The sequence below is a fragment of the Scyliorhinus torazame genome, chromosome 3 (genome assembly GCF_047496885.1).
Source record: "Scyliorhinus torazame isolate Kashiwa2021f chromosome 3, sScyTor2.1, whole genome shotgun sequence".
Taxonomy (NCBI): domain Eukaryota; kingdom Metazoa; phylum Chordata; class Chondrichthyes; order Carcharhiniformes; family Scyliorhinidae; genus Scyliorhinus; species Scyliorhinus torazame.
The window spans coordinates 71,910,341-72,054,519 of record NC_092709.1 but is presented as its reverse complement, the minus strand read 5'-3'; the positions used below and the strand labels follow the sequence as shown (position 1 = coordinate 72,054,519).

The 144,179-nt window shown below is 48.9% G+C and overlaps 1 long non-coding RNA gene across 1 annotated transcript; it reads right to left on the bottom strand.

The window, feature by feature from the left end:
* Positions 1–43,484: 43,484 nt before the first annotated feature.
* LOC140409505 (uncharacterized) lies at positions 43,485–121,686 on the bottom strand. Its single transcript, XR_011940361.1, has 3 exons — positions 121,597–121,686; positions 79,168–79,247; positions 43,485–43,733 (listed from the first exon to the last, which is right to left on the bottom strand). It is a non-coding gene; the product is annotated as an uncharacterized lncRNA (long non-coding RNA).
* Between the last annotated feature and the right edge of the window lie 22,493 nt (positions 121,687–144,179).

Sequence of the window (144,179 nt, the reverse complement as noted above, 5' to 3'; positions counted from 1 at the left end):
GGGCTGGGCAGGCTGGGGAGTAGACTCAGAGAGCCAATGCAGTCTCGATGGGACGAATGGCCTCCTTCTGCACTAGAGGGATTGTATTACTTGTTGCATTTACAGCCTGCAACTGAGCATCTGACTGAACTGGAACTATTTCTACCACTTCAGCAGTTTAATGCCACACCTGCTCAGACAGGCACTGCAATGACAATCTTCTCATGGGAAAAGCACAGGAACAGCATATTATCTAATTATAAATCCATTCTTTATAGTTCCTGATATCTTGAACAAGGACAACCAAGGACAGGTTCTCAGGCACACCTTTGCGTGAAATGTGAAACAGCTAAACAGAACTAAAAATGTCAATACTAGAAAGTAGGGCAGTGTTCAGTATCATTAACCAGATAATCTGACGACCTGTGCTCTCTTCCTTGTAAATCTTTCCTTTCACCTTAATGACCTCCTGATTTGCACTGACGCACATCTTGATAAGATCCAATGTTATTCCAAATATTTGCCCTTGTCTGTCCTGAATATTCCCACCAATCATTTTAACTGGAGATTAGAATGGATGCTTTGTTCCTACCTGATGCCATTTAACTATTTCTTTGCACAGTTCAATTTAGACTGATCATTTTGCTATTTGGCTCTTCTGAAGATGCATTCATATATTATACTGCATTTACCAATGTGCAGATCATTCTCAACTAAAGTACTGGGTGAACTAAACTCCTGAGATGATTTTAATGCATAATTATGAGGTTTAAAAACCAAGTACAGAATCTTCAAGATAGACTGATAGGATCAGCAGAAGAGGGGTGGTTGGCGATTTCTGTGGAGCATAACTGTTGGGCAAAATGTAACAATGTAAATTTGTGGTGAAGAAGGTTATGTGATCTGCTTTGAATTTTTTCTGACAACAAGTCTAGATGGCTTCTTTACTGTGGGGAGAGGGAGGCCCGGGGCGAGCCTTGCTGGGAACAAAATGTAATGGCTGGAATTTTTGAGCCCGCATTAGCCGTCAGCGAGAACAGCGACACGGGCGGAAAATATGGCGAGAATCGGGAAATGTGATTCTCGCTGGGGAGATTGCGTTTTCCGATTTTCCAGGCCCCTCTCTGGTGGCGTAATGAGAAATCCACCATGGAAGGTTGGAAACTTTATTTAAATGCATTAGCATATCAGTTGCGAGATCTCCTGTCGGGACATCCCTTAGCGGCCCTTCATGGCTGTCAGACTCTAGGTTTAGTGGACTCTGACAGCTGGTAGGCAGGAGCTGCTCTGCTTGCTGGGCTTGTGGCGATATCACCGCTGACGGATTGCCTTCCACAATGGCAGCTGGAAAGTGGGTGGGAAGAGGTAAATCCATAGGGTCAGCACCGGGGGTGACTGAGGCGTTCCTGGATGGGGTCCCATTAGATGCTGGGTTGCATGGGCAGAGTGAGGGACACTGACCAGTGATTTTCAGCCTCATAAGGCCATGCGATCCTCACACACGGGGGAGTGTAGTGAGAATGAACCCCAACACTCAGGCAGCACTATGAAGCCGAAGGGCAAGAGCTATATGGAAGTTCAAGGCCACTTGTTATGGAGGCCAGGATGTCAGGGATTAGTTTCTGGGTGGCTGGTTGTTCAGCTTGGAAAGCTTGTTTAATCTGCAGTCCAATGAGTGTTGGGGGAGTGAGGTTGCCCTCTAAGGATGAATTTGAGATGTTAATTGTTGTTGTCCCCTGCATCAGGTGTGCCTCGCCTCCCACAAGAGAATGTCAGTTTCCGAATCAGGGCCGGGATTCTCCCCTACCCGGCGGGGCGGGGGGTCCCGGCGGGATGGAGTGGCGGGAACCACTCCGGCGTCCGGCCGCCCCTTTAGGGGCCAAGCCCTCACCGTGAGGGGCTAGGCCCGCGCATGCCGGAGTGGTTTCCACTCCACCGGCTGGCGTGGAAGGCCTTTGGCACCACGCCAGCCGGGGCCGAAAGGACTTCGCCGGCCGGCGGAAATCCACGCATGCGCGGGAGCATCAGCGGCTGCTGACGTCATCCCCGCGCATCCGCGGGGGGGGAGGGCTTTTCCGCGTCAGCCATGGTGAAGGCGATGGCCGAGGTGGAGGGAAAAGAGTGCCCCCATGGCTCAGGCCCGCCCGCGGATCGGTGGGCCCTGATTGCGGGCCAGGCCACCGTGGGGGCAACCCCCGGGGCCAGATCGCCCCATGCCACCACCAGGACATCGGAACCCTGCCCACCCCGCCAGTCCTGCCAGGAAGGTAGGTGGTTTGATTCACGCCGGCGGGACTGGCATGACAGCAGTGGGACTTTGGCCCATTGCGGGCTGGAGAATCGTGGTGGGGGGGGGGGCCTACCAGTGCGGCACGATTCAAGCCCCTGCCAAATATCCAGTGCCGGAAAATTCGGCGGCCGGCGGGGGCGGGATTCACACCAGCCCCCGGCGATTCTCTGACCCGGCGGGGGGGTCGGAGATTCCCGCCCCAGGTCCCTGACCCTCCCTTGACAAGTTAATTGTGCCAATTTCATCATCATTGCAATGCATGAGTGTGCTCAATGCAAGGCGTCATGATGAAATAGCTCATTAATCATCCTGTTCAATGGATGACGGGGTGGGCAGTGTCTTCTGTCCCGTGAGTATTGAACGCAGGTTCATTGAATGCATGGTTCTCACTCCTCACCAATGGGGAGTCATTCAAATCACTGAGGTTCTCAAGGTTCAAAGTGCTTCATTCAGGTGGAGTTGACTGGGATAACTGTGGGGAAGAGGTCATTGTGTGACAGGGGAGGGAGTTAGGCTCAGTGGAAGGGGAGACAGGGCCCATTGATCTTCCAGGAGTAGGGTCACAGACATCACCGGCCACGGGTATTCTAGCGTTCAACTTCCTACGTCCAGATGTCAGAGGTCCACTGTCAGAGGAGACTGCATCTGTCCCAGGGGATAGTGGACCACCTCTGCCAGATTGTGAAAAAGGTGGCAGCACATGGAATGACAGGTCACCCATTGCCTTTGGCCCTTATAGTTACTGCCATCTGAATGTCTATACCAGTGTTTTGTTTCAGCGCTGCGCGAGTGACATGTGCAGCATATCCCAGTCAGCAGCACACAAGTGCATAAGGGAGGTCTGAGCAGGCATGCCCCAGGCGCAGGTCATCAACTGCACCCACATGGCTCTGTGCTCCCTATGGTGGCAAGGGATGCCATTTTTGAGCTGCAGTGGATACTACTCCCTCAATGTCCAGCTCGTCTGTGACCACGCGTTGTGCATGGTACAGGTGTATGCCCAAATGCCCAATTCCCGGGGAGGGTCCATGACAGTTACATCTTGGGGCGCTGACATTTCGCAGCTGATTTTCATGCAGAGCAATGGCTGGAAGGATGGCTGCTCAGTGACAAAGGGTATTCACTGAGGAGGTGGCTGATTTTATCAATGCGGAGGCCACAAACACCCACTGAGACATTGTGCTGCCATTCTCACACTGCACAAGGATGAAGTGCCGATTTTGCATGGAGGTTTGCGGAGCATGACACCGTGACAATGTGGAGACACTTTATTGGTGATCAAAGTGAATTAAAATGCTCGTTAATTCCTACAATGGCGACTTTTCTCTTATAATGCCTAGGTTCACCCGTGCCATCTCTGACCCTTTCATTTCTAAGTCTTCCTGACCCTCCCGCTATGTTTCAGTGTATCCCCAGGATCCTGAGCTGAGGATGAGGTGACCTGCTGACCTCCGCGCCCTGTTGCATGAGGCGAGTTTGGCAGATGTCCTGTGAAGAGCTGGGACCTTGAGGATCCCGGTATTCATTCAGACAGCACAGATGTTGCAGTGCTGCCTTCAACATGGAGGGGGGGGAGCGAGTAGAGGTGGCATCATGTAAGGGCGCTAGTTTGGGGCATTGGTAACGGCGCCTCTGCCGGTATTCCACCAGCCCCGTGGTGGTGGCGGCCCTGAGAGTCTGGGGGGGCAATGGAGGAGACATGTGGGAGCAGCAGGAGCATCGGTCTCATCTCCGATCTGCAATAATTACCGGTTTGCCCCGGGGAGGTTAAATGGAGGGTTCCAGAGATGGCAGAGAGCAGGGATCGAGAGGTTGGGTGATCTATGTTTAGAGGGGAGCTTTCACAGCCTGAGGGAGTTGGAGGAGAAATTTGAATTGACGGGAGGGAACGAGTTTAGGTACCTGCAGGCGCGGGACTTCCTCCGCAGGCAGGTCTCAACCTTCCCGCTCCTATTGCCAAGGGGGATACAGGACAGGGTAGTTTCAAGAATGTGGGTGGGAGAGGGGAGGGTTTCGGACATTTACAAGGAACTCATGGGGTCAGAGGAAACGCAGACTGAGGAGCTGAAACACAAATGGGAAGAAGAGTTAGGAGGAGAGATAGAGGATGGTCTCTGGGCGGACGCGTTGAGCAGAGTCAACGCATCCACAACGTGTGCCAGTCTCAGCCTGATTCAATTCAAGGTCGTTCACCAGGCACACATGACAGTGGCCCGGATGAGCAGGTTCTTTGGGGTAGAAGACTGGTGCACAAGGTGTGCGGGAGGACCAGCGAACCATGTCCCTATGTTCTGGGAATGCCCGAAGCTTAAGGGATTCTGGCAGGGGTTTGCGGATGTCATGTCCAAGGTGTTGAAAACAAGGGTGGCACTGAGTCCAGAGGTGGCGGTTTTCGGAGTGTCGGAAGACCCAGGAATCCAGGAGGAGAACAAGGCAGACATTCTGACCTTTGCCTCCCTGGTAGCCCGGAGACGGATATTATTAGCATGAAGGGACTCAAAGCCCCCGAAGTCAGTGACCTGGCTGACTGACATGTGGGGGGGGGTTGGGATTTAGTTTAGAGTAGGGTGTTGGATAAGGTGGGACCTGTGAGGGAGGAAGATGGCTTTTGCAATATGTTTATATTTGTATGTACATTGTTTCTTTTGTTGTTGTTATAAACCATAAATACCTCAATAAAATATTTATTTAAAAAAAGAAAACTGTTGGGCTTGCTGGAGGGTGGTTGCCAGGTATGTGGACTTTGGCTGCCTCCCCCAGGATCGGGGAGGCCTGGCTCAGACCACCAGTGTTGCAGTCTAAGTTTTAAACCCACCCTTTTGGTGCTACTTACAGGCCACTGGCTGCTCACACCGCTGAGTGCTGCCTGAATCCTTTGAATACTTAGAAGGCCGCTGGTCATCTGGGAGCCCACCCAGGCCACTCTTCTGGTCACCCTCATACTCCAGCTGTATCATCCAGGGCCAAGCTCCATCAGGAGTCCATCAGGTTTCTCCACTCCTCAGAAGTGGTGCCCCATTGCAGAGGAAGTAGGGGATCAGCAGAGCTCACCCCAACCAGAGGGCACCTGCACTGCGGCCTACGTTACCCTCCCTGGTTCTCTGTCCCTATCAGGTCAGAGGACTCAACAGTGACCTCCCACCCCGCTGGATCACCAGCTGTCTCCTCTCGGTGAGACTGACAGCGCTGACTGCCTCTGCTGCTACCTCCCAGGCAGTGTTCAGGAAGGCAGGCTTGAGTCTGCAGCCCACGCTGAGGAAGAGGGCGTCCCTCCGCTTCTCACTGGCATGGAGCTTATGGTCCACCTCGGATTCCCAACATCAGGTGGCTGGTCTTCTCTGAGGTCATCTTGGTGGCTGCAGTGAGTGTGTGGTAAGTGGAGCGCTTAAAAACACCTCCAGCTGCCAGGTTCTTTGGCGCTAACTCCAGTCCCAGCAGTTAGAATGCCCGCTGTGCTGGTAATTGCTCAGACTTCACGCCAGCAGAGTGCTGGCCCTTTAGTATGTCTTGAATTGCTCCACAAATAGAACCTCACGCAATTCAGTCTCAGCATCAACACTCCCAAACAGAATTTTGCCCAGCTCAAGAATACATTTCTTGAGCTGGGCAAAATTCTGTTTGGGAGTGTTGATGCTGAGACTGAATTGCGCGAGGTTCTATTTCCAAGGTATTTAGAAGATACTTCCGGCATGGCTAATGATTGAAAGAATCACTGGAATGAGTCTTCCTGCTGGTACTCAGTTCGGGACTTCCCCCAAAACTAAGAGAGGTTCATTTGATAGTATCCTGACATTTATGACACAGTGAAACCTATGAACACATTGGAATGGTGGACTCCTGATGGAGCTTGGCCCTGAACACGTTGGAAGCTGGGAGTGATGTCCGACTGATTCTTATGAAAGCTGTTATCCTGCAGAGTATGAGACGTAAACTGTGTAGCATGGGGTGTTCAGTCATGTTAATAGTTAAAGTATGTTCTGCAGTTTAGCCTATTAGTTGGCTAACAACTAATTTTTAGTTGTGTTTAGTGTTTCGTTGGTGTTGTATTAGCTCTTTTTGTTGGTTTGTTTCCGGTAAAAGTCTTAAAACTTGAAACCTTGCGTAATTTCTTTAGGTTAGTCATTGAGAATGAAAATGTCTTGTTTATTAATCAGTCTCCAAGGGGATAAGTCTGGAAACCGACTCAAAATGACATCAGTGTACCTACTATCCATTAATACCAATTCCCCCAGCTTCTGCTATTTTGAATATGTGAGTGTTTGGACTGAATTATCAGGATGGCGAACACAGCCTGTCAGCTCTGACAGGGCTGCTGCCATCTCACGCACAGTTGAGCATTGATTGCAAAAGGTGGAACTTTCATTTGCCCTTGGATGGAAGCCCCACCTTGCAGAACTATTAGCCAATCAGATTGTCTGACACGTCCAGCAACTCCAAGCACAGTTCTGAAGTGGCCGGAAAAGGTATTGCAGCGCAGTGCCTGAGCCTGCGTCCTGGGGCCAGGGTGGGAGGGTAAGTGATGCCCTGGGGGTTTGGCAGTGGGGTGATCCCAGTGTCAGGGGCTGGGCTGGTGGCGGAGTGGGGGAGGGGGGGGCGATGTGGGGTAGGAAGGGCTGGAGCTCCCCGGTCCCCGAAGGGAGGATGCCCCATACCTGAAGGGGCCTTCAGATTGAGGCATCCCATCCCAACCATGAAGCCTGAGATCCAAGGTGAAGACCTTTTCTGTTCTCCTCACCTGCTTCAGAAGCCATTGGAGGTGGGGCCGGAGGGGGGGGGGGGGAGGAAACTGCAACATTCTGGCCCTTGTCTATTTCAGATTGCAGGCCTCTTTATTCCCTAAATTAGAGTTTGATGACACAGTTAAGATCCGGAGTGCACTTTTGTGAACACGTGAGCAGAAGTCTGGGGCCACAAAACACTTCTGAGGCAGGATTCCCCATCGTTTGATGCCAAAATTGGGAAACGCAATGGGGCAGAGAATCGGTTTTGATGCGTAAATCGCAGCGGGCGCAGATTTCACACCAAGTCACAATTCTCCCTTGCCTCGATAGCGACAGCAATGCATTCATAGAAATGGTTATTTCACCGAATTCACAGTGCAGAAAGAGGCCATTCGGCCCATTGGGTCTGCACCGGCCGTTGGAAAGAGCACCCTACCCAAGCCCACACCCCCCCCCTCCCCGTAACCCCACCCAACCTTTTTTAACACTAAGGGCAATTTAGCATGGCCAGTCCACCTAACCTGCACATTTTTGCATTGTGGGAGGAAACCGGAGCACCCGGAGGAAACCCACGCAGACACGGGGAGAATGTGCAGACTTCGCACAGACAGTGACCCAGGCAGGGAATCGAACCTGGGACCCTGGCGCTGTGAAGCAACCGTGCTAACCGCTATACTACTGTGCTTCCAGAATGCATGTACAGTAAACACTGTTTACACGTCATTAGCGGGCCCGACCGGTGTTCTCCAGGGTCTCCGCGATTCTCCGCCTCCGATGGGTCGCGTTCCCATGGCGCGGTTCACTTGTGCTTTTAAAAATCGTAAAACCGGCATGATGGCTGATGAGGAAGAGAGATGGGGTACAGAAAGTTTCTAACATCACCATAGTCTGCTCACAGTTGTGTCGCTGACCGGAGGGCTTCTGCCAGGGCCAGGATGAGTAGCGGGGTTGGCCAGGAAATGCGCTGTGAGGTCAGTGTAGATGGGCACTGGGCACCATTGCCGTGGCCTGAATGGCAGCCATGCAGCTATGCAAGCCACTGACTGCTCACTGTGAACCTAGGGCTACAGGTCATATGGGTCCCCCCTGAGGGCACCCTCCTGGGTGCATTCTGGCCCCAGCCGACCCATCAGCAGGATGGGCGTGCTCCAGCGTAACCGATGCCATCTTGTTGGCTGAAATGAGTGTGTGTGGGGATTGTGATATGCCGCTGCAGCTTGCCAGCCCCCCGAGTGTCAATCACGGTCCTTGCGAATCCCGCGCCGTTTCTCATTGGAACCAATTGCGTTTCACGTGGCACCGGTGCTAGCTTCTCCACAGTCGCTGAATCGGTCCAGGTTCGACATCAGTTGTGCTGTCATGTGGAAGTCCACAAATTCTGCCCCGGCATCAACACTTAGTCTCATGAACGGAGAATCCCACCCCCTAGCGTTGGGCAGGATTTTCCAGCCGCGTCCGCCCGATGACCGGAGAATCCCGCCCGAGGTCAATGGACCTCTCCATTCTACGCGGCTCGCCCGTGGTGCTCTTGCGGCTGGTGGGAGAATCCAGACCTTTATTTTTGAAGATCTTCATCTTTCTTGACAGCTGTCAATCTACTTTCACCTGGCAAGACAGTTGCGGTGGTTTTCCCGAGTTAGATCTGGGTTAAAACGTAATCAGACGATGAAATATGCTGATTGATGAAATCAAATCAGATTTCCAGAAATTCATCAGGTCCTTGTCCCCCTAGCCACCTTCAGAACCCTCAAAATCACAGGTATGAGAAAGGGAATATATCCAACTGAGTAACTGATATGCTTGGTTCTTAACTACCCATTTCGGCACATATGTTTAACATTTACCCTCACCTAACCTGACATCGAGCAGCATAAACAGTGGCATTTAAATACTTTGTTCCTGGATCACAAAAATGCCCCCAAGTTGTAGAATTTCAACTTGCATGGTTGTGCAACAGGGTAATATTGCGTGAGCTGCTATTTATATTCCCTGCCTGATACTCAGTTCCATTGGAGTTAGGAACATAGGAACATAGGAAATAAGAGCAGAAGTCGTCAATTCAGCCCTTCGAGCCTGCTCCACCATTCAATCAGCTCCTGGCTGATCTCTTCCTGGCCTCAAATCCACCTCCCACTTGTTCCCCATGTCCCCTTAACCCATTTTTAAAAACCAGAAATATATCTATCTCCTTCTTGAAACCATTTAATGATTCCGATTCAACCGCACAAATTCACCATCCTTTGCGAGAAGTAGTTCGTCCTCATCTCAGTTCTAAATCTACCACCTTTCAACCTATACCTGTGACCTTGTCAATAGAATTGAAGGTGCAACAGACAACTGATACTTAGTTACTTAGCTTGTTACTGCTCAAGATAACTTTCTTCCCTACCTCCCCCTGCCAAAGGAGTCAGTTGGGCCTTCGATTAGCTCCGTCCTCTTCTTCTTCCCTGGTGTGAGTGGCCATCAGCTTACAAATTAAAATCTACCTATCTGTATTATCCCGGATAGTAAATCAGTGACTATTCCAGTGACACAATATATTAATTATGAGAACATTATTTACTTCTGTTAATTCAACATAAAATAAAGCTATCTTTTCTTTCAATAATCACCATGTTGGGATAGAATGGTTGGTATGCCTGATGCAGATAAAAGCAATTTGTTTCATGGTGAGCAAAAGGCTAGCAGAAAAGTTGACTGAGTGGGTAAACACATGGAAGATGCAGTATAACATGGATAAATGTGAACTTATCCACTTTGGTTGGAGAAACAGAATCGTAGAGTGTTATTTGCATGGTGATAGATTAGGGGAATATATAGGGGATTAGATTGGATTGGATTGGATTTGTTTATTGTCACATGTACCGAGGTACAGTGAAAAGTATTTTTCTGCGAGCAGCTCAACAGATCATTAAGTACATGAGAAGAAAAGGGAATAAAAGAAAATACATAATAGGGCAACACAACATACACAGTGTAACTACATAAGCACTGGCATCGGATGAAGCATACAGGGTGTAGTGTTAATGAAGTCAGTCCATAAGAGGGTCATTTAGGAGTCTGGTGACAGTGGGGAAGAAGCTGTTTTTGAGTCTGTTCGTGCGTGTTCTCAGACTTCTGTATCTCCTGCCCGATGGAAGAAGTTGGACAAGTGAGTAAGCCGGGTGGGTGGGATCTTTGATTATACTGCCCGCTTTCCCCAGGCAGCGGGAGGTGTAGATGGAGTCACTGGATGGGAGGCAGGTTTGTGTGATGGACTGGGCGGTGTTCACGACTCTCTGAAGTTTCTTGCGGTCCTGGGCTGAGCAGTTGCCATACCAGGCTGTGATGCAGCCCAATAGGATGCTTTCTATGGTGCATCTGTACAAGTTGGTAAGAGTCAATGTGGACATGCCGAATTTCAACATATAAATTGTTGACAGGACTGAACAGACAGCACCGGGGAGAAGCACAGGATGGTCATCGATTGCAGCCAGAGCATCAACAGGTATACGCAGCTCGATGCGTACCCTTTCCCCCGCATATCTGATTTGGTCAATCAGATTGCACAATACAAAGTCTTTTCCACGGTGGACCTCAAATCCGCCTACCACCAACTCCCCATTCGCCCGGATGACATCAAGTACACTGCATTCAAAGCAGATGGGCAGTTCTACAACTTCCTAAGGGTTCCCTTCGGTGTCACGAATGGGGTCTCGGTCTTCCAACGGGAGATGGACCGAATGGTTGACCGGTACGGTTTGCGGGCCACATTTCCGTACATCGACAACGTCACCATCTGCGGCTATGACCAGCAGGACCACGACACCAACTTCCGCAAATTCCTCCATACCGCCAGTCTCCTTAACCTGACCTATAACAAGGAGAAATGCGTATTCAGCACCGATCGATTAGCCATCCTTAGCTACGTAGTGTACGATGGAGTCATAGGCCCTGATCCCGAACGCATGCGCCCCCTCATGGAGTTTCCAGGCTTGGGCTGACAGGAGGCAAGTAACATTCACGCCACACCAGTACCAGTCAATGACTATCTCTTTAGATTCACTGGCATTACCATCACTGAATCTCCCATTATCAGCATCTTTGGGGTTACTATTAACCAGAAATGAATTGGACCAACCATATAGATACTGTGGCTACAAGAACAAGTCAGGCTAGGTATTCTGTGGTGAGGAACTCGCTGTCTGAATTTCCAAAGCCTGTCCACCATCTACAAGGCACAAGTCAGGAGTGTGATGGAATACTCTCCACTTGCCTGGATGAGTGCAACTCCAACAACACTCGAATAAGCTCGACACCATCCAGGACAAAGCAACCTCCTTGATTGGCATGCCATCCACAAACATTCACTCTCTTCACTAAAGATGTACAGTGAGAGCAGTGTGTATCATCTACAAGGTGAATTCACTAAGGCTCATTAGGCAGCACCTTCCAAGCCCACAATTGCTATCATTTAGAAGGACAAGGGCAGCAGACATATGGGAACACAGCCACCTGGAAGTTTTCATCCAAGCCACTCCCCATCCTGATTTAGAAATATATCACCCTTCCTTCACTGTCGCTGGGTAAAACTCCTGGAACCCCCTCACTAACAGCACTGTGAGTATACCTACACTACATGAACTGCAGAGGTTCAAGAAGGAAGCTCACCACCACCTTCTCAAGGGCTGTTAAGGATGGGCAAAATGTGGGCCAGCAATGCCCACATCTCATGAATGATCAAAAAAAAAGAAAAATTGGTTAAGGAGAGCATTGCAGTGCTGGAGAAAGAAGCTGTCACAAAGAGGTCAAGAATCTATTTGGTTAGAGTTAAAGAATAAAAACGGTGCAGTGCTCCATGTATATTGTGGGTCATCATCAAGTGGGAAAGATATAGAGGAATGAATTGGCAAAGAAATTGCAGACAGGTGCAAAACCTATAGGATAGTTATAATGGGGACCCTAAATTATCCAAATGTAGACAGATCGTAGTCGCGTAAAGGGCAGAGAGGGGAAAGAATTTTTAGTGTGTTCAGGAGAGTTTTCTACAACAGTATGTTTCCAGTCCCACTGCTGGATCTAGTTCTTGGGAATGAGGTGGACCAAGTGGATCAAATGTCAGTAACATAATATATTAGGGACAGCGATCACTGGATTATAAGATATAGTTGTAGTGATCTTTACATGGGAATGTACAGAAGGGGCTGATAGGTAATGGAAAGACCACTAGGGGGCAGCACTTGCGTGTATAAAAGCGGGACACAAGCAGCCCTCTGGTCTCTTTGGCTGATTTGACTGTGAGGAGAACAGAGGCAGAAATTTAGCTCAGGGCTGCTTGTGTGGCCAGGCCTAGTTGTAGAGCATAGAAAAGTTGTAACCTTTCTACTAGTACAGTTCTTAAAGTAAGAGCTCACGCAGTTATTTAAGTTGTGTTGCTCAATAAACCTTTTGTAAAACTTCTGGACTACTTCAAGCCTTCTTCCAAAGCCTCCACTGTAACTGAGTTGAGTAGCACAGATTACCTGCTTCACAGGTAACAAAACAATAGGCTGGCCAGGAACAATTAAGAATAAAAATAAAAGTTAGGCTCACTTAAATATGTCTGCCCCGGATTCTCTCAAGGCCTGGGCACTAAAGCCCATGCCTGGGAGACCTCATCATGGCGTTGTTTAGTACTGGTCCACACGAACATGGACCAGGTGTAACCTGGGGGGGGAATCTCCCAGACCATCGGAGACCCCGGGTGGCTGGGCTCTGAGCAGGGTGGTCCCCTGGTACTCCTACTGCCACCCAGGCACCTTGGCACAGCCACCTGGCAAGGGCACTGCCAGGATGCCAGGTTGGCAGTGCCAAGGTGCCTGAGTGTCAGGTTGCCCATGCCAGGGATCGGGTCTATTGCTGACGTGCCCTTTTGAGGTGGGGTGAGCGGAGTGCTCAAGGATCCCTCACAAGTAGGTTGGGGGGGGGGGGGGGGGAGGAAGGGGTCCGGGGGCCGTGGTGGGGGGACTGTTGACAGATCAGGGCGACATTTTAAAATTAATTTTTAAATGAAGGTAGGTGCAGCCTCACTGAGGCCTAGAAACCCCCAGAGTTGTCGGATTTGATAGCGGGGGCTGACAGCGCTGCAGGCGCTGAGAAACCCCCAGAGTTGTCGCATTTGATAGCGGGGGCTGACAGCGCTGCAGGCGCTGAGAAACCCCCGGCTATTCATGCCCAAAACGGGACTCTGTTTTTTTCACATTAAATCGTTACCTTTTGGGGACTCAAGGGTTGGTAACCAGGTGACCTAGATTTAAGATAATTGGCCAAAAAGATAAGGGAGTTTTTTTTTTGACACAATGCATTATAATCTGAAATGCCTTGCCTGATAGGTCGGCGAAAGCAGATCCGTATCTAACTTTCAATCTGACATGCAGTGATAACAGAAAGAAGTGTAGCACGCAGGGCAAAATAAGGGGGAAGAAAAGGTAATTGGCCATCCTTCTGTATTGTACAATGTTATGGAATCCATAATTTACCAACAATAACATCCAATGTACCCTTAAAGAATTTATCACAGTTATGGTGCTAAGGCTTAAACAAGGCAGGTTATTTTTCAATTTGCGTGAGCACGGAACAGGTGAGCATGAGTTTGCAATTCCTTTTACAAACACGCATGACTTTTCTTTCCATTGAGGTCAAAATTGCCCCAGGGTATTTTCTCCAGGATTTGCGCCTCAGCAAAAACAAATAAGAAATGATTCCAAGCTGTTCTAGCTCTCTGAGTATTACTTTGCAGGGAGTGCATTGTGAAACGCTTTTACACACATAAGCAGGGTTTTTACTATATTTCTGGCCAACTGATTGGCAGCAGCTGTGAGAAGTTTACAAGCCTAAGTATCCATAAAATTAGTCAAATAATAAATGCATTTTTGGACTTAAGGGCTGTGATTTCATGAGTTATTTTAGAAATATTAGTTCCAACCAAGGAATTCTTATCTTGAAGAACTGCAATGAAGGTTAAGAATTCAGATAGATTATGTGGTACTATATATTATTGATTCAAAATAGTTCTGATGGAACTGCTAACAAATATATATTTATTAAAATCTACATCATATTTGTAGACATCATTTGCAAAGGCAAAGTGTATTGCCCTGGAACTAGCTAGTCATAAGTGAACTATAACTTGCGGGGTGCCACAGGGGTCAGTCCTCACATCTCAACTGTTCACAATTTATATAACTGATCTGCAAACAGGGACAGTGTTATATGCAAAATTTGAGGAGGATGCTAAAATAGATGGGAAAGCAGGCAGGGAAGTGGGGTAAAGATTTAACAGATGGATATTGATAGGCTAGGAGATCGGGCCAAAATTTGGCAGATGGAGTTTAATGTGGAAAAGTGTGAAGTCATCCATTTTGGCTGAAAAAATAGAAAGGCAAATTATTATCTAAATGGAAAGCAGATTCACGACGCACCTGTCAGAGAGATCTGGGTGTCTTTGTTCATGAATCGCAGAAAGTCGGTATGCAGGTAGAGCATGTGATTAAAAAGGCAAATGGAATGTTACCGTTTATTGCAAAAGGACTGGAGTATAAAAGTAGAGAAGTGTTGTTGTTTAGGGTGTTGGTGAGACCACATCTGGAGCATTGTGTCCAGTTTTGGTCTCCTTATTTGAGGAAGGATGTGGTGGCATTGGAGGCAGTTCAGAGGTAAACGCAGACCAAATGTTACCCCTTGTGGGGAAATCTAGAACGAGAGGTCACGGATACAGGTTGAGAGGCAGTAAATTTAGAACTAAGATGAGGAGGAACTACTTCTCCCAGAGGGTGGCGAATTTGTGGAACTCACTGCCCCATAGTGTGGCAGAATCTGAGTCATTAAGTGGTTTCAAGAAGGAGATAGATCTTTTTTTTTTAATGGATTGAAAGGATGTGGGCAACAGGTGGCGAGGTGGATGTTAGATCAGGAAGAGATCAGCAATGACCCAATTGAATGGTGGAGCAGGATCAAAGGGCTGAATTGCCTACTTCGGTTCCTAACTCCGATGTTCCCATGCCCTGAATTACCCTATAATCCTGCGTTTTTCTAAAGGAAGATAGTTATAATCATGAATTGGAGCAGTGCAGATTTTTAGTGATCTTGCCTGCTGCCAGCTTGCATAAGAAAATTGAGGCAGAATCAAAACATGTGGGCAGTGGGTGAGGTATCTCACCATATTCAAGTGTTTGAGTAAACTTTCCCTTATGTGAAAGGTGGTCATTTCTGATGAAAAGTCAGCCTTTTCCTGAGTCCAAAGGGCAAGTGTGGACTGTGAATTTAAGACTGAAATTGTGTGCTTATTGGTATGTTTTATGAATCCACAGAGAAAAATGTAACCTAATAACTAACCTTCAGTAAGGAAGAGATGTAGAATGTGCGATATGAAATTATGTACTTTTGCCATAGTGCAGTGAATGTACAGGCCTATTACCTTCAGTCAGCCCAATACAACTCCAATACCAAAGCAAGGTAACAGACCTGAGATATTAAATCTGGTCGCAATTTTCCCAATCTGTGACTAAGCGCTCCCACCAGAGGGAAAAACCACAGTGATACCCGCTGGCACTAGGAGTGACCATGACTAGGAGTGGGCAGCATGGTAGCACTGTGGTTAGCACAATTGCTTCACAGCTCCAGGGTCCCAGGTTCGATTCCTGGCTTGGGTGACTGTGCGGAGTCTGCATGTCCTCCCCGTGTGTGTGTGGGTTTCCTCCGGGTGCTACGGTTTCCTCCCACAGTCCAAAGATGTGCAGGTTAGGTGAATTGGCCATGATAAATTGCCCTTAGTGTCCAAAATTGCCCTTAGTGTTGGGTGAGGTTACTGGGTTATGGGGATAGGGTGGAGGTGTGGACCTTGGGTAGGGTGCTCATTCCAAGAGCCGGTGCAGACTCGATGGGCCGAATGGCCTTCTTCTGCACTGTAAATTCTATATCTATGATCTATGACGTGCCATGCGATGGCACTTTGAAATTTCTTTTGCCTCTAATGAGTTTTCAATGGCCACTGGGGTCCGTGCTGAAACTGAGAGGGGTGGGTCCTAATCTTGCTGGTAGGTCCCGCACCTCAGAAATCAGGGCATATGTTTAAGCAGTGCCCCAATCTCAAAATGCTGCTGCTGCCCCCCCAACCCTGGATCATTGCCAGAATTAGGTGCTTTCCACCACCTCCCTTCACGATTGAATGATTTTGAAGTGGTCATCTCGAATTTAAAGCATTTAACTCTGTTTGAAGTAGTCCAGGAGCTGTTAATCAAAGCTTGATGATTATAAACATTGCGGCTAGAGCACTTCAGAATTACTCAACCGTGAAGGAAGATGAATGGAACAATAATGACAACTGAGGTGTGTGGAAGCTGGTAATCACAGCCTAGTAAAATCAATATCAAAAATAAACAAATGAATAGCTTGCAGATCAAAGATCTGAGGGGGTTCAAACACAGCTGACTGGTTTTCTCTTTCCAAGAATTGATGGTGGTGCTTCCTCTGCCTGAGTCAACAGGTGTATTGCACAGGTGAGTGTTAAAGCATGATTCTTTTTCACTGCCACTGTCTGGCCTGCTCTCTAGCTTCCAGACAGGGGTCTATCTTTTGCGCAAACGTCCTGGCAGGGGTCTCTCTTCTGGGGTGCTCACCTTTTTGGGGGAGTCTGTGAGGGGGAGCTCCTTATTTAGGGGTCTCTGGGTTGTCTATTTGTTTACAGGGTCTCTGGGTGGTCTCTTCATTTAGGGATTCTCTGGGGTTTTTATTTTATTTAGGAGTCTTTGTGGAGGGTCGCTTTATTTAGGGGGTTTCTGTGAGGGGTTTCTTTATTTAGGGCTCTGGAGTGGGGTGTCTTTATTTAGGAGGTCTCTGGGGATGTCTCTGTATTCAGGGGGTCTCTAGGGGTGTCTCTTTCTGAGGGGGCTTATGTGGGGGGTCTCTTTATTTAGGGGCCTCTGTGCATGAGGAGGGCGGGTCAGGTCACCCCTTACTGAGAGAGAGGAGGGACCCAGAAAATCCAGGGGTGGTGGACTGACATGCGCTGCGGTGGGCACGGGGGCACGGCATTGCGATTTGGGCAGGGACGGTGGCCAACCATGGGACCTCGCAATCGGGTCACCTGCTCAAAATGGCAGCCCGATAGCAGGATTCCCTTGGGTGCAATTCAGCTCCAGCGGGATATCGTCTGCCAGATGGAGAATCTCACCCGTGGGTATTTAAAAATAATCACAACAAGAATCTATGTTGAGTTGAAATTTCAATAGTGAAGTTTGAAGTTGCAGCACATGTGAAATAATGTGTCAAATGAACGGGACAGCCCAGATAATATGCTGGCATAATGGTTACTTTTTTTCCAAAAAAATATGTTTTAATCATAAATGTTTAAAATTACATTACATGTTTGTTTAAAATCGCTATTTCAGAAAAGTGCAAAGCAAATTAGTTCATTTCAATACTGTAAATTTCAATACATTTACAGTTAATATTTACAAGATTATTTATCTATTAAACATATAACCCAAGAGATTTTTCCAGCCCCTTGGTGTAAATGGCTTGAAGGCTTTATATAATTGCCTTTCCCTATTCTGTCTTGGCAGTAGCTTCCCCAAGCTTTCCTGCGTCCCTTAACACATAGTCTTGGAATTTGGAATATGCCAGTCTGTTATATTCCTGGACATGCAATTCAGAGGCCCCGGTTTATGGAGATAAGTGGAGCAGTCACTTTACATGCAGGAAGATGTCCTAAACAGGAATAAAATGAATGACTAATTAATTAATTAATTAACCATTGGTGTTCACTCTCTTTTTTCCAAATCGGATTTAATTTGAATTGTCGAATTTCTGTTATTTGCAAATATGTACCTTTTGAAAGAAAGCTTTGGTGGGGGAGAGAATGTTAAAAATTGAGTATGTTGATCTGTTGAAGATCTCTTAATAAAGTTGTCCAAAAATTATTTTTGCAGTCCAAAATCTGTCAGGAAAGGCTCACAGAATTGAAATGGATTTGAAGTAGGAAAACAAAATTGACAAAAGACACTTTACAAGTCTTTGGGTGCGATCTGACGGTAAAGTTTCTAAGTGTGCTAGCGAGCTGGAATAGCCAGGTGTTTCCTGACGGTCGACCCGGTATCTAACGTTAATTAGGGCACTTAATGATGCCCCACGGGCTTCATGCCAGAAAAGACTGTCCTGCCAGCTGATTCGGTGGGATCGCACTTGGCAGCTCCCCACTAACAAGGGGGAACAGCTTTTAAACTGATCCCGCAGAGCAAACCCCAGACATCACGTAGACCAGCTCCACTATTCGGAGATGCTGAGCCGGTCAGACTGATGGACGTGGTGCTGTTCAGACGGAAAACCCTATTTCCTTGAGGGGCTCGGAGTTTGGCCACAGAGCAGCCAATGTCGCCTGGGGGGAAGTGGCAGCAAGCCGTCAGCTCAGTGAGTGTCACCAGGAGGACCGCCATCCAGTGCCACAAGAAGCTAAATGACCTCCACCAGTCTACAGGTGAGTTGGCATTGACCCCCCTGACATCAGTTCTGCCTGCCATCCCCGAACACCCCCACACCCCCAATGATCCTACGTTAGGCCCTACACCCCCAAAGACCCTGCAAGTACAATATTGCACCCATGTGACAGCGCACCCTGGCAGCCACCAGCTATCCTCACCCATGCCCAGCAGTGGAGCTCACACTTGTCCCCTGCATGTTTCCACCCCCCCCCCCCCACCCCGCAAAGCATGCAGTTGGCCCACAACAGATGGGAGAAGGCCCAGATGGACGACGGGGTGCCAGGCATCAGAGTCCTCAACCCCTACGAGGAACGGGTTCTGGAGTTTATGGGAGTGGCCGTGGTCAGATCGATCACCAATGTGGAGATTGGCCTGTGCCACAAAGGTGGGTGCTCACGGCCGCCACCCAGATGACCTGTCACACATTTTCATAGAATTTATAGTGCAGAACGAGGCCATTCAACCCATCGAGTCTGCACCAGCTCTTGGAAAGAGCACCCTACTCAAGCCCATGCTCCACCGTAACTCCACCTCACCTTTTTGTACACTAAGGGCAATTTATCATGGCCAAACCACCTAACCCGCACATCTTTGGACTGTGGGAGGAAACCGGAGCACCCGGAGGAAACCCACGCACACACGGGGAGGATGTGCAGACTCCGCACAGACAGTGACCCAAGCCGGGAATCGAACCTGGGACCCTGGTGCTGTGAAGCAACCGTGCGAACCACTGTGCTACCCTGCGGCCCACGATATATACATGAACGTGAGTTGTTCATGCCAGAATGATGGTCCTTCTCTCCCACTGACCACATGTTCATTCTCCCGCAGGGCTTCCAATCAATGATGGCGTCCCATCTGGGCTGCTCCCCCCTACTCCTCTGTCCAAGGGAACACCTCAGAGGAGAACTCTGAGGATGCCAATGTTGAGGCTTCACAGCTGTCATCCCCACCCTCCACCAGCACAGAGACACACATCTCGGTGGGCGACATTAGTGGACAAGCTTCAAGGCAAAATCTGGTCAGCACCATACAGTTGCTGATGCACATCAGGTGGCGGAAGGAATGTCTAGGAGGACAGCAGTCAGAGGTCTGCTGGATCCCAGGACCCAATTGAGTCCCAGTCAGATGCCGGGCCTATGGACCAAGTATCCCGGAGCTGATGCAGTTGCTCGGGTGCGGCCATGAAATTCAGAGGGGGATATCCGTGACACTCTGGCGGGTCCATAGCCGATTGAAGGAGTTCTAAAGGCTACGGATGCAGGAGATTGCGCCGGTAATGCGTGGCACCGAGGCCATCACTGCTCGGGAGGCGACTGCAGAGGAAAGCCTGAAGCACGACATCAGCAACATGAGTGGAGGTGTCCAAGGCGTTGCTCAGTCAGTGACAGCCATGGCTGAGCGTCTCGACAGCATATCCGAGTCACTGGGGATCGTGTCCCTGATGCAGGTAGACTTTGCTAAGGCGCTGCGGAGCATGTCCCAGTCTCAGGTGGGCATTGCCTCTGAAGCTCAATCCAGCTGCCCCTCCATCTCAAGATGACCCAGGGCCCTATGGGCACCGACCGGGAGGAAGGAGCACTGGAGGTCATCCCGAAACAACCCTACTGGGAAACCCAGTGGTCACCAGCTCTCCCGAGTCCTCCCTTCCTGACAACGATACATCTCGGAGTCCGTGTGTGGACCACCGGTGAAACCAGTGACTCCAGCAAATCAGTACGGGGTCCTCTGGCCTCCGACCCTCTAGAGGATGCCCACCAGGGGCATCAAAGGCCACCGGTCGCGGTAAGTAGCAGGTTGCCTCCACTATATATGAAAAATATGAAAAACTCATATTTTCATAAAGTTCATAAGCTTCGTGTTCCCAAATGTGCATCTCATTTATGGTAACACTCCCAACTTCTTACACTTGTATTCACAGTACATTACTTGGGAGCCATCATGGCGTGGTGATACTTAGTCCAGTACTTCAGATCTCCTTCAACACCCAGGACAAAGCTGACTCCTACAGCTCATGCATCACCCGTTCTATAGTGAAAAACTCCAATGAAGCACATGAATACATAGATAAAAATTGAACAAGCCACTGAGATGCTCAAAGAAGGGTTCTGCATAATCTTTGTACTACTGTTGAGCTGGCATGCTAGGCGCTTCACAATTTTGCAATCAGGAAGAGAGTAACAGTAGATGTTCCAGAGGTGATCAGAGAGCCAGCTGATGACAAGGCCTATTTCAGCAGTAAAAGTTTGAATGTTTCTTTTACATCCTCAGCATGTCCCATAGTGCAAATTCATTTCTTTCGGAGTAGCCACTAGTGTTCTTCAAGCAAACCCAGCAGCCACCTTGTGCAAAGCAATCCCCCACAAATAATAATGACCAGATAAATGATCAGGTAAGCTACTTTCAAAAATGGTCACGAAAGGATTAATGTCGACAAGAAACAAACCTGCTATTCTTAAATTAGTGTCAGGGCTCTTTTACAAATAGCAAGCAGGCAGATAGGCCTCAGCCTAATGCTCATCTATTAGACACACCATCAATAATGTAGCATTCCCACTGTGTTACACTAGTATCAACTTAGATGCCTAAACAACTTCATCAAATTCAGGATTGAAACTTAAATCTACGACTGTTAGGCTACTAGACCCCAACTTTTGCTGGGATGCCAGACGAGAAGCCCAAACAATTTTTTGATTTTTAAAACTGTGAGGAAAGGATACTTCACCCCAGGAATGATGACTCAGCCCAATAGGTATCTTTTTTGTTAAATAAACTTTAATTTAAACACAGAATTAACCACATTAACATCAAGGAAATAACTTTACAATTATCCGTTAAACAGTTCATGGAATCATAGATAACGTTCTTAAATAAAATGACAACCCTTTAACTTATTATCTACACCTGCCACTAATTCCAATTAAGCAATCCAATGCAGTTCAAATGCCACTTATAAATAAAGTTAATACGCCAGGGCTACTTGCCATCTTCTGTGTAGATACTTTTAGAGAGAGACCCCTTCGAGAGGAGATCCAGTACACTTCTGTCTCGTCAGACTCAAATCCTATGGCAAACTGCTGTTCAACTTAAAATGTTCTAGCAGACTGAAAAACTAAAGACAGACCTGGCTTCTCCCATTAATTAGATAATCTTTATCCTACTAGGTTCCATGACCGTTGAAACATGACTTCCTCATAAATGATCTGCACTCAAGGGAATCTCCAGCAATCAAAACATGATTCCATTAGTTCTTTATCTGTATCCAAGTAAGTGGTTGGAATCAATCATTACCTCAACTTTTATGGCTCTTTAATTACAGCTTTAATATAAATTGCCTGTGTGTATTTTAAACCAGGTTTATAATAACATTACTGCCACAAACATGAAATATAATATATATCAATTTCAACATTCATCACACTACAAATTTCTGCTATCATCAGTTTCATCTAATCGATTGATTTCAAAGAATATATTTCACATGCCAAGGCCATCCACCACCTGGGTCCTTACCTAACTTTTAGCCATCTGGCTGATCAACATCAAAATTACAGAAATAATCATAAGAAAAGATGTGTATTTTCAGGGTTATTTAGAGAAATCCTATTTGCAGTACAACTATAATCTACATATAAGAGAATCGTAGAATAGATAAGGGTGAACCACTGGATGTGATGTATTTGGATTTCTAGGAAGCTTTTGATAAAGTCCCACATAAGAGGTTAGTATGAAAATTAAAGCATGTGGGATTGTGGATAATATATTGGCATAGATTGAGAATTGGTTAGTAAATGGAAAACAGAGATTAGGAATAAATGATTTTTTTGAAGTGCCAGGCAGTGACTAGTGGAGGACCATAATCAATGATTTGGATCAGGGGACCAAATGTAATATTTCCAAGTTTGCTGATGGCTCGAAACCTGGTGGGAATGTGAGCGATGAGCAGGATGTTCAGAGGCAACAAGATGATTCAGACAGGTTGAGTGAGTAGGTAAATACATGGAAGATGTGGTATAACATGGTTACATGTGAAGTTATCCACTTCGGACAGAGAAGCAGAGTATTGATGTAAATGGTGGTAGATTGGGAGATGAAACATGCAAAGGATGTTTGAAACATACTTGTATGTCCTAGTACACCAATCACTGAAAGCAAGCATGCAGGTGCAGCAAGCAGTTGGAAGGGAAATGGTATGCAGGCCTTCATTGCAAGAGGACTTGAGTACAGAAGCAGGGATGTCTTGCTGCAGCTGTGCAGGGACTGTGGGAGCACATCTGGAGTGTTGTATGCAGTTGTGGTCTCCTTACCAAAGAAAGGATCTACTTGCCATTGAGAGAGTGCAGTAAAGTCTGACCAGACTGATTCCTGGGGTGGCAGGATTGTCACATGAGGAGATGCTGGGTGGGCTGGATCTGGATGTACTAGAATTTAGAAGAATGTGAGGGTATCTAAATAAAAGGTTTCACATTCTAACAGGGCTGAACAGACTGGTTACAGGGGTGTTGTTTCCTCTGGATGGGGGTCTAGAACAAGGGGCCACAGTCTCAGGATATAGGGCAGGCAATTTAAGACTGAGATGATGAGAAATGTCTTTACTCAGAAGGTGGCAGACCTGTGGAATTCTGTACTACAGAGGGCTGTGGAGGCCAAGTCACTGAATATATTTAAGAACAAAATAGATTTCTAGACTCCAAAGGTGTCAAGCGGTATGGGGAGAGCGCGGAAGTATGGTGTTAAGATAGAGGATCAGCCTTGATCATTTTGAATGGCGGAGCAGGCTGAATGGCCTATTTTCTGTTTCTAAGATGTACGGTATTACCCTGCATCCATTATGTGTATGGTTTATTTATTTATTTCTGTTTATTCATTTACGGGATGTGGGCGTCTCTGGTTAGGCCAGCATTTATTGTCCATCCCTAGTTGCCCCTCAGAAGGTGCTGGTGAGTTGCCTTCTTGAACCGCTCTAGTCCCTGAGGTGTAGGTACACCCACTGTGCTATTAGGGAGTTCCAGGATGTTGCCCCAGCGACAGTGAAGGAACGGCAATATATTTCCAACTCAGGGTGGTGAGTGATTTGGAGGGGAACCTCCAGGTGATGGGCTTCCCAGGTACCTGCTGCTCTTGTCCTTCTAGATGGTAGTGATCGTGGGTTTGGAAGGTGTTGTCTAAGGAACCTTGGTGAGTTACTGCAGTGCATCTTGTAGATGATATACACGGCTGTCACTGTTCATTGATGGTGGAGGATTTGAATGTTTGTGGAAGGGGGAGCAAACAAGGTTTGTCCTGGATGGTGTCGAGCTTCTTGAGTGCTGCTGGAGCTGCACTCATCCAGGCAAGTGGAGAGTATTCCATTACACTCCTGACTTGTGCCTTGTCGATGGTGGACAGGCTTTGGGGGGGGTCAGTAGGTGAGTTACTCGCCGTAGGATTCCTAGCCTTTGACCTACCCTGGTAGCCACAGTATTAATGTGGTTAGTCCAGTTCAGTTTCTGATCAATGTTAACCCCCAGGATGTTGATTGTGGGGATTCAGCGATTGTAATGCCATTGAATGTCAAGGGGCGGTGCTTAGATCTTCTCTTGTAGAAGATGGTCATTGTCTGGCACTGGTGTGGTGCAATTATGAACTGTAACTTGCCACTTGTCAGCCCAAGCCTGGATAATGTCCAGGTCTTGCTGCATTTGGACATGGACTGCTTCATTATTTGAGGAGTTGCAAATCGTGCTGAACATTATGCAGTCATCCACAAACATCTCCATTTTTGACCTTATGATGGAAGGGAGGTCATTGGTGAAGCAGCTGAAGATGGTTGGGCCTAGGACACTTCCCTGAGGAACAGCTGCAGTGATGTGCTGGAGTTGGGATGATTAACCTCCAACCACCACAACCATCTTCCATTGTGCCAGGTATGACTCCAACCATTTGAGAGTTTTCCCCCTGATTCCCATTGACTCCAGTTTAGCTGGGGCTCGATCAAATGCTGCCTTTGATGTCAAGGGCAATCGCTCTCACCTCACCAAGATTTATGCTGTCTTGACTGGAGTTAATGCATACTCCAGAATCAATGTATTGAATGGGTTGAATTAAATTTGGTCTGCTTGTTATTAACACACTCCTATATTGAGCACCATCAGAGACATTGAATACAATCTGGTCTATTAATAGTTAACAGTGCATGGAACTGAATCCAAAACACAGATTTATTACATTCCATTGAACTGAATCTAATCGGTCCACTGTTAGAAGTATATTAAACTAAATCTAATCCAGATATTGATTACACTGCATTGAACTGTATTTAATCTACCTTCTGATTTCATTATGCTGAACTGGAATCCATTCTACTTTTTGTTTCATTAAATTTTAACTGATTATAAATTTTCCTGTTAGCAGTGTGACTTACCATTGGATCCAACATATGTCCAAGGAAATAAACTGCATTCGTATGTGACCAAGAATGCTATTTCATTTGCATGACTGCTCGTTGTCTGAAGAGGAAAGTTGAAAGAAATTCATATTTTGTCACTTTAATTCTCCAATGTGATCCAGAAGGAGGCACATGCTGCATGCACCTGGATTTCTGATACAAACTGCTGGCAGATAAGTTCTCCTGCTGCTAACATAAATTACCCTTACTCAAACAGAAAGTGCTGTTCTATATTTGTACTTTATATACACAAAGTATGTTACCTGGTGACTGCAGTAGCAATGTATTTCTTGTAAGTTAGCGCTAGTAATTCAAGGGGTGAGCACCTTCAATCTTATCTGATCATAGTATTCCTGATGTGGAGATGCCGGCGTTGGACTGGGGTGAGCACAGTACGAAGTCTTACAACACCAGGTTAAAGTCCAACAGGTCTGTTTCGATGTCACTAGCTTTCGGAGCGCTGCTCCTTCCTCAGGTGAATGAAGAGGTCTGTTCCAGAAACACATATATAGACAAATTCAAAGATGCCAAACAATGCTTGGAATGCGAGCATTAGCAGGTGATTAAATCTTTACAGATCCAGAGATGGGGTAACCCCAGGTTAAAGAGGTGTGAATTGTACCAAGCCAGGACAGTTGGTAGGATTTTGCAGGCCAGATGGTGGGGGATGAATGTAATGCGACATGAATCCCAGGTCCCGGTTGAGGCCGCACTCATGTGTGCGGAACTTGGCTATAAGTTTCTGCTCGGCGATTCTGCGTTGTCGTGCGTCCTGAAGGCCGCCTTGGAGAACGCTTACCCGGAGATCAGAGGCTGAATGCCCTTGACTGCTGAAGTGTTCCCCGACTGGAAGGGAACATTCCTGCCTGGTGATTGTCGCGCGATGTCCATTCATTCGTTGTCACAGCGTCTGCATGGTCTCGCCAATGTACCACGCTTCGGGACATCCTTTCCTGCAGCGTATGAGGTAGACAACGTTGGCCGAGTCGCACAAGTGTGTACCGCGTACCTGGTGGGTGGTGTTCTCACGTGTAATAGTGGTATCCATGTCGATGATCTGGCACGTCTTGCAGAGATTGCCATGGCAGGGTTGTGTGGTGTCGTGGTCACTGTTCTGAAGGCTGGGTAGTTTGCTGCAAACAATGGTTTGTTTGAGGTTGCGTGGTTGTTTGAAGGCAAGTAGTGGGGGTGTGGGGATGACCTTGGCAAGATGTTCATCGTCATCAATGACGTGTTGAAGGCTGTGAAGAAGATGACGTAGTTTCTCCGCTCCGGGGAAGTACTGGACGACGAAGGGTATTCTGTCGGTTGTGTCCCATGTTTGTCTTCTGAGGAGGTCGGTCCGGTTTTTCGCTGTGGCGCGTTGGAACTGTCGATCGATGAGTCGAGTGCCATATCCCGTTCGTACGAGGGCATCTTTCAACGTCTGTAGATGTCTGTTACGCTCCACCTCGTCTGAGCAGATCCTGTGTATACGGAGCGCTTGTCCATAGGGGATGGCTTCTTTAATGTGTTTCGGGTGGAAGCTGGAGAAGTGGAGCATCGTGAGGTTATCCATGGCTGGCCGGCATGACGGATTGGGAAACCCGCTGGTGGCCGGCATGACGGATTGGGAAACCCGCTGGTGGCCGGCATGACGGATTGGGAAAGCTGCTGGTGGCCGGCATGACGGATTGGGAAAGCTGCTGGTGGCCGGCATGACGGATTGGGAAAGCTGCTGGTGGCCGGCATGACGGATTGGGAAAGCTGCTGGTGGCCGGCATGACGGATTGGGAAACCCGCTGGTGGCCGGCATGACGGATTGGGAAAGCTGCTGGTGGCCAGCATGACGGATTGGGAAACCCGCTGGTGGCCGGCATGACGGATTGGGAAACCCGCTGGTGGCCAGCATGACGGATTGGGAAAGTTGCTGGTGGCCGGCATGACGGATTGGGAAAGTTGCTGGTGGTCGGCATGACGGATTGGGAAAGTTGCTGGTGGCCGGCAGGACGGATTGGGAAAGCTGCTGGTGGCCGGCATGACGGATTGGGAAAGTTGCTGGTGGTCGGCATGACGGATTGGGAAAGCCGCTGGTGGCCAGCATGACGGATTGGGAAACCCGCTGGTGGCCGGCATGACGGATTGTGAAAGTTGCTGGTGGCCGGCATGACGGATTGGGAAAGTTGCTGGTGGCCGGCATGACGGATTGGGAAAGTTGCTGGTGGCCGGCATGACGGATTGGGAAAGCTGCTGGTGGCTGGCATGACGGATTGGGAAAGTTGCTGGTGGCTGGCATGACGGATTGGGAAAGTTGCTGGTGGCTGGCATGACGGATTGGGAAAGTTGCTGGTGGCCAGCATGACGGATTGGGAAAGTTGCTGGTGGCTGGCATGACGGATTGGGAAAGTTGCTGGTGGCTGGCATGACGGATTGGGAAAGTTGCTGGTGGCCAGCATGACGGATTGAGAAACCCGCTGGTGGCCAGCATGACGGATTGGGAAACCCGCTGGTGGCCGGCATGACGGATTGGGAAAGTTGCTGGTGGCCGGCATTACGGATTGGGAAACCCGCTGGTGGCCAGCATGATGGATTGGGAAAGTTGCTGGTGGCCGGCATTACGGATTGGGAAACCCGCTGGTGGCCGGCATGACGTATTGGGAAAGTTGCTGGTGGCCAGCATGACGGATTGGGAAACCCGCTGGTGGCCAGCATGATGGATTGGGAAGTTGCTGGTGGCCGGCATGACGGATTGGGAAACCCGCTGGTGGCCAGCATGACGGATTGGGAAAGTTGCTGGTGGCCGGCATGACGGATTGGGAAACCCGCTGGTGGCCAGCATGACGGATTGGGAAAGTTGCTGGTGGCCGGCATGACGGATTGGGAAAGCTGCTGGTGGCCAGCATGACGGATTGGGAAACCCGCTGGTGGCCGGCATGACGGATTGGGAAAGCTGCTGGTGGCCGGCATGACGGATTGGGAAAGTTGCTGGTGGCCGGCATGACGGATTGGGAAAGTTGCTGGTGGCCGGCATGACGGATTGGGAAAGTTGCTGGTGGCCGGCATGACGGATTGGGAAAGTTGCTGGTGCTCGGCATGACGGATTGGGAAACCCGCTGGTGGCCGGCATGACGGATTGGGAAACCCGCTGGTGGCCGGCATGACGGATTGGGAAAGTTGCTGGTGGCCGGCATGACGGATTGGGAAAGTTGCTGGTGGCCGGCATGACGGATTGGGAAACCCGCTGGTGGCCGGCATGACGGATTGGGAAAGTTGCTGGTGCTCGGCATGACGGATTGGGAAACCCGCTGGTGGCCGGCATGACGGATTGGGAAACCCGCTGGTGGCCGGCATGACGGATTGGGAAAGTTGCTGGTGGCCGGCATGACGGATTGGGAAAGTTGCTGGTGCTCGGCATGACGGATTGGGAAAGTTGCTGGTGGCCGGCATGACGGATTGGGAAACCCGCTGGTGGCCGGCATGACGGATTGGGAAAGTTGCTGGTGGCCGGCATGACGGATTGGGAAAGCCGCTGGTGGCCAGCATGACGGATTGGGAAACCCGCTGGTGGCCGGCATGACGGATTGGGAAAGTTGCTGGTGGCCGGCATGACGGATTGGGAAAGTTGCTGGTGCTCGGCATGACGGATTGGGAAAGTTGCTGGCGGCCAGCATGACGGATTGGGAAAGTTGCTGGTGGCCGGCATGACGGATTGGGAAACCCGCTGGTGGCCGGCATGACGGATTGGGAAAGTTGCTGATGGCCGGCATGATGGATTGGGAAAGTTGCTGGTGGCCGGCATGATGGATTGGGAAACCCGCTGGTGGCCGGCATGACGGATTGGGAAAGCCGCTGGTGGCCGGCATGACGGATTGGGAAAGTTGCTGGTGGCCAGCATGGCGGATTGGGAAACCCGCTGGTGGCCGGCATGATGGATTGGGAAACCCGCTGGTGGCCGGCATGACGGATTGGGAAACCCGCTGGTGGCCGGCATGACGGATTGGGAAAGCCGCTGGTGGCCAGCATGACGGATTGGGAAACCCGCTGGTGGCCGGCATGACGGATTGGGAAAGCCGCTGGTGGCCAGCATGACGGATTGGGAAAGCCGCTGGTGGCTGGCATGACGGATTGGGAAAGTTGCTGGTGGCCGGCATGACGGTTTGGGAAAGTTGCTGGTGGCTGGCATGACGGATTGGGAAACCCGCTGGTGGCCGGCATGACGGATTGGGAAAGTTGCTGGTGGCCAGCATGACGGATTGGGAAAGTTGCTGGTGGCCAGCATGACGGATTGGGAAACCCGCTGGTGGCCGGCATGACGGATTGGGAAAGTTGCTGGTGGCCAGCATGACGGATTGGGAAAGTTGCTGGTGGCCAGCATGACGGATTGGGAAACCCGCTGGTGGCCGGCATGACGGATTGGGAAAGCCGCTGGTGGCCGGCATGACGGATTGGGAAAGTTGCTGGCGGCCGGCATGACGGATTGGGAAACCCTCTGGCGGCCAGCATGACGGATTGGGAAACCCGCTGGTGGCTGGCATGACGGATTGGGAAAGTTGCTGGTGGCCGGCATGACGGATTGGGAAAGTTGCTGGTGGCCGGCATGACGGATTGGGAAAGCTGCTGGTGGCCAGCATGACGGATTGGGAAAGTTGCTGGTGGCCAGCATGACGGATTGGGAAACCCGCTGGTGGCCGGCATGACGGATTGGGAAAGCCGCTGGTGGCCGGCATGACGGATTGGGAAAGTTGCTGGCGGCCGGCATGACGGATTGGGAAACCCTCTGGCGGCCAGCATGACGGATTGGGAAACCCGCTGGTGGCTGGCATGACGGATTGGGAAAGTTGCTGGTGGCCGGCATGACGGATTGGGAAAGTTGCTGGTGGCCGGCATGACGGATTGGGAAAGCTGCTGGTGGCCGGCATGGCGGATTGGGAAACCCGCTGGTGGCCGGCATGGCGGATTGGGAAAGTTGCTGGTGGCCGGCATGACGGATTGGGAAAGTTGCTGGTGGCCGGCATGGCGGATTGGGAAACCCGCTGGTGGCCGGCATGGCGGATTGGGAAAGTTGCTGGTGGCCGGCATGACGGATTGGGAAAGTTGCTGGTGGCCGGCATGGCGGATTGGGAAAGCCGCTGGTGGCCGGCATGAAACTGATTGCATCTCACGAATCGGATGCCGATTCACTGCGACAAAGGCAGGAAAACATGCCGATCCAGAAAACGTCTGGAAAATCGTGATGTGCAGAAGTTAGGACTTTCCTGAAAAATGTCCTAGGCTGTGGGATTTCAGGATTGAGGCTGACAGCGAGTCTGGAACACCAGCGTGTGGAGGGAGCTTCTATCAGGTGGATCCTCCTGTTTCAGTGTCATTGAGGAGGTCCATCTTCCAGCCTCAGTATTCCTGGGATCCAGCTTTATTAGGAACACCATCTTCTTTCTTCAATGGTGGGTCAGACGCGTTGGGCCACTTTTTAATTTGGCGCCTAGATATCACGGCAAGACCGATGCAATCAAACACAGCCCGCTATGGAATAAGGCACTAAACCCACAGTTGCATAATTAATGAGGTTGGGGCAGGAAGATATGGGGCTAGGTTCTCCATTTCTGAGACTTAAGGGCAGGATTCTCCAATTGCCGACATCAAAATCGCATTCGGCGATAGGCTGGAGAATCCGTTTTTACGCCAAAATTGGGTGCAGCGCCGTTTTTTGGATGCCCCCCCCCCCCCCCCCCCCAAAAACAGAATCATCGCTGAGTACGTCGCACTCCATTGGGACGGCCTCAGAACATCCTCTGAAGCCCTCCCCTGATGCTCCGCGCCCAAAGGGTCAACCTTCCAATGGCGTTGGTCGCGTGTGCTCCCAGTTTCCGGGGACCTTGCATGGCGGCTGCAGATTGTGTCCAGCGCTGCCACAGTCGGGGGCGGGGGGGGAGGAGCTGTTCTGCTGGCTGGGGGGACTTCATCGGGGGCTGGGGGGACTGGTGGGGATGGTCCGGGAGTGGCGAGGGGGTCACAGGGGGGCATTAACAGGCAGACCTGGTCCGCGCGTGGCCTGTACCATGTTGTACGGCAGCTGCAGACCCGGCAATTCTCCATCCGTAATTGCAGGTAAAGCCACGGGCTTTACATGGGGCGGCTGCAACCCCCCCACCGGGCGGAGCATTGGTGCGGGGGCTAGCAGCCGACTTTTTCATTGTAAAGCTAGACACAGGCTCTGGACGGAGCCTCAAAAGCGGCGAATCCAGCACTCTGTTGGCCCTGGAGCAGGATTCGTGGACATAGACATCAGCAAACCCGGCGCTGCACCTGGACCGATTCTGCGACTGTTGAAGGGCTAGCACTGGCACCACATGGAACACAATCTATTCCAATGAGAAACGGTGCCGGATTTGCCGGTTTCGCGAGTGACACTCAGGAGGCTGACAAGCTGCAGCCGCATATACACACTTCACTCCCCACAAACCCGCAGGCGGATTTCCGACTTCTTGGTCCCCACTCTCTGCTCCCGCACCGCCACCAAACCTGCTGCGGTGGGATGGGAGAATTCTGCCCTGAGTGTCTTACCTGATAGGTGGAAGCAAAAGCTGCTCCATCTAATGGAAATGTTGTGAAGCATGCAATAGATGACCACAAATCTTGATACCTGCTCATTTGAGCCCTGCAGAGCTTCTCCAGAGGGGTTCAGGCAATTGAGGATGCTGATGGTGAATATTCCTTTGGCAGCATGGCCCTCATTTTAGGCCTACTGTTTAGATCTACTGCGCACCTGTGGGTGAGTTTCTGACCAGAGTCACAAGCCTGGCCATGTTCAAGAAAGGGTGCAAGGGTAACTACAGCAACTAAAGACCAGTCAGTTTAACCTCAATGGTGAGAAAACCTCAGGACAAAATTAACAGTCCAGGATGATTAACTACCTTGATTGAGTTTCTGAGGAGGTAACTGGATGGGTTGGTGAGGGTAATGGATTTGATGTGGATGATGGACTTCTCAAAGGGTTTTGATAAAGTGCCTCATGATAAGTTTGCCAGCAAATTTGAAGTATCTGGAAAGTGACAGCATGGATTTGAATTTAGCTGAGTGATAGGAAACAGAGTTGTGCGGTGAATCAAAATCTAAATCGGAAAGTGCTGGAAATCCTCAGTATGCCTGGCATATGGCAGAGAAACAGAGTTACATTTCCGCTTGATGATCTTTCATTAGAACTGAGTCAAAACAGTAGTGGTGGATGGCTGTTCTTTGGACTGGAGTGTCGACTGTGTTTCTCAGGGGTGGGTCCTACACTGTTTACTACACTGGCATCTACTAATGATTTAGAGTTTGGTGCGCAGGACACCATTTCAGCATTTTCAGCCTTGTGAACTGTGTTGAGGAGACTTCAAAGGACAAAAAAGCATGGTGGCATGGACGGACACCGGACATATAGAGGCGATTCTCCGATATGGAGGCCAAGTGTTCGCGCCAATGTGGACGCCGTCGCGTTTCACGACGGTGGGAGCAGGGCCTGGGCACGACCTATTCTGGACCCCACAGGGGGCCAGCACGGCGCTGGAGCGGTTCACACTGCTCCAGCCCACTTATGGGCGCCAAATGGACGCCGCCCCAAACCCGCGCATGCGCAGCTGGGCTACACCATCCTGCGCATGCGCGGGGAACTTCTTACGCGCGCCGGCCCCGACCCAACATGGGGTCGGTGTTCAGGGGCCGGCCGTGCCGGAAAGTAGGCCCGGGGGGGGAGAGGCCGGCCCGCCGATCGGTGGGCCCCGGTCGCGGGCCAGACCCCATCGGAGGCCCCCCCCCGGTGAAGGAGCCCCCCTCCCTCCCCCCACAGGCTGCCCCCCGAGCGTTCCCACAGAGTTTCTGCCGGCAGCGACTGGGGGTGAACGGCGCCGGCGGGCCTCTGTCGTATCGGGGCGGCCGCACGGCCCATCCAGGCGATTCCAGCGTCCGGCGCCGCGCCAAATGCGCCGGCGCAAATTGCACCGATTCTCTGCACCTCGGAGAATCGCACGCCGGCGTCAGGCTGTCGTGGCGCGATTGCGCCGATTCTCCGGCCCGGCGCTGGGCTCGGAGAATTGCCCCCATAAAATTTAATGCAAGAAATGTAATGTTATACATTTCTGTCGGTAAAATGAGGAGAGGCAAGGAAACAAGTAGAATTCAAAAGGGGATGCTGGAACAAAGAGACCAAGAGATATATGTGCATTCATCTTTGTAAATCCCAGGCAGTTTGCACACTATGCCACTTTTGAATAGAGGCATAGTGTACAAAAACAAGAATGTTGTGCTGAACCTTTGACCTCAACTGGAATATTGAGGTGAATCTTTCTCTGGGCTTCCGGAGAACAACTCCGAGACCAAATTGAGATCACTTGGATTTGGATTTGGATTTTGCTTGTTGTCACGTGTACCGAGGTACAGTGAAAAGTATTTTTCTGCGAGCAGCTCCACAGATGATTAAATACATGAAAAGAAAAGAAAATACATAATAGGGTAACACAAGGCATTAAATGTAACTACATAAACACCGGCATCGGGTGAAGCATACAGGGGTGGAGTGTTAATGAGACCAGTCCATAAAAGGGTCATTTAGGAGTCTGGTAATAGCGGGCAAGAAGCTCATTTTGAGTCTGTTCGTGCGTGTTCTCAGGCTTTTTTATCTCCTGCCCGATGGAAGAAGTTGTGGGCTGTACTCCCTGGTCGTCTACAGTATGAATGGTGGGTGGGCTCCTGATGTTGCTGCCACAACACCAAGGGCGGTGAGGTACCCTCAATAATGATGCTTAGAGATTAAACTGTAAAGAAGGCTTTATTAGGCTAATAACTATGCTACAGATTTGGACGAGAGCTGACTGCTATACAGACCATGAGGCAGGCCTTTATGTATGGCTCCCAGATGGGCGGAGCCAGAGGCGGAGTCCCCAGGGTTCCAAGCCTGGTCTTAAAGGGGACATCACCTTACATGATGATAAGGCAGTAACAGTTCATCACAGGCGGTTGCTCTGTAGCCTTCTCAACCTCGTCAGGGAGGTGAGCCCTGCTGAGTAAGGTGCCTCAATATGAAGGCAGCATCAGAGAGAAAGGTTTAAAATCACATGCCAGAGGGGCCAAGTAGGCTATCGCCTTTTCTGCCTGTGGCCCCCTCTTTGTTCCACACTTCTTAGAACAACATAAACAGGATATCTTTGAAATATCATGAGAGGAAAGCGTGAATGGTCTTTGGTTTTTATTGTCTAATGTACAGAATTATATACTGGAAAGGCTTGTGCATAGAATGAATTACAGTAATGCCATCAACCTTTGGTAAGGAGGGGTGAGGGGAGGGTACAGTAGGTACAGTGGCTGAGTTTGGCAAGGATAATGAATGCTCCACATATTCCACAAAAAGGCAGGCATAGCTAGGACTCTGAGTTCCTGTAGCAGCATATGTATTTGGAGGAAGCAAGTGGAGTTAAAGGCGAGGTTCTTCACTGTGGAAACAAGTTACTCCAAGCAGGGGGAATTGGCTCTGGTGGTGCATACGTTCAGGAAAGAATCAGCACGCGTCTGATTTAAAAGCAAACTACTGTGGTTGCTGGAATCCGAAAGAAAAACAAAAAATCTGGAAAAACTCAGCAGGTTTGGTAGCACCTGTGCAGAGAGAAAATAGTGGTCATGTTTTGAGTCTATAAGACTCTTCAAATAGTCATATGGACTTGAAACATTACCATTGGGCGTGATTCAGCACCCCCGTTGCACCAGGCATGGATCCGGGCTCATTTAAATACCTGGCGGGCGTAGTCACCCGATCATTTATTTATTTATTCAGCAAAAAAAAAGAAACATTACGCTTGAAAATATTGTTCTGCTTTGCTGTTTAATCAAAATACCTACAAGTATTTGACCAATTCAACAACAGAGCTGTGTTCATTCAAAACCTGGGACTCACTGGCGGCGGCTGGGAGATCTCACCAGGACCCGTTTAGTGCTGGTCCACACAAACATAGACCATTCACCAGCCACAGGCTGCAGGGTTGCTGGGAGAGGTGAGTGTATATTTAAAAGAGACTTCAGTTCCTGGAGCAGGCCACAGGCTGCAGGGTTTCTGGGAGAGGAGAGTGCATATTTAAAAGAGACTTCAGTTCCTGGAGCAGGCTACAGACTGCAGGGTTGCTGGGAGAGGTGAATGCATATTTAAAAGAGACTTCAGTTCCTGGAGCAGGCCACAGGCTGCATGGTTGCTGTGAGAGGTGAGTGCATATTTAAAAGAGACTTCAGTTCCTGGAGCAGGCCACAGGCTGCAGGGTTGCTGGGAGAGGTGAATGCATATTTAAAAGAGACTTCAGTTCCTGGAGCAGGCTACAGACTGCAGGGTTGCTGGGAGAGGTGAATGCATATTTAAAAGAGACTTCAGTTCCTGGAGCAGGCCACAGGCTGCAGGGTTTCTGGGAGAGGTGAATGCATATTTAAAAGAGACTTCAGTTCCCGGAGCAGGCCACAGGCTGCAGGGTTGCTGGGAGAGGTGAGTGTATATTTAAAAGAGACTTCAGTTCCTGGAGCAGGCCGCAGGCTGCAGGGTTGCTGGGAGAGGTGAGTGCATATTTAAAAGAGACTTCAGTTCCTGGAGCAGGCCGCAGGCTGCAGGGTTGCTGGGAGAGGTGAGTGCATATTTAAAAGAGACTTCAGTCCCTGGAGCAGGCCACAGGCTGCAGGATTGCTGGGAGAGGTGAGTGCATATTTAAAAGAGACTTCAGTTCCTGGAGCAGGCCACAGGCTGCAGGGTTGCTGGGAGAGGTGAGTGCATATTTAAAAGAGACTTCAGTTCCTGGAGCAGGCCACAGGCTGCAGGGTTGCTGGGAGAGGTGAGTGCATATTTAAAAGAGACTTCAGTTCCTGGAGCAGGCTGCAGGATTGCTGGGAGAGGTGAGTGCACATTTAAAAGTGATTGTTTGCAGGTCGAGTGGCAGTTGGAGACTTCACTTCCTGGAGCAGGCCTATTGGCTCATTGGAAATCAGGCAGGGTACAAAAGGTGTGGCAGGAGTGCCTTTAAGTTGCGGAGTGCTGATTGGAACAGAGTGCATCTGAGTTTAGGTGAGCGACTGAGTTCGGGTGAGTGGCGAGAGAGGGCTGTGTTTTTGTTGGTGTTCGGGTTTATCCTTGCGGTTCTATAAAAAAAAAAAAATTATTTAAATTAATTAACGAGTTGAATATGGCTGGACAGGTGATGTGCTGTTGCTGTATGATGATGGAAACGATGGATCCCATTGAGACCGTCAGTGACCACATCTGCAGCAAGTGTTGGCTGCTCGAGGAACTTCGGCTCAGAATTGATGAGCTGGAGACCGAGCTGCACACACTGCGGCACATCAGGGAGGGGGAACATTACCTGGACGCTTTGTTTCAGGAGGCAGTCACACCCGGTAGAATAAATACTGATGATTCGGACAGTGGTCAGGGACAGAGTGGTGTGACTGCAAGGGAGGCAGGTAGGGGGATCCTGAGTTTAGGAGTTGAGGAGCCTCAGCCCTTGACCTTGTCCAACAGGTATGAGGTAGTTGCTCCCTGTGTGGATGAGGAAGAGGGCTGTATGGAGGATGCGTTGACTGACCACTGCACCGTGGTACAGGAAGCCATTCAAGAGGGGGGAGCAAAAAGACAAGTGGTAGTTGTAGGGGATTCTATAATTAGGGGGATTGATGGCATCCTTTGTAAACCAGATCGTGAGTCCCGCATGGTATGTTGCCTGCCCGGTGCCAGGGTGAGGGACATCTCTGATCGGCTTGAAAGGATTTTGGAGAGGGAGGGGGAGGATCCAGTTGTTGTGGTCCACGTTGGGACTAACAACATAGGTAAGACTAGGAAAGAGGACCTGTTTGGGGATTATCAAACACTAGGGACTAAATTCAAGAACAGGTCCTCCAGGGTTATAATCTCTGGATTACTACCCGAGCCACGTGCCAATTGGCATAGGGTTGAGAAAATTAGGGAAGTTAACACGTGGCTAAAGGAGTGGTGCGGGAAAGAGGGATTCCATTTCATGGGGCATTGGCATCAGTACTGGGGCAGGATGGACATGTACCGTTGGGACGGTCTTCACCTGAACCATTCTGGGACCAGTGATCTAGCGAATAGGATAAATAGGTTGGTCACAAGGACTTTAAACTAGCAAGTTGGGGGGAAGGGAATATGGTGTACAGGCCGGAGAGTGGAGCTCAGTCCACAAAGATCAGCCATGATCTCATTGAATGGCGGAGCAGGCTCGAGGGGCCAGATGGCCTACTCCTGCTCCTAGTTCTTATGTTCTTAAGGGGAGTAGAGATAACCCCGGTAACTATAGACCAGTGAGCCTTACTTCTGTTGTGGGAAAAATCTTGGAAAGGTTTATAAGAGATAGGATGTATAATCATCTGGAAAGGAATAATTTGATTAGAGATAGTCAACACGGTTTAGTGAAGGGTAGGTCGTGCCTCACAAACCTTATAGAGTTCTTTGAGAAGGTGACCAAACAGGTGGATGAGGATAAAGCAGTTGATGTGGTGTATATGGATTTCAGTAAAGCGTTTGATCAGGTTCCGCATGGTAGGCTACTGCAGAAAATACGGAGGCATGGGATTCAGGGTGATTTAGCAGTTTGGATCAGAAATTGGCTAGCTGGAAGAAGACAAAGGGTGGTGGTTGATGGGAAATGTTCAGACTGGAGTCCAGTTACTAGTGGTGTACCACAAGGATCTGTTTTGGGGCCAATGCTGTTTGTCATTTTTATAAATGACCTGGAGGACGGCGTAGAAGGATGGGTGAGTAAATTTGCAGATGACACTAAAGTCGGTGGAGTTGTGGACAGTGCGGAAGGATGTTACAAGTTACAGAGGGACATAGATAAGCTGAAGAGCTGGGCTGAGAGGTGGCAAATGGAGTTTAATGCAGAAAAGTGTGAGGTGATTCATTTTGGAAGGAATAACAGGAAGACAGAGTACTGGGCTAATGGTAAGATTCTTGGCAGTGTGGATGAGCAGAGAGATCTCGGTGTCCATGTACATAGATCCCTGAAAGTTGCCACCCAGGTTGAGAGGGCTGTTAAGAAGGCATACGGTGTGTTAGCTTTTATTGGTAGAGGGATTGAGTTTCAGAGCCATGAGGTCATGTTGCAGCTATACAACACTCTGGTGCGGCCGCATTTGGAGTATTGCATGCTGTTCTGGTCGCCGCATTATAGGAAGGAAGTGGAAGCATTGGAAAGGGTGCAGAGGAGATTTACCAGGATGTTGCCTAGTATGGAGGGACGATCTTATGAGGAAAGGCTGAGGGACTTGAGGCTGTTTTCGTTAGAGCGAAGAAGGTTAAGAGGAGACTTAATAGAGGCATACAAAATGATCGGAGGATTAGATAGGGTGGACAGCGAGAGCCTTTTTCCTCGGATGGTGATGTCTAGCACGAGGGGACATAGCTTTAAATTGAGGGGAGATAGATATAGGACAGATGTCGGAGGTAGGTTCTTTACTCAGAGAGTAGTAAGGGCGTGGAATGCCCTGCCTGCAACAGTAGTGGACTCGCCAACACTAAGGGCATTCAAATGGTCATTGGATAGATATATGGACGATAAGGGAATAGTGTAGATGGGCTTTAGAGTGGTTTCACAGGTCGGCGCAACACCGAGGGCCGAAGGGCCTGTACTGCGCTGTAATGTTCTATGTTCTATGTTCCTGTGGCTTGTTCCAGAATGTAAACCACCTACCCAGAAGCCAAGCCTACTCATCGGGTTATCTTCCCTGCAGAGAACCTTTCCACAACAAAATGACCTATGTTGTGGAGTTTTAAATGAGAAACGTCATTAATATGGATAAATCGGAGCACCTTGCGTTGTTCTCCTTGGAGAAGAGAAGGGTGGGAGGGAATTTGATGGACGTGTTCAAAATCATGTGGGGTCTGGACAGAGAAACTTTACACGGCGGTGAAGAGGTGAAGAGCCAGAGGACAATGGGTTAAGGTGATTGCCAAAAGAAGCAACTCTTTTTAAGCACCACGTGATTAAGACCCGGAATACTGTTCCTAATTGTGCAGTTAAGACCTTCAAACATGAGTTGGATAATCATCTGAAGTGAAAATATTTGTCGGGCGACAGGGAAAAAGGTGAGAGGTGGGGTGGGACCCGATGCATTACTGTTCCAGAAAGTGGCATGTACACGACATGCGGAATGGCCTCATTCTGTACCGTAACCGTGAATTTTCTATTCCATCGCACTTGAATTGTGTGCATCCCCTCGCAACAGAGTAACCTTCTGAATCACCGTATGCAACACAGCACAAGATCTGCGAATACGCTACAATTGTAAAATGCTGCATTTTGTATCAAAGCTGGATATGGCCCTTTCAGTGTTTGTACACTGTGTGGTACAGATGCATGTCAGCAATGTATACCGCTTGAAAATTTCATGTTCCAAATGTCCTCAGTGTTACTCACCATAGTGCTCAAAATAACCCAGTAAAAAACTATTATTTCTTATAATCAGCAATTCAACGGTTTTTGTCCGATGTACATGTCATCAAACATTTGAATCTGAAAACACAACTGAGACCCCAGCTCCATCCACTGAAATCTGAAGCACTTGAGGCTATTTAGGGACAAGAGCAGTCAACTTCGATTATCTGATGTATAGGGTGCTGAGCAGAGCAAAACACCCAACATCAGCACCTAGTCTGAACATTCCCCCATTGTGCACCTTTACAGAATACATATCTCATGGCACTTCAACGCTATAAATAACATTTTGTTTCTATGGCAACAGCTGTTACTGTGGTTGTGAAGGTACCCGGAACACTATTATCTGTGTGATCTATAGATAATGAAGCTAGAAGTCAGAAAAGGGAGAGAAATTAATTGTAACTCAAGGGTTGGGTTAAATAATTGTTCTGAGATGTAACTCTATTTTAAAAATGGAAATGTGTGAGAAAGACAGAATTAGAAAAACAGCAATGCTGCAGAATACAATTATAAAAAAGCAGGATCGTGCAGCCGATTCCATTCTTCAAAACCAATACTATGGGCGCAATTCTCAGGAAACATTTCGAAGTGTGGTAGCGAGCGGGAATTGCCGTGAGCTTACTGGCGCTTGGCCCAGCAAGGCCGGCAACGCAATTCAACGTTATTTGGTCCACATAATGAGGCCTCACGGGTTTCTTGTCGAAAATGAAGGTTCACCAGCTGATTCGCCGGGACCGCACTCGCCAGTCCCCCGCTAACAAGATAGAGCAGCACTTAAGCTGAACTTGCTCAGTCAACCCCAGCCAGCTCGCATTAATGGTTCCCAGGAGTCCAGCCCCAAGATTCAGGGGAGGTTCCTCGACGCGGTGGAGGCCAGGAGGGATGTCCTGTTCCCCCGAGGGTCCTGCAGAGTCAGCCACAAGGCAGCCAGTGCTCCCTGGGTGGTGGCAGCTGACAGCTTGGGGAGTGTGACCAGGAGGACCGGCCTTCAGTGCCGGAAAAAGGTCAACGATCTACACCGGGCAGCACGAGTGAGTAGACACCAATGCCCCCTAGCTCCCCCCCGTCCCCCAAGGGTGCCTCCACGCCCTAACTCTTTATGTGACCCCCCAACCCCTCCCCCACACCCCTCCTCCCACCACTGTGATCCATGCGTGTGGCTAAGAATGCCCTCTGTGTCGCCTGAGGAAAAGCTCTCCCATAATCGGCGGGAAAAGGCCCAGACTGGTGGAGGGGTGCCAGAAGTAAGAATCCTCACATCCTCCAAGGAGCGGGTCCTGGAGGTGGCCTGGGTGGCCGAGGGCAGATCGGTCAGCCACGTGGAGGCTGGTGGATGCCGCAGAGGTGAGGAACCACTGGGCTCCAACCGGAGGACCTGTCAAAAGCGAGTAGTGATGCACTTACTGACTGACCCATCCCTCACACTGACCACATATCCATTCTCCCGCAGATCGTCCAGCTGACAGCGCCGGCCTATCCGGGTCGGCAACATTAGGAGTGGAGTTTGTACAACACATTAAACGTCTTTTCGCAAAACTATTATGATGCCTCTGTCACTTCCTTCTGCAATGTGGGCCGACATCCAGACCCTTTACCCATCGCTCCAGGAACCCCCTCCCCCCCCCCACATGGCGGCCCACCACTGTGGAGGGTCCCCCACTGAACGCTGGGGTGGCAAGCCCAGCATCCCCGAGCTCTTTGCCTGTGAGCACAGATGGCTACTCACCTCCGCGGCTCCCTGCTGAAGCACTTCCGCCAGGTTCATGTGTTTCAAAAGGAGTACTAATCTGCGCCAGCGTGAGTACTTGCTGGGGTAGCCGCTGAATGACCGGAGGCCGTTGGATAAGGGGTGGCTCTTCTTAATTGTATGGAAATGGGACTTAAGTGGTAATAATTGGTTTCTTGCCACGCTGCGGCGAGATCCTGATTTCGTCTATGGGAGTGGGTCAGTAGCATCGTAAACTGTTTGGCGCCTGGCGCGGATGTCGTTTTTGACCTCTCCCGCTATTCACCGGCCTTGCTTGAGCGAGTGTGCAACAAGGCCAGAGAGTCGTGTCCTATAGTTCACAATTTACATACGATTTGAAGTAAAATGTATAATTTTGCCGACTACACCATATTTGGGCATATGGTTAATACTGAGAGTTATTGCGACAAGATCTTTGTAATGATCCATAAAATCAGCGAATCCCTACAGTGCAGATGGAGGCCATTGGGCCCATCGAGTCTGCACCGACCCTCTGCAGGAGTACCCCACCCAGGCTCACGCCCCTGCCCTATCCCCACCGATTGCAGAACTCTTGTGATCAGAGCGATCAGGATTTACTAGTGCATGCATCACGGAAAGCTAAGATACAGGTACAGTAAGTGATTAGGAAGCCAAATGGAATGGTGTCATTTATTGCAAGAGGAACGGACTTTAAACAGAGGAAGGTTTTGCTGCAGTTGTATTGTACACTTGTCGGTGTGATCACATCTGGAGCATTGTGTACAGAAGAGACACCCCTGTCAGGAAAAAGGGAAACCTCTCTCAGGAACTCTTCAGAAGGAAGATCTCTGTCAGGAAGTCCCCCTAAATAAGAGAGCCCTGTCAGGAAGCCCTCCAGAAGAGAGACCCTTGTCTGGAAGCTACAGAACAGTCCAGACAGAGGCAGTGAAAACATTATTGTTGTAATACGCCACTGGGCAATACACATGCTGGCTCAGGCAGAGGAAGCAGCACCTGTCTATTCCTGGAAAAAGAAAACCAGTCAGCTGTGTTTCAGCCCCCTCAGATCTTTGATCTGCAAGCCATTCATTCATTTCCCTTTGATATTGATTTTACTAGGCTGTGATTGACAGCTTCCACACACTCCAGCTGTCAATATTGTTCCATTCAACTTTCTTCACGGTTGAGTAACTCTCAAGTGCTCTAACCGCATTGTTTACAATCATCAAGCTTTGATTGACAGTTCCTGGACCACATCAAACAGAGCTCTTCAGCAAAACACTGTTCCCGACCAAGGGCAACTGCCAAGGGGCAATAATGGGCAGTATGGCTTCCAATAGGGTGGTCTGTGGGAGGGACGGAGTCCTCTGTGTCCATAGGTAGAGGCTTCCCTGGAGGGAAGGGTTTCCCCATGTTTGTGGGTGGTGGATTCCCGGGGGGTGGGGGGGGGGGGTGTCTGTTTGTGTGGCGGTGGATAGGATTTCCCCATGACCTTGCGGGATGAATTCACTGGGGGTTTGAAGGAGGGCTCCTATATTCGAGGAGCAGGGGGTTTCTATGTCCATGGGAAGAGTTTCCATGTCCGCGAGTGTACCCTCTTTCTTATTTTTATTAGTTTTAGATCATGCCACACTTTAGGAAGGGCACCTCTATTATGGGCCAGGGTTTAGAGAACACCAAAGTATATCATGGAGTTCACCTGACCCACTACTTGAATACATTTTGGTTATGGGGAGCACACTTTACAGGTGTGATGCAACAGAGAACTAAAAGTATTTTAAAACAAAAACAATGTTTATTCTATGAATCCAGTTAACATTTTATAAACCCACAGTAAACATCTTGCCAACTACCAACACTAATAACCCCCCAAAAAGATACAGTACTCTATAGGTAACCCTTAGTAACTTTCCTAACAACATCCATTAACAAAGACAGTAGGTTTGAATTCTCTACAGAAACAGGTATTACTTTGAAATCATCAAGTGGTCTGGAGACATGCTTATGAGAGAGAGATATACATCTTCTTGTTTGAATGCAGCTCTCCAACTGAAAGTGAAATTAAAACACAGAGCCAAAAAGAGCTTCCAGCTCAAAACGAAAATAAAAAGCAGAATCACATTCCAGCTCCACCCACACAATGACATCACTGCAGCCATTTGATAAAACACACTTTTCTTAAAGGGACTTTCACATGACACCTCCCCCCAAGAAAAAAAACCCCATCAACTTTAAGATAGTTTCATTTTTCAATTCCCGTACCGGCCACCCTGAACAGGCGCCGGACTGTGGCGATTAGGGGCTTCACTGAAGCCTACTTGTGACAGTAAGCGATTATTATTATTATTATCTTTTCACTTTCCTTTAAGAAATATTGACAGTAAATATACTTTTTTGTTTAACAAATCAAAACATGCAAACATTTATAATAACATAGTCTATTTTAGTTCTTCCTGCAACTGGAATCCCTCTTGATTGACAGTCACTTTGGACAAGAAGATCTCTGCACGATCCATCCATTTCTCTATGCCTCGGCATTTCTCTTTAAGGTCAGATACTTTAGTTCAATCCGTCACTTACAGTCACTGCCACCAACACAGCCTCCAGCAGCGACTCCCATTTCTGCAGCAGCTGGTCATTCAGGGGTAGCTGCTGGTCATTCAGGTAAGTCAGCACCAGAACTGGAGAGTTTAAAAGAAAAATTCAATTATCATTAAATTTCTTTCCTGAAGATATTCCTTCTGCACAGAGTTAGTTCCATGTCGTGGTTCGTGTTGTGTTCTGTGATCTTGGGCGGGATTCTCCGACTCCCCGCCAGGTCGGAGAATCCCCAGGGGGGGCAGCGTGAATCCCGCCCCGCCGCTCCGACCCCGGCTGCCGGATTCTCCGGCACCGGGTTTCGGGCGGGGGCGGGGATCACGCCACGCCAGTCGGGAGCCATTGGCAGTGGCCCCCCCCCGGCAATTCTCCAGGCCCCTATGAGCCAAACGGCCGTCGGTTTCTGGTCAGACCCGCCGGCGTGGATTGGACATGGTCCCACATGGCAGGACCTGGCAGGTAAGTTGGCTGGTGCGGTCCTCGAGGGGGCGTGGGGGCTACCGACCCCGGGCCCCCATGGTGGCCTGGCCCGCGATCGGGGCCCACCGATCTGCAGACGGGCCTGTGCCATGGGGGCACTTATTCCTTTCGTGACGGCCCCTGTAGGGCTCCACCATGGCTGGCGCGGAGAAGACATTTCCCTGCGCATGCGCCAGAATACGCCGGCCGGCCTACACATGCGCTGAACCACGCCAGCTGTCCCTTCAGCGCTGGCTGGCGCGGCGCCAACCCCACCGCCGCTGGCCTAGCCCCCGGAAGTGCGGAGAATTCCGCAACTTCCAGTCGGCCCAACGCCGGAGTGGTTTGCGACGTTTTTTACGCCGCCGTCGGGCCATCCCGCCGATTCGGGAGAATCCCGCCTCTTGTCTTTGCAATGATTCATACGGAACTGCTGGTGACTTAACTGGAATGATGATTTATTGATGTACACGTGGTAAGGTAACAATCAGAATGCTATACCGACTAAGTTACTGATGAGTTACTTAGACTCTCCTGGAACTACCCTTATGGATGACTGTCCTGGGGTATTGCTTACAACCTTCTGCCGATAGCCTGATGTCACACGACTGATGTCTGACGCCACCTTCTGGTGGGAGGTCGTATTGCTGAGTGTACGCAATATTATTCATAGGCAGATCACCACACTTCATGTTCTTTATTTCCATGCTTGCATCTCCCACCCAAAAACAAATGACTGCTGATTGGAATCTGTTTCCACAAGTACCCCAGTCAGGAAATCACAGCCGGAGGACTCCCATATACAAGATTTAGCAGATAATTCTTGTGTAACCTGTGGGGATCTCCCGCCTTTCAATTGGTCCATTGTTACGAAGCTGATTCATGTTTGCCCCAATTTGAACTCGGCTCAAGGGAGGCGGGTGTGGGTTTGGGAACTCCATCCATCTCAGTCAGGGGGAAAATTAATCTGTTCAAGTGCAACCCATAGGAAGCAGAGTCAACGATCAAACAAAGAGACCAATTTCAGAGTTAACGTTCTGAATCGGATGCATGTTTAATGTTTGCCACTGTTACCATTGTCAATGAACTCTGAATTTCTGCTCCTGTTAACATTGTCAGTCTTGGCTGAATTTCTGCTCGTTAATCTTGTTGAAAGATGAAAATTAAATGAAAATCGCCTATTGTCACAAGTAGGCTTCAAATGAAGTTACTGTGAAAAGCCCCTAGTCGCCACATTCCGGCACCTGTTCAGGGAGGCTGGTCCGAGAATTGAACCCGCGCTGCTGGCCTGCCTTGGTCTGCTGTCAAAGCCAGCGATTTAGCCCTGTGCTAAACCTGCCCCAATGTTGATGTCAGTTGAATTTCTGTTACTCTTAACCTTGTCAACCAGATCTATGTTTAAAGTTGTGCTGTGTATGCAGAAGGGGTTTGATGTATATTTTATAATGGGGTGCTGCTCTCCACTCACCTTCTGAGATCAATCGCTCTCTCAGTGAGACTGACTTTTGGATCAATGGTGAGTCTCCTTCCTTCCCCATCAGCCCAAACTCCAGACGTGTTTCCAAAATTCCCTCATTCCCCCTTCAAACACCTTTGCTGTGCCTGCCTGCAGCACGCACTGTCTGTCATTGGCCTCCCCCTCTGGGTCCCTCCCTGGCCTGATGGGCGGACGGGTCTGCAGGGTGTGGGGCAGGGCCCAGCACATAAGCCGCCACTTCGAGCTTCTGTCGACGCTGCTGCTGCTGCGTTCTCCGGCAGCACCACTGGGGGCAGGTTCGGCAGGGTCCGGAATATCGTCCATACCATTCAATGTCTGTAATGAATTGGGAGAGGGTGTGAGATTGATGAACAGTGTTGTCTTCCACTCCGGGACACTCCAGTCATCCATTACTCCCCTGCCCACGTACACCCGGCCGCAGGGGGGCCCTGCTCACCAGCTCCCACATCCTGAACACCACAGACCCGCATATAATGTTACCTGGACCGGGCAATGGCCCCGTTGTGTTGTTCTCTGCTTTGCTTTACCGAGATGGCTCGGCTGCGTAGTGTTGAACAAAGAACAACAAGCTCTGTTAACGAACAAAACTAATTTCTCAGCACTACGAAATACGATTTGTATGTATTCCGAAAGAATCAGGGGCGGGATTCTCCCCTACCCGATGGGGCGGGGGGTCCCGGCGGGATGGAGTGCCGTGAACCACTCCGGCGTCGGGCTGTCCCAAAGGTGCGGGGCACCCACGCCAGTCGGGGTCGGAAGGACTTCGCCGGTCAGCAGAAGTCCGTGCATGCGCAGGAGCGTCAGCAGCTGCTGACGTCATCACCGCGCATGCGCAGGGGTGAGTCACCTATGCGTCGGCCATCGCGGAAACCTACACGGCCGACGTGTAGTAAAAGAGTGCCCCCTCAGCACAGGCCCGCCCACGGATCAGTGGGCCCCGATCGCGGGCCAGGCCACTGTGGGGGCACCCCTTGGGGCCAGATCGCCCCGCGCCCACCCCCAGGACCCCGTAGCCCGCTCGTGCCGCCTTGTCCCGCCGGTAAGGCTGGTGGTTTAATCCACACCGGCGGGACAGGCATTCTAGCAGCGGGACTTCGGCCCATCCGGGCCGGAGAATCGCCGGGGGGGGGGGGGGGGCGGAGGATTCGGCAACCGGCAGGGGCGGGATTCATGCCAGGGAGTCGGATAATCCCGCCCAAGATCACAGAACACAACACGAACCACGACATGGAACTAACTCTGTGAAACACACAGATTCTCCAGACCAAGAAAGAATTCTGAGGGTGGGGATCTGAGGACGCAATAGTGCCTCTGGCACATTCATTGGATAAGATAGTAAGCCGGGATGGAAATAAATGTAATTCCACCAAACAAGTAGATGGAGGGGCTTCTAAGCTGGAACCTTCTCCACTCCCTGAGCAATGAAAGGGCCACCACGGTCAGCTCTCATTCCTATTCTGCTCAAAGCGTCAATTCATTCTCCAGCACAGCTTGTAAATGGTAAGAGTTTTCGAGGGCATTCACGGCAAGTATTTTCACCCAGATGGTGGTGGGGTCTGAACCCCACCTACAAGAAAGGATGACAAAGGTAGAAAGCCTCAGAACATTTAATAAGCATTAGGAACTACACTCAAAGTAACCTTTTGGCTTTGGAACCAGACCTGGAATGTGGGATTAGGCTGGATGGCCCCTTGTCAACCGCCGTTGATATAATCGACCAAAAAGCCTCCTTGTGTGCTGCAAATTACTTTGATTTCTACGATTCTATGCAATGTTCAGCTCCCTTTGTTGTTAACATTCAATTGTATGCTACCACTTTAGACATATGCCATTTGGAAAATCTGCCCAATATCCTGGTGGAAACAATTTCAATTGTCAATCAAACTTGTCTGTTTAGACAAGAAAATAGAAAACCATTTTAGCCAGTTTTTCAGGAATAACATTCCCTGAAGTAATACCAAACAAGTCTGTTGAGAATATTTTATTTTTTATTTTAAAATGATTTGCGCTTGGGGCATGGACCAAACCTGACAAAGGCTTGTGCAGTTCTCCCCATAATCCATCAAGGGGTTCCACATCATTCAAATTGTTCCTTAAATTATTCCTCCGATGTGATTTTCACTGAGGATAAAAGCCTCTGTATATACTGGGATAGGATTTCCAAGCGAAGGGAAGAAATCTGGTCGGCCAAAAGCTGTGGATTTTTATCATGCATGTTTTTCGTTAAACAGGTTCCCCCTTACGAAAGCCAATCAGATTGACAGGCTTGGCTCCCTGTCAGGAAGTGAAGCACCGAGAAGAGTTAGATTTCCTGTACCTCATGGTAGGTGTTACAAGTAGAGTATGGGCACATGGTCATTTTCGGGATCAGGGTTAATCGTAATGAAGGGAGGGGGGGGGGGTGATCGGCGTGCAGACAAAGATTTGGGGAAGAGATGGGGAATTTTGAGGTATCTGTGGTGATATGCATCACTGTAAATACACAAGGGGTTAATGTAAATACACTACAACTGAGTAAACACTAGAGGGAGCACCGGAGATGTTATGACATGCAGACATACAGCTGATGAACGCATAGAATAGAACACGGCCAATGGACAGTCAAGACACCCAGAGGTGACCCTACCACAAGGGGGCATTACAAAACCCATCTATAAAAGACAGGACACACATGCTCTGTCTCTTTCCACAGGCGATACTTAGAGACAAGGACAGGGGCAGATCAGAAGCATCACACCCACCACGTGGCTTAGAGCAGATTGGTTAGTTAGACTGAGTTACTATAGCAAGATTAGCAGGAGAGTCGAACTCATTTAAGAATTGTGTTAATAGTACAACATACATATTGAATTCATTACAAAGTCTGGACCTCCCTTTGTCAAAGCATACATCAAGGAAGCAGCTTATGCGACACGAAGAAGCACAACACAACAGTATCAGTGAATGTGCGGAGGATTGCAACGACAAATTATGATCATGGAGGGGTTCCAATCACAGGGAGGTGTGATCAGGGAGAAGACCTGATTGTGGGAGGATTCCCATCACTGGGGGAGTATGTGTTTGATCATGAGGTGGGTTAGATTGTGGAGGGGCCTGATTTTGGTGGGGGGTGGGCAAGCAGGTTTGCTTGTGGTGGGAGGGGGAGGTGGGTTTAGTGTGGAGAAAAACAATTATGTTCCTTCTGGCATTCTGATGCTGGAACATCTCTAACCTCCAGTGCCTCCTCTTCTGCATTTGGTAGCTGGGAAATGTCTGGAGGCCCAACTCCAGTTCTCTCCCTGACCTTTATTTCTGTGTTCTTTTGTCCTGAATGAGGAAATGAACAGGCCTGTGAATGAGTGTCATGACATTTGTTCATCTGATGGCAGAAATATATTTGGTGCAGGTGACTATGAGGGAGAGGCATCAGGATCAGTGGCAATGGTGGAAGGATAGTTATCAAGGTGCAGGAGTAGGTAGAAAAATGAGGGTTAGTCTAGACCTGTGAGGTAAGTAACTGGGGAGTGATGCAAGAGAGTAGGCTTGAGAAGACAGAGTGAGGGGTTGGTTGATGCCCATGGCAGCATTTCGATGAATGTGTAACTGTACTCACCTTAGGCCAATAAAGCACTTACTGGAGTCAGCAGCTTGGCACAATACTTCTGCTGCTGACCCACTGCCCCACCTCCAGCCACACATCTTTAATGGCAGCAATAGGTTTCTTCCTCCTAATGCTCAGAAGGAATACCTCTCTGTGGCGCCTCAGCCTCCCACAGTACATGATGGCATGGTGGTTAGCACTGTTGCCTCACAGCGCCAGGGACCCGGGCTCGATTCCGTCCTCGGGTGGCTGTCTGTGTGGAGTTTGCACATTCTCCCCGTGTCTGCGTGGGTTTCCTCCGGGTGCTCCGGTTTCCTCCCACAGTCCAAAGATGTGCAGGTTAGGTGGATTGGCCATGATAAATTGCCCTTAGTGTCCAAAATTGCCCTTAGTGTTGGGGTTACTGGGTTATGGGGTTACTGGGTTATGGGGTTACTGGGTTATGGGGTTACTGGGTTATGGGGATAGGGTGGCGGTGTTGACCTTGGGTAGGGTGCTCTTTCCAAGAGCCGGTGCAGACTCGATGGGCCGAATGGCCTCCTTCTGCACTGTAAATTCTATGTATCTATGTAATTGATGGGCCGAATAGCCTCCTTCTGAACTGTAGGGATTCGATGATACATCAGCAAGGTATCAGTAAAGCAGAGTGCAACATTTGACAGCCCGATCTTCTATGTTCTGTTCCAAACCTCCCAGTGCCTCTAAATTGTACCTTCAAATTGGCCTGTAGTTGAGATTGCATCTTGAGAGTTCCAACCATATTAGCTACTTTTGATTGGGCAGGACGTCTGAAAGTAAAATCTGAATGAACTGGCTGAGTTAAAAAGCTGCAGACAAACATTCTGAAGGCCTTCCATGATATTGGACGTGGGGCGGTGGGGGTTGTTTCCTATTGCAAGGCGAAATCTAATCATCAGTTGTTCCTTTTTCTCTGGGGTCTAGGATGCCATCATGTATCCTGCAATTGTGGGGAGCAAAGCAGGTTTGCTTTGCGTTCAGGAAACAACATTCCTGCTCCTCCTGGCTCACAAGCAGTGCTTGAAAAGCGCGTAACTTTTCAGTAATCCTCGCTTATCTTTAGCAGATGGAATTCATAGAGCCCTGGAAATCCCACTCGCCAGTCTACAAGTTGGAGGCGAGGTGGAACGTGAAGCACACAGACTAATGAAAATATTGAAATACACTACCCACCTCCGGAGAGCGCGTTGGTTGTGTATCTCTCCCTGGCTGGCTTTTGTGAAAACCGGGAATGGGCAGATTTGAGGTTGGTTTGAGATTTTTACATTGAAGAGGGAAAGACAAGGAAGTGAAAGCAAAGGGTGCTGAAACTGATGATAATAGTGATGATGCCCTTCTCTGATCAATGATGTCCTATTTCTGAAAACAATGTTTTGGTAGGGGATTTATTCAAAATCCAGGATATTCAAAGGAAATATATTTACAATGAGTATCTCTTCATGGAGACACCCCTATTCTTCTTACATAATACATCTGTTCCTCTACTTATATAATATTCTTCTGTAGACGACGGGTGGGATTCTCCGCGAACCGGCGGGGCAGGCCGCACGGGCGCCGAGGAGTGGCTTGAACCACTCCGGCGTCAGGCCGCTCCAAAGTTGGGGATTCCTCCGCACCTTCGGGGGCTAGGCCGGCGGCGGAGAGGTTGGCGCCGCGCCAACCGGCGCCGAAGGGCCAGCGCGAGTTGGCGCATGTGCGGGAGCGTCAGCATATGCTGGCGTGATCATAGCGCATGCGCAGGGGGGTTCTTCTCCGCGCCGACCATGGCGGACCATTACAACGGCCGCCGAAGAGGGAAAGAGTGCACCCACAGCACAGGCCCGCCCGCGGATCGGTGGGCCCCGATTGCGGGCCAGGCCACTGTGGGGGCAACCCCCGGGGCCAGATCCCCCTGCGCCCCCCCCCCCCCCCCGAGGACTCCGCAGGCCGCCTGTAGAGCCAGGTCCTGCCGGTAAGGACCTTGTTTGATTTACGCCGGCGGGGCCGGCCGAAAACGGGCAGCCGCTCGGCCCATCACGGGCCGGAGAATCGCCGGGGGGGATGCTGCCAGCGTCCGGCAACCGGCTCGGCACAATTCCCGCCCCATCAAAACCCCAGCGTCGGAGAATTCGGCAGCTGGCGTCAGGGCAGCGGGGTGGGATTCACGCCGCCCCCCGGCGATTCTCCGACCCGGCGGGGGGTCGGAGAATCCCGCCCGTGGTCTTCGGTTGAAGGTGTCTTCCAAAAGATGTTATCGTCCCACCTGAGTAGGAGTTTAAAATTATTCCATGAAATCATCACCTTGAAATTCATAATTTTACATAAAATATAGCATTAACTTTTTTATGAAGGTATTCACTAAAAGACCGAAGGAACACAGCCACAGCTAAAAAAGCTACAATAACTGAATATGCTGGAAACGCTCAGTGGGTCAGGCAGCATCCACAGAGAGGGAAAGAGAGTTAAGATTAGATATGTTCATGCAGGTTTTGTTTTTTTTATTTTTTGCTCAGCATGTAACCGGGAGTACACAATCAATCATAATGATGCAGTGAGGAGAGTTGGGCATCTCGGATCTTTGTGCACAATGGGGATGTGCCTCCTTGACCAATGGGATCTAAAGATTGAAAAATATACAGGGGATGGACTGAGATAGAGGGTGAGTTAAGGTGGGTGAATTCAGTATCAAATTAAGCACAGAAATCAAAATAGAGAGGGAAAGATTTGATTAACAGCGCAAGAAAAAGAGACAGAAAGCAAAAGAAAAAATTGTATTTTTTGAAATCTAAAATCATTCAGAACTTGAAGAAATGAGACTCAATTTATCATTGTCTACTTTCTGGGCAAGAGATTGACTGGCAGTCATTAACAAATAACATTTCATTAAAATTATGCTGATAATTATACAATGTAATTTTCTGTGAGGTGCTTAACGGACAACTATTGTGGAAATGCAGAAACTTCATGAAAGTCAAGGTAAAGTTAAGGCCAAGACACTGTTTTCCTAAAGCGAACAGCTGAGTGGCGCAAACTGTGGCAATTCGCAATTCACCGGTTATGAAATGAATGAATGAAATGAAAATCGCTTATTGTCACAAGTAGGCTTCAAATGAAGTTACTGTGAAAAGCCCCTAGTCGCCACATGCCGGCGCCTCCTTTGGTGTAAATTGTTGGCCAATTTCTGCATTAATAATGGCATCTGTTGCTCAGGCATTTTTATTTCAGTAAAATCTGGTCTAATGTTTCAGGTTGATAACCATTCTGACAAAGGATTATCGACTTGTAAGAATAATTGTCTTGTTTTCTCCTCAGATGCTGTTTGATCTGCTGAGTGCTTCCAGCATTATCAGTCTTCATTTCAGTTTTACCCATTAACATAGACTTTTCCAGCTATGGAACTCTTTTGACCTCCCAAGAATACTGAAGGCACCACTGGAAAACATTGTGGTAAAGACTCAAACCACATAGAAATTATTGTTTTCACAAAATAGGTACAAACATAAAGACTTGTTTATAGAAGCATTTTCTATTTCTTATATACATACATTCACTAGAACTAAAAAGTTCTCTTATTATGTTATGCGTCCGAGTTTACCAAACCCCAAAGTGTTTCATGGAGTTCAACCGACCCATAACTTTTAATAGATTGTGGTGTGGGAAGCTCACGGCGTACTCTCCGGGTGTGATACAGCAGAAATGGACAAATTGTTTTTAAAACAAAACAATGTTTATTCTATGAACTCAAGTAGACCTTTTAAAAATAAACATTGAATATCTTAACACCCATTACTTCAAAGATAACCCCAAAAGACTACAACACTAAATAATCCTTCAAACTGTTCCTTTAAACATCCAAAAGACTTCAAACCTTCAAAAACAGACATTAGGCTACATTCAATATATGTATAGTCTTTGGATTTCAGACATCAACAGACCAGCTCTGTGTTTCTTCCTGCAGCTCACAGCAAAACACACAGACACTCCCAGCTGCCTTCTCAAACTGAAACTCAAAAAAGCAGAAGTGAGCTCAGCTCCCCCCACCCTCTGACATCACTTCAGTAATATGATCAGCTACATTTCTTAAAGGTACATTGCTTAAACATCCATTTATTAAAGGTACTCTCACATGACACCTCCTCCCAAGAAAAAAAAATAAACCATCAACCTCAAGATGGTTTCATTTTTCACCTTTGCACCATCAATTAAGAAATGCACACTTTACCGGTTCAAAAGAAACAACACACGCAAACAGGTACAATAATATAGTCCATTTTCTTTTTCCGTTCTTCTTCCTCCAGCCAAAATCCTTCTTGATTGACAGTCTCTTTGAACAAGAAAGTCTCTGCATGATCCATCCATTCCTCTACACCTCGGCATTTCTCTTTAAAGTTAGATACTCCAGTTCAATCTGATCACAGAGTCCCTTGTAATTCTCCAATACAGGAGCATCGGTTACCACAGCTTTCTGGCAGTCAAATGCCTGGTGAAAGTCTGCTGTCCATTGAAATTTTTGACGTTTCTTCAGCAAGTCCATCAGTGGAGCAATCACGCTACAAAACCTTGGCACAAATGTTCGATCAAATCCACTCATGCCAAGAAATCGCATTATTTCCCTTCGTCTTGAGGGTATCGGAAACTCCTCAAGGACAGTGACTTGGGCTTTTCCAAATTCACTTTTGGCTAGGTTTATCACCAAACCCGCCACCTGAAGTCGATCGACTAACTCCATCAGATGGTTTAAATGTTCTTTCCATGTCTGGCTGAAAATTACCAGATTGTCGATGTATACCGCACAATTGGGTAATCCTGAAACAACTTTGTTAGTTAACCGTTGAAATGTGGCTGGGGTGTTTTTCATGCCAAATGGCATAACTTGGAATTGGTATATACCATCTGGAGTCACAAAAGCTGAAATCTCCTTCGCCCTTTCGGATAAAGGTACCTGCCAGTAACCTTTAAGTAAATCCAGTTTGGAAATAAAAGCGGTTTGTCCCAATTTCTCAATGCAATCCTCCAAACGTGGGATAGGATAAGAACCCGTTCTTGTAACTGCATTCACCTTTCTATAGTCGACACACAACTGTTGGGTACCATCTGGTTTAGGTACCATCACTGTGGGTGAGCTCCATTGGCTGCAACCCACTTCAATTATGCCATTCTTCAGCATACTCTCAATCTCTTTGTTAACCTGTGCGAATTTTAAAGGATTAAGTCTATATGGATGTTGTTTGATAGGAACAGCATTTCCCACATCTACATCATGTATAGCCATTTTAGCACTTCCCAATTTATCTATACAAACTTGCCCATGTGATATCAATAACTCTTTCAGGTCAGTTTGTTTTTCCTCTGGAAGGTAAATTAACAATTCATCCCAATTTTTAAGAACACCCTCATTTCGCAATTTAATTTGAGGTATGTCAAATTTACAGTCATCTGGATTTGGTTCATCACTTGGAGTTAGAATCATTAAAACCTCCTTTTTCTCTCCTTCCCTTTCAAAGTACCTTTTAAGAATATTCACGTGACACACTCGGTGGGTCTTCCTTCTATCTGGTGTTTTTACCACATAATTCACCTCACTTAATTTCCTTTCAATCTGATACGGTCCACAAAACCTAGCTTTTAAAGGCTCACCTACCACTGGTAACAACTCTAAAACTTTATCTCCACTGGCAAAACTACGAACTTTGGATTTCTTGTCCGCTACCCATTTCATCACATTTTGTGCAACTTTCAAATGTTGTTTAGCCAATTCACCTGCTCTATTTAATCATTCCCTAAAATTTGACACGTAATCCAATAATGTAATTTCCGATTTCTCACCCACAATTTTTCTTTAACCAATTTAAGTGGTCCTCTTACCTCATGACCAAAAATTAGTTCAAAAGGATTACATTTGGTAGACTCATTAGGTGCATCCCTAATTGCAAACAGTATGAATGGAATTCCTTGATTCCAATCCTCTGGATAATCTTGACAATAAGCTCTCAACATTGTCTTTAATGTCTGATGCCACCTTTCTAACGCTCCCTGCGATTCTGGATGGTACGCAGTTCATTTAAATTGTTTTGTTCGTAAACTATTCATAACTTCTTTGAATAACTTTGAGGTAAAATTTGATCCTTGATCCGATTGAATTTCTGTGTGTAGTCCATACCTAGTAAAGAATTTAAGTAACTCCTCCACAATCTTTTTAGCTGTAATATTACGTACTGGAATGTCCTCTGGAAACCTAGTAGACACATCCATTGTAGTCAAAAGATATTGTTTCCCACTTTTTGTTTTCGGAAGCGGTCCTACACAATCGATTAGGACCCTTGTAAAAGGTTCCTCAAATGCTGGAATAGGTTTAAGAGTGCTGGTTTTATCACTGCTTGAGGTTTCCCTATCACTTGACATGTGTGACATGATTGACAAAATTTAATTACATCTTTATGTAGTCCAGGCCATTAAAATGTTTCTGGAGTTTCCCTTATCCCCAAATGACCTCCCATTGGTACCTTATGTGCCACTTGCAACACCTCCTTTCTATACCCTTCCGGCAATACTACTTGATGAACTTCTGTCCACTTTTCATCCGCCTGCATATGTACAGATCTCCATTTTGACATCAAGACATCACTTTTAAGGTAATAACACTCTGGAATACTCTCAGATTCCTCTTCCGTATATGCTTTCTGATATATCCAATTTATTTCTACATCTTTCTGTTGTAACTCCGCCAATTTTCCTGAACTAAAAATATCTGCCTCATCCTCCACCTGTTCTTGTTCTTTTTTAACCATCTGATCAAAAATCGTTTCTGATAATTGCACTTCCACTTCATCTTCACTCTTTGATTTCTCCTCTTGTCTTAACCTGTGACTTTGTGACCTTGTTACTACACAATCCGGAAAAATCTCAGGATATTCGTCCTTCAACAGTTCAGTTGTCTGTTTTTTCACTGGCTTATCAACAACAGTAGGCATCACTCCCACCTGCGATCCAGCTATATCATTACCCAAGATAAACTGTATTCCTGGACAAGATAGTTTCTCTGTTACTCCTACTACCACTTCACCACTCTTCACTGGACTTTCCAACCTTACCTTATATAATGGAACGCGACACTTCTCACCCTGAATTCCACATATTACCATCTTTTCTGGCAACATTCTTCCCAAACTACATAATTCCTCATCTCTTACCATTAAAGATTGACTAGCTCCTGTATCTCTTAAAATTGTGACTTCTTTACCTGCTCCTCCTGATACACATGAGTAAACTTTACCCACACACGTAAATTATTTAAAGACATCTGGCACCTTCTTATCAACTACTTCTTGAAAAGGCTGTACAATCATTTGCACCTCCTTCGCTTCCCTTGGGCTTTACTTGACCACTCTAACAAACCCCACTGTCTTATCCTGTGCGTTGCTTCAACCACCAACACTGTGACTTTACATGGCCTTGTTTATTGCAGTGAAAACATTTGAAACTTTTAATTTCTCTTCCACCCTCCTGGATTTCTTTTTTAATCTGAGGTACACTCTCTTTATTATCTCCCATCAGATCACCTTTATCTTTACGATTTGAGTATATCTCATGTCCCCGGTTTCTATCCCTCACCGGCTGAAACTGATGTCGGAAACCAAGCCTTGATTCATGAACTAATTCATAATCATCTGCCATTTCTGCTGCTAATCTCGCAGTTTTAACCCTCTGCTCTTCCACATGAGTTCTGACTACATCAGGAATTGAATTTGTAAACTCCTCCAAAGCATAATTTCTCTGAGAGCTTCACACGTTTGGTCTATTTTCAAAGCCCTATTCCACCTATCAAAATTACTCTGTTTGAGCCTTTCAAACTCCATGTATGTTTGACCAAATTCTTTCCTTAAATTTCTAAACCTTTGTCTGTAAGCTTCAGGCACTAGCTCATATGCACCAAAGATGGAATTTTTCACCTCCTCATATGTTCCAGATACCTCCTCCGGTAGTGATGCAAACACTTCACTAACTCTACCTACCAGCTTTGTTTGAATCAATAATACCCACATGTCCTGTGGCCATTTCATTTGTTTAGCTACCTTCTCAAATGAAATGAAAAAGGCTTCTACCTCCTTTTCGTCAAACCTTGGCAATGCTTGGACATATTTAAATAGATCCCCACCACGTCTTCGACTATGATGCTCTTCCTCACTGTCCTCATCAATCTCATCCAACTGCATGTTTCCCTTTGCGTCTGCCAATTTTAACTGCTTTTCATGTTTCATAGACATTTTATGAAGTTCAAACTCTCTCTCTTTATCCCTTTCCTCTCAATCTCTTTCTTTGTTTCTTTCTTCTCTCTCCTTTCCTTTTTCTCTCATTGCATATTCAAGCTGCTTTAATTCTCTTTCATGTTCAAATTGCTTAATCTGCAACTGGAGCTTTGCCATTTCTAATGAGTCAGAATGTATCTCAGGCAAACTTAAATGCTCAGCTACCGCGGTAAGTACCTCATCTTTTCGCATTTTGCCAGGCAATGTTAACTGCAATGCTTTCGCCAAATCTAACAGTCTGCTTTTAGTCTCTATCTAGTAAGGTATTGCGTGTTACCGTGTCCACCCCCAAAAACCCCTGAGCCTCTGAAAGAGCCATTGTCCAAAACACACTCCCTACTTAAACTGGAATACCACACCTGAAAAGCAAACACAAATATGCTCACCCCTCACTGTCTTTAAGTTTGTTAAGCAAATCCAATCGATAGACTTTTATCCCCCTCGAGCCCCCAATTGTTATGCGTCCGGGTTTACAGAACCCCAAAGTGTTTCATGGAGTTCAACCGACCCACAACTTTTAATAGATTGTGGTGTGGGAAGCACATGGCGTACTCTCCAGGTGTGATACAGCAGAAATGGACAAATTGTTTTTAAAGCAAAACAATGTTTATTCTATGAACTCAAGTAGACCTTTTAAAAACAAACATTGAATATCTTAACACCCATTACTTCAAAGATAACCCCAAAAGACTACAACACTAAATAATCCTTCAAACTGTTCCTTTAAACATCCAAAAGACTTCAAACCTTCAAAAACAGACATGAGGTTACATTCAATATATGTATAGTCTTTGGATTGCAGACATTAACAGACCAGCTCTGTGTTTCTTCCTGCAGCTCACAGCAAAACACACAGACACTCCCAGCTGCCTTCTCAAACTAAAACTCAAAAAAGCAGAAGTGAGCTCAGCTCCCCCACCCTCTGACATCACTTCAGTAATATGATCAGCTACATTTCTTAAAGGTACATTGCTTAAACATCCATTTATTAAAGGTACTCTCACATGACAATTAAAAAACATACCCAGATTTTAACTTTTTGTCATTTTTAATGGGAATAGTGCTGCTGGAATGCTGGATTCTCATATCAGACACACACACACACTCTCATCTCTCTCACACACACACACTCTCATCTCTCTCACACACACTGTCATCTCTCTCTCACACACACACACACTCATCTCTCTCACACACACACTCTCATCTCTCGCACACACACACTCATCTTTCACATATAGACACACACACTCTCATCTCTCACGCACACTCTCATTTCTCACTCACATTCACCTCTTTGAGGCCTGTTTCACCCGCTCTTTCCCTGAGGCCCAGCGCCTCCCCTGCGCTCCTTCTCCAAGGGCCGCCACTCCTCCACTGCCTCTCACAGGCCCCGATGTCCCTCACCAGCCCTGTGCCCTCTCCAAATACCGCTCTCACCATTGCTCCGCTGTTTGCACTCAACCTGATCTCAAAATTTGAGCTTCTGGAGAAACCAGCCAAAGATTGGATGAACTGGAAACCGCGGAACCCGGTTTGGGAACCCTTGCATAATAGTCTGATTGTGCCATAAAATAAAGTTAGAGGTACTATAATCACAATAGTAATCTTTATTATTGTCACAAGTAGGCTTACATTAACACTGCATTGAAGTTACTGTGAAAAGCCCCTAGTCGCCACATTCCGGCACCTGTTTGGGTACACAGAGAGAGAATTCAGAATGTCCAAATTACCTAGCAGCACGTCTTTTGGGAGTGTGGGAGGAAACCAGAGCGCCTGGAGGAAACCCACGCAGACACATGCAGACTCTGCACAGACAGTGACCCAAACGGGATTTGACCTGAGATCCTGGCTCTGTGAAGCAACAGTGCTAACCACTGCACTACCGTGCCACCCGAGGCCTGCTGTCACCCCTGAGAATTATTACCCCATTCTCACTCTGTCAAGCTGCTTTAGAATAGGGTAAATTAAAGTTACGTGTTGAAACAGTTTTGGGGATTAATTATCATAGAATTTACAGTATAGAATATAAAAGGAGGCCATTCGGCCCATCGAGTCTGTACCGGTTCTTGGAACGAGCACCCTACCCAAGGTCAACACCTCCACCCTATCCCCATAACCCAATAACCACACCCAACACTAAGGGCAATTTTGGACATTAAGGGCAATTTAGCATGGCCAATCCACCTAACCTGCACATCTTTGGACTGTGAGAGGAAACCGGAGCACCCGGAGGAAACCCACGCACACACGGGGAGGACGTGCAGACTCCGCACAGACAGTGACCCAAGCCGGAATCGAACCTGGGACCCTGGAGCTGTGAAGCAATTGTGCTAACCACCATGCTACCGTGCTGCCCTAAGTTAAGCCAAAGTTGTACTAAATAGTCTTTTAATTCATCCACATGAACAAAAAAAACTATTCTTCTTGTTTGAAACTGTGCACCACAAATTCAATAATTGCAGTTGAAGAACTTTATCCAACTGAATTTGTTGCACAAGGGTTATGTTTTGCTAGTTTCGTAATTCAAGAGCATTTTGAAGCAAACATGTTCTGCAGTAACTGGGAGAGAAATTAAATGACATTGCTGTCTATTCCTGACACACTTTCTCATTGTGCTATCCCTGTCCAATACATCATCTACACTTTAGCAGGTTTCGTGTATAGTTATCTATAGATTGAGGATGTCAGATTCAGCTCTTTCCACTGGTTTTCTGTGCCTAAATGCATTACAATTTTATCAAAATGATTGACAGAATATACTGCAAAGAAATCAATGATATTGTCGATGCAATAGTTATATCAGATGATGACTGCGAGGGATGTGTTTAAAAATAAACTAGATTAATATTTGTCTATATTTATAGCAAGCAACTGAGGTACAGTATTGTTTATCCTTTTCCACAGGCTTTCTCGGAGCTGTGTGCATGAATATCAATGGCAGCGAGATGAGGCTCCTAAGAAGGCATTAATTGAGATACCGTGGTGTCAATTCCCACAAATCTTTTAAGGTGGGAGGGCAAGATAATAAGGTGGCTAAAATATGATGTGGATGACTTGGGTTTCTAAATGGAAGATAGAATATAAAAGGAAAGAGATTGTGGTAGCACGGCTCCTTTAAGGTGGGGGGCTCCATGGACCATGTGACGGGTTCTATGGACCATGTGACCGGCTCCATGGATCACATGACTGGCTCAGGGGCAATTGTGTGGGAGTGGGTGAACCCCGGCCAATGGGGACTTTGGGAGCAGGACCCCAGGCAGTGTCGACCAGGGAGCCAAAGTGTTAAGACATGTTGTGGTGAATGTATTATGGCAACCATCCACCACTGTATTGCATTGTACTATGTTGATCCCCTTGTGGGCTCCACCTATGGACCATTATATTACATTACATCGCATTGTATCATGTTGGTACCCTTGTGGGCTCCGCCCCTGGCTCCACCCCCTCGGGGGAGGTATATAGATCTGTTGCCCTGTAGGTGGCTCTCAGTGCAGAGCAGTCGCAGGCAGGCTCAGTTCTAGCTGATTAAATCACTGTTCACTTCAACTCTCCGTCTCGTGTGAATTGATGGTCGCATCAATTTAATCAGCTACTACATCACGATGGAAGCAGCCCTCAAACCTGATCGACTGGAACTCGACCCACAGACGGCTGAAGCCAAAGGAATTTTTTCGCACTGGCTCCGCTGTTTTTGAAGCCTACCTCGCCGCCTCCTCCTCGTCCTCCATCACCGACGAACAGAAACTAAGCCTCTTCCATGCCCGGGTGAGCCACAGAATCTCCGTGCAAATCGAGGAAGCGACCACGTACGCAGACGTGGTCGCGATCCTGAAAAGGCAGTACGTGAGGCTGGTGAATGAAGTGCTCGCGCGGCATCTCCTCACCACTCGTCGTCAACGCTCCGGGGAATCGCTGGAGGAGTACCTACGCGACCTGAAAGTACTCGCGCGAAGCTGCAACTACAAGGCCGTCACGACCTCACAACACATGGAACTCGCCATCTGGGACGCCGATGTGGCTGGAGTCCGGTCCAACTACGTCAGACAGCGCCTGCTCGAGAAGGGCGCCCTCGACCTAGAAGAGACGGTAAAACTATTCACCTCACTAGAAGTAACGTTTCAGAGCCTCAATGCTTTCCCCTCCGACCACGCAATCCCCTCGTGGACACCCGACCAGAGGGTGCCCCAGGCCTGTGCCGCGCGGCTGCCCGCCCAACCCGGGGGGGGGTGCCCTGCTATTTCTGCAGCCAGCACCAGCACCCCAGGCAGCGTTGCCCGGCTCGGAACGCGACCTGTAGCGACTGCGGCAAGAAAGGACACTTTGCCAAAGTTTGCCTGGCAGGTCCAAAATCTCTAAATCATATGCCCGACTTTCAGACTCACAGGCCCGCAGACCCCGCAGCGTGGCTACGTGCCTGCCGGCACCGCCCCCTCTGGACACGTCATCTGCCTCGTGCTGCCCGTGGGGGCAGCCATCTTTGACTCTACCCAACACGTGCGACTCACGGGGGCCGCCACCTTGGCCACCATCTCCCGCACACCCCGCCATGTGCAACTCATGGGGGCCGCCATCTTGGCCGCCATCTTCATCGGCGACCGACACATGCGACCGACGGGGGCCGCCATCTTGGCCACCATCTTCATCGCCGCCCGACACATGCGACCGACGGGGGCCGCCACCTTGGCCACCATCTCCCGCACACCCTGCCATGTGCGACTCATGGGGGCCGCCATCTTGGCCGCCATCTTCATCGGCGACCGACACATGCGACCGACGGGGGCAGCCATCTTGGGACCACCCCACCACCTCCGACCACGCCGGCTACCCGCAGCTCGGTGCTGTCACCCTCGACCAGTCACGGCCCAAGCACCTCAGGAACTCGATGATGACCGTCCAGGTCAATGGGCACGAAACGCCCTGCCTGTTTGTCTCCGGGAGCACGGAGAGCTTCGTACACCCAGACACGGTAAGGCGCTGTTCTCTCCAAATTTCCCCCGCATTCCAAAGAATCTCCCTCGCTTCCGGATCACATTCGGTGCAGATCCGGGGGTACTGTGTCGCAAACCTCGCGATACAGGGAGCCGAGTACGCCAATTTCAAACTATATGTCCTCCCCGACCTCTGCGCTCCTCTCCTGATGGGACTGGACTTCCAGTGCAACCTCAGAAGCCTGATCCTGAGGTTCGGCGGGCCCCTGCCCCCTCTCACCGTATGTAGCCTTGCGACCGTTAAGGTCGCCCCTCCCCCACTCTTCATGAACCTCGCCGCTGACTGTAAACCCGTCGCCACCAGGAGCAGGCGGTACAGTGCCCAGGACAGGACTTTTATCAAGTCGGAGGTCCAGCGGCTCTTGAGGGAGGGGATCATCGAGGCCAGTAATAGCCCCGGAGAGCCCAAGTGGTGGTCGTCAGGACCGGGGAAAAGAACCGGATGGTTGTAGACTACAGCCAAACCATAAATCGTTACACGCAACTCGATGCGTACCCTCTTTCCCGGACAGCGGACATGGTGAATCAGATTGCATACTACCGGGTTTTCTCCACGGTAGATCTGAAGTCCGCATACCACCAGCTGCCAATCCGCCCGGAGGACCGCCACTACACTGCCGTTGAGGCAGACGGCTGCCTCTTCCACTTCCTCCGGGTCTCCTTCGGTGTCACCAACGGGGTCTCGGTCTTCCAAAGAAGGATGGACTGAATGGTGGACCAGTACGGGCTGCGGGCCACATTTCCGTACTTGGACAACGTCACCATCTGCTGCCATGATCAGCAGGACCACGACGCTAACCTTCAGAAGTTCCTCCAAACTTGCGACAATAATGATTATTATTATTATTATAACTCTCCCTTTGCCTTGAGCCCATGACATCTTTGCCAATTTCTCCTCAACTCTGACCTATTTTTGACCTTCTTTTTGGGATGTGGGCATCGCCGACTGTGCCAGCATTTATTGCCCTTGAAGAGCAGTTAAGATTCAACCACATTGTTGTGGGTCTGGGGTCACATGTTGGCCAGACCACGTAAGGACAGCAGATTTCCTTCCCTAAGGGATGTTTGTGAACAAGATGGGTTTCTATGACAATCGACAATGGTTTCACGGTCATCATTAGAGTTTTAATTCCAGATTTTTATTGAATTTAAATTTTGTTATCTGCTCTGGTGGGTTTCAAACCCAGGCCCCTTGAGTTTCACCCTGGCTCTCTGGATTAATAGTCCAGTGACAATACTACTACACCACTGCCTTCCCAACCTCCTCTTCCCCCTCCATCCCCCCTCTGCAACTAGATAATCCCACATTTCTATCCCTCTTCAGGTCTGAAGAAGAGACATATAGACTTGAAACATTAACTCTGTTTTTCTCTCGACGCTGAGTTTATCCAGAATTTTCTGTTTTTATTTCAGATTTCCCGTATTACCATAAAATTCAATTCATTGAAACTCACCTCGGGGCCTCCAGTGCTCCTGGTAACCCAACACCTCAAAAAGAAAATGTTATTCCTCGTCTTTAAACCCTTCAACATCTCCCTACCCCTGTAATTTATCTGAACCTATAAATCCTCCAATCACCACCTTCCCTGCATCAGCCACGTCGGTTCCCAAACTTTCCCTTCCTCTGATACTGGCCTCCAATGCAGTCCTTCCTTTTGTCCCATCCTGTCACACTTTCAGCCCCCTCGGCTTCACAGTCTGGAATCCCCTTCCCCAAGCTTTCCTTCTTCTCCATTCTGTTAGATCCTCCGACCAAGCTTTTGATCACCCCCTTTGAACATTTCTGCCTCTGCCTCAGCTTCCCTTTCATTCCTGGTACCAACAGAAAGTTGCTCCAGTTGTTTGTTGGCTTTTTAAAATCATCATCATCACAATTGGAATCATTACCATAACAAAAATGTTACAACAGTTTTCAACATGAAAAATTCTTAATGAGTAAACTGACGTTATTCGGCTGTTTTATTTTTGGAGTTTATTAATGTGACAGATAACAGTGCTAGGAATAGCATGTTATAGCATTTTATTCAGTGACGTGGGTGAACTGTCATAGGACAGGTGCGGTCACAAGCTACTGTAATATCATTATATTCATGTCACCTTGGACTGCTTCACCTTCCATATCCTGTGACAGGTGTGGCAAGAGGCAATTTTTAAAGTAAATGCGAAGAAAGAAATGTCATTGTCCCCAAGGTCTATGTTTCACATAGATGATTTATTCTAACATTGTAATTCAGGGAACAATGAAAGAAATAACTCAAAAACTGCCCCACTGCTGTTTTAATTTACTGTTCCACTGAACTGCATACAAAACAGGCAGCATCCTAATTTGTGGTTTGGAGCTTTGCGGAGGGAGTTGGGCACAGAGTTTTCAAATTCAAGAAGTCCCATCAAGGTCATTTTGAATCAATTTGCAGGAGAAGACTGAGATTTTCAATATTTTACTTTATCCTGACCGTTTCATCCATGCTTCTCATCATGGAAACATAGAAAATAGGTGCAGGAATAGGCCATTCGGCCCTTCAATATGATCATGGCAGATCATGCAAATTCAGTATCCCACCCCTGCTTTCCCTCTATATATTCGCACAAACTAAGTAAAGGAAAACCCTAATGAATTAGCATTCCTCAGTCATGTCCAAATTATTAATTGGATTTTCCTTGGCTCAGTGTTAGCACTCTCCACTCTGAAAAATGTGTGGGGTACGAGCCCCACTCCAGAAGTGACCATATAGGGCTGACAGAGTAATGGAATAGTAAAGGAGCAGTGCACTGTCAGCGATGCAGGCCAGAATTATCTGGATGATCGCTGGTGGCAAGATTCTCTGGTACTGCCAGAAGTGCACCGGCGCCTATGGGTTTCCGAGCCTGGTCTTCCCCCATAGGTAGACATAAGAAATCTAACTGAATGAATCAGAGAAGAATAGGGAGTTTGACGGGCGTTCTAATATCATTTATCTTTCAGCTAATATGACAAAAACACATTGAGTAATAAATGTAGCTTGGGAGGTAGCGCAAAATGGACCAGAGCGAATTGACAGCTGTGGTGTTCTTTGTGTTGCTTATTTCAGGATGGTTGACGTAGTGTTCACAAAGACCACAAAATAGCTTGAACTTAAACAAAGCTATAAATTTATTAACACTACTAATTTGGATCAGATACGTACTCCTAAAGAATACACAGTTGATTATTAACATTTAAACGACACTCACCCGCAGCTAATCTTAATACTGATATAAATGGTCTGCTGTCACTCACACTATTTGTACTTCTGACTCTCTCTAGCTAACTCCTGTACACACTCCCCCACAAGGCTTAGCATCACTGCCTTATATACTTGTAACAGTAGCTCCTTCTAGTGGCTACTCTAGACACTTCATTAATCCTTGCAGTTCTTATAGTTGTGGTAATACCACATCCCCCTTTCTTTGTAAAAGAAAATTATTATAACTTTGGTTGTGATATTTTCTTTAACCATTACATTTCATGTGTGAAGCTGAGTATTAGCTAGTATTCATCATAAACTTGTTCTAATTTTATTCATTAATTCACAAATAACTGTCACATCACTTGTTTGATTAAATGATTAATTATATATTCATTAAAAATTAAGTCTTTCAGGTGGTCTTCTCCTTCTTGTGGACTTTCAAGGTGTTTTCAAGGTGTTCAATTGCTCTGCCACATCTTCTTGCTGTGTCTGCGTCAAGTAAGGAATGGGAAAGTCAATGTCCTTGAAGATGTTATCTGGATCAACAACATTCCGAGGTTGAAGTTTAGCATTATGTTTGATGCACAACAGTACTCTTCTGTTTCTTCTGAACAGAGATCCTTGTTCAGTTTTGACTAAGTACGACCTTGGTGCGACTTGTCTCAGAACTTTTACGATGTGCTGCCAGCCTCCTTCAGGATTCTGAATCCGTACGAAGTCACCTTCTTTTAGTTCAGACAGAAGTTTGGTTTGTGCATCGTAGTCCACGTTTTGTTTCTTTTTCTTCGATGTGATACATTTGTGTATCTCTTGATTATCGATATTTGGAATGTTTATCTCAGGTAATGTGGTACCCATTAGTATCTGAGCAGGTGATAATCCAGTTGACAGTGGTGTTGCTCTGTACACCAACAACGCCAACCATAAATCTTGATTATCATCAATCGCTTTGTGGACAATTTCTTTATTATTCCTACTCTTTTCTCTGCTTTGCCATTTTACCAAGGATACCATGGGCTTGAAGTAATGTGATTGAAGTTGTATTGCTCTGCAAACTGTGTCCACTCCCAACTTGAGAAACACGTACCATTGTCAGAGACAACTTTTAAAGGTATCCCATGGCATGAATAAATTGATTTGTTGCCCCTATGACAGATCTTGCTATCGAATCATTCAGCATCATTGCTGGATAGTTGGAGTAGTAGCCTATGATCACTAAATAGTCACAACCTTGGAAATAAAACAAATCCATGCCCACTTTGTTCCATGGACTGGTGACAATTTCTATCTCTTTCATGCTTTCTCTGCTCTGTACTGGCTGATGCATCTGGCAGATTGTGCGTTCTTTTACAAATTGATCCATCACCTCTGTTCATTCCCAGCCAATACTCCGACTGTCTGGCTCTTCAACAATACTTTTCTATGCTCTGATGACCCTCATGAATCTGCTGTAGGATTCCTAAACGTAAACTGGCAGGAATCGCAGTACTATCTCCCTTTAGCAGGAAACCATCCATTTCAGAAAGGTCATCTCTTATATCTCGAAAGGCAGATCGACATCCAGTAGGCCATCCTTCTTTTCGGCAATTGTTCACCTTCTGGAGCGTCAAATCCTTTTCAGTTTCGGCTTAGATTATTCCTAGTTTTCGGTCAGACACTGATAGTATCTCGGTAAAAAAAGAGACTTGAGATTCCACTATTTGGACTATCTCTGGTTCTGATGTTTCAGCATCAGTGGTTGCGTCGGAGAGGTTATCCACAAAACCTAAGTCTTCCATTGACTCTTCATTTCGGTCAGTTGAAGTACTGGTTGAGTGAACCCTATCAACTAGCTGCAATGTTTCACAAGCATCCACCCCAATTAACGATGACTTCTCATCCTCCTCTATCTCAAAGTCAATGGGTATCTCGATGTCCCTATTTCTAACAACAAGACAGCAGGATCCTCTTGTGACTATTGTGCTACCATTGTAATCTGCTAGTTGACAAGTAGATTGCTTTATATGTGGTGTCTTATAAGCACATTTTAAATATCTTTCTGTGATAATATTTGCGTTTGCTCCTGTGTTCATTTTAAAAGGTAGTCGTGTGCCATTAATTTCTAATGATACAGTCCACTCCTTAATTATCTTCGAGAGCTCTTGCACTGGTACATCATTGCGATCCAGTAAATTAATCCTAGTGACTGCTTCAATCATGAAATTATCCGTAAGTGTGAATGGTGAGCAATCCTCTGTATCAGTTAAGATATTGGATTTTTTGGGGGCATCACAGTGGCACAGTGGTTAGCATTGCTGCCTCACGGCGCCGAGGTCCCAGGTTCGATCCTGGCTCTAGGTCACTGTCCGTGTGGAATTTGCACATTCTCCCCATGTTTGCGTGGGTTTCACCCCCACAACCCAAAGATGTGCAGGCTAGGTTAATTGGCCACGTTAAATTGCCCCTTAATTGGAAAAAAAGAATTGGGTACTCTAAATTTATTTTTAAAAAAGACATTGGATTTTTTAAAAATATATATTTATTAAAGCATTTGCAAATTTTTATAACAATAACACAAACAGTAACATTGACATGGTAAAATAAACATTTCCCCACCCGACCCAATCTTCACACACCTCAACCATCTAACACCTATCCGCCCGCCCCCCCCTTTGGAATGCTCTTCTGCTGACATTTTAATTTTCCCCGAGAAAGTCGCCGAACGGCTGCCACCTCCGGGAGAACCCCAACATTGACCTTCTTAGGGCAAACTTTATTTTCTCAAGACTGAGAAACCCAGCCATGTCACTAACCCAGATCTCGACACTCGGGGGCTTCGAGTCCCTCCATTAAAAGGATCCGTCTCCGGGCTACCAGGGAAGCAAAGGCCAGGACGTCGGCCTCTTTCACCCCCTGAACTCCCGGATCTTCTGACGCTCCAAAAATCGCTACCTCTGGACTCGGCACCACCCGGGTACCTAGCACCGTGGACATTGCCTTGGCAAACCCCTGCCAAAACCCTCTGAGCTTCGGGCATGCCCAGAACATGTGGACATGGTTTGCTGTGGTTCCCCACCCCTCACACATCTATCTTCTACCCCGAAAAACTTGCTCATCCTCGCCGCCGTCATATGTGCCCGGCGGACCACCTTAAATTGTATTAGGCTAAGCCTGATATTGGATTTTTTTATCTTCACTCTTTTAAAAAAATATTTTTTTCTCATATTTATAAACAATTGTACATAAACATCACAGTTTTCTTACCCGCGTAAATTTACTTTATTGTACAGAGAGGTTTATTTTGTCTTTCATTTAATTGACCTGATATACATTTTGCCGCCCTCTTGATCAGTCCCTTTTTCCCCTCCCGCTCCCCTCCTTACCCACCACCCCCCCTTCCTTCCCCCCTCTCTCCACTTGGCTTCTGCTGTGTTTTGCTTTTATTTTCAGGGAAAGCTCCCTCCTCTTCTCTTCTTTTGCGGTTGCCCCACCTTCCCTCCGTCGGGTGGCGTACTTAATCTTCTCCAGGTGGAGAAATTCCGAGAGGTCAGCGAGCCAGTCTGCAGCTTTGGGCGGTGCTGCCGATCGCCAGCCAAGCAGGATTCTCCGGCGTGCGATTAGGGAAGCGAAAGCAAGGGCATTAGCTCCTTCCCCATGTGTAGTTCTGGCTGCTCCGGTACCCCGAAGATTGCCACTATTGGGCATGGCTTCACCCTCACCCACACAACCTTGGACATTGCTTTGGAGAAAGCGGGCCAGAATCCAGCAAGTTTGGGACAAGCCCAGAACATGTGGGTGTGGTTGGCCGGGCCCCTCTGGCACCGCTCACATTTGTCCTCCACCTCCAGGAAGAACCTGCTCATTCGGGTTCTGGTTGATGTGTTGGGTGCTCTGGATCCGTGGAACACATACAGGCCCCCAACACTTAAAATAAAACAACACTATTTTATTAAGCTAGAAACTGTTGAACATACTTTCACTGTGGGTTAACACGATGTTACATTAAACTAAACACCTATGCCTATCCTAACCAGCCTATGCACTCAGCACATGGTGAAGATCTGTGCTGTAAGCTGTAAGCTCTGCCCTTCTGAGAGGCTGCAAAACGAATGAACGGGAAAACTGATGCCCTCTGTCTTTATAGTGAGTGTGCTCTAACTGGTGATTGGCTGCGGTGTTGTGTGTGTTGATTGGTCTTACTGTGTGTCCATCAGTGTGTGTCTGCACCATGATATACTGGTGTATACTATGACATCCCCCCTTTTATTAAAAAATGTATGTGTGTGGCAATAAATAATGTGTGGTGATAATGTTCCGAACTACGTGTGGAGTGTGAAGGCCTATTTACAGGACTATGTACATGAGAACTAAGCTATTTACATGGGAAGGTGCCTGGTGCAGAGAAGCAGAATGCAACAAGAGTAACGAGATCAACACTATATGCAAACCAGGGAAACGATCAAACAAAGCAACAAAACAATTCAGAGAGTCCATAAATTCGAAATGTTCATAAATTTAGTCTCTGAGGTGGGCGACAAATTCTGGTTGACTGTCTCAAGGGTGGGTCGAGAGCCGCCGGTTCAGGAGCGGGCTGGACTGCGTCAGAGTCAGGGGGAGGCAGAGTGACAGGGAGCTCTGCATGGTCCGTGGCAGTATCAGCAGGAGGGCGAGGCGACACTGGAGGATCATGTGGCGAGCGTGGAACGAGACGAAGGGCGCGTCGGTTGCGGCGCAGAATCGAGACATCCGGTAGACGAACCAGGAACGAGCGGGGGGCCACCTGCCGAAGGACAACAGCGGTTGCAGACCAGCCACCATCCGGAAGATGGACGTGGACGTTGTCATCTGGAGCCAGAGCAGGGAGATCAGCTGCACGGGAGTCATGAGCCGCCTTGTGCTGTGCACGAGACAGCTGTATCCGGCGAAGGACCGGAACGTGGTCGAGGTCTGGGACATGGATGGACGGCACCGTCGTCCTCAGGGTACGACCCATGAGTAACTGGGCTGGCGACAGGCCAGTGGACAGCGGGGCGGAGCGATATGCCAACAAGGCAAGGTAGAAAACAGACCCAGCATCGGCAGCCTTGCATAGGAGACGTTTGACGATATGTACTCCCTTCTCTGCTTTGCCATTGGATTGGGGGTACAGGGGACTGGACGTCACATGGGCAAAATTGTACCGCCTGGCAAAGTTGGACCATTCTTGGCTGGAGAAGCAGGGGCCATTGTCCGACATAACCGTGAGTGGGATGCCGTGTCGAGCAAAGGTTTCTTTACATGCATGAATGACTGCAGACGAGGTGAGGTCGTACAACCGTATCACCTCTGGGTAATTCGAAACGTAGTCCACGATCAGGACATAGTCTCTACCCAGCGCGTGGAACAGGTCGATGCCGACCTTGGTCCATGGTGGCGTGACCAACTCATGGGGCTGCAGGGTCTCACGTGGTTGGGCCAGCTGGAAGCGCTGACAAGTGGGGCAGTTGAGCACTGTGTTGGCTATGTCCTCATTAATGCCGGGCCAGTACACTGCCTCTCGGGCTCTTCGGCGGCACTTTTCCACGTCAAGGTGACCCTCGTGTAGTTGTTCCAGGACAAGCTGGCGCATGATATGCGGGATGATAACAAGGTCCAGTTTTAGAAGAACCCCGTCTACTACCGCCAGATCATCTCTGACATTTTAGAATTGAGGGCATTGGCCCTTGAGCCACCCGTCTGTTAGGTGGCGCATGACACGCTGTAGCAAGGGGTCAGCCGCCGTCTCGCAGCAAATTTGGACGAGGCGTTCATCCGAGGCAGGTAGATTGGAGGCCACGAATGCCACATGGGCGTCAACCTGGCAGACAAATCCCGCTGGGTCACACGGAGTTCTGACTGCCCTGGAGAGAGCATCAGCAATGATGAGGTCATTGCCTGGGGTGTATACCAGCTGGAAGTCGTATCGCCGGAGCTGAGAAGAATACGCTGGAGGCGAGGCGTCATGTCGTTCAAGTCTTTCTGTATTATATTGACCAGCGGGCGATGGTCGGTCTCGACGGTGAATTGAAGAAGTCCGTACACATAATTGTGAAATTTAACAACACCAGAAGGCCCAGGCACTCCTTTTCTATCTGCGCGTAGCGCTGTTCCGTGGGGGTCATCGCACGTGACACATATGCAACGGGGGCCCATGATGAGGCCTCATCACGTTGAAGGAGCACTGCCCCAATGCCGGATTGGCTGGCATCGGTCGAAATTTTGGTCTCCTTTGCTGGATCAAAGAAAGCTAAGACCGGGGCCGTGGTCAGTTTTGTTTTGTGTTCCTTCCATTCGCGCTCATGGGCAGGTAGCCATTGGAAGTCTGTCGACTTCCTGACCAGGTTCCTGAGAGCCGTGGTATGAGAGGCGAGGTTAGGGATGAATTTCCCTAAAATATTGACCATGCCCAGAAATCGGAGGACCGCCTTCTTGTCCTCTGGTGTTTTCATAGCTGTGATGGCAGCTACCTTGTCCACATCCGGCTGCACACCCAATTGGGAGATGTGGTCCCCGAGGAACTTGAGTTCCGTCTGACCAAAAGAGCATTTGGCCCTGTTGAGGCGAAGGCCATGCTCATGTATATGTCTAAATATGCGCTGGAGGCGACTAACATGCTCCTGCGGGGTGGTGGACCAAATGATTATGTCATCGACATAGACGCGAACACCTTCAATACCTTCCATCATTTGTTCCATAATCTGGTGCAGAGATGATCCCAAACGGCATCCTGTTGTAACAATATCTTCCAAAGGGGGTGTTAAACGTGCAGAGTTTCCTGCTGGATTTGTCGAGCTGGATTTGCCAGAATCCTTTTGAGGCGTCGAGTTTGGTAAAGAGCTTGGCGCGAGCCATCTCACATGTGAGAGAATTGAAAATGTGGATGGCATGTTCTCCCGGCCGTGGATAGGAAGAGAGCAATCTTCCTGGTGTCTGAGGCAGCTTCCCAGTCTGTGGCTTCAAGGTAGAGCTGGAAGCGTTGTTTGAATATCTTCCAGTTGGCCCCTAGGTTACCGGTGATGCGGAGCGGCGGCGGCGGGCGGACGCTGTCCATTTTGCAGGATGGCTGTATGCTGTTGGAAGGCAGATCACTTGCAGGTAGGTCTAAGAAGTTCTAACATCCCTCAACTACTGGTACCATGATGTGTTGCGTGCTTTGGATCCGTGGACAGGCTACCAACACTTAAAATAGAACAACACTATTTTATTAAGCTAGAAACTGTTGAACATACTTTCACTGTGGGTTAACACGATGTTATATTAAACTAAAGACCTATGCCTATCCTAACCAGTCTATGCACTCAGCACATGGTGAAGATCTGTGCTGTAAGCTGTAAGCTCTGTCCTTCTGAGAGGCTGCATCCCGAATGAGCGGGAAAACTGATGCCCTCTGTCTTTATAGTGAGTGTGCTCCAACTGGTGATTGGCTGCGGTGTTGTGTGTGTTGATTGGTCTTATTGTGTGTCCATCAGTGTGTGTGTATCTGCACCATGATATACTGGTGTATATTATGACACTGGTCAGGTGCGCGCTGTGCACCACTTTGAGCTGCATTAGGCTGAGCCTTGCGCAGGAGGAGGTGGAAGCCCTGCTCAGTGCTTCGCTTCAGAGTCCACACCCTACCTCTCTCCCCAGTTCGTCCTCCCATTTTTGTCAGGTCTCGTCCAGTGGTGTTCGAGCTCTGTCCAGCAACTGTCCGTAGATTTATCTTCACTCATCACTTTGGATCCTTCTGAAATCACTGTTGGACTTTTAAAATTTAGTTACTGGACAAGTTGCTGCGAAATGACACTGTGCTGCAAAGTGGTTCAACTTGCAACATTATTTGCCTTTTGCCGGACAATTGTTTTTACTGTGGGCATGGCCACAGCGTGTGCACATCATCACGTTCGTGACGTCATTCTCAAAATAGCCGCCAGCCGTTGAACGCAGTTTTCTTTACTGTGACACAGCATTAATGGTGTCAGCCACATTCCTCTTTTCCTATGCCACAAACTCTGCATATTCAGTCGATGCCTGTTCACTGGCCTTGCACATATTAATCGTGCTTCAAGAGGTAAAACCGGTCGTTTTCGCATTTTCTCGCACAAATGTTCGGCATTTATCCCAAAAACAACTTGCTCACGCAGCATTGAATAGGATGCTCAGGAAAAGTTACAGGACTGCACTCGCAACTTTAAAGCTGTTATGAAAGAATCTACCGACTCCCCTCATTCACCTGCTTCTTACAGTGTGTATCGACCTTTTGTAGCACCTTGTTGTATTTAGTTTTATCCCCATCAGCACTGAATTCAAACAAATTATAAAGTTCTAATGCTTGTGGTCCAGCCAAATTTAATAAGAGTGCTATTTTCCTTTGGTCGGAGGCACTTTCAAGCACGGAGGCAGAAAGGAAAATTTCAAAGTGCTGTTTAAAGAATGTCCTGTTTGGCACAGTTTACTGTTTGTCCTGAAGTGGTCAGGCTTCTTAAGACCCTCAATCTTCCGATTAGTCTTTGTTGTAGATTTTCTGAGTTTTGTAGCTCTTCAAATGTTTCTTCAATCTCGTTTTGCTAATCTTTCCTCATCTAACTGTTGCGTACTAATAGAAATAAACTCCTGGTACCATGTGGTGTTCTTTGTGTTGCTTATTTCAGGATGGTTGGTGTAGTGTTCACAAAGACCACAAAATAGCTTGAACTTAAAAAAAGCTATAAATTGATTAACACCACTAATTTGGACTTGACACGTACTCCTAAAGAATGCTCAGTTGATTACTAACATTTAAACTACACTCATCTACAGCTAATCTTAACACTGATACAAACTATGATCTGCTCTCACTCATACTATTTGTACTTCTGATTCTCTCTAGCTAAGTCCTGCACACACTCTCGCACAAGACTTAGCATCATTGCCTTATATACTTGTAACTGTAGCTCCCTCTAGGGGCTACTCAAGACACTTCAGTAACCCTTGCAGTTCTTACCTAGGTTCCGCGGTGTGGGCGGGAAGCGAGAGTATTTTTCTCTGCCCAGCAGGAATCGCGCGATGCTGCTCTCGTTAATTATGCAGCCAGGGCTTTCCCAAACTCGTTGGCAGAAGGGCAGACAAGAAATGAAGCACCGCGCCATCATACTCGGGCGCCATACTTAAAAGGTGGTCAGACAGCTGCAGACTTATCCCATTCCAAACTGCGGCCGTAGACGCCAAGCAGCACCAGCACCCAGATTCAGCGTTACGTATATCAGAGTACTGTTGAATGCAGAGAAGGACAGGAAGGATGCCTCAACCACCAAGAATGGAAGGAGGAGGCCCACTGGACTTATCAACTCTGCTCGGGAGATAGTCGCTCAGGTGGTGAGTGAGAGCAGTGCACACCAGGGGAAAATAATAAACGATCTCCTCCACGCAGTCAGAGTAAGTGAGCTCTCTACTGCTCAAATTTACCTCAGGAGGGTGGTGTGGAGGGATGGTGTGGAGGTGGTGGGGAGGTGTGGAGGTGGTGGGGAGGTGTGGAGGTGGTGGGGAGGTGTGGAGGTGGTGGGGAGGTGTGGGGGTGGTGAGGTTGTGTGCAGGTGGTGGGGAGGTGTGGAGGTGGTGGGGAGGTGTGGGGGTGGTGGGGAGGTGTGGGGGTGGTGAGGTGGGGAGGTGTTGAGGAGGTGTGGGGGTGGTGGGGAGGTGTGGGAGTGGTGGGGAGGTGTGGAGGTGGTGGGGAGGTGTGGGGGTGGTGGGGAGGTGTGGGGGTGGTGGGGAGGTGTGGAGGTGGTGGGGAGGTGTGGAGGTGGTGGGGAGGTGTGGAGGTGCTGGGGAGGTGTTGGGGTGGTGGGGAGGTGTGGGGGTGGTGGGGAGGTGTGGAGGTGGTGGGGAGGTGTGGAGGTGGTGGGGAGGTGTGGGGGTGGTGGGGAGGTCTGGAGGTGGTGGGGAGGTGTGGGGGTCGTGGGGAGGTGTGGGGGTGGTGGGGAGGTGTGGAGGTGGTGGGGAGGTGTGGAGGTGTGGGGGTGGTGGGGAGGTGTGGAGGTGGTGGGGTGGGGTGGGGGTGGTGGGGAGGTGTGGGGGTGGTGGGGAGGTGTGGAGGTGGTGGGGAGGTGTGGAGGTGGTGGGGAGGTGTGGAGGTGGTGGGAGGTGTGGAGGTGGTGGGGAGGGGTGGTGGGGAGGTGTGGGGGTGGTGGGGAGGTGTGGGGGTGGGGGGTGGGAGGTGTGGAGGTGGTGGGGAGGTGTGGAGGTGGTGGGGTGGTGTGGGGGTGGTGGGGAGGTGTGGAGGTGGTGGGGAGGGGTGGTGGGGAGGTGTGGGGGTGGTGGGAGGTGTGGAGGTGGTGGGGAGGGGTGGTGGGGAGGTGTGGAGGTGGTGGGGAGGTGTGGGGGTGGTGGGGAGGTGTGGGGGTGGTGGGGAGGGGTGGAGGTGGTGGGGAGGTGTGGAGGTGGTGGGAGGTGTGGAGGTGGTGGGGAGGGGTGGTGGGGAGGTGTGGGGGTGGTGGGGAGGTGTGGGGGTGGTGGGGAGGTGTGGGGGTGGTGGGGAGGTGTGGGGGTGGTGGGGAGGTGTGGGGGTGGTGGGGAGGTGTGGGGGTTGTGGGGAGGTGTGGGGGTGGTGGGGAGGTGTGGAGGTGGTGGGGAGGTGTGGAGGTGGTGGGGAGGTGTGGGGGTGGTGGGGAGGTGTGGTGGTGGGGGTGTGTTGGGTTGGGGTGGTGGAGGGGTGGTGTGGAGGTGGTGGGGTGCTGGGGTGGGGGATTGGTGTGTGGTGTGGGTCACCGCAACTCAGCGAGTGCTCACTTGGTTCCTCAATGCCGACCTTCACCTTGGCGACTGCGCACTCTCCCGGCCCGCTGACCAGGTCCAACGACCGCCACTCTGTGGCGGTTACGGACCGCAGGTTTATCGGGCCCCCCCAGTCTTCTCTCTCTCTCTGCGGTTGTGCGCCGCCTTCTCCAGCGGTGGGATGGGAACAGCAAATGCATGTTTGAGGCAGTCAGATGCGGGCAGCACAGTGGGTGGGCAGCTAGTGGCTTGTGTGTGCGGGGCACCTGGCCATACCGGGCATATGGGTGTTGGCATGCGGTGCAGGGTGGGTGTCGAGCAGACTGCCGAAGGGTAGGGTTGTGTCGCCCTCTGGGTTGGGGGAATGGGTGGTACCGGAAGCGTGGGACGAGGGTTGGTGCCAGGGGTGCCAACAGGGATAAGGGTGCCCCCGCCTCTCCTCCACAGCACCAGTACGATCTCGAGTTCCCCATCAGTGAAATGGGATGCCGCTCTTTGGCGTGCCACCTTCTTGGCTGGGGTGAGTGTGTGTGGAGAGTGGGGTGCTTATATGCGGTTGCAGCTTGTCAGCCTCTCGAGTGCCACTCCTGACCGGCGAATTGGATGCTGTTTGGCATTGCAGTTGCACTAGTTCCATGTGGCACCGGATCCTGAATTGCACCACTTTCGGGGTGATAGAACACCATTGATTCAGTCCCGGCATCAGCACTTCGTCTCTGAAATGGAGAATCCAGCCCTTTATATTTGAAGGATTTTGCAAAAACAATCATTTGATAGCACAGAACTTGAATATCGCTGAAAAAGAGACATGTCAAATCTTTTGTCTTGTTCTCAGCAGAACTGTTTGCAAGAATACCAGTACAAGGGAAGACAACAATTCATACTGTATGAGACAAAAGTGCTGACTGGTTGGCAAGTGGGCTTTGATTGGCAGAGTCATTACCCACAGCGAATTGGTCTTTTTGGCAAACTTGCAAATAGGGCTAAGTCATTTGCTCACTATGCAAGCTTGATGCGGAAATAGGGTGCACCAAAGACATCCTGCAGGATAATGACCCTGATCAGATCATTTTGTGCTGTATATCGCACAAACTCATGGACGACACAAGGCTGTCACTTTCAGCCCTGCAAAAATCCCAGTCTACCTCAGAGTACCCTGGAAGGGTCAGATATCTCAAACATTTGAGCAACAGATGAAGCTAACTGTTCCTCGCTGCTACAATGCTGCAGGAACAGGAGTGGTTTTCATCACTAACAGGATGCTGCTGTCAAGTCAAAAAGACGTTCTACCTATCACCTGAACGACCAATGTGGGATATGAATTTCACTGTCAGTGTGATGCTAGGTAGTACGTTGTACATCCCAAAGGCTGGCGGATAATATCAAACAGCATGTCCCAGCCACTGTTTGTGTATCTAAACAGCCCATGCTTGCAAAACGCAAAACACAGTGTCCAACATTAGATGTGATCCGCGTTTGGACAATATTTGCTAAATAATCATCAGTGTGTCAAGAATTATACTAACAACCTATTTAAGATTGTCAGTCTGGCTTACAGCATGGCACATTTGTGTGTAATGGAAGCTACACATATTAATACACAGGGCTATTTTCTTTGCAGACAGGAAGAACATGTACACGCATTGCACCTGTTTCAGCTAACAAAATAATAATAATAATAAGTGATAGCTATTCATTGCCAGGGCATTAACAAATCAGATTTGATTTGATTTTGTTTGACTTTATTCAGCAATACTCAAATTTTAAAAGTACTCCGGATTTAATTTGCTCTTTGTATTAAAAGTACAAAATGTACTAAGTCTGTGACTGTCTGCCACCTTAATTAATCTGAAGATCCCATGGCAATGTTCCCAGCTCTTAGCCTCTATTAATCCACTGCCAGTGGTGTTAAATGCAACTTTCTACTGAAAAGCGGCACCAACGTCTGTCGTCTTATCCTTAGGCGAATTATGCAACTTCTGTGAATTCATCTTTCTCGTGCTGATGCTAGCTTTCCTAAAGACAGAGCTGGTCTTTCCAAATTCTTTTTCCTCATCCTTTAACCTCAATGATGATACTGGAGCATTTCTTCATTGCTTCATTTTATTGACCATTATAACGAATATTAATCCTTATCAGTTATCACAATCAGTGTATGATGCAGCGGAGAAGGGGGTCAGTTGGCCCATCGTGCCTGGGTCATGCTCTTTGTACAAGTTTTCGGCTGCCCCACGCATTTCTCATCATTTCCCTACCAAAATATTTATCCAGTTTCCATTCAAACATTACCATCAAAGCTGCTTCTGTCACTCATTAAGGCAGTGCATTCCAGATCACAACAATTCATTGCAAAAAAACATGCTTCCTCATTTTACTTCTGCTGCTTTTGCCAATTGTCATAAATTAGTGTCCTCTGAGTACTGTGCCTTTTGCAACTGCAAGCAGTTTCTCCATAGTTGCTGTGTTAAAACAATGCATGATTTTGAATATTCTATCAAATCTCTTAGTAATGTTCCCTGCTCTGTGGCGAAATGGGCCAGCTACTCATGTCTCTCCACTAAACTGAAGCTCCCCCATCTGTTAGTATTTTAGCAAATCTCGTCTGCACCTTTTCTAGGACTCAACATCTTGCGTTTCTGATAATGTAGCCAGACATCCAGCCAATAGGCTTTTTTAACCAACTTCTTAACTTGTCCTCTCACTGTACAACCCATGTTTCTGTCCCTGCCCTCCTTTATTTAGTTTAAATTACCTCTTATCGAGACAAGGATTGCCATTTTCACCATTGTCGTTTCTCCAGTGATCTTTACGGACCTTTAGAACTCTTGATGGCTGGAATGAGGGATGGACAGTAAGTTCCTTACCATGATTTTCATCATCCTGATCAAAATTGGCTTCCGATTAATTTTTTTTTCATTCTGATGCACTAATTGTAGGGTAATGGGTTAACGTCAAGCGCACTTGATACTGATGTAACAATGATGCAATGTTTCATGACTAAGAGACTAGCATATGGTGGAAAGCAGAAGTACAACTTTGTGAGAAGTATATAGATCTGTAAATAAACAAGAATGCTTTTTATAAATAACAGGCTATGGTAGCATCCTTAGGATAACAAGCAAACGCTAAAGAAACCCTATTTAGACACCAAATCCAAGACGAAACATGGTGGCAACTCATGGGGCGAAATTCTCCGCCGATCGGCGCAAAGTCCGCCGATCGGCGCAAAAAACGGCGCAAATCCGACTTGCGTCACGCCGGAAAAATGGGTCAAAAGTCTCCGGCCCGAAATGGGCTAGCAGCGACGAGACGGGATCCGCGCTTGCTCACGTGGTTCACGTCATACACGCCGCACGGCGTGACGGCTCATAAGGCCGCGCTGCTCCCCCCCACCCGACCGGAACACCCGACCGGAACACCTGACTGGATGGCTGGCCGTCGCTCAGCCCCGAGGTTCCAGTCACGGGATGCGGAGGCGCTCCTGGACGCAGTGGAGCAGAGGAGGGACGCCCTGTATCCCGGGCACGGCCGCAGAGTTGCCCCACGCCACAGCCGGCGTCTGTGGAGGGAGGTGGCAGAGGCCGTCACCGCTGTGGCACTGACACCACGGACAGGCACCCAGTGCCACAAGAAGGTGAACGGCCTCGTCAGACCAGACATGGTGAGCCTCCCCATATCCCCCCTCCCCCATATCCCCCATATCCCCCTCCCCATATCCCCCCTCCCCCATAACCCCCTCCCCATATCCCCCTCCCCATATCACCCATATCCCCCTCCCCATATCCCCCCTCCCCCATATCCTCCCCGCCCCAATATCCCCCTCCCCATATCCCCCCTCCCCCATATCCCCCCTCCCCAATATCCCCCTCCCCATATCCCCCCTCCCCATATCCCCCTCCCCCATAACCCCCTCCCCCATATCCCCCCTCCCCCATACCCCCCTCCCCCATATCCCCCTCCCCATATCCCCCCTCCCCCATATCCCCCTCCCCCATATCCCCCCTCCCCTATATCCCCCCTCCCCCATATCCCCCCTCCCCCATAGCCCCCTCCCCCATATCCCCATATCCCCCCTCCCCCATATCCCCCCTCCCCCATATCCCCAAGTGAATCCAGCCCTAACCTTAACCTCTGCAATGCACGCGCAACTGATGGCGTGCATTCATATACCTGCCTAACACTGTTGCCTTTTACCCCTGCCACCACCCCCCCCCACCCCCCCCCCCCACCCACCCCCGCTACAGGAGAAGCGCGCACACAACAATAGGGAGCATGTGAGGACTGGAGGAGGCCCCGCTGATGAGAGGCCACTGACCGAACACGAGGAAAGGGCCCTGGAACTGGCTGGCGGACCTGACGACCGGGAGGTTGCTGATGCAGAGGTCGGGGGCGTACCAGCAAGTGAGCCACCGACAGCCCGTCCCCATATCCCCCCTCCCCCATATACCCACTCCCCATATCACCTGATCACTGCCTGCGTGTCTAACCATGCATGCTTCATTGTGTATCGCAGGACCAAACGTCCAGGCACCCATCCCCACAGATGCAGACCGCCTACAGGATGCCCCTCGGATGCCACGGGAGACGGAGAGACCCGGACCCTCCGGCATGCGACGCCCGCAGGATGCCCCTCGCACATCACGGGAGACAGAGAGACCTGGAGCAACAGGGAGACGACACCCGCGTCACGTTAGGGAGCGACCACCCAGCGACGAGGGGGGCAGCCACAGGCCCCCGTCACATCCGAGCCAGGACACCACTCCCCAGGACACCACTCCCCAGGACACCACTACCCAGGACACCCCTACCCGGGACAGCACTACCCAGGAAGACGAAATACCGGACAGTGACTCAGAGTGGATGGGTGGAGACGAACCCCCACCCCAAAGTGCCATGGACTCACAGTGGGACGAAGAGCATGACACAACGCCACTGCTGTCACCAACACCCTCCACCATCGCAGAAACACTCACCTCGGTTGGGCACTTTAGTGATGAGGCGTCTGGTACACTCACTGGTGCGCACAACACAGCCGTCCCGGTACAGCAGGTGGAGGTAGGAGCAGCAGAGGGACCGGGCGGTCGGAGGGCAGCCCAGCGCAAGCGAACATCTGCCGCCCAGATGGATCCCGGGTTCCTGGAGTTTCCACACCCGCACTTAGATCCGATGCAACCACCGACCCGGAGACGAGCGAAGAGGGTGACGGTCGGCTTGCGGCGGCTGCAGTCGCAGGTGGAGGAGTCCACCCGCGTCCAGGAGCTGGGAGTGGTGCCGGTCATGCGTGCCACCCAGGCCGACACCGCACGGGTGGCGTCCGCGGTGGAGGCAATGGGTGCGACGGTGTCAGACATGGGGAACGGTTTGCGAGGCCTGGGGCTTTCCGTGCAGGCGGCGTCTGTGGCCCAGGACATGGCTACCCTCTCACAGGAGGCCATAAGCCAGTGCCAGCGCCAGATGGCAGAGGCGCTCAACGCCATAGCCCAGTCTCAGCAGGCCATGGCCCAGTCTCAGCAGGCCATGGCCCAGTCTCTGCAGGCCATGGCCCAGTCTCAGCAGGCCATCGCTGAGGGCATCGCCGCCATTGCCCATGTGCGAGCCGGCGTCGCACTGTCACAGACAGGGTTTGCCAACCCCCTGGGCTCCATGGCTGCAAACCTGCAGACCCCTGTCGATACCAGCACGGGCCTCCAGGACTGGCAGCGCCAGATGTCGGGGGGGCCAGTACATTCGCATCCCCCACCCATGTAGAGGCCCGGTCTGCCCTGGTCTGCCCTGACCATTGCCCCATCCCCCTCATCTGGGGAGGACTGCGCCTCTTCCTGATGCTCCTCCACTCTGCCGTCCTCTGCCTGTGGCACATCGCCCCTCTGCTGGGCTATATTGTGCAGGACGCAACACACCACAATGATGCGGCCGACCCTATCTGACCGATACTGGAGGACGCCCCCTGAGAGGTCCAGGCACCTGAAACGCATTTTGAGCATGCCAAAGCACCTCTCCATCACTCCGCTTGTCGTTACATGGGCATCATTGAAGCGGTTCTCTGCCTCATTGCGTGGACTCCGTATAGGTGTCATCAGCCACGATCGTAATGGGTAGCCCCTGTCGCCCAGCAACCAGCCTCTCAGCCGGGGATGGCGACCCTCGTACATGACGGGGATGTATGACCGCGACAACACGTATGAGTCGTATACACTGCCTGGGTAACGGGCGCAGACGTGCAGGATCATCATGCGGTGGTCGCAGGCCGCCTGTATGTTCATCGAATAGGTCCCCTTCCTATTGGTGAACACGGCCCTGTTATCTGCAGGTGGCCGCACGGCGACGTGCATCCCATCGATCGCGCCCTGGACCATGGGGATCCCGGCCACGGCAGAGAAGCCCACGGCCCGGGCATCTTGGCTGGCCCGGTCCACAGGGAAGCGGATGTAGCGGTGCGCCATGGCATATAGGGCATCTGTCACTGCCCGGATGCACCGATGCACCGATGTCTGCGATATGCCGGACAGGTCCCCACTCGGTGCCTGGAATGACCCCGTTGCATAAAAGTTCAGGGCCACCGTAACCTTGACGGACACGGGGAGAGGGTGTCCCCCGCCAGTGCCATGCGGTGACAGGTGTGCCAGCAGGTGGCAGATGTGTGCCACGGTTTCCCGCTTCATCCGGAGTCTCCTCCTGCATTCCCGGTCCGTGAGGTCCTGGTATGACTGCCGGGGCCGGTACACACGGGGCGCCCTCGGGTGCCTCCGTTGCCGTGGGGCCGCGACGTCCTCCTCCCCCTCCTCGTCCTGTCGGTCAGGTGTCCCTCCAGCCTGGGCGGCTGCCGCCTGCCTCTCTGCAGTAGCCTGCGCCGCCTCTCTGGCACGCTCCTCCTCCTCATCCAGGGCAACATGGACATTAGCGGCTGCCGCCACGGCGGCCAACATCGCTGGATGATCGGAAAACATGACGGCCTGGTTGGGGGGGACGGGGGGGGGGGAACGACGACATGTCATCATTGCCCATATCCCCTCCTTCCCCCCAGCCAGGTGGCATGGACCGCATGGGTCCAACTGTTGGAGGCTGGCACCTGGCCAGGTGGACCAACTCACTTGCCCTCACATCCCCTCCCCGGCACGGACCCCCCAACCCCCTAGCCGGCACGGACCCCCCCATCCTCCTCCCCGGCACGGACCCCATCCCCCTCCCCGGCACGGACCCCCCCCCTCCATCCTCCTCCCCGGCACGGACCCCAACCTCCTCCCCGGCACGGACCCCATCCCCCTCCCCTGCACGGACCCCAACCTCCTCTCCGGCACGGACCCACCCATCCTCCTCCCCGGCACGGACCCCATCCCCCTCCCCGGCACGGACCCCATCCCCCTCCCCGGCACGGACCCCAACCTCCTTCCCGGCACGGACCCCCCCATCCCCCTCCCCGGCACGGACCCCCCCCCCCCATCCTCCTCCCCGGCATGGACCCCCACATCCTCCTCCCCGGCACGGACCCCCCCATCCTCCTCCCCAGCACGGACCGCCCCATCCTCCTCCCCGGCACGGACCCCATCCCCCTCCCCGGCACGGACCCCAACCTCCTCCCCGGCACGGACCCCCCCATCCTCCTCCCCGGCACGGACCCCCCCATCCCCCTCCCCGGCACGGACCCCCCCCCATCCTCCTCCCCGGCACGGACACCCCCATCCTCCTCCCAGGCACGGGCCCCCCCCATTCGCCTCCCCGGCACGGACCCCCCCCCCTCCTCCTCCCCGGCACGGACCCCCCCATCCTCCTCCCCGGCACGGACCCCCCCATCCCCCTCTCCGGCACGGACCCCCCCCCCATCCTCCTCCCCGGCATGGACCCCCCCATCCTCCTCCCCGGCACGGACCCCATCCCCCTCCCCGGCACGGACCCCCCCCCTCCTCCTCCCCGGCACGGACCCCCCCATCCTCCTCCCCGGCACGGACCCCCCCATCCCCCTCCCTGGCACGGACCCCCCCCCATCCTCCTCCCCGGCACGGACCCCCCCATCCTCCTCCCCGGCATGGACCCCATCCCCCTCCCCGGCACAGACCCCCCCCCCCATCCTCCTCCCCGGCACGGATCCCCCCATCCTCCTACTCGGCACGGACCCCCCCCCCCATCCTCCTCCCCGGCACGGACCCCCCTCCCGGCACTCCCCCGGAGCCCAGCCCACTCTAACCACCCCCCCCCCCCCCCCCCGCCGCACACACACAACCCGAGACACACCTCTCCCCACACATTCAGTCTGCGGCCACGCCATCGCCTGCCCAGCGGCCAACCCCCCAGGCCGTCACTCACCTCCACGCTGGTCGGCGTGAGCCTGGAGCACAGGGTCACGCCGATGAAAAGGAGGTTTGATTTACGTCGACGTGAACGGTCATCACGTCGACGGTACTTCGGCCCATCCGAAAGGGAGAATATCGGCAGGCCCAAAATCGGCTGCCTTGCGCAGACCCGTGCCATTCTCCAACGTCATCGATGCCATTAACGCCCCGCCGACTTTTCTCCCTTCGGAGACTTCGGCAACCGGCGGGGGTGGGATTCATGGCGGCCAACGGCCATTCTCCGACCCGCTGGGGGGTCGGAGAATGACACCCATGGTCTCTGCTGATTGCTCATGTGCACCATCCCAAACACGGTGACAAGGGGTAGCCGATAAAGCACAGAAAAACTGCAAGACAGGATTGCGGAGCTGAAAGGCCTACAAATCATTGGAAAAGGACAAGAAGAAGAAAGATTGAAGTCTCACCCTGGAAATTAGCATCATGGGTGCTCCAGGTGCAAGCATACACACAGACCCAGAGAACAGACAGCAGTGAGTACAGATCCCAATCTATAAGCCAAACTGCTGAAGCTGCAACACATCCAGAGTGGAGGGTAAGCCTGGAGTCTCCATTGACACTCCGAAGGTGCTGAAACGTGGACCAGAGAAGTGTTTTTGACAAGATGAAAAAGCTCCTAATTTCACAAGAGAATTTCCCGTGCACCATGAACCAGAGTAGCCAAGAATTGTAGCAGCAGACACATCACCCAGGGGCTTGGGTACAGTATTTTTCCAAGTTCAAAAAGATGGACAAAGTAGATCAGTTTATTATGCACTTGAAACTGGTGTAACAATGATGCAATGTCACATGACTAAGAGACTGGGATATGGTGGGAAGCAGAAGGACAACCTTGTGTAAAGTGTTGAGATGTATAGAGATCTGTAAAAATACACAAGGATGAGTATTACAAATAACAATCTATGATAACATTTTCAGGGTAACATAAACCCCATCTAGACCCCAAGCCCAAGAAACACTTATGTCTTTCAAAGGTTGGAGCCCTCCCCTTTGGTAAGCTTGCTGCCTCAGTTAGGTGTTGTACCAGCAGCTGCCACCACCACTCCCCCCTAACCGTCATACCAGTGAGACGAGCATTCAATAGAGTGGCCAGCCTCTGATTGACTGATATCTCTCAGTCCTCCCCTCTCTTCAGCTAGCGGCTGGTTACCTCTATTAAATCCAGCCCCATGCCTCTACATGCCCGCATGTCCGCACCTCCATCCAGAACCCTCCGTCCTACTCTCATTCTACCTGAGCTCCTGCTCTAGTCTGGCTTACATGTGGCTCCAGTCTCATTCTGGGGGCTTGATTGTTAATACCAGTGTTCAAAAGCAATCACAGAATGTCACAACAAAAAAACACTTTCCTTTACATTGCGTCTTTCACCACAACAGGAAGGTGTGCTAAAAGCCCTTGTCTGAAACAAAGAATCATTTTCCTTTTACTTATGATTTTTACTCCTTCCACCCCTCTGTGCTTGACTGTCTTGTGTGTGTGTAGATGTGGGGGCACGTTAAAGTGGGGATTAGGAGTTAGCTGATTTATCTTTTTGTATTTGCTGCATATTTCATGTTCTTGTTATAAGTAAACAGTAACTATGTTTACATTTACAAACCTGGTGACTGCCATTATTAGGCAGCCACAGGGCAAAGACTTTGGGTATTTTCCGAAGAATTATAGGTTAATTCACTTGTGTTGTGTCTCCGGGTCAAGTGGGGCTGGAGTTGACCGCCCCCTAGCCCAGGGTGTTGCAACACTGTATAGCCTGTATAGCCTGTAGCAATAGCTGTACCTTCAGCATGGTGACATTGGACAACATGCAGCAGACCATGTTGAATCTTGACTTGCATTTTACTGAGTGTTGCAGGACTCTTCCAAGGCAGCCCAGAGAAGCATCTGTTCTATCACCGTTCATGTGGCAACCTGACCTTGATTATATGCATGCTATTTGCATGTCTGTTGGCTGTCATGAGTTATGTGATCAGTGGATAACCATAGTAATCCAGTAGCCACTCTCTAGTTTTTCATAATTGCTCAAATGCTGATGGTATTGTGGACCATCATAAAATAAAGGCATCATGCCTGCTGCCAGGATACCAGGAAGTGACCTGCATGGACACATAGCAGTTGGGCATTGAGGGAGTGGACTCCCTTCCAGCTACAGTACATCTCAGAGTTGACAAGCGGTGCATGCAAAGCGACGTGCATGTAGCCATTGGCACCATCCAACATGGAAAATCCTGCAATAATCACAAAGTGCATGCTCACTCTGCCTGTTATCTCAAGCAAGTGGGAATGAAATGCATGCAGTACTTTTGGGATAAAGGGCATTATCATAGAATCATAGAATTTACAGTGCAGAAGGAGGCCATTCGGCCCATCGAGTCTGCACCGGCCCTTGGAAAGAGCGCACCCACCTCCACACCTCCACCCTATCTCCGTAACCCCACATTACTTTTGTTCTGGACACTAAGGGCAATTTAGCATGGCCAATCCACCTAATTTCACATCTTTGGACTGTGGGGAGGAAACCGGAGCACCCGGAGGTAACCCACGCACACACGGGGAGAACGTACAGACTCCGCACAGACAGTGACCCAAGTCAGGAATCGAACCTGGGACACTGGAGCTGTGAAGCAACTGTGCTAACCACTGTGTTACTGTGCCACCATTGAGCAACAGTAGATGACAAGCTGGGAGTTTCAGCGAATATCACCTGCTCCAGGCTGGAAAGAGTCATATGTATAAAATTACATGGGCCCTGTCACCTTCACATACACTGGAAATGCTATCATCTCCCTGCTCAGAGGATACTGTTGTGGATGCAGGAGGCAGCAGATTATACAGAGGACCTACTCACTACAGCTCAAATATCCGGCACACTGCACCTCACTGAGCATGAGATGTAAAGTTGCTCCGAGCACTGCATGCGATGGGTTCGCAGCAGAGGGCTTCTCCTCCTCTTCCCCCTTCCAGAAGCTTTTTCTGTTCACTTTTCACTACAAATATTTCCCCTGAGATGGTTTCATTCAAAATGGGGTGCAAACTCCTGCATCCATGTCTGGGAGCTAACGATTTTGTGCAGATTCCTATCAGGGTGTAGTCCTTTGACTATATTGATTGCTGCTAGAACTGGTAGAAATCAATCAGCAATCGATTTGATAATAGTTGATGATCTTTTTAAATAGAACTGGTGGGGCTTCATTCCTGTGCTGAATATATGTTCTGCTGGAAAGTAAGATCATAAGAACATTGAACCAGAAGTAGTCCAATTAACCCATCGTGCTTTCTCCACCATTCAACGCAATCATGGCTGCTCGTTCATTTCAATGCCTTTTGCATCCATTATATGCCGGGTCGGAGAATCGCCGGGGGCTGGCGTGAATCCCGCCCCTGCCGGTTGCCGAAGTCTCCGGCACCTGAGATTCGGCGGGGGCGGGAATCGCGCCGCGCCGGTTGGCGGGCCCCCCCGCTCGATTCTCCGGCCCGGATGGGCCGAAGTCCCGCCGATAAATTGCCTGTCCCGCCGGCGTAAATTAAATCACCTACCTTACCGGCGGGACAAGGCGGCGTGTGCGGGCTCCGGGGTCCTGGGGGGGGCGCGGGGCGATCTGACCCCGGGGGGTGCCCCCACGGTGGCCTGGCCCGCGATCGGTGCCCACCGATCCGCGGGCGGGCCTGTGCCATGGGGGCACTCTTTCCCTTCCGCCTCCACCACGGTCTCCACCATGGCGGAGGTGGAAGAGACTCCCTCCACTGCGCATGCGTGGGAAACTGTCAGCGGCCGCTGACGCTCCCGCGCATGTGCCGCCCGGAGATGTCATTTCCGCGCCAGCTGGCGGGGCACCAAAGGCCGTTTCCGCTAGCTGGCGGGGCGGAAATTCCTCCGGCGTCGGCCTAGCCCCTCAATGTTGGGGCTCGGCCCCCAAAGATGCGGAGCATTCCGCACCTTTGGGGCGGCGCGATGCCCGTCTGATTGGCGCCGTTTTGGGCGTTTCCGGAGAATTTCGCCCAATGACTGAGCTTCCACAGCCTTCTGGGGTAGAGAATTCCAAAGATTGACAACCTTCTCTGTAAAGAAATTTCTCCTCATCTCAGTCCTAAGTGGCTTCCCACTAATTGTGAATCTGTGTGCCCTGCTTCTAGACTCTCCAACTAGGGGAAACAACTTACTTGCATTTACCCTGTCTATCCCTTTAAATATTTTGTAGGTTTCAATGAGATAAACCTCCCATCCTTCAAAACTCTCGAGAATACAGGCCCAATTTGCTCGATCGCTATTTATAAGACAGTCCTGCCATTCCTGGAACAAGTCTGGTAAACATTCGTGGCACACCCTTTGTACCATAATATCCTTTCTGAGGTAAGGGGACACCACCTCTTCGTTTACACCCTCCCCTGTATCACCTGAAGATCCTATACCCCAGAATATTGAGTTGCCAGTCCTGCCCCTCCCTCAGCCCCGTCTATGTGATGGCAATCACAATTCCAAGTGAAACCCACACTCTTAACTCATCAGTCTTAGCTATAATACTCCTATCATTGAAGTAGAGTCCATCCAGCCTTGCCTTATTCCCTTGCAGCTCAACATGAATGAACTTCCTTTCTCTTGGCTCCTTTACTGTGTTATGCTGTGTCCCGATTGTACTGATGCTCTTTGTCGTCTCCCCCTGCTGAACTAGTTTGAACTCCTTCCAACAGCACTAGAAAACCCACCTGCAAGGATGTTGGTCCCATTCTGGTTCATGTGCACTAATTTCTTTCCATTCCTTACTCTCCCTAGCCCCTTGGATCATTACTTTAGGAGAGTATGTTATAGCTGGAGCATTGAGGGTCAAAATTACATCACTGCCATCAAATCAGGATTAAATGTGGATTGACACCACTCTCTGTCGATTCTGCCCTATGCTTCCTGCAAGCGAACTGAAGTCCTTCCCCCAGTTATCAATTAGCAGAAGTATGTCCAGGCACCATTCTGGAGACTAAACAGCACCCACAGGGCTGGTAAATCCATGCTAAAAGAGTTGAAACATCTTTTCTTTTTGCTATGGAGCAACCACTTGACTCTGTGGGTTGTTGCAAGTTGGCGGGTATGTGGAAGAGTGATGCTTGCCAGGACATGGAGCCAAGGAGTGGTGTTGAGCATAGTGTTCTAGCAATGAAATGCATGGCAGCATTCAGCTGGGTGTCAACTCCGTGTGTGTTGTTTTAATGCATTTTTACAGCATTTGGGCTTCATTGGCTAGGCTATCATTTGTTACCTATCCCTAATTGCCCTTGAGAAGGTGGTCAGTTGCCTTTTTGAACAGCTGCAGTCCCTGTGGTGTGGGTACACCCACTGTGCTTTTAGAGTGTTTTGACCCAGTGACAGTGAAGGAACGGTGATCTATTTCCAAGCCAGGTGTTCCCATGTACCTGATGCTCTTGACTTCCAGATGGTTGTGGGTTTGGAATGTGCTGCCTAAGGATCCTTGGTGAGCTCCAGCAGTACATCTTGTAGATGGTACACACTGATGATACTGTGTGTCAGTGGTGGAGGGAGAGAATGTTTATGTCAGAGGTGCCAATCAAGCAGGCTGCTTTGTCCTGGACATTGAGCTTCTTGAGTGTTGTTGAAACTGCATTTATCCAGACAAGTGGGAAGTGAATGAGAGTAGACAGATGGGGCCGTAATCGGCCAGGTTGGATTTGTCCTGCTTTTTGTGCATAGGACATATGTGAACAATTTTCCACATTGCCAGGTAGATGCCAATACTGTAGCTGAACTAGAACAGCTTGGCTAGCGGTGCGGCAAGTTCTGGAGCACAAGTATTCAGTCCGATTGCCAGAATAATGTCAGGGCCTTTGCAGTATCCAATGCCGACAGCCATTTCTTGATGTCACGTGGAGTGAATCGAATTGGCTGAAGATTGGCATCTGTGGTACTGGGAACCTCTTGAGGAGATCGAGATGGATCATCCACTCGGCACTTCTGGCTGAGGATTGTTGTGAATGCTTCAGCCTCATCTTTTGTACATCTGTGCTGGGCTCCTCCATCACTGAGGAGGGGGAGATTTGTGAAGCCTCCTCCTCCAGTGAGTTGTTTAATTGTTTAATTGTCCACCACCATTCACAACTAGATGTGGCAGGACTACAGAGCTTAGGCCTGATGCATTCATTGTGGAATCGCTTCGCTCTGTCAATCATTTGCTGCTTATGTTGTTTGGCACACAAGTAGTCCTGTGTTGTAGCTTCACTAGGTTAACAACTCATTTTTCATTCCGCCTGGTGCTGCTCCTGGATTGCCCTCCTGGATTGAACCAGGGTTGATTCCCTGGATTGGTGTGATGATCTTGATCAAACAGGGGCGCAGTATTTCACAATTGATTATGAGAGTACGAGTGTTGAGGTCCGGAGGGTGATGGTAACAGAACCCCAGGTGGAGCCAACTAATTTGTTTTTTCTGGACTTGACTTTGGCTGCAGTCGGTGGCATGGGGCACAGTGGTTAGCACAGTGGTTAATACTGCTGCTTCACAGGGCCACATACCCGGTTCAATTCTGGCCTTGGGGGTCATTGCCTGTGAGGAGTTTGTATGCCATTCAGTTACCTGAATGTGTGAAAACAACAGTAGATAAAAATGTCTTCCAGTTACCAAGAAGCAATTACATTAGCATCTCACAATGCATATCATCCAATTGCATTTACAATGTCATGAGTCCACTGATAATGTGAGATGAAAAAGGCTTTGGGTATAATGTAGTTATATAAATGGAGATAAATATAATGTCACACAAATGTTGTAAGCGGCAGAAGTTTCATTGCTCCCTTTATGAATATTCAGATTGTTTAAGATGTACAAAACATTAACATGTTTGTGTCAATTTAGTAAGATCAAGCATGACTCTTAAATTCCAAGTGTATTTTCTCTGCGTGAAAAACCTGTGTTAATTTCCTGGTGAGATGAACTATCAACCGAATAATTGACACACAAAAACATGGAAAACATGGAAAACAGTACCCTCATGGCTTGGCACTGATTATCCGTCGAACCGCCATAGCACATGGAAGTTTATGTCAAAACATAAAATATCGCTTTTACAGGATTTAAATAAATCCAAGACAGACTTGCAGAGAAATTGTCAAAAAGGCTGCCCTACAAGGGCACAAAAACCAAGAGAATCAAGTATTTACAGCGAAAGCAATGACCATGTTTCAGAATTCTTGCATCTTTTAACTCGCATGCGAGAACGATTCCAAATGTTTTGCTTTATTTTAAAGTGATCTCTGCCCTGCAGGAAGCCTTTGTAGCTAACAAAGTATCTCCATATAATATTTTGCCTTAATAAGGTTTATTCAGCAAGTTTCCCTGTTCACAACAGTTTATGTGAAATTGATATTGAACTCATTCAGTTTAAAACAGGACTTTTGAAATTTGTGCTTTGTGCAAAAAAGTGTTGAGTTGCAGGCCAATAATTTTAGAAACGTCATTTAATTCCAAGTCTAAAAAACTCTCAATACACATCGCTTAAAACACAATGTAGATTCTCCGCAATGAAGTTGCTGGCCGTTATTCACATTGCCATGTTTTTTTCAATAGTCTGGAGCAAAGACACATTTTCTTTGTATTTTAGTGCAATCTATATGTTGAATTGTACTTTAACTTTAGAAACACGCAACTGAATAACATCAGGTTTACATTTTTCCCGGACAGGCAATGGTATAAATGCAGAAAATGATGAATCTCAGAGTTATTACAAGCCTGTAATCATATTGAGTGGTTTAGTTGGTGTCATATGCCGTAAGTGCAAAGTTTGGGCTGTTTCCTATCATCTAAATTTCAAGGTTAAACTGTACCCTTCAAATCACTCCTTCTGCCGATTATCGTATGAAATTTGCTACTTCAATTATATGTGGGTTTTTATTCTGTTTTATTCTATGTTGGCTAACGGCTGCCAATGTCAGTGCTTTTGTATTCAGAACAGTTGAATTGTGATGGCTTGCTATGGATTGGTTGAGAAAGGTTTATTAACAAAAGATCTCCATGCTTATATATTTTGCAATGATTACTGGAGAACTGGAAATTATTGTAATTTCGTAATTTCAGAGATTCAGGGATGTCCGACTCATAAAGCACCTCCCAGGTCTATAAAGCTCCAACTGCACAGTTGTAATACAAAGGACAGTTTCAAAGTGTGTTGTCATCTGGACTCAAAACATTCGCCCTTTTCTCTCCCTACAGATGCTGCCAGACCTGCTGAGATTTTCCAGCATTTTCTCTTTTGGTTTCAGATTCCAGCATCCACAGTAATTTTCTTTTCTCCAGTTTGAAAGTGTGTTATTATGAAAGGCTAAAAATTGGCCACCATGGGGAAATTGAGACTGATAAGGGGTGAGTAGCAAAGTAATGGTCAAAGAGAAGGAGCTGGCTTCTCCGATTTTGAGGCGATGTCCCCACGCCGGCGTGGGAACGGTGGCATTTTACGACAGACATAATGTCGTAAAATGGCCACTGATCCTTCGTTTGGCTGGGGCCTAGCATCAAGGCAGTGTAGAGCACCTGGCTCTAGCTGCCGATACGGCCCGGAGAATTGCCGGGTCGGTGGCCGTGCATGCGCACGACGGCGGTCTGCAGCGGCCACGCCCGTGCAACATAGCTCCGGCCGCTCGTGGAACCGGCCTGTGAAATAGTGCCCTTCCCTTGGCCGGCTCATGCGCCCCAGACCACCCCCCAACAGCGCCCCCAACCCCTGGCAAAGTCCCCCCCTGCCCGCGGATCGGTCCACCCCCGACTGTGGCGGCGCTGGACTGAGTCCGCAGCCGCTACGCTGAGTTCCCGACGGATGAGACCATGAGAGACCCCCGCCGTCGGGAACTCGGTCGGGGGCGGAGCATCGGGGGGGGGGGCCTCAGGCAACGTGCTGAGGCCGGTGATACGGCATGCGTTTGGAGAGGCGGAGCATCGCAAAAGTGGCGCCGCCCACGATTCGTGAACTGGGATTCTCTGGCCGATCGGCGAACGTGATATCGGCGTTGCCGACCCGGGAATCCCGCCCAAGGAATTTGAGGAGACTTTTGAAAGTCAATGAGAAGTGGGGCAATGCAGACCGACATCTGGATTTGAAGACAAGGGAAACTGCGGGGTCATATTAACTATCCCATTTACACCTCACACAATTTTATTTTTTATTGAATTCACTGATCTGACATCTAGCGATCTTCAAGCTTTTTGTCTAATTTAACCTTGCATTCAGGATATGTGATTGACAAGTTGCTGTTTAAAAAATGGTTTGATTTGCTTATGATTATTTATTGACATACATGACTAGAATTTCAACAGGACTTCCTGAACTTCAGCAGAAGATCAGCAAGAGCACAGACAAACAGCATAAGTAACCATTTTTGTCATTTCTCCAACATTTCTGCCAATCTTTGGACAACATTACAGGTGAAAAACGGAAGAAACCCCATGGAAATCACTGGTGTATTCGGCAGGTATGCACACTGAAAACGTGGTTTTCCTGACCGTTGTACATTTCTCCAGAAGCAAAATCAAGAAAAAAAGGTGGCAACCAATTTAGCTGAGTTCCTTCCATTTAATATTGCCACTGGGTTTCCGGCCTATTCCTTGGCTGAGAGAGCTAGAGGCACAAGCCATAAAATTAGAGCCATTTAAATAAAAGAGGGTAGGTATTTTCAAATTCTCATCTCACTAAGGATTGTTTCCTGCGGAAAACATGGAACTGTTGTCTGCTTCGGCTGACCATTCTGTCAGTGGAGATCCTGAGACCAGTAGGAAAGCTGGGAGGTAGCTGTCCCATATATGTTTTACCTCAACTTGGCAGCTGAAGTGTAATTGAGACGACATAATGGCTAGTATCCATCACAGGTAGGGGGGTCTTGATTTCTCAGACAGCCTAACTTAAAATTCCCTGCTCCTTTGGCTAGCTCTAAGCCCTTCTAGGGGCATCTTTTCATTTGAGGTGGTTTGTTATTGGCCCGCAATAAAGAAATCCCTTATTTGATGCCATGTTCGAGTCCTGTGCTGATTGTTAGTGGAGGAAGATGGAGGAAAATCAGAGGCTAAGTGTTCTAAACCACAAACAGTTGGTTTCCAGTTTTGTGATGGAAAACCTTTTAAAACCGTTTGAAGTTATGTCCTTGGGCCTTCTGGGTTTGGTATGGATGAAAGATAACTGTATTTCCCTGCATGCTCTTCCTTCTCAAATCCTCCCACAATTCAGCACCCCAAACACTATCAGAAACCAACTACCCCTCATTCTCCGCCACTCCCCTCTCCCAGTCATCCCAAACCCTCCCCCAGATACTTGGACCCAACCTCAGCACTCCTATGCCCTGGAATCAGTGTTTCCAAACATCAGTCCCAAAGCTCCCTCACTAATGGTCACGGTCCCCAGAAACCCTACTCCTAGTAGTCCGACAGTTATCGAACAACTAGAAAATACTTCCAGATCCGATCAACCGGTCTTTTTCCCATCCATTCCATCTGGATATCTCAACCACCGCTCCGAGACTCTGACACCTACAACTGCCCACCCACCCCATGTTTCATTCATTATGCCATGACTCCTTACATTCCTTACTGTTTCAATCTGTGTACTCATGGTCCCAGGGACCTTCTGTAGTTAGGCTTACAATACACTCAGAGAAGGTGAGAGAAAAAGGCACATTGCCACGATCGACTGAGACTGATACACCCGGGTTTGTAATCTAAAGAACTGGTGCAAGTTTTAGTGCTAATTTTTGTAGCTCGGCATCTCATTTGCAACAATATATTTTGGCATTCAGAATAGCCCGTCTTGGATATACCTCTGACTGCTTGTTGATGTGTACGTTTCCCCTTCCCACGCCACCCCACAAACACACCACTCATCACGCAATGAAGGTTTATTACGATCAGGTAGCCCGTTTCCTATAGGCATAATATTATAGGGATGGAAGACAAGGAACAGAGGATGGAGGATGGAAGAGTCTAATAGAGTTTAAAGAAATACATCCTCCCACCCCTCCAAGGTATTATTCCTCCACAATGAACATATGATTCACACACGTCCAAACGAGTGGGGGTTTGGTGATCGGGGGAGTTTAAAGTGATAATTTTGTTATTGAAAAATCCCATCTCATCTGTAATGAGCACTAACTGGAAAGTACTGTGTAAATAAACTAAGTGGACAAGGTTTCTCCCACACGTCCGCCCTCACCTTTCCCCTCCCTCCCAGAACCATGATAGTTGTTGTCTTTTCACTGCACCAGCCTCCGCATTCAAAGGACTATCCTCTGCCATTTCCTCCAACCCCAACATGATGCCACCATGAAAAGAATCTTTCCCTCACCTCCCGCTGCCGTCAGCATTCTGCAGGGACTGTGGCACTCTGATCCACTCTACCATCGCTCCCCCAAACCCTTTATCCCCTTCCCACAGCATCTCCCCATGTAATTGCAGAAGATGCAACACGTTTACCTCCTCCCTCCTCACTGCCCAATGCCTGAAACACTTCTTTCAGGTGAAACAGCGTTTCACTTGCACCTCCTTCAATTTGATCTGTTGTATTCACTGCTCCCAATGCAGTCTCCTCGACCTTGGGGAAGGCTAAACGCTGACTGGGTGACCGCTTTGTAGGACACCTTCACTCAAGCATGCATGACCACAGCATTCCTGTCGCTTGCCATTTTAACTCAGCATCTTGCTCTCATGCTCACATGTCCATCCTTGGCCTGCTGTATTGCTCCAGTGAAGCTTAACGCAAACTGGAGGAACTGGCATTGGAGGCAGTTCTGACAAGGTTAACTAGGTTGAGCCAGGGTATGGAGGGATTTTTTTTATGAGGAGAGGTTGAGTAAGTTGGACCTACACACATTGGAATTTAAAAGAATGAGAGGCAAACTTATTGAGACATGAAGGATTCTCAGGGGGCTTGGCAGGGAAGATCCTGAGAGGTTGTTCCTCCTGTGGGAGAGTCTAGGACGAGAGGGCATAATCTCAGAGTAAGGGGCTGCCCACTTAAGACAGAGAAGAGGAGGAACTCCTTCTCTCAAAGGATAGTGAGTCTATGAAATTCGATACTGCAGAGAGCTGTAAAGACTGGGTCATTATGTATGTTCAAGGCTGAGATAGACAGACTTTTCATCAGTAAAGGAATCAAGGGTTATGGGGATAAGGAGGGAAAGAGGAATTGAGGGTTACTACATTAGATCAGTCATGATCTCATTGAATGTTTGAGCAGACCCAATGGGCCCAATGGCCAACTCCTGCTCCTACATCTATGGTCTAACACCTCATTTTCTGATTCGGCATGTGTGATGATTGTCCCTCCAAGGGCAACACAGCAGGTTACAGCCTCGCGGACTTGGCACCATGTGGAAGAGGAGGACACCTGCTCTCTGCGGCCGTCAAGGTCACCGCAGCCCTGAACAAGCCACGGATGCCCTGTTTGCCCGGGTGGCAAATTGTATCAACCTTGGCATGGACCAAGCCTAACAAGATGCCGGGACAGCAGGATTCGCCGCCTTCCCCATGATGCCCCAGGTCCAGGGGCTGATAGACTGCATGCACGTCACCTTGCATGCACCAGGCCAGCTAGGAGTGCCCTACATTATCAGGAAGGGGTCCCACTCCCTGAACGCCCAACTCGTGTGTGGCCACCACATGCAGATCATGCACGTGTGTGCACGCTTCCCAGGGAATGTGCACGACGGCTACACCCTAGGGTAGTCAGATCTCCCTGGACTCTTCGAGGACCACCCCAGGATGGCCAGCTGGCTCTTGGGGATATGGTGTACCCACTGAGGACCTGGCTAATGCACCAGTACGGAGGCGGGAGACCGAAGCGGAGACCTGGTACAACAAGGCCCATATGAACACCCGGCCTGTCATTGAGCAGTGCATCAGACGTCTTAAAATGCAGTTCTAATACCTCGACCGCTCTGGTGGTGCCCTGCAATACACTCCACCGAAGGTCTGCTGTGTCGCCCACATCCTGGCACAGCAGCCGGGCAACGTCCTGGATGTAGGGGATGAGGAACATGTGGCCACCTCCAAGGAGGAGGAGGAGGATAATTAGGAGCCACCGGACCAGCAGGGACTGGAAGACAATCCCTGGGATGAACCAGGGGATCAGCCAGAGGCTGCAGTACAGGCGGCAGTGGTGAGGGTCCAGCAACCTGCTTCACATAGGGCATCGCTGCCGTCCCACACCCCTCCCTCCATTTCCCACCCTCCCAGTGTATGTGTTACGTCACTGCAGGGTGCTGGGACTGTGTCGGCATCACCAGCGGGTCACTGTCGAGGGCAGGAGGGTGATGATAACCCGCAGAAAGCAGAACACCGGTGCTCCTCAATCTATGCCATATTCTGACCCCTGCTTGGCTGCTGAGTGCTCGCTAACACCCATCACCTATGCCGGGGGAGGTGCATGCCTAAAGAGATGGGCCAAGGGTTCGGAGGTCAGCCCACATAGTGGAAGAGTGTGACAGAGGTGTCATCCTGGTTGTGGTGAAGGGTTTTTAATGTTAACAATGCCCCACTCTCCCGATGCTGCCGCTCCACTCTCACCTCCACCCACTCACTCCCCCGTCACCCCCTACCTACCCCCTTCTCCCTCCTCCCCCAGTGCCCTCTCAGTTGATCCTCAACATGCTGAGCCTTGCTTGCTCCACTGTGGAGACAATCAGCTGCTTACCACGTCCTGTGGCCTTCAATGCCCTTGGCTGGCACCCTCTGGGGTCGGAGGGCTCCGGCGCACTTGGCGGCATATGCATAGCCATGCCGCCCTGTCCCATGTGCTGACTGCGAGACAAAGTCTCATCAGAGGAGTGGAACCCGGGGAGCTGTTGGCCACCATCCCCAATCCATTGTACGGGTTCAGGTGGGCACCCAGCGCCTTCCTTCCCGGTTGGTGCCCATAGGGCCGTGGGGTTCACCTCGGGATGGAGGGGCAGTTAGATCAAGCCCCGGCTGCCCCTACCTCATCTGGCTCTGCCAGCTCTAGCGGCTCCCCACTGTCTGCACCAACGTGTCGACGCTCTCGGCGATGCTCCTCCGTGATTGGGACATGTCCTGCAACACCTCGGCAATGCCCACCTGCGACTGGGACAAGCTCCGCAGTGCCTCGGCCATTCCCATTTGAGCCCTAGACATGTCCCGCAGAACCTCATCTATGTCAGCCCGGCACTGGGTCACGTCCCCCAGCGAGTCGGACATGCCACCGAGACCCTCAGCAATGGCCATTATCGACTGCTTCATGGCTTGGATGCTGCTGCTGACATTGTGCACCAGGCTCTCCACTGCGGTCGCCATCCTATCAGCCTTGGCCTCAGTGCCACGCATTGCCGGTGACATCTCCTGCTGGTAGCCTCTGGCATTTCTCCAATTGGTTGCGGAGCTGCTGGAGTGTCGCTGACATCTCCCTCTGAATGTCCCGGACACTCCTGAACGTCTCCATCACTCCAGAATAGCATGTTCCATAGGCTCAGTATCATGCTGGAATCCAGCTGGGTCCTGGGATCCACCAGGCCTCCGACTGCTGTCTCGCCTGGTCGTTACTCCTCCACCTTGTCATGATATACAACCATGCAGCTAATGAACACATAGAATAGGACACAACCAATGAGCAGTCAGGACACTCGGGTGGTATATCTCACTATAAAAGAGATGAGGCACTCACACCCCGCCTCTTTCCACAGACCAACATCTACAGAGTGAGACGGTGTATCCTCAGCATCACACCCCAGCACGTGGCTCAGAGCAAGGCTTGTTCGGTTAGACTGAGTTGCTACATTTAGATTAGCAGAGAGTCAAACTCATTGAGAACTGTGCTAATAGTTCAATAAAACACATTGCAACTGTTGATTGAGGCACCCTCGGAGCTCTCCTCTGAGGTGGCCTCATGGGAGGCTGGGGAGGGGGTCACCCCGGATGGGCTGATGGCGTCGGCTGGAGGATCTGCAGGAGAATAACACTTGGGAGGGATGGGTCAGCCTGTATGACATTAACAGCTCATGTTTGACAGGTCCTCCAGGTGGGGCCCAGTGGATCCTCACCTCTGCGGCGTCCACATTAGTGACCGCTCTCTCCTTGGCCACCCCCATCACCTCCAGGGCCCGTTCCTCGAAGGTTGTGAAGATTCTTATGTCCGGCACCCCTCTGCCAGTCTGGGCAGTCCTGGTAATTGTGGGAGAGTTTCTTCTGCGGAGACACACAGAGGGCATTGTTAGCCACACGTGTGGTTCACAAATGTGGGGTGTGTGGTGAAGGAAGGGTTGGGGGGGCTGAAGGGAGAGAAGGGGGTTGGGAGATGGGGGGGTTGAAGGGAGGGGACGTAAAGGGAGGGTTGGCAAGCACATGGAGGGTTGGGGGAATGCTCGTGTGGGGGCGGAAAAGGTTTCATGGGGGTGGGGGGGGAGTTGTCAACTCACCTGTGCTGCCCGATGTAGGCCATTGACCTTCTTGCGGCACTGGAGCCTCATCCTCCTGGTCAAGCTGCTCGAGCTGACGACCGCTGCCACTTCGTCCCATGTAACACTGGCTGCCTTGTGGCTCACCCTCCAGCATCCCCAGGGTAACATGGCATCCCTCCTGGCCTCGACCACAACGAGCAGCCTCCCCATGTCCGTGTCTCCAACATTTGGGGCCGGGCGTCTCAGTGCCATGTCTGTGATCCGAGTGGGATTAGCGGTGCAAGTGCTGTTTAAGTGCTGCTCCACCTTGTTAGCAGGGGTCTGGCGAGCACGGTCCAAGCAAATCAGCTGGCGAGCGTTAATTTGCAGCGAGAAGCCCATGGGGCGTTGTTAACTGGACCAATTAACGTTGTATTGCATTGCCGGCCTCACCAGGCCGAGCACTGGGAAGCTTGCAGCAGCTCCTGCTAGCTACCACACTTTGAAATCTTTCCGGAGAATTGTGCCCCTGGTATTGTGCAAGGAAAGGATTAATTAATTACCTCATTGTCAAGGCACTCCTAGGTAGCAGTAATCATAGTATGATTGAATTTTACATTCAGTTTGAGGGAGAGAAGAGTGGGTCTGAGACTAGTATTTTAAACTTAAAAAGGGCAACTATGAGCGCATGAATGCTGAGCTAGAGGAAGAGAAATGGCAACTCATTAAGGAACAAGTTAATAGAGATGCAGTGGCAGGTATTTAATGGGATATTTCTGAATACTTCAGATACATTCCAATAAGAAAGAAAGATTTCAAGGGAGGTTCCACTATCTGTGGTTAACTAAAAAGTTAAAAGGTAGTGGGGACAATTTTCTGGCCGCGTTGCATCCAGCACAAATCCCGCTATGTCGGGAACATTGCAAGAAAGTCCTGAAATGGGATTCAGGCCAGGTGCAAACAGCTGCAGTCCTGGACCGCTCTAGCTGGCGTGATCAGGATATCAGCTAATTTGGATTCATTTGAAATGAAATGAAATGAAAATCGCTGATTGTCACAAGTAGCCTTCAAATGAGGTTACTGTGAAAAGCCCCCAGTCGCCACATTCCGGCGCCTGTTTGGGGAGGCTGGTACGGGAATTGAACTGTGCTGCTGGTCTGCCTTGGTCTGCTTTCAAAGCCAGCGATTTAGCCCTGTGCTAAACATCCCCTAGCCCTGTGCTAAACAGCCCATTTTAGTCTCAGTATTGAGATCAAAGTCTAATACAGCCCTTCCATCATCCCCCCTCCCTCTATAGTCTCCCACTCTCCTCAGCAAGAAGTCACTCTGGCACAAATCCCTACTGGGCCTTAAAATTGGGCACCGGGCACCATGGACCCCAAGGGGGAGCAATGACGTAAGTACCCTCCTCCACTTACCTCCAGGGAGCACAAGGGAACAGCCAACACTGGCCAGATGCCGTGAGGTCGGGGGTGCTTTCAGGGAGATTGGGGTTGGGGGGTTTGGGCTGGGCTGGAGGGGGGCAGGTCAGGGGTCTCTCCTGGGATGGGGGTTGCTTTGGGTCTGTGAAGCCTTGAAGCCTGCTTTCTTCATGTTTAACACCCCATAACAGGACAAAGCACAGCTGCAGCTTATCTGACTCAAATCGTCTCACAGGACTGAACCATTCTGCAGTTTGTTTCTAGGAGAAGAATTTCACCCCCTTTGAAGTTTCAATAGGCTCTGTGCTTTCAATATTGCAGTATGTCCTCGTTAATTATGATGTACTTGGTTGTTTACATTGAATTTCACACCCCATTGACTTTTACAAGCCTTTTGATTGACCGCTGAAGGCTATCTCAAAGGAGTTGTGAGCTTTGTTTGTTTACCCAATTCTTCACGGTCCACTAACTCTTCCGCTTCCATTTTGAACAGGTTCTCTACATTAGATTTATTTTTACTCTGAAGTGCTTCCTAGAAAGACCAGGTGCTCTGCCTGAGTGTTTTTTTTTCATAGCTGATTTTATTCTACCCTGAAATGCTTCTTCGAAAGAGCAGGTGCTATGTCTGAAAGCAATTTATTTTTAGATTGGATCTTTTTCAATCTCTGATACCTGAACAGCCTGCCTGCACTGGAGGTTCTTTTCCACAATAAAAACAGCTGGCACCATCACTCAGATATTAAAGTACAAGGGTTCCTCAATGAGAACCTTCTGATAGCCACTGTTGAGTTCTCTGGATAGAAGTGATGACCATGTAGTCCCCGGCCGGTTAGGTACATGGCTGGACAGTGCCCTGGCATTGCCCCCTGGTACTCTGTTGGTGCAAATCTGGCAGTTTCACATTGGCAATGCCAAAGGGCAGGGTCTAAAAATGGGAACTGGGGAGAGGGCTGAAGGGGGTTGCCTGAATGGGGGGAGGGGGGGGGGGGGCGACCTCATAACAGGGTGTTGCTCATTTGGGGTGAGGGGAAGATAACAGCAATTGGAAAGGGGTCCTTGCTGGCAATAAGAACATAAGAACTAGGAGCAGGAGTAGGCCATCTGGCCCCTCGAGCCTGCTCCACCATTCAATGAGATCATGGGTGATCTTTTGTGGACTCAGCTCCAGTTTCCGGCCCGAACTCCATAACCCTTAATCCCTTTATTCTTCAAAAAACTATCTATCTTTATCTTAAAAACATGTAATGAAGGAGCCTCTACTGCTTCACTGGGCAAGGAATTCCATAGATTCACAACCCTTTGGGTGAAGAAGTTCCTCCTAAACTCAGTCCTAAATCTACTTCCCGTTATTTTGAGGCTATGCCCCCTAGTTCTGCTTTCACCCGCCAGTGGAAACAACCTGCCCGCATCTATCCTATCTATTCCCTTCATAATTTTATATGTTTCTATAAGATCCCCCCTCATCCTTCTAAATTCCAACGAGTACAGTCCCAGTCTACTCAACCTCTCCTCGTAATCCAACCCCTTCAACTCTGGGATTAACCTCGTGAATCTCCTCTGCACACCCTCCAGTGCCAGTACGTCCTTTCTCAAGTAAGGAGACCAAAACTCAACACAATACTCCAGGTGTGGCCTCACTAACACATTATACAATTGCAGCATAACCTCCTTAGTCTTCAACTCCATCCCTCTAGCAATGAAGGACAACATTCCATTTGCCTTCTTAATCACCTGTTGCACCTGTAAACCAACATTTTGCGACTCATGCACTAGCACACCCAGGTCTCTCTGCACAGCAGCATGTTTTAATATTTTATCATTTAAATAATAATCCCTTTTGCTGTTATTCCTACCAAAATGATAACCTCACATTTGTGAACATTGTATTCCATCTGCCAGACCCTAGCCCATTCACTTAGCCTATCCAAATCCCTCTGCAGACTTCCAGGATCCTCTGCACTTTTTGCTTTACCACTTATCTTAGTGTCGGCTGCAAACTTGGACACATTGCCCTTGGTCCCCAACTCCAAATCATCTATGTAAATTGTGAACAGTTGTGGGCCCAACACTGATCCCTGAGGGACAGCACTAGCTACTGATTGCCAACCAGAGAAACACCCATTAATCCCCACTCTTTGCTTTCTATTAATTAACCAATCCTCTATCCATGCTACTACTTTCCCCTTAATGCCATGCATCTTTATCTTATGCAGCAACCTTTTGTGTGGCACCTTGTCAAAGGCTTCCTGGAAATCTGGAAATAAGAAGAGGGGTTCTTTGCTGGCAAGAAGTGGGACAGCTGGAGTGTTCGTCTGAGTTCGGAGCCCGATCTCTGAGGATCTGGCCTTGCCTGTGTCTCGGGCCGCACATATCACATTTTCAGTGCAAATCAACCCTGGCTCCAAAAAAATGACCATGTGTCGGATCATCGCAATGGGAATTGCGCCGGAAAAGCTGGCCCAATTCGCTGCACGAATTTTCTGCGCGAAATGTCACTTCGTCATTTTGGGGGAGAATTCTGCCCAGTATTCACCTTAAAAAAAAGGCCTATAATTGTGCAAAGATCGGTGGCAGGTCAGAGGATTGGATAGAATATAGAAAAAAAAACAAAGAATGACCAAAAAAATTAAAAATGATGAAAAAATTAGAGTGCAAAAGAAAGCTGACTAGAAATATGAAGACAGATACTGAGGGCTTCTGCCGATACTGAAAAAAGGAAAGATTTAACAAAGTGAGAGTTGATCCTATAGAAAATGAATCTGGGGAGTTAATCATGGAAATTAGGGAGATGGAAGGTGAATTGAATAGGTATTTTGCATCAGTTTTCACTGGAGAAGATGTAAGTAACATTCCAGAAATAGCTGAAAATCAGGAAATTGTTGGAGCAGGCTAACAAGTTCCTGGGTCCAGGTGGACTTTATCCTAGGGTTTTAAGAGAAGAGGCGACTGAGATAGTTGATAAGTTGATTTTAATTTTCCAAATTCACTAGATTCAGGAAAGGTTCCATTAGATTGGAAAATAGCTCATGTAATTTTTCATTCAGAAAGGGAGGGAAACAGAAAGCAGGAAATTATAGGCCATTTCTGTCATTGGGAAAATATTAGAAGCCATTATTAAAGGGGTTTAACAGGACACTTAGATAAAGTCAAGATAATCAGGCAGAGTCAACATGGTTTTGTGAAAGAGAAATCATGTTTAATCAATTTATTGGAGTTCTTTGAAGTAACCTATGCTGTTGATAAAGGGGAACCGGTGGGTGTACTGTATTTAGATTTTCTCGGCGGCAGGAGGCAGCGCACTGGTATCTGGTGGCGGGATTCTCTGCTCCCGCCACTGTCCCAATGGGAGCCCTGTTAAAGCCAGCCACGCTGCCAGGAAACCCACGGGCGGGGGTGCGCTACTGGTGTGGCCAGAGAATCCCGTCACCAGCGAGCGACTGGAGAATTCCGGCCTTGGTCTCCTGATTTAAGGAAATATGTAAATACGTGAGAAGCAGTTCAGAGAAGGTTTACTAGATTAATACCTGGAATTGTTTCTTGAGAAAAGACTGGACAGGACTAGTAAGAGGCGACTTAAAACTTGTAAGATCCTGAGGAGGCTTCCGACAGGATGAATGTGGAGAGGATGTTTCCTCTTGTGGAAGAATCTAGAACTGGGGCCACTGTTTAAAGATAAGGGATTACTAATTTAAGACATAAATGAGAAAAAAAATCTCTCTCTGAGGTTTGTGAGACTTTCAAACTCTCTTCCTCAAAAGATATTTGAGGCAGAATCTTTGAATATCTTTAAGGCAAAAGCAAATAGATTCATGATAAGCAAGGGGGTGAAAGGTTATCAGGGGCAGGCAGAAATGTGAAGTTGAGGTTAAATTTAGATTAGCCATGATCCTATTGAATGGGGGAACAGGTTTAAGGGACCGAGTGGTCTACCCCTGCTCCTAATTCATGTGTTCACATGTTCGAGGACCAGAGTGAGAAGATGTTAATGAAAGATGCTCATGGGAGCTGTGCAAGCCACTGTTCATTAAGTTGAGACACCGTCACCTGCCCATACCGATCTGTCTGTGACAGTGGCACTAAGCTTTAATGACATTTTGTCATTTAAGGTAGCCTCTGAGAGTCTCCATAATTTCGCTGGATGCCATGTGTTTGTCGAGTGTGAAAACAGCCGTCATTAAAGGTGCTGTCCAAAGGTCAGTGCTCTCTGCAGCAATGATCTCAGCAGAGCTGATACTTTCATAATCAATGCAAAATGTGTCTGTGGATGGTCCATTCTCAAAATCTGTGTGTGGGTAGGGGACCAACTGGCGAAGCTGCGGCCTAGTTTTGCAGATGGAGCACGTTTTGAAAATAATGCCGACATCCCTGATTCTCGCTCTTCGCTCACTTTCGAGAAACATTCTCAGGTAATAACGAATGAAATGAATGGGAGCATGGAAGTTGCAACTTTTCAGGAGCACACCATTTTACATTCAACCTGATATATATTATAAAATATGTTTCTCCATTGTCATGGATGTGATGTCGACTGTTGTGCTCTAACCTCCAAGATCCATCTTTCCACCAACAAATTAGCCTAAGTGCCCTGAACTTTGAGATACGTGCAGCTTGATTCTCGGTCGGCGGGATCCTCCACTTCGCTGGCAGCACACTCACGTCCGCCGATTTCCCGACGGCCTGAGCACGCCCACAATGGGAAACCCCACTGGCCGGCTGCCTGGGCGGAGGATCGCACTGCCAGTGGGGGCGCGCCGCACCAGAAAACGGGTGCGGAGGGACGGAGGATCCTGCCCGTGAGGTGCTGTGACCCCCGAGGGCTGAGATGTACTGGATAAAAATGGAAGGATTTGAAATGTCTCGGTTTTATGTAAACCAGTAATATGCAGTATATCATTACTGTTGTTCAAGAATGCTTTGAGATAATTAGATCCTATCCAGTTGGAACATCAGCAATTTACATGTTTTGCTGAAATGCATAATCAGTGACAGCAAGATCAAATCATTTGTGCAGCGTGTTCTGGACTGTGTGGAGGAGAAGATAAACGACCACAAGATACACTCTGCAAAGTTTCTTCATTAATATGTGCCTCTGGAAAAGATACACGCAGGGAGACATTTTAACAGCTTCAGTGGAAGGGATAATTTTGTTTGTGGCAAATTTTCTGCTTGTTTCCATGACAATCTGGGAGGGAACATGAACCAGTGTTCTCAGTGTTCGTGCAATTCCATGGTGAGAGCAAAAGACTCATAAATAATACAAATTCGGTTTCAGCTCCCAATTGAAATTAATTTAATTTCAAATGAGAAATGTTACATCATAAATAAACCCACGTTCACTGAATTAATCGAAAGTATTTTCAGGTGGTACAATGAATGCTTCTGAAGTAATTAGCTGATGTAGGCAAGGCATTTTCACTTGATTCAAATTCGTTTGAACTCTTCACACAACTTCGGCAATGAAGCTCTCAGAGAATCCATGCTGGGACTGAACTGCCCACAATTTCATACTTTGTGCACATACATCTGGGGCTGGATTCTGGATAGGGACTTTTCACAGTAACTTCATTTGAAGCCGACTTGTGACAGTAATCGATTTTCATTTCATTTCATTCTCCGTTTCTGAGACTAAGTGCTGACGCTATCGTGAGAAGTGTGGACTTTTACGACGGCAAAAACGGAGCGACAGGTGAAAGTATTCAGCCACTCCAAAGGGGCGAGCACGGGTGTCTCGGGAAATGCCACACTTTGCATGCGGAACGGCGGTGGATTCGCTGGTTCTGTGATTGCCGCACAGCTGCAGCCGCACTTAAGGGATTCTACTACCCCACACACACCGTCGCAGCCAACATGGCTGGAAAGAGCAGCGCCGCACTTCCGTGATGCTGAGCTGCAGACCCTCCTGGAGGCCGTGGAGGAGAGGCAGATGGTGCTGTACCCCGGCCTGGGCGGAGGTGGCGGTCGCCCTCAGCGCCGTCACCGAAGTCGTCTGGACTGACATCCAGAGCAGAAGAAGACTGCATGACCTCCTCAGGGCAGCCAGGGTGAGTAGGCAGCGCCCCTGGCACCAACCCCCCTACCCCACACAAATGTGGCCCAGACCCCCCCCCCCCCCCACCCCGGGGACGGCCAGGCACCCACACTCCCCCACATGCCAGCACCCATGCCAGAGCCGCAATAGCCGGGTGCCCTGGCACTGATTCCACCAGCTGCCCAACCCTTGGGCTGCATGTGTCAGACCGTCTAACAGTGTCGTTGTTTGTGTTTGCCTGCCTCCCCCTCCACCCCCGGGGAATTCCGCGCACAACCGCCGGGAGAAGACCGGAGGGGGGCCACCAGATCTGCGTCCCTTCACCATGCCCGAGCAGAGGGCGCTGAACGTGGTCGGCGGCCCGGAGGAGAGGGAGGTCACCGAGGCGGAGGTCGGCGGCGCGCGATGAAGTGAAACCCTCCCTGCCTAGTTGCGGATCCTCACGACACATGTGAGCCTCCCCCCCCAACTTCCCTCACCCCCCTCATCACCTCACCCTCACGCCTCAACCCTGTCCGGACGGCTGAGCACCGACGGGGAGAGCAGCCAGAACGCCAACTCTCTGCCCGAGACCCAGGAGACCCCGGAGTTCGGGTCAGAGGAGTACACAGACTTTCCGTCACCGTTGTCTCCAACACCCTCCACCATCTCAGAGACTATCACCTTGGCACATTAGTGAAGATGCTCCTGGGACACAATCAGGTGCGCACCACACAGTCGTTCCGGTACCGAAGGTGGAGGTAGGAGCAGCCAAGGGGCCGGATGGTCGGAGAGCAGCCCAGCCCCAGGAACCAGCTGCCGCCCAGACAGGTCCCGTGCTCCTTGATCATCCGGTGCCGGCCTCATTGCAGGTGCAGTCAGACAGCCAGGGACTACAGGAGGGGATGACGGCCAGCTTCCAGCACCTGGAGGGGCAGGAGGAGTCCATCCGCATGCAGGAGCAGGGAGTGGTGCTGGTCATGCGTGTCATCCAGGCTGAATCCGCACGGGTGGCGTCCGCGGTGGAGGCATTGGGAGCGACGGTGTCGGATATGGGTCAGAATGTGCAAGGACTGGGGCATTCTGTGCAGGCGGGGGCCAAGGCCCAGGACAGGGCTGCCTTCTCACAGGCAACCTAGTGCCAGAGCCAGCTGGAGATTGCAGCAGCGCTCCTCAGCGTGGCCCAGTCGCAGCAGGCCATTGCTGAAAGCGTTGGTGGCATTGCCCAGGTGCAGGCCGGTGTGATGCAGACACAGAGTGAGATAACCAAGTCCCAGAGGGACGTGGCCCACTCCCTGGCTGATGTGGCACAGAGCCAGAGGGTGGTGGCACAGTCGCAGAGTGAAGTATTGCAGTCCCAGACGGAGATGGGCCACTCCCTGTTCCTCATGACCGTGAACATTCAGACCCTTGTCGATATCAGAGAGGGCCTACAGGACTGGCAGAGCCAGGTGTCGAGGGGGCCTCAGGGCATGGCCCCATTCGCACCCCTGTCCCATGGAGTAGCCCGGGACCAACGAGCACCCCGAGGGAGGAGGAGGTGCTGGGGCCCATGCCGGTGGCTCCTGCAGGGGAGGTGCAGGAACAGCGCAGCACCTTGGTCTCCCCCCTCCTGTCTCTGGTGCATCTGGTGGGCAGCGGGCAAAAACAGGGTGGCACCACGCCACCCGGGAGGTCGGAGGAGGAGCCGGGCCCATCCAGGCCGGGCTGCCCAGGAGAAGTGCGCCAACGGGACCCTCGTCGCAGGGCAGGAGTTACAGCAGTCCACCTCCACTCCTGCTGTACCGTCTGGGGAGCCACAAAGGCGTAGTGGTAGGGCCCGTAAGGCTAGAATGTTAGACACCAGTTAAGTTGGCATGGGTGCAGGGCACAGTTTAGTTATAGGGGCTATGGCACAGGCTGTCTATATTTGTTCGCAATAACACATGTTCATACCATTCAAACCTGCCTTGGTGCTCTGTCTGATGGGGGTGTGGCAGTCAGTACTGGACAGTGGGAGTGGGGGGTGGGCGATGAGTGAGACCCAGTGGGTGGACCGTGTAGCCACCCCCCCCCCCCCCTCCCCGACCGTCCCCCGCACCCACTTCCAGCAATTCGACAGGGCCGTGAGATAGACAGGCCAGCTCGCATGCAGGGATCACCCAGGTGCCCCTCTGATGTTCCTCTTCAACAGAAGAAGGAAGAGCAGGAGGAGGCAATTCAGCCCCTCGAACCGATTCCGGCATTCAGTACAATCATGGCTGATCTCATCTCGGCCTCATCTCCACATTCCTGCCCGCTCCCCATAACCCTTCACCCCGCCGCAAATTAAAAACGTATCTATCTCCTCCTTAAATTTGTTCAGTATTGTGGCGTCCAATGCACTCTGAAGTAGAGACTTCCACAGATTCACGACACTTTGAGTGAAGTAATTCCTCCTCATTTCTGTTTCAAATCTGCCACCTCTTAGCCTAAAGCTTTGGGCCGGGATTCTCCGAAATCCTGGCCAGGTTTTGAAGCCGGCGTCAAAACCGGGGAGTCAACGGGCCTCCAGGCCCAGTCATTCTCCCCATCCTCGGGGACTAGGGCGGCGCCGAAGTGCTGTGCGACGTGGGTGCGCGCATGCGAGCCATGGCCGTCTCCGCGCTGGCATGCGGGCAACATGGCGGAGCCCTACAGGGGCCCTGCATGAAGGAACATAGGCCCCCCCCCGGAATGAGCGCGCGCGCCTATTGGTTGTTCCCGATCGCGGGCCTGGCTACCATGAAGGCCCCCCGGAGTCGGCTCCCCCCGCCCCCCCCCCCCTACCAGGACGGCCCCTGCAGCCAGAACGCCGACGTCCCGCCGGGTAGGACCATAAGCAAACGTCGCCGGCGGGACTTCGCGGGCACTCGGGCCGTCGAGCACGCAGAATTGACATGGGGGCCGCTTTCAATGGCCCCTGACCGCCGCAGCGGCGACTGAGTCAGCACAATTGGCGCCGATTCTCCTGTCGACGGAGAATCGGCGACTCGGCGTCAGAGCGGCGTGGCGGGATCCGCGCCCCGCCCCCCGGCGATTCTCCAACACAGTGGGGACTCGGAGAATCCCAGCCATGGCCACTCATTCTAGATTGTCCAACAAGGGTAAACATCTACTGTACGTCTGCCCTGTCAATCCCTTTTAGCATCTTACAGGCCTCAATTAGATCTCTCATTCTTCTAAACTCCAGTGAATAAAGGCCTAAACTGCTCAATCTCTCTTCACAAGACAAGCCCTTCATCCCTGGAATCAATGCAGTGAATTTTCTCTGAACTGCCTCTAATGCCTGTATGTACTTTCTCAAGAAAGGGGACGGAAACTGTGCACAGTACTCCAGATGCAAGCTCACTAGTGCCCTATACAGTTGCAACAACACTTCCCTACCTTTATACTCTATTCCATTAGCAATTAATGCCAAAATGCCATTTACCTTCCATATTACCTCTGCACTTGCACACTAACTCTCATAGAGGACACCAAGGTCCATCTGTTTTTGATTTGATTTGACATTGATTTTATTGTCACATATACCGAAGTACAGTGAAAAGTATTTTTCTGCGGCCAAGGGAACGTACACAGTACCTACATAGTGGACAAAAAGAATAATCAACAGAGAACATTGACAAATGATACATCGACAAACAGTGATTGGTTACAGTGCGGAATAAGGGGCCAAACAAAGCAAATACATGAGCAAGAGCAGCATTCGGGTCATGAATAGTGTTCTTACAGGGAACAGATCAGTCCGAGGGGGAGTTGTTGAGGAGTCTTGTAGCTGCAGCGAAGAAGCTATTCCTGTGTCTGGATGTGCGGGTCATCGTATTTCTGTACCTTCTGCCTGATGGAAGGGTCTGGAAGAGGGCAACGCCTGGGTGGGAGGGGTGTCATGAGAATTTCGCTTTAAGAAATGGTTAGCTGCTCATGTTACTGCAGTGATGTCAGAGTGTGGGTGGAGCTGAGCTCTGGTTCTGCTTCTTAGTTTCACTTTGAGAAAAGCTTGGGTGTGTCTGTCTTTTTGGTTTCGTTTTTCAGTGTGTTGCAGCTGAAGTCAGGCAAAGCAGCTGTATTGTTGATCTCTCTGTCGTGAAGACTATCTCTTAATCATTAGGTGAATTAAGAACTATAAATGTTTTCAGTATTGAATGTAAACTCTGATGTGCTTCTGTTTGAAGGTGTGTTAAGTCTTCTGGATGTAAAAGGACAGTATACAGGTTACTTAGTGTTGTATTCGTTGGGTGTTATCTTTGAATTAATGGTTGCTAAGATATTCACTGTTTGTTTTAAAAAGGTTAACTTGAGTTCATAGAATAAACATTGTTTTGCTTCAAAAAATAACTTTTCCCTTTCTGAAGTACCACACTTGTAGAGTGGGCCGTGTGCTCCCCATACCACATTCTATTAAAAGTTGTGGGTCAGGTGAACTCCATGATACACTTTGGGGTTCTCTAAACCCTGGCCCATATCAATTGGGGGCTTGAGGGGGATTAAAGTCTATCTATTGGACTGGCTTAGTGAACTTAAGGACAGTGAGGGGTGAGCATATTGTGGTTGCTTTTCAGGTGTGGTATTTTAGTTTAAGTGGGGAGTGTGTTGTGGACAATGGCTCTTTCAGAGGCTCTGAAGTTTTTGGGGGTGGAGACGGTCACACGCAGTACCTTATGGACAGAGACTAAAAGCAGACTGTTAGATTTGGCAAAAACATTGCAGTTAACATTACCTGACAAAATGCGAAAAGATGAGGTAATTATGGCGGTGGCTAAGCATTTAAAGTTGCCTGAGATACAGTTTGACTCATTGAAAATGGCAAAAATTCAGTTACAACATAAACAAATGGAACATGAGAAAGAATTAAAGCTTGAATACGAAAGAGATAGAGAGGAAAAAGAAAGAGAAAGGGAGATACAGATCAGGGAAAAAGATAAAGAGAGAGAGTTTGAACTTCAGAAAATGGCCATGAAACATGACAGTCAGTTAAAATTGGCAGGCATAAAGGGAAATGTACAGTTGGATGATAGTGATGAGGATAGTGAGAAAGAGCGTCTAAGTTGAAGGCGTAGTGGGGATCTATTTAAATATGTCCAAGCATTGCCAAGGTTTGACGAGAAGGAGGTAGAAGCCTTTTTCATTTCATTTGAGAAGGTGGCTAAACAAGTGAAATGGCCACAGGACATGTGGGTATTACTGATTCAAACAAAGCTGGTAGGTAGGGCTAGTGAAGTATTTGCATCACTACCGGAGGAGGTATCTGGGACGTATGAGGAGGTGAAAAAATCCATCTTAGCTGCATATGAACTAGTGCTTGAAGCCTCCAGACAAAGGTTAAAAAATATAGGGAAAGAATTTGGTCAAACATACATGGAGTTTGAAAGGCTCAAACAGAGTAATTTTGATAGGTGGATAAGAGCTTTGAAAATAGACCAAACGTATGAAGCTCTCAGAGAAATGATACTTTTGGAGGAGTTTAAAAATTCAATTCCTGATGTAGTGAGAGCTCATGGGGAAGAACAGAGGGTTAAAACTGCGAGATTGGCAGCGGAAATGGCAGATGATTATGAATTAGTTCATAAATCAAAGCTTGGTTTCCGACATCAGTTTCAGCCTGTGAGGGATGGAAACTGGGGACATGAGAAATACTCAAGTGGTAAAGGTAAAGGTGATCTGATGGGAGATAATAAGGAGAGCGTACCTCAGACTAAAAATAAAATCTAGGAGGGTGGAAGAGTCATGAAAAGTTTCAAATGTTTTCACTGTAATAAACTAGGCCATGTAAAGTCACAGTGTTGGTGGTTGAAGAAAAGCACTGAGAAGGCTGATGTGGTAAAACAGGATAAGACAGTGGGGTTTGTTAGAGTGGTAAAGGAAAGCCCAAGTGAAGCGAATGAGGTGCAAAAGATTGTACAGCCTGATCAAGAGGTGATTGATAAGAAGGTGCCAGATATCTTTAAAGAATTTACTTGCGTGGGTAAAGTTTATTCATGTGTATCAGGAGGAGCAGGTAAAGAAGTCACAATTTTAAGAGACACGGGAGCTATCTTGTCCAGGAATACAGTTTATCTTGGGTAATGACACAGCTGGATTGCAAGTGTGAGTGATGCCTACTGTGGTTGATAAGCCAGCGGAAACCCAGACAACTGAAGTGTTGAAGGACGAATATCCTGGGATTTTTATGGATTGTGTAGTAACAAGGTCGCAAGGTCACAGGTTAAGACAAGAGGAGAAATCAAAGAGTGAAGATGAAGTTGAAGTGCAATTATCAGAAATGATTTTTGATCAGATGGTTGGAAAAGAACAAGAACAGGTGGAGGATGAGGTGGATATTTTTAGTTCAGGAAAATTGGCGGAGTTACAACAGAAAGATATAAAAATATACGGATGTATCAGAAAGCATATACGGAAGAGGAATCTGAGTGTATACCAGAATGTTATTACCGTAAAAGTGATGTCTTGATGAGAAAATGGAGACCTTTACATATGCAGGTGGATGAAAAGTGGGTAGAAGTTCATCAAGTAGTATTGCCGGAAGGGTATAGAAAGGAGGTGTTGCGAGTTGCACATGAGGTACCAGTGGGAGGTCATTTGGGAATAAGGAAAACTCAAGCTAAAATCCAGAAACATTTTTATTGGCCTGGACTACATAAAGATGTAGTTAAATTTTGTCAATCATGTCACACATGTCAAGTGACAGGGAAACCTCAAGCAGTGATAAAACCAGCGCCCTTAATACCCATTCCAGCATTTGAGGAACCTTTTACGAAGGTCCTAATTGATTGCGTAGGACCGCTTCCTAAACCAAAAAGTGGGAAACAATATCTTTTGACTACAATGGATGTGTCTACTAGGTTTCCAGAGGACATTCCAGTACGTAATATTACAGCTAAAAAGATTGTGGAGGAGTTACTTAAATTCTTTACTAGGTATGGACTACACACAGAAATTCAATCGGATCAAGGATCAAATTTTACCTCAAAGTTATTCAAAGAAGTTATGAATAGTTTACGAACAAAACAATTTAAATGAACTGCGTACCATCCAGAATCGCAGGGAGCGTTAGAAAGGTGGCATCAGACATTAAAGACAATGTTGAGGGCTTATTGTCAAGATTATCCAGAGGATTGGGATAAAGGAATTCCATTCGTACTGTTTGCAACAAGGGATGCACCTCATGAGTCAACCAAATTTAGTCCTTTTGAACTAATGTTTGGTCATGAGGTAAGAGGACCACTTAAATTGATTAAGGAAAAATTGGTGGGTGAGAAATCGGAAATTACATTATTGGATTACGTGTCAAATTTTAGGGAACGATTAAATAGAGCAGGTGAATTGGCTGGACAACATTTAAAAGTTGCATAAAATGTGATGAAACGGATCGCGGACAAGAAATCCAAAGTTCGTAGTTTTGCCAGTGGGGATAAAGTTTCAGTGTTGTTACCAGTGGTAGGAGAACCTTTAAAAGCTAGGTTTTGTGGACCGTATCAGATTGAAAGGAAATTAAGTGAGGTGAATTTTGTGGTAAAAACACCAGATAGAAGGTCGACTCACCGAGTGTATCATGTGAATATGCTTAAAAGGTACTTTGAAAGGGAAGGAGAGAAAAAGGAGGAGGTTTTAATGATTCTAACTCAAAGTGACGAACCAAATCCAGATGACTGTGAATTTGACATACCTCAAATTAGATTGGAAAACGAGGATTTTCTTAAAAATTGGGATAATTTGTTGAGTTACCTTCCAGAGGAAAAACAACTGATCTGAAAGAGTTATTGATATCACATGGGCAAGTTTGTGGAGATAAATTGGGAAGTACTAAAATGGCTACACGTGATGTAGATGTGCGAAATGCTGTTCCAATCAAACAATATCCAAACAGACTTAACCCGTTAAAATTGGCACAGGTTAACAAAGAGATTGAGAGTATGCTTAAAAATGGCATAATTGAAGTGGGTTGCAGCCAATGGAGCTCACCCATAGTGATGGTACCTAAACCGGACAGTACCCAACGGTTTTGTGTGGATTATGGAAAGGTTAATGCAGTTACAAGAACGGACTCTTATCCTGTTCCATGTTTGGAGGATTGCATTGAGAAAGTGGGACAATCAGCTTTTATTTCCAAATTGGATTTACTTAAAGGTTACTGGCAGGTACCTTTATCCGAAAGGGCAAAGGAGATTTCAGCTTTTGTGACTCCAGATGGTATATACCAATTCAAAATTATGCCATTTGGCATGAAAAACGCCCCAGCCACATTTCAACGGTTAACTAACACAGTTGTTTCAGGATTACCCAATTGTGCGGTATACATCGACGATCTGGTAATCTTCAGCCAGACATGGAAAGAACAGTTAAAACATCTGATGGAGTTAGTCGATCGACTTCAGGAGGCGGGTGTGGTGATAAACCTAGCTAAAGTGAATTTGGAAAAGCCCAAATCACTTTCCTTGAGGAGTTTCCGATACCCTCGCAACAAAGGGAAATAATGCTATTTCTTGGCATGAGTGGATTTGATCGAACATTTGTGAAAACGTTTTGTAGCATGATTGCTCCACTGATGGACTTGCTGAAGAAACGTCGAAAATTTCAAGGGACAGCGGCCTTTCAACAGGCTTTGACTGCCTGAAAGTTGTGATAACCAATGCTCCTGTGTTGGAGAATTGCAAGGGGCTCTGTGATCAAATTGAACGAAAGTATCTGGTTTTAAAGAGAAATGCCGAGACGTAGAGAGCAATGGACGGATCGTGCAGAGACCTCCTTGTTCAAAGAGACTGTCAATCATGAAGGATTTCAGTTGGAGGAAGAAGAACGGAAAAAGAATGGACTATATTATTATACCTATTTGCGTGTGTTGTTTTTTGAAACGATAAAGTATATTTACTGTGTGAATTTCTTAAAGGATGGTGAAAAGGTGAAAAATGAAACCATCTTGAAGTTGATGGTTTATTTATTTTTTCTTGGGGGGAGGTCTCATGAGAATGTCACTTTAAGAAACGGTTAGCTGCTCATGTTACTGCAGTGATGTCAGAGGGTGGGTGGAGCTGAGCTCTGGCTCTGCTTTTTAGTTTTCACTTTGAGAAAAGCTTGGGTGTGTCTGTGTCTTTTGTTTTGTTTTTCAGTGTGTTGCAGCTGAAGCCAGCCAAAGCAGCTGTATTGTTGAGCTCTCTGCCATGAAGGACTATCTCTTAATCATTTGGTGAATTCAGAATTATAAATGTTTTCAGTATTGAATGTAAACTCTGATGTGCTTCAGTTTAAAGGTGTGTTAAGCCTTTTGGGTGTAAAAGGACAGTATACAGGTTACTTAGTGTTGTATTCTTTGGGGGTTGTCTTTGACTTAATGGTTGCTAAGATATTCACTGTTTGTTTTAAAAAGGTTAACTTGAGTTCATAGAATAAACATTGTTTTGCTTCAAAAAATAACTTTTCCCTTTCTGCTGTACCACACCTGTAGAGTGGGCCGTGTGCTCCCCATACCACAATGTATTAAAGGTTGTGGGTCAGGTGAACTCCATGATACACTTTGGGGTTCACTAAACCCTGACCCATAACTGGGGTCTCAGATGATGCTGTCTGAGGCAGCGAGAGGTGTATACAGCATCAATGTGAGTGTGGCAAGCTTGTGTGATGCGTTGGGCTGAGTTCACCACACTCTGCAGTTTCTTGCGATCTTGGACTGAGCAGTTGCCATGCCAAGCTGTGATGTAGCCAGATAGGGTGCTCTCTGTGGCACATCTATAGAAGTTTGTGAAAGTCGATGAAGATATGCCAAATTTCTTTAGCTTCCGTAGGAAGTAGAGATGAGGTTGGGCCTTCTTGACTGTTGCATCAACTTGAGTGGACCGGGACAGACTGTTGATGATGGTGACCCCCAGGAACTTGAAGCTATCGACCATCTCCACTTCGGAGCCATTAGTGCAGACGGGAATGTGTGTCGTGCTACGCTTCCTGAAGTCAATGATCAGTTCCTTGGTCTTTCCAACATTTAGAGAGAGGTTGTTTTTGGTACACCATGCAACCAAGTGATTTATCCCCCTTCTGTAGTCTGATTCATCGTTGAAGATCTTCCTTTAAGATTCTAGGATGTAGGCCATCAGGCACTGGGGACTTGTCTGCCTTTAATCCCAATACTTTGCTCAGTGCTTTTACCCTCGTGATGGTGATTGTTTTTAGTTCCCCCTATTCAGCAACCACTGCACTATCTGTTACTATTGAGATAGTTCTAGTGTCCTCCACCGTGAAAACCGAGGCAAAACATTGATTTAGTGTCTTTGACATTTCTGTGTTCCCATTCTTAACTCCCTTGTCTCATCCTCTAAAGGACCAATGTTGATTTTAGCTACTCTCTTCTTTTTTATATACTTATTGAATCTTATATTTTCCGTTTTTATATTTTGTGTTATATTTCTTTCATAATTTACCTTTGCTCTTTTTATTACTTTTTAAATAATCTTTTGTTAGTATTTAAAAGTTGCCCATCCTCAGCCTACCACTGACTTTTGCAATATGGTATGCCTTAGTTTTTGCCTTCATGTTATCTTTTACTTCCTTGCTTAGTAACTGATGCATGTTCCCCCTCTTCCAATCTTTCTCCCTCTCTGGAATATATTTCAGTTGGGGGGAATTGAATATCACCTTAAATGTTGTGGTTTACAGCAATGAGTTATTCTGGTGGGTTTTTCAAATCACAAGCAGCTCAGCTTTGATGAGAAATGTTTCAGAAGAAAGAGAGATAGATGGGTTATAGCTGTAGCAGCTGGAGCAGTTTCTCTGACCATACATAATATAGTACTTCTTTCACACAGTAGAGCTCTATCATGTAGCCTCTCTCTGAGAGCTCCATAGAGTGTGTCTCCATAAAGCAGCTTCTGTACATTGCAAATGTTGTACATTCTGTAAACTAATGCTCTTTGCTTTGGAAAAGTATTCTTTTCAAAAGTGTTCAATATATTTTGTATGTCTAGCCGATGATATGATAGAGTAACAAACGTCCAGCCATATTATAAAATAATACTTTACATAAGACACCTTCAGAATAATTTCAAGGGGTGAAATCTTGTTTGATCAATTTTACTGATTTTTTGAGGAGTTAACAGATAATGGCAATTTATTTAGAATTTCAAAAGGATTCTCAGAGAATGTGAAATCGAGGGACAACCAGCAGAATGGCTTAAAGACAGAGAGCAGAGAGTGGGAGTAAAAGGTTATTCAGAGTGACAGAAGATAGGCCGTGGTGTTTCACAAGGATCACTGCTGGGAGCTGTTCACAATTTGCATTAACGATTTGGACTTTGTAACTGAAAATACAATTTTCTAAATTGATGGATGACACCAGACTGGGGGAGGAGATTGTCAATGCTGAGGAGGACTGCAAACAAATTACAGGAGGACATTAATAAACTGGGAGGGCGGGTAGATAATTGTCACATGAAGTTTAACATGTGAGGTAGCACATTTTGATAGAAAGAAAGGTAAGAAATGTTACTTAGAAGGTGCAAGTTTGGGGATAGGTTGCAGGAGCAAAGGGATCTCAGAGTACAAAGAAACCAATCACTAGAAGTTGTACTGTCGAATAGCAAGACCATAAAAGTAAACACACACTTAGCTTTAATTCTGGAGGGTTAGAACTGAAAAGTAGATAGGAGCTGGAATTCTCCAGCCATTGGGATTCTCTGTTGTCCGCCAGATTTCGGAGTGGTGTGGGGGGGCTTCAAAGGGAATCCCTTTGACAAGTGGCAGTAATAGAGAATCCTGCTGCCAGCGAACAGCGCGCCACCGAGAAACACGTGGTTCGGGGGCCGGAGAATCCCGCCCAGGTTATGCCGAATTGGCTGGTGAGCCTACATTTGCGACGGAAAGCCCGTGGGGCCTCATTAAGTGGACCAATTAACGTTGAATAGCGTTGCCGGCCTCGTTGGGCTGAGCACTGGGAAACTCGTGGCAATACCCGCTCACTACTACAGTTAGAAATAATTCTGGAGAATCGTGTCCAAACTGTATTTGTTTCAAAAATGGAATGTTGTGACATAATTTCTTTCACTAAAATAACTGAGACTTAAATTTCTCTTTAAATGATAAGTTTCCACGGAGATTGGAACAATCCAAGTACAAAAATGAAAACTTCACAGAAGTTACAGAAAAGGGGACAATATCTTCCATCTCCTCACACTGACGTCCTCACATTGATCAGTCGAAATTCACCCATTCAAGCAAAAGTAAATTGGCAGAACATTTTGAAGTAAAAGGACTGGTCTGCAATTGCTTAAATTTGTCTTTTCAGTATGTATAGTAATTCAAACTGTGTATTTAAATTACTCAGTGACTACACTTTAAAAGTACTTCATTGGTTGTAAAGTGTGTAAAGACACCAGGTGGTCTTGAAACATGTTCCATAAATGCAAGTCTTTTTTATCTATTGTGCATGATCGAAACTCCACTCCCGGGATCCAACCCGATTTTGCGAGATATTGCGATGTCAAATCTGCCCATTGTGGGCGGGATCATTTTTTGGCAACTCTGCATATTAGAGCGAGAGAGCCAGCCTCACTGTAATATTCAGTCTCCCGAGGTACCCAAGGCATTCAGATCTATTCTCTTTGCCTCAAAGATCTCAGGTGAGTGCTGTTATGTACTGGTCTTCATGAGTGAGGACCAGATCTATTCTCTTTGCCTCAAAGATCTCAGGTGAGTGCTGTTATGTACTGGTTGCCATGAGTGAGGACCAGATGGAACGGCACTTGAGGCATACAGGTGCATGCCCTCTTGGAAGGGTGGTACCCTAGCACTGCTGGTGCCAGCTGGGCACCTTGGATTTGACCAGTGTGGCATTAATGAGCCCCAAATCAATAGGGATCAAGGACAAAATCTTCACTGACTGGAATCATGCCTATTTTGAATGAAGGTGGTTGTGATTGTTGGAGACCAATTATCCCAGGGCAAGGATATTTCTGTAGAGTTTCCTCAGGGTTGTGTCTTTGGCCCAAATAATTTCAGCTGCCTCATTAATCACCTTCCTTCCATTATAAGGTCAGAAGTGAGGATGCTCGCTGATTGCACAATTTAATTCCATTCATAATTCCTCCGAGAAGCAGTCCATGCCAACATGGAACATGATTTGAACAGTACCCAGTCTTTGGCAGCTTAGTCGTCAACAGCATTAATGTACCAGACAAAGACCAACTCCAACAAGATAATCAATGACATTACACTTATTGAATATTCGACCATCAACTACCCGGGGCTTCATGATTGAATAACAACTTAACCGGATCAGTCATATAAATACTGTGGCTGCAAGAGGAGATCAGGGGCTGGGTACTCCATGTACTCTGCCAGTGGTAGCCACAATGATAAATAAAAAAGTCCAGCTAACTCTCTTTAACGTTATCCCCATTGTCTTCAGTAATGGAAAAAATAAATACACAGTCGGTCTTGCAAGTTTCTTCCCCATTAATAACAATTGGATGATTCAGTTACTCATTAATAGTTAAAATGCTGACTAGACTATCACAAAATAAAGGTAATAACCCACATGCTATTCATCATGTTGTTTGTACTATCTCTCCCATGGAATTTTGATAATTCTCTTGTGGTATTCTCAATGTAGTTGAAAGGCTTGTTGCTATGGTAATGTTAATTGTGCTTCATTTCCCTGACCTCCATGCCGTGCATTTGATAAAGCAATGATTGTACAACAATTATTAACTCATCTTCTTGTGTGCACATTAAGCTTCCTTGTACATAGGAAATATAAAAAGACCATTTCATGTAAGCAGTGCGCAGTAATTGGGTTGGTTGTCCCTCCCTCCAATCAATCAACCATGGGGTGGCACTAGGGGAGGGGCTTCTGGTAGAAAGATGGTGACAAGCATCTCAATATGTGTTCCCAATAAAAGGCAAGTTTACCTGCAGCAAACATGACCCTCCCTTAAGTTATCTCAAAGGAATTGAGGATAAATACAACTTATGCTGTGGACTTTGCCCCGGTTGCTATACCACAATGTTCGAAAAACAACAAAGCCCCAAGGCCCTGCAAAGTTAAAAGGAAACAAAAAACTAAGACTCACCTGGAGAGGTGTTGCTGCAGTTGTAAAAGTTTTATTAGTTTTTTTTCAAAAAGCCCACGGTCACTGGGAACCCACCAAAACCAGAAAAGTGCAGGAAACTCAAAGACAGAACAGACAAGCTGCTGACAGCCTTAAGTTTAAAAAACACGGTCACTGCCTTAAAGCAGTAACCTCATTTAAAGCGATAAATGCAAAAGAAAAGAAAACAGCCAGCATCCGCAGCAGCAAAATGAAAAAATATGTACTGATCATGCCGTCGCTCCACAGGGATTTGATCCAAGCACTAGTGTATTCCAATAACTCAAGTATGTGATTGCACTGCACTTACCTGTCTTTGATGTGGTTAATGTTTTCAAACATTGGGGTTTCACCACATAGGCCACTGAACCATAAAGGGAGATGAATGTATCAACGCTGCAGGTGGTTTGTAGAAGTTGTCACTCATTGACCACAACTAGAAAGTTATAAATGGCTTGCAGCTAATTGATCGGTAGGAACCAGGCGCAGATCACAGCTGCTCTCCTTCCAGGAATGGACAGGTGAAGCTTCAAAGTAAGTGTTACAGCTGTAATTCTTCTCACTGCCCCTCGTCTGGACAGCTCTGAGGCTTCCAGACAGCGGGGGGGGGGGGAGGGGGGGGGGGGGGGCGGCGGGAGGCAGGTTGTTCTGGATGGTGGGCATATGTGGGTGTTCTCTTCAGGCAGGGTGTCCCTTTGGGGGTCCCACTATTACAGGGGTCCTGATGGGTGGTTGCTTTGGTCAGGAGGTCCCCGTGAGGGTCCAGCTATTACAGGGGTCCCAGGGGGAGTCTCCCTAATAAGAGGTCCCTGCGGGTCTCCCTATTACAAGGGTCCCTGGGGGGTCTCGCTATTACAGGGGTCCTTGTGGGAGGGGGGGTCCCACTATTACAGGGGTCCCTGTGAGAGGTCTCCCTATTACTGGGGTCCCTCAGCAGGGTCTCCCTATTACTGGGGTCCCGGGGGGTTCTGGTAAGGGGGTGGGAAGGCAGCACATTATGGGGGCATGACCCTCGGTTGGGCTCTGATGGTCTCTATCAGTGAGCCCTAGCATGGTAGACCTCACGGTGGGTCACAAGTGATCCACACCAACACATGTGAACTACGTCTGCCATTTCTCTGCTCAACTCTCCAATCTATCTGTATTCTGTTATATTCTCGGACAGTCCCCTTCACTATGTACAACTCCACCTATCTTAGTGTTACCTGCAAACTTATTAATCAGATCATCTACATTTTCCTCCAGATCATTTGTATATTTAGGTTTATTGTCAAGTGTACCGTGGGACAGTGGAAAGTATTGTTCTGCGTACAGTCCAGACAGATCGTTCCAGACATGAATAAACATAGGTATCAGGTGAAGCATACGGAGTGCAGTGTCGGTCAGTCAAGAAGATGCCTAGAGACATAAGTTCAGTCCATAAGAGGGTCATTCAGGAGGCTGTTCTCAGAATCTTGTATCTCCTGCCTGATGGATGAGGTTGGAAAAGAGAATAACCCGGGTGGGAGGGGTCTTTGATTATGCTGCCCTCTTTCCCAAAGCAGCGGGAGGTGTGGACAGAGTCAATGGATGCAGGGCAGTGAGGGGAAACGTTGAGGATCAGGGGAATCGTTCAAGAAGAAAAACCTGTGGATCGTGGGCCTACTGGAGGGAATCGAGGGTAGGGACATCACAAACTATTTGGCCTTGATGCTGGGTATCCACCCTCACCCCCATCACCTTGGACATTGCCTCAACAAAAGCTGTCCAGAACCCGACAAGTCTGGGGCAAGACCAGAACATGTGGGCGTGGCTTGCCGGGCCTCCTTGGCACCGTTCTCTTCCTCCACTCCCCTTCCACTCCTGGCCTCTGTTCGGCCTTTGGACTGGCTTTTTCCGGGCCTTTTTCTCCTTCTCTCTTTTCCCCCTGTTTTGCTAAGGTTGGGGGAACGAATTACTGAGTCTTCTGGCGAGTGTTCAATAAAAAGTGGCTATCATGCAGGTCCACGGGAGGAGAGCCACCTGACGTGCGACTGCTCAGCACATCGTCGTCACAGGAAGTGTCTCATCATAACTCGAGTTCTTTTTCAATAATACAGACAGATTAAATTTTGAGATCCAGCAGAAAGCAACTATTACCTGAATGCGCTCAAACTGATACAAATGCCTCTGAGACGTAATATCAGCAGAATATGGAATTCCAAGAGAAGCAGATCCCCTTGGTGCACATCGCATGCCGGCAGCAGATTGTCTCAGCCCTTTCCAGTCGCAAACAGCTTATACTTTACAGATAGGGTGTGAATTGGGTTCTGCGTCACATTCCAGCGGAAGGTGACGTTCTGCCTGCTGTCCATGCAGGAATGTTGGGGCCAAATATTTCATAATATATTTGATATGGCCTGAAGAAAATATCCATATGTGTCTCACCAATATTTTACCTCCATCCATTCTGTGGTCAAGCCCATTGCACGTCTCAGTGATACTCAAAATCCTTCATGTCTCTGAACACTTTGAATAAATCTTGCCTGGATTTTTAAGGTCTATGTAGAACTCACCTTCTGATGGTCTCTCCACATAAGTCAAGATTATCATCCGAGTATATTTCCTTTGCATCCTCTATTGGCATCTTTCTTAAAGTGTGTTACTCAGATTTGGATATAACCCTCCTGCTGAGGCATATAACAAGTTAGTTATAAAGGTTTAGCATAGCTTATATGTTCTCGACACCTGTTTATAAAGGCTGGCTTTTATTTAACTGTCTTCCCAACTTGTCCTGTCACCTACAAAGATTTGTGTGCACAAAACCCCAGTTCCGTCTGTTCCAGCATGGTAATTAAGATTGCATGAAAGACGTGCTTGCTAGGTGAATTGGACATTCTGAATTCTCCCTCTGTGTACCCGAATAGGCGCCGGAGTGTGGCGACTGGGGGATCTTCACAGTAACTTCATTGCAGTGTTAATGTAAGCCTACTTGTGACAATAATAAAGATTATTATTATTTATATTAATTTGCGTCATTCTTCCCACTGAAAAGCATTGTGACAAGGAAGTTCTGTTGAGCTTTTATGAAGTTCAGGTTAGGCCACAAACTGGGCATTGCATCAAGTTCTGGTCACCACAGTTCAGGAAGGATGTGAGTGAGGGTTCTTGAGAGGGTGCAGAGGAGATTTACCAGAATGGTTCCAGGGACGGGGGATTTTAGTTACAGCATTAAGTTGGAGAAGGTGGGGTTGATCTTCTTAGTCATAGGGTTTTACAGCTGAGAAGCTGGTCCTTCAGCCCACCTTGGCTGTGCCAACCATCAAGAACCTATCTATTCTAAACCTATTTTCCAATGCTTGGTTCATTGCCTTGGGTGCTATGGCATTTCAAATGCTCATCGAAACGCTCCTTAAATGCTGTGAGGATTCTTGCCTCGACCACCTTTTCAGGCCGTGAGTTCCAGATTCCCACCACCTCTGGGTGACGACGTTTTACTCAAATCGTCTCTAAATCTCCTGCCCCTTACCTTAAATTTATGCCCCCTGGTTATTGACCTCTCTACTAAGGGGAAAGGTTTATTTCAATTGGAGCAAAGGAGATTAAGGAGAGATTTGGTGGTGCTGTACCAGATTATGGCAGGTGTGGACAAGGTAAACAATGAACAACTGATTCCAGGAGTTGAACGTACAAGGATTAATGGGGGCAAATTTAACCTTTTGTATGGATGGAGAAATGACAATGGCACGCAGAGTTGCAGTGGATACAAAGAGATCCCTATGACTCCTCATGGACCCGTGGCTAAGGGTGGATGGATTAATCAATGGAATAATCATGTAGGAAGAAAGTGGCAAATTAAATTTTATCCACTGAAACATATGGTAAGGCATTTGGGGAAGGAAAACAATACAAGGGTGTGATGAACGGTTACTGTATTACTGTACCCTTATCATCATGTAAGGTGATGTCCCCTTTCAGACCAGGCTTGGAACCCTGGGGGACTCCACCTCTGGCACCGCCCACCTGGGAGCCGTATATAAGGGGCCGCCTTGTGGGTGGCACCCAGTTAGCACCCGTCTCGGCACCAGGCTAGTTCTTAGCTTATTAAAGCCTTCTTTACCGTTTACTCTCTACCTGTCGTTATTGAGAGTACAACAATTTAATAAGCTAAACTACATCAGGATGGACGCAGGCCTAAAACCAGAGAAGCTCAATCTGGAAGCATGGACACCGGAGGCAAAATACATTTTTAAATACTGGCGCCGATATTTCGAGGCCTACCTGGACTCCTCAGAGACTCCCATCCTGGGGCCACACAAGCTGTGCCTACTCCACGCCCGGGTGAGTCACAGAATTTCCGCCACGCTCGAAAAGGCGACTATGAAGAGGCGGTCGAGTTACTACGCAAGCGGTTCGTCAAACCCATCAATGAGGTACATGCCCGGCACCTGCTCTCTACCTGTCGGCAGCGCTCAGGGGAATCGCTAGACAAATTTGTAGAAAAACTCACCGCGCTTGCCAGGGACTGTGACCATCAGGATGTGTCAGGGGAAGTCCATATGAACCTGCACATCAGAGACACGTTCGTGTCCGGCATCCGCTCGACCTACATCCGGCAGCGGCTACTCGAAAACGGGGCAAAAGACTTCCAGGACATGCTAACGCTCGCCTCCTCGCTGGAGGTGGTCCGACATAATTTGGGCACGAGCCCCCCTCGGACTTCTTCAGACTCAGCCACGTTACGGGCCTGCGCCGCGAGGTGACCCACTCAGACTGGGGGCACACCGTGCTACTTCTGCGGGCAGGGCCAACATCCACCCCCACGCTGCCCAGCCCGCTCCGCCATCTGCAGCGACTGCGGGAAGAAGGGGCACTTTGCGAGGGACTGTCTGGCCAGCCCAGGAGCCAGAAACACAAAGAAGAGCAGGCCCGAAAATCAGGCTCACAGGCCCGCAGGCCTCACAATGCGGCTGCGCATTGACCCAACATGCCCCTTCTGACGCATCATCCGCCTCGTGCGAATCACGGGGGCGGCCATCTTGTCGGCGGCCATCTTCTCGACCCGACACGTGCGTCCGACGGCGGCAGCCATTTTACGAATCCGACTCGGCTGAGGACTCGGACTAACCACGATTGGGAGCGATCACCCTCGACCAAACACAGCCAAAACATCTTGCAGAACGCGATGATGAAGGTCCAGGTCAACGGGCGTGACACTCCATGTCTTTTCGACTCCGGGAGCACGGAGAGCTTTATTCATCCAGAAATGGTAAGGCGCTGCTCCTTGCGCACCCTTCCCGTGTCCCAAACCATAGCCCTCGCATCCGGGTCCCACTCGATACAAATCAAGGGGTATTGTATTGCGGATCTCTCGATCCAGGGCACCGAATACACCCATTTCAAACTGTATATCCTCCCTCACCTCTGCACCCCCCCTGCTGCTCGGACTGGATTTCCAGTGCAGCCACAGAAGCCTGACACTGAAGTTCAGCGGACCCTTGCCCACCCTTACGGTATGCAGCCTTGCGACACTGAAAGTCGCACACCCCTCTCTATTCGTGAACCTCACTCCCGACTGTAAGCCCGTCGCCACCAGGAGCCGGCGCTACAGTGCCCAAGACATGACTTTCATCAAGTCAGAGGTCCAGCGTTTGCTGGGAGAGGGGGTCATCGAGGCTAGCAACAGCCCCTGGAGAGCACAAGTGGTGGTAGTACGGTCCGGGGAAAAGAAACGGATTGTTGTGGACTATAGCCAGACCATAAACCACTTCACGCAGCTCGATGGGTACCCCCTTCCCCGCATAGCAGAAATGGTAAATCGGATCGCCCAATACTGAGTATTTTCCACGGTCGATCTCAAATCCGCCTACCACCAGCTCCCTATCCGACCGAAAGACCGCCCCTATACTGCCTTCGAAGCAGCTGGCCAGCTCTTCCACTTCCTCAGGGTTCCCTTTGGCGTCACAAATGGGGTCTCCGTCTTTCAAAGGGCGATGGACCAAATGGTGGACAAGTACGGTTTGCGGGCTACATACCCGTACTTGGACAATGTCACCATCTGCGGCCATGATCAGTAGGACCATGAAGCGAACCTCGAAAAGTTCCTTTAGACCGTCCGAGCCCTCATCCTGACCTATAACGAGGAAAAATGCATTTTCCACGCAACCTGGCTAGCCATCCTCGGCTATGTCGTGGAAAACGGGGTCCCATGTCCCGGTCCCGACAGCATGCGCCCCCTAAAGGAACTCCCCCTCCCCCGCAGCCTCAAGGCCCTCAAACGGTGCTTGGGGCTCTTCTCCTATTATGCCCAGTGGGTCCCCAAATATGCGGACAAAACCCGCCGACTCATAAAGACCACGATATTTCTCCCATCGGCTGAGGTTCGATTGGCCTTCAACCGCATCAAGGCCGATATCACCAAGGCCATTATGCGCGCGATGGGCGAAACTATCCACTTCCAGGTAGAGAGCGATGCGTCAGACATCGCCCTGGCTGCTACCCTCAACCAGGCAGGCAGACCAGTAGCGTTCTTCTCCCGGACCCTCACCACCTCCGAGATTCGGCACTCTGCAGTCGAGAAGGAGGCACAAGCCATTGTGGAGGCTGTGCGGCACTGGAGGCACTACCTAGCCGGTAGGAGGATCACCCTCGTCACCGACTAACGGTCGGTCGCCTTTATGTTCGATAACGCACAACGGGGCAAAATAAAAAAACGATTAAATTTTGAGGCGGAGATCAACGAGCACCCAGATGCCCCGTCCCGTAGCACGTGCGCCAACGCGCAGGAGGACCGCCTGCAAGCCATCAACAATGACCTCTGCCACCCGGGGGTTACCCGGCTCGTCCACTTTATCAAGTCCCACAACTGTTGCTCTTATTAGCCTTCGTTTTATTAGCTCTAATTCTGTCACCTTTGCTCACGAGTCGCCAGGTATCTTTCTGATACCGCCACGTGGTTCAAGCTCAAGTTATGATTAATAAGACAGCACACCGCTTGGTAAGAGTAAAATCAACGGTCATTTATTATATACAGCAATAAATACTTATACAATAATCCTACCTTCTAGACTACTACCTACCACTATAGGCCAATACTTAACTTTTGGGAATGGCCCACCAGGCCAGGGAAACGAATGGCTTATCGAATTGGGTCTGGCCTGCGGGATTCAAAAGGCTGATACAGGTCGATGGCTAGGAGTCTCTATCGGGTAGCGATCGCTGGAGTCAAACTTACGGTTTCTTTGTCGATGGTTCTTGCGAAGGTTGCGAGCAGGAGAAGAAGGGAGAGAAGGGTCGATCTGAACTTGGCCCCTTACTCTTATAGTTCCCAGGGGCTTCCCGCCTCTCGGGGCGGACCTTGGCCCTGGTCCCAAGTGATTGGACTTGTTCCCAATCACTGGGTTCGATATGCTCCAATAATGGGACGATTCCTTGATCGGGGGGTGGTCGTTCACCTTTATTTGTCCCGGCCACTGCTGGCGCCGAGCAGTCTGGATCGGCATTCAATTGCTAATTTGTTGCAATTGTTCCCAGGGATGGCCGATTAAACTGCAGATGGCTGGGTTGATGTGCTGCTAATGGTTGCAGGTGTCGATCTGGGCCGACTTCCCCAGAGCCAAATACGCTGTTCTGTCTGCAGCTGTCCGTTTGTGTCCTGTTGGCTGCTTTTCCCACCAGCCTTTTCGGTTAGCCATTTTATATCGGGTTTTGGCCAAATTAATCGGGAATCAGCCATTTTAGGTGGCTACACAACCTACCTTACTCAACCAAGGAGGTCAAGGCCATGACCAGGGCCTGCCAGATCTGTGCGGAGTGCAAACCGCACTTCTACCGGCCGTCAAGGCTCGGCTCGTGAAGGCCTCGGGGCCCTTTGAGCGACTAAGCGTGGACTTCAAGGGCCCCCTCCCGTCCACCAACCGCAATGCCTATTTCCTCACCATTATCGATGAGTTCTCCCGCTTCCCATTCGCAATTCCCTGCCCCGACATGACCTCAGCCACGGTGATTAAGGCACTGCACAGCATCTTCACCCTGTTCGGTTTCCCCGCTTATATCCACAGCAACCGGGGTACATCGTTCATGAGCGATGAACTGCGTCAGTATCTGCTCAGCAAGGGCATCGCCTCGAGCAGAACGACCAGTTATAACCCACGGGGAAACGGGCAGGTGGAGAGGGAGAACGTGACCGTGTGGAAGGCTGTCCTTCTGGCCCTGCGGTCGAGAAATCGCCCAACCACCCGCTGGCAGGAGGTCCTACCCGACACCCTACACTCCATTAGGTCACTCCTCTGCACGGCCACGAATGAGACCCCTCACAACCGATTGTTTGTCTTCCCCAGGAAGTCTACCTCCGGGGTCTCGCTTCCACCTTGGCTGATGGCTCCGGGACCTGTTCTTCTCCAGAGGCACGCGACGAGCCATGAAACGGACCCACTGGTCGAGAAGGTCCGATTACTACACGCAAACCCCAGTTACGCCTACGTCGAGCACCCTGCCGGCAGGCAAGACACGGTTTCCCTCCGGGATCTGGCATCCGCTGGTTCCCCCGCTACAGATGCCCCTTCCCTCGCAGCTCCCCTGCAGGACCTGGCACCCACTACAACTCCCCCCCTCCCGGCCCCACTCCTCGTTGGTGGGCACCTACCGCACACGCCCCCTAGCGCCCCCCCCTCTACATACGACGCCGGTGCCAGCACCTCTACCCCCAACCCCAACTATTCCCCCTGTGCCCCGAACCCCTACCCCGGCCTGGACCAAGGCTCCGACCACCGTCCTCCCGGACGTACCCTCAACTAAGATGCCCGGGACCGCCACACCACCGCCCGAGCTGAGGAGGTCGATAAAGACGATCAGACCGCCAAGCCGAATGGACTTATGATGGCACTTCACCCCCGTCGGACTTTTTTTTAAACAGGGGGTGAATGTGATGAATGGTTACTGTATTACTGCACCCTTATCATCATGTAAGGTGATGTCCCCTTTAAGACCGGGCTTGGAACCCTGGGGGACTCTGCCTCTGGCTTCGCCCACCTGGGAGCCGTATATAAGGGGCCGCCTTGTGGGCGGCACCCAGTTAGCACCCGTCTCGGCACTAGGCTAGTTCTTAGCTTATTAAAGCCTTCTTTACCGTTTACTCTCTAAGCGTCATTATTGAAAATGAAAAAAGAAAATTGCTTATTGTCACGAGTAGGCTTCAATGAAGTTACTGTGAAAAGCCCCTAGTCGCCACATTCCGGCGCCTGTTCGGGGAGGCTGGTATAGGAATACGAACCGTGCTGCTGGCCTGCCTTGGTCTGCTTTAAAAGCCAGCGATTTAGCCCAGTGTGCTAAACTAGCCCCTGAGCGTACAACAAAGGGCATACACAATAAATAGTAGGTGACTGAGAAGTGTAGAATAACTAAAGGACCTTGGAGTGCATGCCCATAGCTTCCTGAAGGTAATAGGACGGGTAGACAAGGTGGTTAAGAAAGCATATGGGATAACTTTATTAGCTGGACTGGAATATAAGAACAAGAAGGTTATTCTAGAACTGTATAAAATACTATTTCGGCCACAATTAAGTCATTGCATTGCAGAAAGGGTGCAATTGCATTAGAGTGGGCATACACGAGATTTGCAAGGACCTTTTCAGGACTGGAAAATTTCAGCTATGAGGAAAGATTTGAAAGGCTGGAGTTGCTTTGTTTGGATTAGAGGAGGCTGAGAAGAAATTTAATTGAGGTGGATCAAATTATGAAGAACTTGGGTAAAATGGATGGAAAGAAGTTTTTTCCATGAGCAGCAGACGTCTGTCTTCCCAGGAGGATACTTAAATGAAATGTATCGCAGGCTGTTGAGTGTGGCAAGGGATGAAAAAGCAGGGCACTGGCAATAATTTTCATTTCCTGTCTCGCCACGGGAGAGGTGCCAGAGGAAAGAAAGCTACCCAATGTGCTGTCATTATTTAGGACGGGATAAACCAGGAAACTACAGGCAATCTGTCTAACTTCAGTGGTGGGGAAACTATTGAAAACAATTCTGAGAGATTGGAATGAATCTGCCTTTGGAGAGGCAGGGATTAATCAAGAACAGTCAGCATCGTTTTGTTAAGGAGAGGTCATGTCTGACCAACTTGATTGAATGTTTTTTGTGAGTGTTGTGTGCAGTTCTGTAATCCACATTATAGGAGGGATGTGTCGGCACTGGAAAGGGTGCATCAGGATGCTGTCTGGGCTGGAGAGTTTTAGCTCTGAAGAGAGATTGGATAGACTGGGGTTGTTTTCCTTGGAGCAGAGGACACTGAGGGGGAAACCTGACTGAGATGTATAAAATTATGAGGAGCATAGATAGAGCAGACAGGAAGAAATGTTTCCCTTTGGGAGGGATCAATGATCAAGGGGCATAGATTGAAGGTAAGGGGCAGGAGATTTAGAGGGGGTGTAAGAGAAACCTTTTCACCATGAGGGTGGTGGGAGTCTGGAACTCACTGCCTGAAAGTGTGCTGGAGGCAGAGACCCTCATAACATTTAAGGAGCATTTAGATGTCCGCTTGCGATGCCAAGGCAGACATCTCCACATCAAGGCAGACAAGGCTATGGACCAAGTGCTGGGAAGTAGGATTAGAATGTTTAGGTAGTTGTTTTTAACTGGTTCAGATGCGAAGGGTCGAAGAGCTTTTTCTGTGCTGTAGACCTCAATGACTCTATGACTTAGAAAACATCCCAAAGATAATTGAAAATTAAGAGGTGAAAGGGAAGGTGAAATTTAAAACAATTAACAATCACCATGACCTAATACTAGGTACTGGGAAAACTATTAGAGTGGAAAGGTCCCAGGACCTGATGGCCTGCATCGTAAGGTCTCAAAGGGAGTGGTTGTAGCAATAGTTTTTTTTAAATGTATTATTTCATGGAATGAGGATATCGCCGTTCAAGCCAGTATTTGTTGCTCATCCTTAATTACCGTTGAATTGACTGGCTTAATAGTCAACCACATTGTTGTGGACCTGGAGTCACGTGTGGGCCAGACCTTCCCTACAGCACATTAGTGAACCAGACGGGTTTTTGCAACAATTGATGATAGTTTCCTGATAGAGACTAGTTTTAAATTCCAGATTTTTAATTAATTCGACTCCTCCAGGTTTCATGGTGGGATTTGAACCCACGACCCCAGAGCATTAGTCTGGGCCTCGGGATTACCAGCCTAGATTACTGACTGGAAGATTCCAAAATTCCTTATATTCTAGAAGGGTGCCAGCAGGTTGGAAAATAGCAAATATTTCATTCAAGAAAGGAGGCAGACAGAAAGCAGGAAACTCTCAGTGAATTAGCCTAATATGCTGTAGAAAATTGTTAGAATCCATTATTAAGGGCGAGATGACGGTATAGATAGAAAATTATACGGGAACAAGCAGTCAATATGGTTTTGTGAAAGGGAAATCATGATTCATTAATTTATTCGAGTTCTTTGAGAATGTAACAAGCAAGGTGGATAAATGGGAATCTGTTTAATGTGGTGTACATAGATTTCTAAAAGGCATTTGATCAATTGCCACATCTGAAGTTACTGCACAAAATAAGAGCTCATGGTGTAGGGGGTAATATATTGGCATGAATAAAGGATTGGTTAACTAACAAGAAGCAGAAAATAGGGTTAACTGGATCTTTTTCGGGTTGGTGAGCAGTGACTCATAGACTGCCACAGGGGTCAGTCTCAGGGATTCAGCTGTTTACAGCCAATATCAATGACTTGGATATAGGCACCATCGTAGCTAAATTTGCCAGTTACACCAAGCTAGGTAAGTACGGAACCCGTCAAGAGAAGGTAAAGAGCCTACAAAAGGCATATAGATAAGTTAAGCGAGTGGGCAAAAAAATCAGCAGATGTAATATAATGTGGGAAAATGTGAACTTGTCCACTTTGGCAGGAAGAATAGAAAAAAAGCACATTATTTAAATGGAAATATGCAGAGCTTTGAGGTAAAGAGTGATCTGGATGTCCCGGGTCCTGGTATATGAATCACAAAAGTTAGTATGCAGGTACAGCAAGTGATTAGGAAGGAAATGGAACACTGGTGTTTGTTGCAAAGAGAACGAAATGTAAAAAATGTTGAAGTTTTACTGCAGCTGTACAGGACCTTAGTGAGACTTAGTGGGAATAGATAGGATAGATGCGGGCAGGTTGTTTCCACTGGTCGGGGACAGCAGAACTAGGGGGCATAGCCTCAAAATAAGGGGAGGTAGATTTAGGATGGAGTGTAGGAGGAACTTCTTCACCCAAAGGGTTGTGAATCTCTGGAATTCCTTGCCCAGTGAAGCAATTGAGGCTGCTTCATTAAACGTTTTTAAGAAAAAGATAGATGCCTTTCTAAAGAATAAAGGGATTCGGGGATATGGTGTACGGGCCGGAGAGTGGAGCTGAGTCCAGAAAGATCAGCCATGATCTCATTAAATGGCGGAGCAGGCTCGAGGGGTCAGATGGCCTACTCCTGCTCCTAGTTCTTATGTTCTTATGTTCTTATGAGACGACATCTGGAGTACTGTGTACAGCTTTTGAAAAAGTGTATAATTGTGTTAGAAATAGTTCAGAGTAGGTTCACTTTACTCATTCCAGAGATGAAGGGCTTAGCTAATGAAGACAAGATGATCAGTTTGGGCCTATGCCCTTTAGAGTTTAGAATAATGAGATGTGATCTTATTGAAACAGATATCCTGAGGGAATTTGATAGGGTGCAAGATGTTTTCACTTGTGCGGGAGACTAGAACTGGGAAACAAAGTTTAAGAATAAGAGGTCTCCCTTTTATAATGGGGAAGAGGAAAATTTGTTTTATTTCAGAGGGACATTAGTCTGTGGAATTCTCTTCTCCAGAAAACAGTGGAGGCTGGATCAGTGAATTTATTCAAGGTTGAGTTAGATAGATTTTTGATGGACGAGGGAGTTGAGGATTATCAGCAGAAGGCAGGAAAGTGAAGCTGGGGCCACAATCAGATTATCCATGATCTTTGTTATGGGCCAGGGTTTAGAAAACTCCAAAGTATATCATAGAGTTCACCTGACCTATAACTGTTTATTGATTTTAGTTACGATGAGCACAAGAGCCTGCCTTTCAGGTGTTATTCAACCGAGTTCTTAAGTGCTTTTAATAAAAAAAACAAGCTTTATTCTAAGAATTTAGTTATTATTGTATAAACACACGCAGTAAGAATTTTTATCAATTACAAACACAAAGACCCCACACAGCTACAGTGATCTATGTATAACCCTTAATGAATTCCTCCTTAACTGTTCCAATTCAATAACAAAATCCAAGTAAAACCAGAAACCCCTTTTCAAAGGTGTGGTCCAGCACACGGCACTCTTACTGGTATAAGACTTGTTATTGATACTCTTGTTCCCCTTTTCAAACAGCAGGTTTGAATTCCTTCCAGAAAGCAATTATCTCTTTTAAGTTATCAAGTAGCCTGGAAACAGCTTTTAAAATGAAGATAGAGAAACACTTCTTTCAACCTGTGCAGATCAAAACCAGTCCAAATTCAAAGCAAAAGTAAAACTCAGCCCAGCCCGACCCACACAATCACATCACTGAAGCCATGTGATAAGACAAAAACATTTTTTAAAAGGACACTCCCATGACATCTTATTGAATGGCGGTACAGGCTTGAAGACCCAATCAGCCTATTCCTGCTCCTAATTTCCTATGTTCCAAAAGTTCTGGGCAGAAAGTTTGGAGGGATGTTGAGGAGTATTTTTCTCAATTGGAACGTGGCGTGAGTCTGAAACTCATTGTCTGGTTGGATAGCACAGTTAGAAACTCTCATTGCCATTTAAAATGTACTTGGATATGCACTTGAAGGGAACAAAAGTTGGATTAAGGCTGAACACTCTTTTTCAGCTGATACATAAACGATGGGCTGAAAGGCCATCTTCTGTATAGTAAATGTTCACTATTTTGCTTTTTTATCCTGCAACTTGCATACACTGCCAGCTATTCAACCATGACAGCATATCCCTAAGCACATTGCAGCATGATCGCTAACACATTTCCCTTTCTGTTGCAGGCAATACATTGTATAACTGAAGGCAGCAGCTCCTAACAGATGGGGCCCATGTATGACTGCATGTTCCCACCCAATGGAGGAGATAGTTTGGACCGTTGCTGGAGCAGCCTGACTGAGACCAAAGACGGTGAAAGAAGATGATAGTATTTCCCTGCCGAACCACCTTCTCACATCCCACTTCCTTCTGATTCCGCAATCTCTTCTGATTTACAAGCTGAAGTTGGTGTAAGCATGCAGCTTTTGCTGCCTGCCCGCACCATTACCCTCAACCCCACCAACTCCCCATACCATAACACTAACCTTGTGCCTTTCTCCTTTCAGATGTCCAAGTACCGAGTCAGGCACTGCCGCAGTATTGTGGAGTCCAAAAGGAGCAGGGCCCTGTCACTTGCTCTCTCATTTATAACAACCAGTTCAACTTTCCTAGATAGCATTGAGATGGGATCGATCTGTGGTGAGCTGATAGGCACAAATAAACTGCTACTTGGGCAGGGAGAAAGGATAGTGCAGGTGTTAGCTTCCCAGAGGATGAACTCACATGCATGTCATGCTGCGAATGACTGAACTGAAGACTCTTACGGGACAGCACGCAGAGAAAGGCTGATGTTTATGTTTAGTGCAATGAAAGACCAACCAGAAATCTTGCTGTCATTGTCAAGGAGCATGGAAGCATCCACCTCAACTTGGCACAGGGTTCTGCACAGAGCTTGGAGCCCTGTGTTTCCAGTGTAGAACCTGGTGTTAGCTCCACTTGTGTATCCAGCCATGATACAGAAAGATAGTCTATGCCTCAGCTTCCATGGCAACAGAAACAGGAGCCGCCCACCTATGAGTGCTGCATTGGATGCTCAGACTGAGGGCATGAAATCTCAGCTTGCTGCAATGCAGACTTTAATACCATGGCTACTGAACCCAATACTCAAAGGAGCAGGAAGGGCCTCACAGCCATGCAGGAATCTAAGCTCCAGCACTTGACTAGGCTTTCTGAGACATAACTCCAAGGGAATGGCAGTGACTCTCTGATGCATGAGCCTGCTGTCCTCTCTCAGCCTGGCAGCAATCCCCCCCTCCCCCCACACCCCCGCAAAGTGCTTGCTCAGTGCACCTGTTGTTGCCTGTCAGCCGCTCATGCTGAAATGATGCAGCCCTAAGCCAGGCCTTCTTGGTCCAGAGCTGTTCTCGGGAGTCCAACATGGCCATGTGCCATTGAAAATCAACAGTCTTCCACAGCAGTGCTTGCAGCCACTGGGCTAGCATTGCATTGGAGTATTAGGCGAGACAAAGCACAAACATCATAGGCATGGGGTAGTTAGGTAGCTTTTATATGGGAATATCTGATGGTTTGTTTGATAAATATGGTCTGAAATTGTTATTTTGAGGTGGCATTTATTTGAAGATTGTGCCTGAGTGGATTCTGTGATGGCCAATTACAAAAGATGTGGAGATGCCGGCGTTGGACTGGGGTGAGCACAGTACGAAGTCTTACAACACCAGGTTAAAGTCCAACAGGTTTGTTTCAAACACTAGCTTTCGGAGCGCTGCTCCTTCCTCAGGTGAATGAAGAGGTATGTTCCAGAAACATATATATAGACAGATTCAAAGATGCCAGACAATGCTTAGAATGCGAGCATTTGCAGGTAATTAAGTCTTTACAGATCCAGAGATAGGGGTAACCCCAGGTTAGAGAGGTGTCAATTGTGTCAAGCCAGGACAGTTGGTAGGATTTCGCAAGCCCAGGCCAGATGGCGGGGGATGAATGTAATGCGACATGAATCCCAGGTCCCGGTTGAGGCCGCACTCATGTGTGCGGAACTTGGCTATAAGTTTCTGCTCGGCGATTCTGCGTTGTCGTGCGTCCTGAAGGCCGCCTTGGAGAACGCTTACCCGGAGATCAGAGGCTGAATGCCCTTGACTGCTGAAGTGTTCCCCGACTGGAAGGGAACATTCCTGCCTGGTGATTGTCGCGCGATGTCCGTTCATTCGTTGTCGCAGCGTCTGCATGGTCTCGCCAATGTACCACGCTTCGGGACATCCTTTCCTGCAGCGTATGAGGTAGACAACGTTGGCCGAGTCGCACGAGTATGTACCGCGTACCTGGTGGGTGGTGTTCTCATGTGTAATGGTGGTATCCATGTCGATGATCTGGCACGTCTTGCAGAGATTGCCATGGCAGGGTTGTGTGGTGTTGTGGTCACTGTTCTGAAGGCTGGGTAGTTTGCTGCAAACAATGGTTCGTTTGAGGTTACGCGGTTGTTTGAAGGCAAGTAGTGGTGGTGTGGGGATTACCTTGACAAGATGTTCATCTTCATCGATGACGTGTTGAAGGCTGCGAAGAAGATGTCGTAGTTTCTCCACTCCGGGAAAGTACTGGACGACGAAGGGTACACTGTCGGTTGTGTCCCGTGTTTGTCTTCTGAGGAGGTCGGTGCGGTTTTTTGCTGGAGCGCGTTGGAACTGTCGATCGATGAGTCGAGCGCCAGATCCCGTTCGTACGAGGGCATCTTTCAACGTCTGTAGATGTCTGTTACGCTCCTCCGTGTCTGAGCAGATCCTGTGTATATGGAGAGCTTGTCCATAGGCGATGGCTTCTTTAATGTGTTTAGGGTGGAAGCTGGAGAAGTGGTGCATCGTGAGGTTATCCGTGGGTCTGCGGTAAAGCGAAGTGCTGAGGTGACCGTCCTTGATGGGGACGAGTGTGTCCAAGAATGCAACTGATTTTGGAGAGTAGTCCATGGTGAGTCTGATGGTTGGATGGAACTTATTAATGTCATCGTGTAGTCGTTTCAGTGATTCTTCGCCGTGGGTCCAAAGGAAAAAAATGTCATTGATGTATCTGGTGTATAACATCGGTTGAAGGTCCTGTGCGGTGAGTAGGTCCTGTTCAAACTTGTGCATGAAGATGTTGGCGTATTGGGGTGCGAATTTGGTCCCCATGGCTGTTCCGTGCGTCTGGATGAAGAACTTGTTGTCGAAGGTGAAGACGTTGTGATCCAGAATGAAGCGGATGAGTTGCAGAATTGCGTCTGGAGATTGGCAGTTGTCGGTGTTGAGTACTGAGGCTGTTGCAGCAATGCCGTCGTCATGGGGGATGCTGGTGTAGAGTGCCGAGACGTCCATTGTGACGAGGAATGTTCCTGGTTCAACTGGTCCATGGGTGCTGAGCTTCTGTAGGAAGATCTGTAAAGACTTAGTTACCTGCAAATGCTCGCATTCTAAGCATTGTCTGGCGTCTTTGAATTTGTCTATATATGTGTTTCTGGAACAGACCTCTTCATTCACCTGAGGAAGGAGCAGCGCTCCAAAAGCTAGTGACATCGAAACAAACCTGTTGGACTTTAACCTGGTGTTGTAAGACTTCTTACTGAATTACAAAAGAAGCTGAGATATTTGGTTGTTTTACAATGGACTGCGTTTGCACAGGGCTGTGTTTAGCTGAACTGTAGCTGGATGACTGGATGAACCAATAACAGACAGCCCATGTGGCAAGGGCAGGGTGTGTGTGTGTGTGTGTTGGGGGGGGGATCCCGCGAAGTGCGTCTTGGTGGAGAGAATCCCCCTGAGGCCCAAATAAAACGGCAAAGTGTCGTTGGATAGCATGGTGTTTCTCGTTGATGCAGCGGCCAAGAAACACCCTGCGAAACATACCATTCAGCGGACTTTCATTTCAGTCCGCTGAATCGCTCCATTAATCTACAAAAGTGAAACATTTGGAAATCCCTTTTGAGGGAGACAGAATTTTAACAAGATTTTGAGTTTCACAGTGGTGTCTGACATCTGGGTGGGTCAGTGAGGAATTTGCCTTGGTTGCATCTACCAAATATGTTGCAGCATGTTCGACCATAGTTTGCGTGATAATTTACATGTACCTCATGTTAATTCTAAATATTAGAGTAATAGATGGATATTATATAATAACATTTATTTTATTTGTTCAGAGACCAGGGAATCCTGCGTCTTTAACCTCTTGCCTGGAATCTCCAGCTTTGTCTACTTCAAACAAATAGTTACCTATCCTGAACTATATAAACCTTGTCCAAGTTCAAAACACATACATGTTACTTTCCACATATCATTAGAATCCTGAAAGTTGTGCAGATCTTGTCGGCTTCAGTATTTGCGGAATTGTGAATGATGCTAAACGCAAAGCAATCTCAGCCAACAGTCCACTTCTGACATTATGTTGGACGGATGAAGGAGCTGAAGATGGTTAGGCCTAGAACATAATCTTGAGGAACCTGTGCAGTGATGCCCTGGGACTGAGATGATTGGCCTCCAACAACCATAACCATCTTCCTTTGAACTAAACATGACTCTATCCAGAGGAGAGTTTTCCATGATTCCCATTGATCTCAATTTTACTCGGACTTCTTAGTGCCAAAGGCAATCAAGTTATGCCTTGATGTCAATGGTGGGGGAAGGAAATGCTGGGCCATGAATTAGAGTTTGTGGTGGAATACAATTCTGCAGGTGCTAATTCCCTTAGCGCCTCAAGGATATCCAGATTTGAGCTAATCTGAATCTGTCACATTGAGCATAGTGAGTAGTGATGAACAACCTGGTTGAGGTTGTCCTCAGTGATGTCTCCACAATGACTGCACATCTTCAACAGGTAGATTGGGAAGAACAAGGTCAAATAGGTTTCCCCTCATATTAGTTCTCTCACCTCCTGTTGCAGGCTCAATCTGGCAGCAGTGTCCTTTAAGACTCAGCCAACTTGATCAATAATTGTGCTACTCCCAACGCTCTTTCCAAATATTGTTCAAAATGAGTCAGGATTTTTCGGATGGCAGGGCTCCTCTTCCCACCACCCGAGGAGTTGGCTGCGAACACAACCATGCTGATACTGCCTTGATTGATTGATTGATTAACTGACATATTGTCACATGTACCGAAGTACAGTGAAAAGTATTTTTCTGCAGTCAAGGGAACGTACACAGTACGTACATAGTAGACAAAAAGAATAATCGACAGTGAACATTGACTCATGGTATATTGACAAATAGTGGTTGGTTACGGGGCGGAACAAGGGGGCCAAACCAAGCAATACATGAGCAAGAGCAGCAGAGGGCATCTTACAGGGAACAGATCAGTCCAAGGGAGAGTCGTTGAGGAGTCTAGTAGCTGTGGGGAAGAAGCTGTTCCTCTGTCTGGACGTGCGGGTCTTCAGATTTCTGCATCTGCTGCCTGATGTAAGGGTCTGGAAGAGGGTGGGAGGGGTCTCTGACAATGCTGTCTGCCTTCCTGAGGCAGCACGTGTAGACAGAATCAATGAGGGGGTGGCAAGCTAGTGTGATGCATTGGGTTGAGTTCACCACACTCTGCAATTTCTTGTGATTTTGCACCGAGCAGTTACCATACCAGGCTGTGATGCAGCCGGATAGGATGCTCTCTGTGGCACATCTGTAGAAGTTTCTGAGAGTCGAATTTCTTTAACCTCCTTGGGAAGTAGAGACGTTATCAGGCATTCTTGACTGTTACATCAATGTGAGTGGACCAGGACAGACTGTTGGTGATGGTGACTCCCAGGAACTGAAAGCTATCGACCATCCCCACTTTGGAGCCATTGATGGAGACCAGGTGGAGTGGGGGGGGGGGGATATCTTGCTACATTTTCTGAAGTCGTTGATCAGTTCCTTGGTCTTTCTGACATTTAGAGACAGGTTGTTTTCGATACACCATGCAACCAAGTGATTTATCTCTCTTCTGTAGTCATCCATTTAATGCTCCAATAAACATGAATTATTTGGAGGTGGAGCTATCGCCCCTCACTGGGAGGTTGACCAATTTGATTGACTAGCAGCTCTCTCATCACGCCAACTCCAGAGGCTGCAATGGACAGGACTGGAACTGAAAGCAGTCCCCGGAAGCAAATGGCGGGATCAATGGCAGACCAGGGATGGGGAGGCGCAGAGAATTCAGCGGGAGGTCCAAAAATCGGTTTCACGCTGGCCTGAAATGACAACGGGATCTCCTGTTGCTTCCCATCATTACAGATTGGAATCCCGCTGGTGGCTGGTGTGAAAACAATTTACATCTCCTTTATGGATGCAGACCGGAAGCTTCTCCCCACATCTGATTCTCCGCACCAGGATCAGTGCGGCGTACAAAAGCTGTGACTTACCGGAAAGGCTGAGGTTGCTTGAGTAACACTCTGGAGGCTTCCAGTAGTAACAAAGAGGTTTATTCACAAAAGGCAAAGACTGGTATATATACTGGTATATTGGTCGGGGTTCGCACAGTTGGCCCAGAGCCAGTCACATGGGCCTCCAGACCAGCCCCCTAACGGGCCTGTGCAACCACATCCCTCCACCCTTAAGTCCCTTATCACAATTTACACAATAGCTACAGACAGGATCTAGATACATGGCAAAAGACATCAGAAGCGAGAGAGTTCATCAAAGAGTCAGTCGGTCTAGGGACTTTCGACCCCTCCAGGATCTCTGTAGTCCTCCTACCTACTCAGCATCCTTTGAAGGAGTCATGTTGTCAGTGGCCAATGATAGGCGGCATTGTCTCCTCCATAGGGGAACTGGCCTCCCCGGCTTCCATTGGTACAGCTGGCTAGGTTGATTCGGGAATTCTCAGCTCCCTCTGCTCAGGAACATTCACAGGAGTGTCGACAACACCAGTGGGACTCGTCTGCTCTGAAATGGGGGGCCGTCACCCCTCCACCACCATGAACTCCCCACCACCACTTCCCCGGCTCCTCAAATGGCCAGTGTGCTATTTGACAATCCTTCCATTCACATTCTCAACGTATGACACCGGGCCAGACTGGGACACAATGGGCGAAATTCTCCCCCAACGGCGGGATGCCCGCTGACTGGCGCCAAAGCCGGCGCCAATCAGACGGGCATCGCGCCGGCCCAAAGGTGCGGAAGTCTCCGCATCTTTGGCGGCCTAGCCCCAACATTCAGGGGCTAGGCCGACGCTGGAGGGATTTCCGCCCCGCCAGCTGGCGGAAATGGCGTTTGTTGCCCCGCCAGCTGGCGCGGAAATGCGGCGCATGCGCGGGAGCGTCAGCGGCCGCTGTCAGTTTCCCAGCGCATGCGCAGTGGGGAGAGTCTCTTCCGCCTCCGCCATGGTGGAGGCCGTAGCGGAGGCGGAAGGGAAAGAGTGCCCCCACGGCACAGGCCCACCCGCGGATCGGTGGGCCCCGATCGCGGGCCAGGCCACCGTGGGGGCACACCCCGGGGTCAGATCGCCCCGCGCCCCCCCCCAGGACCCCGGAGCCCGCCCACGCCGCCTGGTTCCGCCGGTAAATACCAGGTTTGATTTACGTCGGCGGGACAGGCAATTCCTGGGCGGGACTTCGGCCCATCCGGGCTGGAGAATCCAGCGGGGGGTCCCGCCAACCGGCGCGGCCGGATTCCCGCCCCCGCCCAATCTCCAGGAGCGGAGACTTCGGCGGGGGCGGGGGCGGGATTCACGGCGGCCAACGGCCATTCTCCGACCCGGCGGGGGGTCGGAGAATGACGCCCAATATGTCCAACTAACCATAATGGCCCCAAGTTACGAACCAAGTCTGGATCCCCCAACCAGAATGATCTGTCACCTCTCTGCATAACCTATTGATTTTCTGGGAGTCCTGACGTCCCTGCACCCTCCCCACCAAGTTAGGAAACACTATATCCAACCGCGTTCTGAGGCGATGGCCCATCGGCAACTCGGTTGGTTTGACCCCTGTGATGGTGTGGAGGATCGAATTATACAACAAAAACTTAGCAGGCCTTCGGCGCAGCAGTTTGTCAGACTGTTTCCTCCTTGCTTTTTTAAAGGTCTGAATAGCCGTCTCAGCCAATCCATTGGCTACAAGGTGGTACAGGGCTGTCCTGGTGTGGCTTACGCCATTAGCTCTAATGATATTCTGCACTTGGAGCGGGCATCCACCGAAACTAAAAATATCCCGCCCAAGAAAGGGCCACCTCGTCAACTTGGACCCGGATCCATGGACGACCGGTTTGAACATGAAAGGAGAAAAATAAGGGCAGCACGGTGGCGCAGTGGTTAGCACTGCGGCGCTGAGGACCCGGGTTCGAATCCGCCTCTGGGTCACTCTCCGTGTGGAGTTTGCACATTCTCCCCGTGTCTGCGTGGGTTTCACCCCCACAACCCTTCGGACTCTGCAGCGATACCTGTACGTTGAGCCCCCTCCACGATGGCGTGCCCTGACGACGTATTTCTTCCGCCAGGTGCACGGCCTGAACTACGACGTGCAGCCCCTGTTCGTTGACCAGCAGCGTCTTCGGAACTCATTTTTTGGCGCTGCCCATCTTGTACCAGGACCTCCTCAAAGACTGGAACATGGTCGCCACGCGCAGCAGCTCTCCCCCGTCAGGAGTGCTGGCTGTCGTAAGAGCCACCTCCGCCAATTTCCATTCCGGTGGCTGTGGATGCCGGGGTGGCCAGAATCGGGGACGTGCTGGGTGGCGGAGGAGTGGGCTGGCTGACACCCCATGAGCTCGCTGAGCGCGGGGCGGTGTCTATCCGGCACGCGGCCAATGCCATCCAAGGCCTCAAAACGACCGTGCTCGGCCCTGCGGGCACGCTGGAGCTGGAGACGGCGTGG